Here is a 144,179-nt window from a genome sequence, read left to right on the forward strand (position 1 = left end):
AGCCAAGTTTTTTGGCCATGTAGCTCCAAATCCTAAAACCACAATCAAAGCAAGGGCAAGAGGAGCTGCTCCAGCTGCAGCAAAACATTCTGGATCTTGGCACATGTGCACTGGAAAAACCCAGGTTAAATTCCTAGATCCAGGATCCAGCCAAATTTTGCCTTGCTGCCCCTAAATTTTAACAGCTAAATGGGTGACAGGTCCAACTGCTTCTACTGCATCAAAAAAGTCTGGCCCTGGGCTGAGCAGCACTACAAAAACCCAGAGCCAACACATGAAATCTGCTGGATCCATCCAATTATCAGGGACCAGATTTTTATAATGATCTAGGCAGGGGTTTTCAAACTGGGGATTGGGACCCCTCAAGGAGTCGCTAGGTTATTATGCGAGGGGTCGCAAGCTGTCAGTCCCCACACATGCCGTGGCGGTGGCTGTCAGTCCCGTGCATGGCTGACACCTAGAGCTCTTCAGAGATGGGTGGCCGAAGAGCAGCAGCTGCTGGCCAGGTGCTCTGCAGGCAGCACTGCCCCCAGCAGCAGCGCAGAAATAAGGGTGGCATGGCATAGGGGGGAGGTCATCACTTGGGGGGGCGTCATCACAGACTGAAATATTTTCAAAAGGGGTCCCAGAAAAAAAGTTTAAGAACCCCTTGTCTAGAAGCAGCTGCACTTGATATCTCTGCAATAGAATTTAGAAGGTTGTGGCCAAAAACGTGCAGAATGCAGCAAAACTTAGTTGTCAAATAGGTGTTTTTGCATTGGTCTCACACAGATGTGAGATGTGTCAGAGCCTGGATTTTTTTTAGCCATGTCGAGAATGGCAAAATGTCTTGTCTATTCTGATGAATTAGGTGGTTGGGTCCAAAAAAACAGTAGGATCCAGCAGAATCTGGGTGTTGGACACATTTTTGTTTCGTGCCCCAGTTTGTATCAGGGTGTAGGTTTTTTGGCAGAATCCAGAAGAATCCACCCGCTATGTGATTTTTCTCAGTGCTGTTGGTCTGGGATCCATCAGGGTACAGATTTCTCCACTGAAATAGGAGCAACTAAACTTGTTATCTGTTTAGATTGTACAGTTTGGGGTTTGAGGCAAACAATTGTCAAGATCCAGCTGGATCCAGGTGCTAGGGGTTATGCACCAGGATGCATCACAATCTGGAATTTTTGGGTGCAATGGAAGTGGCTATACTTATTCTCTGTGGATTCCATGGAATTTAAGCGGAGGCCAAAAACTGGATGCTTCTTGCAGGATCCATATGCCAGATCTAGGTTTTTGTGATGATTGTACAGTTTGGGGTTTGAGGCAAACAATTGTCAAGATCCAGCTGGATCCAGGTGCAGGCGTTATGCACCAGGATGCATCACAATCTGGAATTTTTGGGTGCAATGGAAGTGGCTATACTTATTCTCTGTGGATTCCATGGAATTTAAGCGGAGGCCAAAAACTGGATGCTTCTTGCAGGATCCATATGCCAGATCTGGGTTTTTGTGATGCTCACATCTCTGTCTGCATGTTATATGTGCTTGTGTTCCTCCCTCTGTACATGTGTGTTTTTCTTGTGTACATGCCTAAATGTGTGTTTCCATTATGTAATAGCATCAGGAATTTGTGTACTAGGAATAAAGAATGTAAGGCATACTTACAGGATGGGGGATTCTATTCTGAGAAGCAGTGACTCTAAAAAAGATTTGGGGATAGGGGCAGATAATCTGTTGAGCATGAGATCTCAGTGCAACGGTGTGGCCAAAAGGGCTAATGCAATCTTTCAATGAATAAACAGGGGAATCTCAAGTAGGAGTAGAGAGGTTATTTTACTTCTATATTTAGCACTGGTGTGGCTGCTGCTGGAATACTGTCTCCAGCTCTGGTGTCCACAATTCAAGAAGGATGTTGATAAATAGGAGAAAGGTCAAAAAAGAGCCACAAGAATGATTAAAGGATTAGAAAACATACCTTATCATGAGAGATTTAAGAAGCTCCATCTATTTAGCTTAACAAAGATAAAGCCAATGGATAACTTGAAAGTACCAACATGGGGAACAAATATAACAAATGGGCCCCTCAGTCTAGCAAAGATAACAAGATCCAATGGCTGGAAGCTGAAGACAGACAAATTTAGATTGGAAATAAGGTGTACATTTTTAAAGTGAGGGTAATTAACCATAGGAACAATTTACTAAGTTATGGTGGATTGTGCATCACTGACAATTTTTAAATCAAGACAATGTTTTTTTCCCTAAAATATCTACTTTTGGAATTATTTTGGAGAAGTTCTATGGCGTGAGTAATACAGGAGTTCAGACAAGATGATCACAATGGTCTCTTCTGGCCTTGGAATCTATTAAACTATGAATGGGAACTTTTATTGGTAGTAGATTATGGTGGCATCTTATCACACATGACAAATTCAAAATCTCGAAAAAAAGGATAGCCATGGTGCTCCTGTTAATCATTGAAGTATTATATCCTTCTCCTTTACCTCAGAAGTATTCACCCCCTTCAGTTTTATGCCAAACATCATCTTGCACCCCTAATTTTGGGGTTTTGTCACACATTTTACAAGCCGCTGAGTCATATTTGGAGCTTGACAGTTGCAAACTATGTTATGATATTGTAGTATAGGTTTTGTTCTCAATAAAATGAATTTAAAAAAAAGATTGGCCTCATGACAATTGATTTTTTTGGTCAGTTAATTTATCAGCAAGCAAATAAGCCCCTTACACTTTGTGGTGAAGCCCTTTGTTTTTGGTTTGTGACAGCCCATGATTTGTGACAGCCTAAAAATGTTAGCAAAACAGTGGCACCTTAAAAACTAACAAATTTATTTGGGCATAAGCTTTTGTGGGCAGAAACCCACTTTGTCAGATGCATGAAATGTTGCAACTTTGACAAATGTGGCTTTGATTTATCCTGTAATTGTGTGTATATATTTTCATCTTTATCAGTTTATATTAAAGGAAAGACCCGTGCTCTCTTTTTATATAAATTGATAAAGACAAAGATAAAAGGATCTAGGATATATACATACCCATATTATAGAAGATATATTTAATTGTAAAAGCTTGTGATTTTACTTAAAGGAACAAAAGAAATAAGCTAAAGTGGGGTCTGTTTTCTGTTGATGTAAAAATGTCTTCATCTATCTATCTATCTATCTATCTTCTACAACTGCCCATCATTATAGTATCTGGGCACCTCCCATGTAAAATAATATCAAAATCCCTAGAAGACTTCATGCAGTCTCTGTTTTTTCTCCCCGGTTGAGTTTTAGAAATTGCTTAGAGTAGGGGCTCTTTCTGGTGGGAGGAGGAAGAGGGATAGAAAGGAGAAATGAGGTGTATGGTCAATGTAGTGACCATTACACTACATTGACCCCATCCCTCTTTTCTCTTTTCCCAGCATCATGAATAAATAGGAATTGGTAAGAGCAGAAGAAGGGCATATTATCTCTTTCCTAACGAGCTCTGTCTCTGCTCCTCTTAGAGCCATGCTCATGACTGTTTCTCTGGCTTTCTGCTCACTTTCTCTTGGCTTTCTGGCTACTTCCTGCCTCTGACACACATGGCAACCACCTGTCCCGAGTTGGGTGGAACAGTCCCAAAATGCAGAATGACTCCAGAATGGTCCCAAACTGAATGACTCTGGGACAACATTTGTCCCGGATTTCCTGTGGTCCTGCTCCACACCTGCCCAAGGCTTGGGGGGGAGGAGGGAAGAGTGGGAGCAAGCCTTCTCTCTCCCCCCGAGGCTCTGCCCTGGTCAGGCCAGAAGCTGGAGCCAGGCAGTAGTAAGAGCTGACAAGGGAGCCTGGGTCACTGTGGGGAGCCCCAGATCCTCCACCTGCCCTGGGCAACACGTCCCAGGGGGCGGGGACATGGGGCAGGGCAGACGGCAGGGCCACAGAGAGGGTGGGGCTGCTGCGTGTGTCCCAGTTTTGCCTTTTGAAAAGGTGATCACCCTAGACACAAAAAGTGTGTGAGGTAATATCTTTTATTGGACCAACTTTCGAGCTACACAGACCTCTTCGCGCACAGTTCCAGTCAATCAATGCCCCTGCCCCTGCATCTAATCTGCCTCCAGAGAAACCTCTCAGCCTATATTGCTTCACTGCTGCCGGGCTTTGCAGGTTGCCTAGTGCCTTGTCCAACGGTTTTCATTGTCTCTAGCATGCCCATCAGCTTGCTCAAAGTCTGATTGCCTACAGATCAAAGGCACATTTGATGGCAGCCATAGAGCACAAAGTATATGTGTTAAAAATGAAAAACTTTGTGGAAAGCCATGTTTCAACTTGGAGCCAGTTTTTAGCTGGACTTCTGGAAATTCTCACAGCACCCACATATTAACAATTAATTTACACCACTTTATACATCACCTATGAATTTTCCTCAATATCTCATTCTGGGTGGCCAAAACAACAAAGCATGTAAAACAAAGATGGCCTAAACTTTGTTATTACATTTTCTAGTTAAATGAAATTAATTAAATATATGATTCAGACGCATGAAAGGAAAAAAATTGTTTAAAAATTGATTGATAAAGAAAAACTTAATTAGAATTACAAAGCACAACTAAACTAAACCGGTGAACTTTGACAGTTGGAATGTGGCTTTTTCATATATACCTCTTTGAAAAACGTGGTCATTAGCATATTTCTGTTTTAGCCCAGAAGCACTTTGGCCAGATTTATTCAAGTTTTATTAATATTTTAAAATATATAGCAGAAATGTAACTTTAATTATAAAGTTGGATTATTTGAAAATTAAAATACTGCCTCAAGCTGTACTATAGGAGCATTCCAAAGAGACCTTTTGAGAATTCTATTTCTCTTTAAATCCCATAAGACGGATCCAATTTCTATTTTAATTAATAGCTTATTTGCTAGTCATTTACAATTCAGCTTACAGTCTGGACTGTTAAAACCTCTAAATTGCTTCCTCGTACTGGGCAAATTGTCTTAGCAGTGTCAGGTGAGGACCCATTCTTGATGTGTTACAGGCTCTGTGTATCTTGCCATGGGACTTTTCTTGCTAAATCAAGTGGACAAAAATATAGTTACAGAAAGATGAGACTGAAAATAGTATGTAGCGTTAATACACACTGTACTCTCACACATAGAGAGTTGGATCTTTTTGCTGTTGTTGCTACTAGTGGGTTGTTTAAAATTTTTCCATTTGTTAAGTCTTATTTGTTCAAGTGCAAGTCTGAAGACATAGGCCAGAAAGAAGCCTTCTTTCACTTTTTAGATGGCCAAGAGATGGTGCCGTTTCAGTTGTTGGGTTTAGTGTGCAGGTGTTGGGTTGGTCTGAGATACAGAAAGTCAGACTATATGATCTGTTGGTCCCTTCTGGCACTTAACTCTATGACTCTTTCATCTTAAATGATGATCTAGTCACAGTACTAAGAGGCTTGGTCACCTCCAGTCCAGGAAGATCATACCAAAACTTCAGGTGGTGGTTTAACATGAAGTGGTCTTATAACTTAGCCCCAAACCCATCATTATGAACCAGGGGACACCTTGCTAGTTGTGAAAGGACTCAAATGCAGCAGGACTACTGTTAGCCAGGCTTTGGAGAGGGACTCCTCAGCTTCCTGTGCACCTTGAATCCAGGCTTTGTGGCAGCCCACTCTGCAGAGGATGGAAGGGAGTTTGTGGACCCTAGAGGAGAATGGTAGGGGTATGGCGAGTGGGGTCAGTGGCCTGGACAGATCTACCAGCTATTAATTCTACATAGGGATTGAAAGGCACTGCTGCCTGCTTTTTCTTCATCAGTTTATAGTGGTACTTGTGGACTAGTTGCACTGTTATCCTATATTCTCGCTCCTGGTTAGAAGGAGGAGAATTTCATTCCCCTACAATCATCTTAGTTTCCCCAGCTCAAATTCCATTACTCAGGCTTTCTACAGGAGCTAAGAATCTCTCCCACAAGTGTTTCTCATGTTTCCTAAACACTTACAATTGAAAGTAATGCTATTATTTATTTCTCTGCTGCTGTAAATGAAACTGCATGTAGTTTTCGGTCTATTAAAATATTGTCTAGTGGGATTGTTTGATAAATTCATGTTTTAATGCTAGGTTGTTAATTTTCTTCATACGATGTAATGCATTTTCATGTTTAATAATTTATTTCAAAGGTGTTATTTCTATTCTACTCAGGTTCTTATACCACATCTATCACCATAGTACTGAGTGCTTACTGCATTATTTCCATGTGAAGTAAGATTTTGAGGAATATGTCACGTTTCAGCTATGCTAATCAGGCCTTCAGTGTGGTTTAGGCAATTGGCAACTGTGTCTCCTGGAGCAGAAGGAGAGTGTGTGTGCTGTTTGCCACATCACGTTTTGCAGGCTGAGCCTAGAAGCAACCTTTAATAAAAGTCAGAGCCATGGGGTTGTATAAATGTTCTGCAGTATAACCTTACACACTCACTAATAAATGAGACGTCCACCATAAATTACTTAGTTTTGTGACTCACTAAAGGAACAAACAAAAAAGCCAGGATGCTGCATCAGAAAATTTACTTTATTCATTTTATTCTTCAGTGATAGGCCTTGATCATCTAAAGATCTAAGCTTTCACATAACTTTGCTCACTTGGGGTTTGATCCTGCACCCATGGAAATCAATGGAAAGAATATGGTTGACTTCAGTAGGCACTGAACTAGGTTCTTGATTAGCCAAACTGAAGTCATGTGCCTATAGCTACAAGCATGCTTAAGTCTGCCTCAGAACTCTCTGGAGATTATTCTGCCCAATTAGTCTCTGTAATGCTCAGGTTGCCTAATTACTCTGACTATGGGAGTTTTGAACACTGGACTTGAAAAAAGAATCAGTCATTGTCTCTTTCTGATTATCTTGACAATTTGGCAAAATTGTTGCTTTGGTGTTTCTGACCATTTTCTAAGTGGCATACCTGTCCATTTCTCTTAGCATCTTTGAGTCTGGAACCATCAATTGTTGAGGATCATTTCTATGTTCTGGGAAGAATTGCAAATATCGCCTAACCGTTCTGAATATTATTCTGTTCTTATCATTGTATGACCTAGAAATCTGGCATTACTCCTCCCAGTCTCTTTTTCTATTTCCCCTTTCCTTCTACTTTGCTTAGTTTCATGCTGTCCCTTCTAGCTGGAATATCCTTCCAGAATTAATTTGTCAAGTCTTCATCTTTGCATGCACCAAAGAAATTCCTCAAACTGTACTTTAAGCACTGGTGATTCAGCATTTCCATAATCTAACAATATATTTTGTAGTGCAGGCCAGAGCATGTTGTCATTCTAAATAAAATGGGTCAAGTTTTCCAGTAGAATTCACTAGAAGGCAAGCTGATATTCCAGATCTCGTGAACATTCAATGGCTCTTTATAGGCCTTCAGACATGTCTGACCAAGACTGATGTAGTTTAAAGCCATTCCAGAATGCCTGTTCAAATGACCCATGAACAATTACATACCATCTATGGAATATAAAGAATCCACTGTTTCACTGGTGTGGTAGTGTTGCTTGTGTAGAAGAATAAAATGTTCAACCCTATCCTGTGTGCTATTAGACACATCTTTTATCAAATTCAGAGGTTTTTCTCCAGTGAGTTAGTAAAAGAAATAGTTTCCACAATGAGTCTACCCCAAAATTATTCCCATGATTCTTTGTCTGCCAGAATTAATTTCCTCAATCTCTCTTCAAATCTCTAGTTCCCCCTTCCTCTTTTGTTCCTGAATTCCTCTCCTCTATTTTCCCTCTCATCTATGTTGCTCCTTTCCATGGGTCTTTTGTTTTTAAGGGTGGGTTGCATTTGATCTTAACCCTGATTATTTGCTGTTCTATTTTCTTGTCTCCATTCAGTGTTTGTCTGTCCTTTCTCTCTCACAGATCTCCACTGTCTCTCCTTCTTGCTCCATGGGCTTGACATGCCCATGCTAGTGAGCTGTCCTTAGATAAGAGGAGTTCCACTTAGGAGAAGGAAGCACTGCATTTGCACTCAGCCTCTCTGACTGTAAGTGCCAAGTGTAATAAAGTGTAATAAAGGTGTGACACACAAAAGTGCTGGGAAGAGAGTGATATTTAATTTCTCTTCCCAGTTACATGACATGGATCAAGGTTTACAAAAAGTTGTAAAAACTGGGGTCACTGTCTGCTGAGTTTGGTGGTTAATGTCATATCTTCCTCTTTTGAAAGGGTCAAATACAAGCAAACTATAATGTCAATCGAAAATAGACTACTTAATAAAACAGAAATAAAGTTGTCTAAGATGGGAGGCAGAGTACTGAATATCTGACAATAATTCCCATATTACTGAAACTCAGTGGCTTTCTGATCACATGACAGTTTTTGTATTCTTCTTGCTCTTGTTTCTTCTTCAGTGGCTTGTTTGGCTGCTGAGGTAGGTCCATCATAGATCCTGTGTTTGCTGCTCCAGGTTTTTATTTTCAGTGACTGGATGTGCTTGTGTTACTTCTGTGAATGCATGAGGATTGTCAGTAGCATTCTGGATATTCTCAAGAAACTGAAAGCTAGTATCCTGGTTTTTGTTTAGAAGTCTTCTGTTCCTCCTGTAGGACTAGTCCTCAGGGGTGGATATACCTAAAGATTCTGGTTGAAATTATATAGATGTTACCTTGGCAGGTTGCCAACTACTTTCTGTGTGAACCCTAACATCTCTTCCACTTGCAGTGGAGATCAGGAATCCCATGTGGTTTCAGCAGTTTTTCTTGCTTTCTGTATTTATTCCAGACTTCACACTCGATCCTTTTTCTTGCATGGCAGCATTCATGGCTCAGAGGATATCTCAGACTCTGTTCTTGTACTTCTCCATACCCAGAGGAGCACTGTGTGTTATGATATAATGTCCTTTGTACAGACTCACATTATATGCAGCACTATCATTGCCATAGTTCCAATGATTTTCCCCATGGTTTAAGGTGCCTGGGCTTTTTCTGTAAACCATCCATCTAGAATTGCTATCTCAAGCTATTGTGATGGTGGATCATTTTGTGTTTCTTATTATAGCTTGTCAGATTTTGAAGTAGAAGTAAATATGACTCAAGTACTATCCAGTTCCTTGTCTTACATCTCCTCACTTTCACTAATTATAGGCACTATTGAAATAATCTCTATAATGATTCCTTGTTTTGGGGTCTTTCCATTTGTACAAATAATTCCCTTTTTCTTGGGTCTAGCTGAATTCGTTTGTTGCTGTGTATGTGCTCTACATGACTAATTTCCTTCAAGACTTCATTCAGTGAGTTGAGGGTGCAGAATTTTGCACGTGCTGTAACAGGTTGGACCTGACACAACCCTTTTATTACACCCAAAGATGACAAAAAGCATCTTTTCATTTTGAATTGTATAGCTGACTGTCCTCAACAGCTGTTGTCATGGGGTAACATTCACATTGGATGGCCTTATTCAAATACCTTGGATCTCTACAAAATGTATTTGGTGTTATTTTGGCAAAAATAATGTTAACCCAATCATTTGGTATTTGTATTTGTTCAATAGTGTCTAATTTTATAATCCGATCACATTAATATCTTACTTTATTTCTCAGTGCTAATGTGGGGCATGTATTTTTGGTGGCACACTGGTTCTACACCATTGCAATATACTGTATGTTGTGATCTCTTCCACGTTTATTGCAATCAGTTTGGTCTTTGCCACTTGTCTGCTTTATTTAGTCTGTCTTAATGCCTTAGTATGCCTTTTTAGTTAGATGTTCTCCTGTTCTTGCATTGCATATTAACATTTTCATTTGGAAAGCACAGTTTTCACTAGCCCTGAAAATCTACTGTTCTTTGGAAAGTTAAGCTCATTGCTTGCAATAACTGTATTTGGACCTAGCTGTCAATTGTATCACAAATAATCCATGTGTTAACAGTTCAAATTAAGATGATTTAGGTTTAGGACACAGGTTTGTAACATCATGGTAAATGGTCTCGCCTGGCAACTGGTTTCTTGTAAGGAAAATGTACCTTTCGTAAATTGCAGTCTTGAGTGGATAACAGTACACTTCTGAATGTCTTTGTCTATCAGTGTGCAGTTCCATTCATGCTCCCAGTGTAATGTACTACAGATTTCCAGTGCCACTGGGCTTGCCTATTGTAGCAATGTGGTGGATTTTAACTTTCCCAATTTCTCTGCAATACCATTTGCTCCAGGAAGATTTGGGAGGGCTGCAATGACCTCTTACAGGTTCCTTTCCAGACATGGATTTGAGTGGCTTCATTTGTTCAATTGTTGACAAAGACTAACTTTATTACTGACACCTTGTAATAAGGGTGTGACACTACAGGAGTGCTGGTATCTTTTCATAGCCTCAATCACATGACATAGTTCAGGTATAAAAGATTATACCATTATCTCATGGCTAATATTCATTCATTCTGGTGGCTACTGTTACAGTAAACTCAGTGTGGCTTGCCAGCACATTAATCAGAAAAGGAAGAAATTGCACAGGACTTTCTGCAAGTAAGAAAAGCCTGCTTCCAGGCAGGTCACATTACAAGTCTCTGTAGGCTGTATGCAGCCCATGGAGTGCACAATTTGTCCACCTATGCATTGAATTAAAGTAATATCAGCAGGCTTGAAATTCTAGAGTAGGACAAAACAGGCAGTGGAGTGAAATATATAAGCTCACATCTCATCATTCAGAAGCTGCTGAGTATGGTGGAAATATATGAATAGATGAGCACAAAAGGAACAAACTGATTTACAAAATACAGTAGATCCTCAGTTACAAACACGTTCGGAATGGAAATTGTTCATAACTTTGAAATAGTCGTAATTCTGAGCAAAACGTTATGATTGTTCTATGAAAATTTTGCAACTGAACCTTGATTTACTACAGTTTTGAAACTTTATGATGAAGAAGAGAAATGCTGCTTTTAACCATCTTAATTTAAATGAAACAAGCACTGAAACAATTTCCTTACCTTGTCTATTTTTTTTTAAACTTCCCTTTTATTTTTTTAGCAGTTTACATTTAACATAGTACTGTACTGTATTTGCTTTTTGTTTCTTTTTGGTCTCTGCTGCTGCCTAATTGGGTACTTCTGGTTCCAGATGAGGTGTGTGGTTGACTGGTCAGTTTGTAACTCTGGTGTTCGTTACTCTGAGTTTCTACTGTAAAAGATTTCAGTCCCTGTATGAAGTGTAAGGTGAACTTTTTAGATGAGGTTACTGAAGTTGTGTGCTGTCCTTTTCATCTCAGTCACAACTCTCTTTAAGGCTTCCCTTTTTCTCTTGCTCACTGACTCTTGCCTAATTATAGCCTAATATGCTAAAAAGCAGTTGCACAGAAGTGCTTTTTGTATGTTGGATTTAGCTTACTACCCTTTGGCTACTAGCCCCACCACAACATCAGGCTGCTTGTCTAAGTGGTAAAAGAGGCACACTGGGCAATGAAGAGAAATAGTAATCACCACTGCAACCACAGTGCCACGTGGCACAACCACATAACGACTATTCATAAAACGTTTGCTGTTCTACAAGAAACTTCCCACATGGGAAAAGCAGAGACCTTTAAAATGCAAAATGCATTAAATATAAGCTAGAGTGAGCATGCTTTGATAGAATCTGAAATAAGCTTCCAATAAGGGCTGTGAAATAACTGTGATATTACAGCGTAAGAGAACACTTTGTTTTCATTAGTTTTAGTTGTTCTCAAGAACTGATGAAGAAAAGTGAATACTAAGAGGAATTGCTTTTCATTACATTAAAGCATGTGATATAAAGCAGAAACTGCATCGTCCTCCATAGAATCTTACTACTGTTGTGAGGCCCTTATCTTCTACCAGCACAACCTTCTTCCTCAGTTGTGGCTTTTTGTATATCTAGTAAGGTATTCTTAAATGATTCCCAATTATCATTCATGTTTTTTTTATTAAATTCTTCCTCTCAGCTGATTTGGCTCATAATTGTTTTCAGATTTGTGAAATTGGCCCTGTTAAAGCAACAAGTATTTATATTATTTGGCTGGACTTTATGCTGCTTGACATCATAAATGTGATCAAGTCACTTTGTTCCCTACAGCCACCTTTTTCCTTCTCTTCCATAGGTGTTCAAGAGAAGGACTTCTGGACAGGACCCCCCACTCACCCACCGAAAATGCCTATAGGAAAGTAATCTTTGAGAGCTGGGAATATTCTTACAGCCTGCAAAAGTTTTTGTTCATTACTTCTTATACTTTTTTTGTTCTGATTTGTATTTATATTTGCTGAATAGGTCTTACTGCTTGCTTCAGTGTTTTTATTTCACCAGCGTACAGTGCTTAGCTTTGGAGACTTTGGGCCTGATTTTGCAGAGGTGCTGAGCACCTGTAATGGGTTGGGGAGAGTGTACTGAGGTAATAACATGCATAACTATTATACTCACCTTTTTCCTGAGCCTCAGCTTACCAGTCTGTTGAAGCACAGGCCAGAGTTCTATCCTTTCAGTACTTTTCAGTTAAAAAAAAAAAAAAGCAATCACAGAATTATATCTCTGAGCTATGATAGGCAAAACCATGAATGTAAGAAGTAATAAATAACAGTTGCCAGTTAGTGATAGAACACCACACAATTTCTTACATAACAATGACTTCAAACACAACATTTGCAAGCACTTTTGCAATGAAGGAATACTTTTGACTAACTTTCTGAAACAAAACTATAAAGCACTAAACCTACTGGTGTTCTTTATAGAGATTTTCCCACTTTGGTGCTTGTCAAGAAGTGGGCTTCTCTGAAGCACCCCTTCATGGCCTTCAAGGCAGCCCTGCAAGCAGCTCCTTATCTCAGTTTCCTCTTTTTGTTCCTCAGATAAATTCAACACCGGTGTTTTTGTCCAGTAATATCCTTTCTCCCAAGATCTAACTTTTTACACAAAACTCAGTATTGTGCCTTCTCTTCTTCGTCACGTCTGCTCTCTGTCACTCTTCCCTGCCTTGGCAGGCCACTCTCAGCCCTATTTGGCTGGAATCTTTTTTTACTCCTGTGGAGTATGCTCTGCATTCCCCTTTCCTGCCGCTCTTTACAGGGGAACCAGGTGATCCCTATTCAAGTGTTCTGCTTAATAATCAGGGTTGGCTGGCCCCAGGACTCTATTCTTTAAAAGGCAAGCCACCTGTAACACTGTTGTTGCATATTTCAGTGTGAGGTTTTGAGAAAACATTTACACTATTGTACTTTGGTACAAAGACACATTCTCATAGAAATGACTTCTCAGCATCGATAGTGTGGCCTCAAAATATTTACGAGTAGTCATCCGGATTCTCTTGCGCCTCTTGGATTCTCTCCTCCAAACACCCCAGAACCTCCTCAGCAAACAACAGACAGAAGATCCTTACAGCCAGCAGAAATTACAGTCGCCAAGCCAACGACCAATGGTCTCCTTGGTTTCTAACAACATCAGGAATCTACATTCTGTATCCAAAGTGGTATGTGATTGGATAGAAAATGAACATTTCAAACAAATGGTGACAATGAATAGCAAATAAGTAATAATGCACTTCTGGTAGGAATAATCAGTCATAAAGAAGTTCATTAAACTTTTGTAATTTGTGAACAATTTTGCAATTAAATTATAGAATCATAGAAATGTAGGACTGGAAGGGACCTCGAGTGGTCATCTAGTCCAGCCCACTACACTGAGACAGGATCAAGTTACTTATACCATCTCTGATAAGTATTTGTTAAAATCTCCAATGTCAGCCATTCAACAATCTCCCTTGGAAGCCTATTCCAGAGCTTAAATATCCCTACCGCCAGAAAGCTTTTCCTAATATCTAACCTAAATCTCTCTTGTTGTAGATTAAGCCCTTTATATCTTGTCCTACCTTTCGTGGACATGGAGAACAGTTGATCAATGTCCTCTTTTTAACACTCCTTATCATATTTGAAGACTGTTATCAGGTCCATATTCAGTTTTCTTTTCTCAAGACTAAACATGCCTTATTTATTTAACCTTTCATCATAGGTCAGGTTTTATAAACCTTTTCTTTTTCATTTTTGTTGCTCTCTCGAGTTTGTCCACATCTTTTTTAAAGTGTGGCACCCAAAACTGGACATAATTTTCCAGCTGAGCCCTCATCAGTGCTGAGTGAGCGAAACAATTGCCTCCCATATCTTACATACAATATTCCCGTCAAAACACGCCAGCTTGACACTAGCCTTATTTTGCAACTGCATCATATTGTTGGCTCATCTTCAATTTTCAGTAGTACTACTGCCTAGCCAGTTATTCTCCATTTTTTAGCTGTGCATTTGATTTTTCCTTACTAAATGAAGTACTTTGCACTTGTCTTTATTTACTTTCATCTTGTTGATTTCAGCCCAATTCTCCAATTTGTCAAGGTTGTTTTCAATTCTAATCCTGTCCTCCAAAGTGCTAGCAACCCCTCCCAGCTTCCTGTCATTTTATAAGGATACACTCCACTCCATTATTCAAGTCACTAATGAAAATATTGTAGCCTTGCATACATATATGGTGAGAAAAATATTGATTAATGAAGTGAGGTAAGTGACAAACAGCAGGTCCAAAGCCTCTATGATATGTTGCTTAGCATTACTAAAGTCTAGCTTAACATGAGTTGCTTGATATAAGGAACTAACAGGAGATTGACAGTAAATCATAAGATTGAGCACAGTGGAAGTGGGAATGGGAACATGAAGGTTATGGATAGTTTAGGATAAGTTTAGTGAATAAGTATAACTGAAACTTACATGTATTTACCACAGAAATACCCTGGCAACTAACTGACCTAAATGATAATGAGGTAGGTAGGTAAGTAACAAATTAACAGTATAGACCCCCAAAGATATGGGGTGCAGAAGTTGAAAAAGAGAAAAGGTCTGAAACAATCATAAATTTGCATAAAATACAGGTCATGTCAGCCTAACACATTATAAAAGATTGTTACCCAGTCTGTGTGTTGTGGGAGATGCCACTGGTAATGATGACAGTGAAAATGAGGAGGATGAGGATAATGACTGACATTTTGGGTTTCCTTGCAAGGGATGATTGTCTCTCTGTATTGTCTCTCTCTCATTTGCTAAATTGCAAGGTGTGTTATCCTGTTTGACATGTTAAACAAAATTATTAGTAATAGTAAAGGTTTTGGATTGTGCTCCTGGGGTTCTCATTTTAATGATAACCTCATTGCTGTAGTTAATCTGGGGGACAAACCCTCTCAGACCACTGTATACTAAATTAAAGTGAACTTCTAAATTATAGATTAGGCTGCAATATTGTAGTACCATACACAAGACTGACCACTGCAAGACCCCACTAGATACATCTTCCCATTTTGACAGCAAACCATTGATAACTACTCTTTGAGTATGTTTTTTAACCAGTTATACACCCACTTTAGAGTAATTTCATCTAGTCCACATTTCTGTAGCTTGCTTATGAAAATGGCATGTGGGAGTGACATGGGCTCCACTCACCACTGGTGGTGCCTCCTCCTGGCCATCCTGGGGATTAGCTCTGTCAGGCATTGTACCCTCCTCTGGCAGCATCTTCTCCTGTTCTGTTTTGCCCTGTGTTCCCTCATGCGCCAGGAACTGCAGCCTCCTCTTTGTGACTCAGCCCTCCAGCCAGGTCACCATACAAGTTTCCCATTTCCAGGGTATCAAAGTCTCTCTTGACAGATTGGCTCAGGAAGTCTTCCTGCTCACTGCCCCACTGGTGCCACTTCAACAGTGGCTAGTAGGGGGACCTGGGCCCACCCTCTACTCCAGGTCCTGGCTCAGGGGCCCTCTCATCGGCAACCAAAATTTGATCTACCCTACCTTGCTGCTTTTCCCCTGAGCCTTGCATGCCTCTCTGACCCACCCCCATCTCTGGGCTTCCCAAGCCACACTCCCTTCTCCCATGGAGTGACTGCAGACTGCTTCCCTCTAGCCTCTTCCGTTGCTAGCTTCCTGGCTTATATATATAGTCCTCACCTGTTCCTGCCCAGCTGAGCCTCTTCTACTTAAATCCCTGCTTCTTGTCTCCTTCTCCAGGTGCAGCCTGGGCAGATTATTGGCCCACTTAGCCATTCTTTCCAGGCCTTGTGTGGGGTGAACACTCCATCACAGGTACTGTGTCAATAGCTTTACTAAACATCAAGATAGATCACATCTACTCCTTCCTCCCTTAACCACAAGGCCAGTAATGCCTTCAAAGAACCTGGCCATCTTCCAAGGAGCCAATGATAATCTCTACCACAATGCACCCAGTCCTTCCCCACTGGCCTTCAGCAGCCTGACAGGACATGGATCCTGAGCATGTGATGTTCCAGATGTTCATAATTGGATTATTATTAAGCAATTTTCTTTTTCTCCTTGCCTGGGGCACCATTTGGTTAGGGCATGTCCTGACTGGCTCCCTGCCCAGCCTCTGCTGCTCCACCATATGTCCCACCCAGACCATCACCCATTTTTAATTTCCATCACTCACATCCTGTTCCACATGTGGCTCTGTGTACAGTTCCTGGTAGTTCCTCTCTGAATTCAGCTTCTCTCCAGCACGCTGCTTGCCATGTGGCTCCTCTTTCAGTTTCCCTGCAGCTTCTGCTTGCCATGCAGCTACCATTTCCAAACAGAGCCCAGTCACTTCCTGTTTCAGGACTTTTCACCTTGCCTGGCTAGGAGGAAAGGGATGTGCAGTGGGGAGGAGGCTGATGGGACTTGTAGTCCCCTGCTTAGCAGATCCATCACATTGTGATCTCACAAATAAGAGTGAACCAGACACTCCACTTTTAATTTAAAAAATATTCACACTTCTCTTTTCATATTATTCAAAGCGTACTAAAAACCGTACTAAAAGCCAGGCCAGGCTATTGGTGCTCTGAAATGGCCTGTAATTTTGATGTTCAGTCACATGACCTAGAGATTCAGTACTAGTGCTGTTCCCAATGCTTCCTAGAAGAGAGGTTTTAGTTTTGTAAATAATGTTTCAGATTTGTCTTTTGAAGAAGGCAATTTCATATTAAATGATTTAAAGAGCTCTTATATCAATGCTGCCTGGCATGGAGAAGAAGATCAAGATGACTTTCATTACCGAAGTTTGAAGACATGCCTTTGCATTGACTTAATGTCCCTGAGATGCAAATGTGACTTGTAAAGTTTCTGCAGAGCTTCCTGATTAGGGAAGCTACGAGGAATTTTTTTCTTTGTTTGCAATGGAACTCACAAGAAGCATGCTTTCCTGACAAACTAATTGGATCTGCCCCCAGAATTTCTAAAATTCAGTGAATAGAGAATATTAAGTGAGGTGGCAAAATCTGTGAATGATACAAATTCTATATAGGGTAGTGTGAGGCACTCCAGAGAACTTATGTAGCGAGGTGACACAATGGCAAGTAAAATTCAGTATGGACAAGCACAGAGTCATGTGCATTGGAAGGGATGACTGAAGTATTTGCACATGTTGATGGATGCTAAATTAAGTTGAATGACTGAGAAAAAATTCTGTGTGTCGTTCTGGGCAATTCAATAAAAACACCTCCTTATTTTGCAGTGGTGGTCTCAAAGTACACAAGATGTCATAGTACATTAGCAAAGGTTTCAAGAATAGTGCTGCAAACATAATGCCATTATATAAATTACTGCTATGTACTCGCCTTGAATATTGTGTTATTTCTGTTCACTCCATCTAAAAAAGGATATAGAAACAGAACATGTTTGCAGGAGGCCCATTAAAATTATTACAGGCAGGGCAATATTTTTGAATGGGAAGGTGAAGGACAGAGGTATGTAAAATAAAGAATGTGTTAGAAAAGATCAACTGCACTCTTATTTATCTTTCCTCATAATACAAAGACAAAGGAATAGCCAATAGATTTTAAGGACAGCACATTTAAAACTAACAAAAGGAAAAGTGTTTACTTACTGCATTCTTAACCTGTGGAACTCACTGTCACAAGATATCTTTTAGGAAAAGAGCACAGTAGGACTCCAAGAAAGATTAGACATTTATATGAATAATAAGAGTAGCTGCAATTTCATTCAATAAAATAAATATTTTTAGGGATATTATCCATCATGTTTCAGGACATTAACCACTCACTAACTTTCTGTATTAAACAAACTGCCTGATGGCATGATATTACATTCCATCATGTCAATTTTACACCTTCCTCTGAAGAATATGCGTCAGGCCACTTTTTCAAGAAAAGATACTGGAATAGATGGACCATTGGTCTAATATACTGTGGCAGTTCATTTGTTCCTGTCGTAGTGTTATGTCATATGAAAGAAATATTAGAGTTTGGGCTGTCACATCCATAACTACTGTGATTGAGGCAAAAGGGACAAAAGGTGATCTTTGGATATTCCTATTGTCGCCTTTTATTTTAGATTTAGTGATGTTATCTTACACCACCATGGGTTCGGCTCTGGTTGCTACAGTTTCAAGTTCAACAGAGTGAAAGTCACCTCTGCCACTTGTCTCATATTTAGAGACTCTAGGAACACATGAAGGCCAAGGATAGTGACCACACATACATTCACAAGTACAAAGTCTAGTCTGTATTACAAATTTTATTAGAGTAACAAGCAAGGTTATGATTATCCAGGCATATATAAATCCTACGAATACCCATGCATGATTTATAAATATAGTCATACTTACAACATTAAAGATATCCTTAGAGTCTGATGGATTTCTCACCAATTGATTATCAGTAGAGGGATAGTTCCTGCTGGGATTTTTCCCATTGGTATTCCCAATTTTATCCAACCAGGAAACCCTCTCTTTATATTGTAATTCTGACTATACCTGACACCCTGAGTTTGTGTATGAAGGTATCGACCCTCTTTTTCCTTATCTGTACTTCCACACCCTATTACTATTGGGGTGCCCCATTTTTCATAGGTTGTTTGTAGTTCTTCTTGTTCTTAGTAGCATTTATGCACAATATGTACCCTGTGCTGAGGACATGCAAAAGATGTTACAATAAAGTATCCCGTTATCTTGAACAATATATTGTGGTTGATTTTCCACAACATCACCTATTGGCACATCTTTACAGTAGTCTTATGATCTTTACTAGCATAGGGTCATTCTTCAGTCACTTACTTATGTCAAGCATTCTTAAACCTATGGACTAGTATGGCGAAGCAGAAATCTGACAGGCCTCAGCCTGTAGGCCTTGCATTTCAGCTACGCTTTACTTATATACCTAATGCATATTCATTGTTCCTAAACACTTATCAGTGTTATACATCTATAATCCTACAATTTAAATCTATTTGCATACAACCATTAAATATGACACAGCATATAAATCGATCATAACATCACACAGCACAACAATAAATGGATAATAAAATAAACTAATTGGCTACAGTATAGACCACCTGGACAGAATGAAAAGCTAGAACAGGAAATAATTCTGCAGATAAATGAGACATAAAACTGCCAGAGCATGGTTAATGTGGGATTAAAATTACCTAAATATTGACTTGGAAAACAATACTGGAAAAACTATGGAAGAAAGCATGTTCATGGAGCAAGTGTAGGATTGCTTCCTTATTCAGTACTATATGTTGAACAACCAAATAAATGTACAGGCCAATTTGGACCTAATAACTAAATGAGGTATTTAAAACAGTGTTGGAAGGCATCTAAGATCTAGTGATTATACAAAATTTAATATACTGATTTAAAAGTCTGTGGAAGAGGCAGTAATTTAATACTATTGGACTTTAAAAAGGAAGCCTTGAAAGAATGTAAAATGATTTAAAGAAAATTAGCTGGCATTCAAAAATATATGGGAAATCCACAGTGGAAAAATAAGAGTATACAGTGAGGGATGTAAAATCAAGTTTCTCTGCAGTAAAATACAAGAAAGCAAAAGGGATAATATAAATTAATGTAGTTAATAAGGCTTATAAAGAGCAGTGGGCATTTAAACTACAAATGTAATGACTGAAAAAAAGTTATAAAAAACAACAAAAGGGTTTTCTGTCAGACAAAAGATGTTTATTCACCTGTCTCACTGGCATGTAAATAAAACATTATAAATTAGCATAACAGTGAGTCATTTACATACTAAGTCAACAGGGAGATGTAAAATCATCAGGGAAGCAGCACACTGGAGAATAAGCAAAGGTGGGGGTGTTATCCTGACTTTTGGAACAGACAATGAATTTGGGGTGATATAAGGACAGGGCAAGGAGGACATCCCTTTCTCCTGCACCTAGGAAATAATCAGGCAGTGTGATTACATTAATAAAAACAGGATCACAATCTGCACTGGTTGAAATGTTGCAAAGATAAACTGCTTTAGACAGAAGGTTAGCCTGTTTAGTCTCTAGGTATCATGTTATGATTTTGTTTCCATTATCCTGTATCACCCTATTTCTCACATCTTGAACCTTTAGTAATAAACTTGTTTTTTTCACTGTAAATATATCTTTGTGCTGTGGTAGTATACATGGAACTGATCCTGAGTTGAACCATCCAAACTGGTGTGTATACTGTTCTCTTGGGGACAGAAGACCTGGTATTACTGTGCATGTTCAGTGGCTAAGGGGCTGGACACCATAGGGGAATGCTTCAAAGTGGTTTGGGGCCTGGGAGGCACCTATTGTTAACCTGCAAGGTGAAGCAAGGGCTGGCAAAGTGCAGAAGAGATAATTTGGGTGGTTCCCAGGCTGGTGGTGTCAGGGAGATGATACCTAGTTAAGCACAAGCAAGTCTCCCTCTCTCTGGAGGTAAGGGACTCAGTTCTGAGTACCCTCAGAGCCATCACAATATGTAACAAACAATTGATAAAAGGAACCATTGACTATTTTATGGACTAATCATGTGCATCTCCTGGGAAGCTGTGAGTGCCACAACTTTCATTTCCTTCTATGAAAGTTGAGGACACTTTGCTACCTCCTGTAGTCAAACAGAAGTAAACGTTGTCATTATTTGTTGGAGTAGCAAATCCAGTTGAATGAAATGCTGCAGGATTTCTGTTGATTGGTTATTTCTTGATCTACGGTAGCTGAGTTGCAGGCAACAGCAAAACTCAAAATAATAGCTAATTATATAACTGCTCAAAGATAGCTATTTACAGCACCTCAATGTCTTTCTTTCAAGAAAGTTTTCCCCTCTCCCCTTTTAAAATGAATATAGAGCTCATGGAAGCTGTTGGACTGGATGCCTGTAGAGTAAAGCCCCCTAGCCATAGTTAATCCAAATCTTTTCAGACTTACAAGGTGACTCCTCTGTTCTACCTGAAACATCTCAGAAAGGTTCATCAGATTAGGAAGCTTTTTTCAAGAATGTTTAATGGGTTTAATTGCTACCTTTTTTTTTTTTAATTGGATAGATAAAATATTCAGCGTTGCTAATTATACAAGTATAATTTTAAGTGCTTTGAAATTTTACCTATGCAAGTTTCTGCAGTTATGATAGTCAATCAGTAGCAGCTGGTGCCCAAAATAAATGTAGGGCTATAGGTAGAAGTCTGCAATCCTGGCTTTCTACTCCTTACGTTGATCATATTTTCAATGGGAAAAACTGGGACACTAAAGTCAGGGGTGCCAGAGGGAAGCATTTTCCAATGGGATAAGGGAGATTGGTGGGGAACTGGGAAGAAAAAGTGTGCCCTCTTCCCTCCCCTCATGCCCTTCCCCTTTCTATGAAGTGCATTGTGGGGGGAAAAGGCACTTATCTCTCTGTGACCCCTTTACTATTCTCTCCAATCCCAACCTCTCCCCTTCGAACATACAACACAACCCCAGTTCACCCGCAATATCATTCACCAATTGACCCTTTCTCCCTCCGGTCTCAGGACTCCCCCTCCCTGGGCTCAGGACTGTCAGGGGGAGGAGACGGTGGTGTCTATGCCTGGCAGTACCACCCAGTGGCAAGGGTCAATTGCCACGTTACCCCATAGCAAGGGTCCTTGGCCAGGAGAAGGGGAAACCAGACCCTCCTTGTTCCATCAGATTCCAATCCAGGGTCCAATGAAACAGTAATTGAAAATATGCAGCCTAAAGGGTAGGCACCCCTACACCTGCTCCCTGGGACACCTCCCATCCCTGCTTTAGTGCCTCTGCTGGTTCTACCAGTTCACTTCTGCGTTCCCCCAGAGTCCTCTCCGGTCGCAACCTGGAGGGTCTTCCTCCCTCAATTGGGATGCGTAATTGCCATCCTCCAGGACTGAAGAGCCTGTGGCGGCTTGGCGGTGGGGCCTGGGCCTGGTCTCGGCCAGCTGAGGCCCTGGCAGCTTCTTGGCAGGAGCCTGCACCGCAAAACTGCTCTCCTGATCTGTCTACCTAGACTGAGCTGAGTTGCTCCCTTTTGTGCTCAGCTGCCACTGTGAGCATGCCCAGCGGGATGGCTGAGCATGGCTTTCTGGACCCACAGTGCACCTTAGCCCTTTCTTCACTAATGTGGGACCCGTACACCCCTTCACAAGGACCCTTTCTCCTTTTACCTGACATCCACCACTGCTGGTCTGAAGAAGAGCCACACCTCTTCTTCCAGATCAGACCCTCTTTCATACCCTTCAACACACCCTTATTGCTGGTCTGAGGCTTCAGGAAGCATGTGCGCTCATCTCTATATTCTGTGAGGCTGAACAAAAATCCCGCACAGAAGCTGGTATTCCCTGCTGCCTGCAGTCTATGTGCTGCAGGGCTGGAAGTCCCCCAAAGGAAGTAAGTAGTACTGCACCCCACATTACTTCTGCACATATTTGACATTTTGGCTGAACTTTTAACAGCTAACTACCTCTTTTAAGGCTGAAGAGCTAACTTCTGGGCTTTGAAGTCTCTTGAGAGAGAAAAAAAATGTTCCTGGTCCAGGCTTGGATCAGAGCTCATGAGCTCGATCTAAGGATGCCTTCCACATTTGATAATAAGTCTTCTGCTGCTGCAAGGTATCTGTTTTAGAAGGGGCAGCATTTGATCATTTTCAGTAATTAATAGTTTAAGGTTAAGAGCCCAGCCCTGCAAGGTTTTGAGAGCCCTCTCCTCCCACTCAAGTCAGAAGAGTTTTCAGCACCTCCTCAGAGGTCCAGTCCCATAAAAGCACCAGCTATTTAACTTGCTTTTTAAAAAATGAGGGCCAGGTGCTGCCAACTACCTGAGTAATCCCATTGCATTCAGTGAGAATACCTGATTCAAGTCGGGACTACTCACTGAGTAAGGGTTGGCAAGATTGGGCTCATAGTATTTAAATGATTTAAGGCTCTAAATTGCAACATTTACTCATGTGAATAATCCTTACTTATGTGAACATCTTTACTGAGCACTACTGCCATGAGTAAGGATGGCAGGCCATTAGTTATCAGGAAAAACATCAGTAAATAAATTTTAACATATAAGTACATAGAGAGAAAAGTAGGTGAGGCACTGTCTTGTATTGGACCAACTTCTGTTGGTGAGAGACACAAGCTTTCCAGCTTATACAGAACTCTTCTAGCTTGCAAGTTTGTCTCCCTCACCAACAGATGTTGGTCTAATAAAAGATATTACCTCACCCACCTTGTCTCGCTAATATCCTGGGATGAACACCGGTGAACAACACTGCAGAGAAGTGCATTGACATATATTTAATGGTGTGAAATAGCTATATTTTTAAAAGAGTACTAATATTTTAGCCCTGCCAGCAAATGTGTTTCATGAAATCCTTCAGATTAGTGCTGGAAGAATTTTTGCCTGAAACAAGTGGAAAAATTGTGAATATTAACTCAACACAGGGGTCACTCAAGGCAACGTACTTTATGTCCTTTTAAAAAGTCTCTTTTGTATACAATAGGATTTTTAAAAAGAGGAGAATAAAAATAGAGTTTATCATAATACAAAATTACAAAGAAAAAACTAATGTCTGAAACATTTCGCCAAGGCATTTTAATATTTTATCTTCACTTTTTTTTACACATTCTTCCATTTGAACGAGTCATATTTACAGTGCAATAAGAACTACTGATATGACTAAGAATTACTCACATGAGGGATCAAGTTTTAACATTCTCGTCCCTTCTGTCATTTTTAGAACATCCTCATGGCCTAGATCCTGTAAGGTCCTGAGATTTCCCTATAAAGTGTCAGGTACCCTCAGCTCCCACTAACTTCATCACACCAGATTAGGCCCTGTATCCTTAAAGACATCAGAAGCATGTTTACTTTCTCTAACAATGCAGTTAAAACTCACAGATTATCTCATAAAGGGCTTTCTTCACCTGCTTAAATATTCTTTCGGTTTCTCTTCCCACTAAGTTAGACTTAAATACACCAGAACATACTGCAAAAATATTGCAATAAGTGTCAGATACCTAAAAGCATCACTGTGAAAGAATAGAACTCCCTTCTTTCTTCAGTTCTTTAAAAAACATAATTTAAAAAATGTAAGCAATGAACTCTTGCTGAAGTAATGGCAGATGAGTCTGTAGGTAAATCGCTCCCTCTTCTGGTAAATCAATATATTGCAAGGCTGTTTAATATCTCCCAACAAATTGCTGTCTATTAATACATGGCAACTTTCTTTTTAACCACCGATAAGATTTAAGATCTGTGTGACAAAATTGTGGGTCTTTGATCAGATAATTCTCTATGCACAAATTCTCATAAATTTCTAAAGGAGGCTTAATTTAATACATTTTGTGGATGAGGCGCTCTTTCATGTTTTTCTCTGCGTATTTTGAGAGAGGATTTTTTTATCTGCCTCACTACCTCCTGGCAGCTGGGAACATGCACAAAAAGGAGGGCAAGTTCAGCATGCACATAAAAAAGGAGCCAGGCATAGAAGAAAAATAGTCTTGACAATTTATATTCTTTCTATTTAGCTTTCTGGATTTCTTTGCCCTCATCTGGGCTCTAGGTGATGTGCTGTAACCTCACTTTACCAGGGACTCAACCAAGTGAAATAAAGGTAAGTGAAATTATCTCACAAGAAGAGGACATCTACAACAACCTCTTTTTAAGCTCTCAACAAATCAGATGTCACCTTTGATTCTGGAAGGTTTCCATGCCCTCTACCAATCAAAAGGCTATAGGAGTTTGGAAATTCTGACTTAGCCCTAGCCATGGCCTTGAACCAAATGGAAGGCTGTATCTGTCCAGAAGACCTTCCCAAGTAAGGATTCCTTGTAGGGCCAATCAGGAAATGGCTAGAGTATCAGACATTAAATGTGTTGCTAACTCTCACAATTTTATCAGGTCTCTCTTTTTTCTCTTCAAGTCCCAGGCCTGGAGTCAAGTGATCCTTGAGAACCTGAGCCTTCATCTTTGCTTGTAGTCTCCTCAGATTGTAAAGCTTGCTATCAATCCAGTATCTGATGCTAATCCCAGTGTCATAGTCATGAAAGGCATGTGTAAGCATGGCAAAAACATCCTACTGAAGAGGGTTAGGGCCAACACACAGCCCTGCTTGACTCCACTGGTGACTGGAAATGGTTCAGATGATTCACCATCATCCATAATGCAAGTGAACATGCCATCGTGGAATTGCTGAACCATTGAGATGAATTTCTCTGGGCAACCAAATTTTGCCATGATCTTCCAAAGGCCCTCCACACTGACTGACTGTATCAAATGTGTTTGTCAGGTCAGTGAAAGTCATATACAGGTTGGAGTTCTGTTTCTTTCCTGAAGTTGACGAGCTGCAAACACCATGTTTAAAGTCCCATGATCTTTCCTGGAGCCACATTGACTCGCCAGGCAAGCGCCCTAGTTCAATGTGTTGCACAAGGTGGTTCATCAGAACTCTGACAAGAATTTTGCTGACTACTGACAACAAGGAGATGCCCCGATAGTTGTTGCAGGATTGTTTGTTACCTTTCCACTTGTACAAGTGAACGATGGAAGCAAACTTGAGTCCACATTGACTGGAAAAATTCAGTCAAAGTTTCAATGCCATGTGCAAGCCTTCAGTCTTATAGACTTCTGCTCAGATAGCATTTATTCCAGGTGCTTTACCATTTGACAGCAGGTCAATTGCATTCGCAGTTTCAGTCATTATTGGGGGATCAATATGTTGATATCAATCTGGGGCAGTCGATCAATTGCCTCCTCGTTAATAGATGATTGTTCTTTGAGGAGGTTGTTAAAGTGTTCTACCCACCTTTGTAGTATCTCTTCTTTGTCAGTGAACAGCGTGGTGCCATTGGTAGTCAGTATTGGCGATGTTCTTGATGACCGTGGCCTATAGATTGTCCTCAGAGCATCATAGAAGTTCTTCATATCATTTCTGTCTGTATAGGACTGAATCTCATCTGCCTTGTTGCTCAGCCATGAGTTTTGCATCTCTCTAAGTTTGTGTTGGACAATGCTCTTGATGCTGTTGAAGGCTGCCTTCTTAGAAGTTGAAGTACTATCTCCTAAGCAGGCCTTATAGAATCTATATTTCTCATTCAATAATCTCCCTGTATCAGTATTGTTTTCATCAAACCAATCTTGATGTTTACATGTGATGGAACCGAGGGTATTGGATGCACAGAGTATCGAAAGAATTTCCAATTTTCCTCGATGTTATTGCAGGTTGCATAACTTGTTACAAGTTGGTTGCACAGTTCTTCAACAAAAGGCTTTTTCACATTCTCTTGTTTCAATTTGGAGATATTAAGTTTTTTGGGTGCTTTTTTACCTTGTGGTCATCTACTAGGATGTATCTGGATATTCAGATTATGGAGACCATAAGCCTGTGATCAATCCAGTATTATGCACTTCTCATGGCCTTTGTCACTCTAACATCCTGTCTGTCTCTTCTCCTGATGACGACTAGCATCTCCAGTGCTTGGAGCATGCTTGTTATGGTTTGACAGGCAGAAGACTGTATTGGTAATGAGGAGCTCCTGTTCAGCAGATTTCCTCAGCAGGAGGAGCCCATTGCTGTTGCATTTCCCAAGGCCATTTTTTCTGATCATAGCTGGCCATGCCTGGTAATCTGTGCCAACTCTAGCATTGAAGTCACCAAGGATGATGAGCTTGTCTGCTTTCAGCAATTCTGTGATAAGGGACCTCAGGTGTTTGTAAAATTTGTCCTTGATCACATCTGGGTTGGTTCTAGTGGGTGCATAGGTACTGATGATAGTTGTACATCATTTCCCAAACAGTGGTAGTCTCATTAGCATGAATCTATCATTCACACCCTTTGGGAAATTCGTAAGCTTGCTGACTAGCTGTATTTTGCTGCACCTGACCTGATGCCTTAGGCTGTATACACAGCTTTTACCTTCACAGCTGGGGAGATAAGCATATCTGCTTGACTTCCTGGTCTCCCAGAGAAGACTTTCCAGAGGGAGCCAGGTATAGCTGTCCACTCTGGTCAACAGTCGCAGATACTACTGTCTACTGTTATGTAGCCTGACCTGTCTTGTGAAGTTTGGACCATGCTTTGTCTGGAATCTAACCTCAAACCTATTCACCAAGTGTGGACCTACCAGGAGAACAAGACTCCAGTTGCCGTAGTTCTGAGGGCCATTGGGACACACAAGCTTCTCCACCACAACTAGATAATGGTCCAAGAAGAGGTAATTCTGGTAGGCGGTAAAATACCTTCTTCCTTCTCCTAGTTAGTGCCCATGTTACCTGGGGTTCTGCCAATCCAGAGCTCGTGTACTTTGTATGAGGTGGTGTCAGGAAATAAATCAAACAGAGACACACTGTCCAGCCAATAAATAGACTAGTAGAAACATTATAACACAAAAGTGCTCTTACTACAAAGTTATACTTTACTTAGGCTCAAATACAACATGAGAGTGCTCTTACTTTAAAGCTATACTTTATTTAGACTCCAGCAGTTACACACATCTGCAACAGGTTAGTAAAACACCCCAACCCTCAATAATTACTGAAGTCTGGGGTGGCTTTCGAGTGGAAACAGTGATGGCTTTCCGATTGGCTTGATCTTCCAGCTGTCATTGGAGGATCCAGAAGCTGTGTCCAAGAAGAGATCCCAAAGAGTCCACGTCTCTCCTCCCCCCTACCCCCCCCCCTCCCTCCGTTTATCTTAGTTAGTAGACAATAAGGTGTCAAGAAAAAGAAAAAAAAGTTTCAAAAGTTAGACCTAAGGTCGCCAGAGTACTTAATTAACTAGATGTGTTCCGACAGAATCTGCATGTCTTGAGACCCGGACAAACATCTCCCAGAAGGTATGCAAACTTATTGATCTTTTCCTGAAACACGATCCCAGTACATCCACCAGAGCATCAGGGATGGGTGCAGAGTTAGGCAAAGGTTGAGCAAGAGGCTCCCCTCCCCTCCTGGCTTAGTCATGCCAAGGCTGCACAGGTCTGTCAGAGCGGCCTACCGATTTTGTGAGAGAAGCCTACCAATTTTGGCTGCTGTTGGCAACAAATATGATTACACTATCAAGTGATCCATGGCCCTTTTACTGGTCTATCAAAATCTCCCCGTACACCCAGGCCCCACTTAGTGGAGCTAAATCAGTGACACGTTAATCCCACAGCACTTTGGTCTTTCTCCAAGAAGAGGCAGGCAGTTTCCTTGGTATCGGCTGATATCATGGAGGAAAGTGGTGGTAGAGGGGTGTGAACACTTCCAACTGTCACTGTGGTACTAGCTCTGTTCCCTGCTATTATAGGTGCTGCTGCCACAGTACAACAATACAATTTGACACAGCTTCTTTCTTTGTTCAAAAAATAATAACATGAAAAATGTTTCAAAGTTAGAGATTATGCCTGAAAAATAACTTGCAAAAAGTACTTCCTGCAAGAGGCTAAGAATCTTCATTTCCCATTGGCTTCTATGAAAAATAAGGGCAGTAGCTCACAGAAGATCTCTGTACTGTGCAGCGTGAGGCCACTATCCTTTCTACTATGGAGGGAAAGAAATTCCTGAGGGGACAAATTTTCATTTGATGCACATTGGCTAAAGAGCATATCAAAGTAATATTTTTTAAAACTAGATGAAATGTTCAAAGCACCAGTAGTTCAGATAAACAAACTTCTTTCCCTCAGCTAAGTTGCCATGAGACAGCTGGGTCCAAGTTTATTTTGGTTTTGTGGTTGTTGGCTTTTTTCTCCCTCTTACTGGCTCTCAGGGGGTCTTTTGAATCAAAACCAAACACAGAGCTTGTCCTCTTTTATAATTAAATTTAAATAACTTTAGCTGGGTGTATGTGTTGTGCAGGTTGTTTAAAATTAGTTAGCATCAAAATGGACTTTGAAGTTAACACCAATTAAGATGAAATGATGGAATTTCACACATCTCTTGGTTCTATTGTTTCTCTCTGCAGCCTGGAAATAGCTGAATCATTTATCCCCTGAAAACAAGAAGAGGAGCAATAAACATTAAAATAAAATCAAAACAGCTAGTAATGTTTGTTTTCTGGAGGATACAGTGAACATTTTTTTATGTGCCCAGGAGTTTTGCTTTTTCTAATGGAGTTCATAACTAAAGCCCTGGAGACTTCATTTTTCTTCTCTCCAGAGAATGCCCTTCAGTAAGGTCTTTAGAGGGGACAACAGGTAGCTGAGGCCCTGAACAACTCCCAGATCACCTACATTTCCCAAATGATCTGCATTTGGCAGTGCACTTCAGATGACTTACAAGAGGCATTCCAACCCATGAATAGATCAGATGATGGCAGTTTCTTAAAAGGCATGTTTCAGAGTAGGCCCTTTCAGATAAGCTGAGCAGGAGTTAATTATGGTGTCCTACTCAGCTGTTCACAGCTTTCTTAGCTAAATACAGTAAAACTTGACAAGAACGACCACTCATGAGAGTTAGCAAAAGTGGTCACTTGTGAGAGGTGGTCTGTCTTGAAAGGTTTGCTATCTACAGAGCTGATCAGTTGGTGAGTGGCAGCTGCTGGCCGGGTGCCCAGCTCTAAAGGCAGAGCCACCAGCAGCAGCAGCAGCACAGAAGTAAGGAAGATTGGTTTCTCCTATAGGTTTGTTTTTATGGATAGAAGTAAGAAAATATAGTCGCTGTAGATGACCGATGGTCGCTCTTCACGGTTTCTTCACAGTTAAATTAGAAGGGGAAAACATTCCATGGCCTCTGGAAGTAGCCGCTTGTGACAGGTGGTCTCTCTTCAGAGATCATTACTAAGGCAGGTTTTCCTGTAGCTGATCCATTGAGCAGCAGACTAATATGTGTGGTAAGAACAGAGGAGTACCTTGAGAGGTTTCACTCCCATCACCTACAAAAAGGAGCCATTCACAACTACAAAAGAAATGTTTCATTCCTGTGATCCTGATCCTGCAAGGTATCTCCTGATATATGCTCCACACTGTCAACTCCCATTGACTTCAACTAAAAGTTAAGGTCACTCAGCACCCCAAAAGATTGGGTCCTGTAGGAGGCAGTTCAGAGGCACATTGGTACTGTAGGGAGGCCATGATAGGGCTCCATCTTTTGCATCAAAGGTGAAACCACTATTCCCAGATTCCACCATGAGAGCTCTTTAATTCAAGTGCCAGAGGGAAACCTAGGTGAAGAGGTGAAGTTTCTTCTTCAAAACGGAACACAGATAAGGGGAATCAGTGAAACAGAGACAAAACTGAGGAGGAGGAGGAGGAGGAGGAGGAGGAAGCACAACATACATGGGAGTATCCCCATACTTTCTAAGTTAAATCCCACGTTGATGCTATATTAGTGGAGGTCCAGCACGCACCAGGACCACTTGTGGATGCTCTGGGTTAAGACCTGCATCCCCAAGAGTCATGCTCAACCAGGCTCTGATCAACACTATCTGAATGAAGGAAAATACTGCATTACATTGTTTGCAATTATTAATTATGTTACACAGGAAAACAAAACAAAACAAATGAGGACTTAAGAAAAAGGCATTTTATAATTTTGATATATATGTAAGCAGGGCCTGAATGAACTCTCCCCTGCTGAGCTGGCTGCGAGGAGGGCAACAGGTGTCAGGGCCAGGCTGTATTTGCATGAGCACACCCACCCTGCTTAGATGCTCAGCATGATGGGACTGCTTTGCCCAAATGATCCGTTTGGCTGGTGTTGGGTTACAAAGCACTTACTGTTAAATGAAGGGGTAATGAAATGTTGTTCTCCTTAATGTATGAGCTAAGGGCAGCGGAACTGTGCTTAACCTGTTCTAACTGAAGGGTCATTCTTACCTGAACAGAACTAGCTCGGATGCCAGAGTCCTGTGAAGGTTGATAGAGGGTGAGGATAGGTATTCCTGCCTGGAAGTGTGGGGTCCACCTAAAAGCCCCAGGCATGGTTTAATCCTCCCCTCCCACCGTTCAAAGACAGAGCTAATTAAAATTCCATTAGAAGTTTTCTGTTTTGTTAAGTGCTTACTAGAGCTGACATCATCTACTGTGGGGCAGCGCTCCTGCCTGCTTCAGCACTGAGGTGCACCCACCAAGAGCTGACAATCAGTAAGAGCTGAAATCATTGAGAGCTGAGAATCAGAGAGCTGGGTGGAATCTCAAGAGACCGACCCACAGAGGTCATAGGGGAGAAGCAGCTGGTAGCAGAAATTGATGGTGTGCAGCAGAGTGGCATGGCGGAGTGCCTGGTGAAGAGCAACCGGCGGAGTGGCTCACAGACCAATGAGTGGCTGACAGAGTGGCAGGCAGTGTGACCGGCAGAGTGGTGAGCGATGTGGCAGTTGGCAGGGCAAACAAGGTGCAAAACCTCTGCTCTCCGATCTGGGTCAGAAAAAACAAGGTACCCTTGAAAAGCAACCGAGCATAATGAGTTTTCAACTTGAAAAATAACCAGATGATTTCTTGGCATTGTATTTTTAATAATCAATTGATTACTGTAAGTGGTTCCATAAATAGTAATCTGAGTATGTGTGGCTTATTATCATAGAATCATAGACCCGAAGGACCTCATGAAGTCATCTAGTCCAGTCCCCTGCACTTATGGCAGGACCAAGCATAATCATTAATATTAGATACCCTGTAACCAAAATTTTTTCTTCCAAAATCTCCCAGGGTTCCTTTCCTTAGAGCTGCTCTCCACTTTACAGTACAGAATGATACTTCCTGCTCTGTTGCTATCCTTATTTCTTCTTCTGTTTCCATGTTTCTAGTGAACCTTAGTTAAAATATAAGTGCAGTGGAACACTTTTCCTCAGGCTTCCTCCTACTGCTATGCACACATGCATGGGCCCCATCTTCAGCTGCTATAAATCAGCATAGTTCCTTTTTTCCTGCCTCAAGTTAAATGTTTTTGGGAATGTTTCAGCAAAAAAAACTGTTCAGCTGTTTTTGACAATGAGGGTGAAAGTATAGTTCTAGCAATCTTACTTAATTTTTCTTTTTAAAAAAAAATCTAAGACCTAGAAACTTGAAATTTGGCAGAGAGTAGTCTTGGCATCAGACTGAAAAGAGTCTCAGATTTGGCTAAATTGAGGCACAGAAAACTCCCATTTCTACAAGCACAGGAGAACGTGGAAGAAGCTTGCTCTGTAATTTTCTGAATATTTCATTTGCACTCTTTGTGCTCCCCTATGCTTTGAGGCCTCCTGAATCATGTTGAAGCAACCAGACAGATGAAAACATCTGGAAAGAACACAGGCAAAATGGATTCTCTTCCTCTTCTGGGCAAAAACTGACACATACTGAACTTTTGGGATCAAGTGACATTCATCAATGTTTACCTTTTTTCTACGATATGTGAATATTTTTGTATCTGTCCTGTATTATGACCCCTGTATTTAGATCACTTGAAAACCTCATTTGACCTCACCAGAATATGAATCAAACTTTTCCACTCTTGTTGATATTACTGTGGTCTATTTTTTCCCAGCAACAATAATGTTACTGACATAGGGCTGAGTTCTGGAAAAGCACTGAAGTACTTTCCAGTGGCCCTCAGTTGCAAAATCAAACGCTACATTGAAAAATGATCAGTTAAACCTAAATAGCTTTTTACTGATAATAGCTAAACCTCAAAGGGTTTTGAGGTTCCTTTGTATGATGAGAAGAATAGTTTGAATATTTATCTGAACCTTATACAAATTATCTGAGTCTCTTGAGTCAGAAAAGCTGTGCTGAAATTCTTGCAAGAAGACATTTCTGGTACCTTCTACTTTTGATCAGACCAGGATGAGAACAGACCTTTTGTGGCATTTCAACACTTTGGCTTTTGTTATCAGGAAGCAGAGGGACATACAACATATTTAAATGTATTTTCAGCAATATTTCAATGGGTCCTAACAAAGGTGTGATTTAAGTTTGTTTCAAATTTCAGGTGAAGGTTGATCTCATTTCTTACTTTAGCAAAATCTGTTCACCCAACTGTACACTCTCTAAGGTGTATTGACCACAAATCTGGCTACAGCTATATAATTTGCTTTCTATTGCTGATCTTTACTTGCCTACAAAGCACTGAAATGCATGATGTAAATAGACAGAATTTACCTACATCTAGAGAAAGCAATGATAACAATTTATTGATAACAGGATAGAAAAGAAATTCCTACAGTTCCTTAGCCCATATGTTATATCTTACTTATATGCTATCTGTTTAATTTAGTACCAGATTTTGCTTGCTTTACTCACTTAAATAGTCCCATTAAATGGGACTATTCATGTGAGTAAGGTGAGTAGGATCTGGCTCTAGAGTGTAAGCTCTATGGAGCAGAGACCTTGTCTTCCCATGTATTTGTGCTAAACACACGTTTGGTGCTATAACAAATAGCAAGCTTCTGAAAACTTATACCTACAACTAAAATTCACTACATGCTAAGTCTGTGTGATTGTGAAATTATAAAACATCGTATATCATCATACATCATATGATCTCATCACATATCAAAATCTACACAGTATCTGAATGTACCTGAGCTACGGTTATCACATTTCAGGTTCCCAAAAAAGGACATTGCTGGAGGTCAGGAGGGAAGCTGGGGAAGAGGGGAAGCTAGGGGTAGGGGGAAGGCAGAGCTGCAAGGGAAGTACAGTTGGGGATGCTGGAGGGGGTACCTATGGCCAGGGTACTCACTGGAGATGGGAGGCAGTGTCATTCCTTGTCATGGTGGCAGGGCGGTTGGCACAAGCCCAGCATGCAACAACAGCTGTCACTCAGCACGTCTCTGTGGAATCCCTTTCCCAGGGTTGGGAGCTGGGGCCTGGGTGGGTGGGATCCGGTGGCTGTAACTTGCAGAGGAATGGACCAATCATTTACAGATACAGGGGAGGGACCAAATGGGAAAGGGACCAATCAGTGCTCTTTCTGAGCTGATGCTTGTCTGCTATGCAAAAGCCTCGGACATTTCCTGTTATTTGAAAAATCTGTCTGGACATAGAAAGGAAACTCAAAAAAGAGTTTGGGTCCGGGAAAACCAGGATCTATGGTAATCCTAACCCGAGAGACCTCAAAGAAACTTTCAAGTAGGGTTGTAAGTGAGGTGGTACTGGAAATGGTATTGGTGAATCAGTACTGAAACCTGCCACAGCACGACATTAAGCCAGAGTCACTGAGCTGCTATAAATGCATCTTCCAGATCAGCTTCCTGACCACATACTGTAATTAAAGATCCAGTCACCCTGTGCTTTTCAGATTCCAATTTGGGCAATTACATTCTGCCCACCTAAGTTGGCCCTCCAGTTTCAATTGATAAAGAAGCTTATTCTTCATGTCCTGTCCATAATTTTGTGCTGTCTTGCAATGGTAATGAGTTGGCATTTTCCATCTGTGTACCTGCTGTTTAGTGTTTGATGAAGTGATTGCAGTGTAAAGTTCAGAACTAAAGGTATGTATATGTAAAAATCTAAGCTATAATAATGGTTTGCATTCTGCCATGATTTCTAAATGTTCTCTAATAATGTTATTACAGAAGTTAGCCAGTCTATGCAATGCCATTTTTCTTACATCCTGCCATTTAAAGATACTCAGCCGCCAAAGACAGCTTTACTTCAGTCTTTTATATTCAGCCTTTTACTTGGGTTCTTCAGCACCAGCTGTGTGCCTTGTGAAGGAAAAGTTGAGTCCAACTTTCAAAATGTCTTTGTGTTTCTACGAAGTGTACCTTCTTACAAAAACAGAACCATGCTTTCTTAAGGTACTTTAGCTGAATATAACATTTATGGACGGTGATAGATGGCCACTCTCCTTAACAACAAATAAGCTGTTGTTTCTGCACCATAAAAAAGCCCATGACCTGTAGAAGAGCTCTGTGTAAACTCAAAAGCTTGTCTATATCAAGAACAGAAGTTGATCCAGTAAAAGATATTACCGCTCCTACCTTGTCTCTCTAATATCCTGGGACCAACACGGCTACTGTGTACATTAGCTTCACTGTTTACTAAAACTTCATTTATGATAAAGAGGAGTGGAAGATTCAGTTTTCTTCATTATGCATTTCAATGGACTTTGTCTCTATGTGGGGTATGTCTTCACTGCACAGATAACTTGGGTGATTGGCACCCAGGTCTGAGTATCCAGGTAAGCCTGGCCAGGGTACAAGCATCCCCACGTTACTGTGTCTTCACTGTTTCTACACTTGCCTGTGTGTGTCAGGGGGGCATATTCCATGGTTCTTTGTCCTGACATGCTTTAGGATTCTTTTCCAGTCAATTGTGTGAGAAATTTTCTGTCCTTTGGGAGTAATGGTGGGAAGGCATTGGAGGACTATCAGCATTTGAGTAATTTTTCATGCATCCTGCAAAGTGGAAGGGTTCAAGCCTGAATTGGGTTGTAGCAAGGCTCTGCTCTATGCCCTAAGCTGTGTAAGGTAGCCTGGGCTTAAACCATCTTGCAGTCTGGGTCAAAGGTTGTTCTCTGAGGACACTGGGGGGGAAGGGGTTGGGCTAAAACCTTGGTAAGTTAACTGTACAGTGAAAACATACCTAAGAATCTGCATGAGGTGAGCTGCCATGATATCAAGCTTCCTTGATGTACAGATGTACATGATGTAGCCTTCCTTGATGTACAGATATGACAGTTTAGTGTATGTATCTATATCAATCTGCAAACTCCAGTTTGTTTTCTGAATGCCATTTTGATTGTAAGACTGTATTGTGACCATATTTTTGCCTTGTACTCTCCATCTTGTGCTGAAACCCCAAGGAGGTGTCAGGAGAAATTCTTGCACCAATCAGAGGGCTAATAATAGAGAACAATCAAGAGTCATTAGACTAGATTGTCTTCCATCCAAATGGAAGCACTGTAGTACAATGAGCTGGCTATCATTAATCAAAATAACTCTGCCAAGTGAGCTTGTAACCAAGCAACGAATCACCTGACAAGGAGCTTGAAATCACCCAAGAGAGTCACCTGATGGAGAGGATTGGAACCTTACAAAAGGATGACTCTTTTTACCAGCCATTTTACAGAAGGGACCAGAAGTAGAAGCAGGCAAGAGTGAGCAGGAGAAGGAAAAGAGGAGGGTCCTGTGACCCTGAAAAGATTGACCCAAACCCACAGGGCTTTTGGAGTGGTGAGGACACTGGAGGGCAGGTTTTGCATGAAAGATTTTGTTATTTTCCATATATCTGTATATCTCCTGTACTTTGCCTGTGAGTAAAAGTATGATAGGTTTAGAAAGTCTTTTGTAAAATCTGTGTCCCCCTTGCTTCCTTTGTCATGTGTCTGTGAATGGGGACACAATAATCCAGAGAGTCCACAGCTTCGGGGAACTCTGGGAGTGTGCAGGAGCTATTAGGGAGGCTTGTAGAGCTGGCACTAGATTCAGGGCTGAGGCAGTCAGACTGAGAAGTTCCCATAACTCAGGAAGAGGTATTAGATAGAGAATTTGCATCCTAAGGTTGTGTCTAAAGATCCAGAGCCAGAGACAGTGTCTAGATTCTGCCCTGACCCCATTCATGGGATCTAGTGGGTGGATCCAATTACAGTAGCCTGATATTTGCCCACCTAAGGGAGCTTATCCAGGGTTGTAACATACATCTCAGCTAGAGGCGGGTGAGGATTTTACAGAGGATTTTGATGTTTCATTTTTTTCTGATGAGGAACAAAAATCAATTTAAAAAAAAAATTCACTGGGAAAGGAAATGGAGCCCTGGCTTTGAGGCAGTCCAACATGAATCCTGTAAGCCCTGGGATCCATGGCTACTGAGAAGGCAGGTGGGTGAGCTGGCAGCAAATCAGACAGACTTTCAATGTAAACCTGCCTGTCAGGAAGAGTTCCATCAAAATTCTGCCTGGGTTCCACTTGAATTTCAGCAAATCAGATCACGTCCACAAAATACATCGATTTTGCCAAATTGGTACATTCCAGAAAAATCTCAACGTTTCATCAGAATTTTTCTGATCAATTCTAACCTCAATCTTTTCCCTAGTGAAGAAACAAATTAACACCTATTTAGACCAAGTAGACCTGGACCAGAAAAATCAAGGCAGAAAGTGTTACTTTTTCTCTTCACTAGGGAAAAGGTCAAAATGCACAACAAGGTAGCAAACTTCACTGTATTCCCCTGCTGTAGGCACACACTTAGAGTGAAGCATCACTCAGTTTACAATGGATATTTTAATATAGTTTGTTTACTGAACATTTAAAATAACAGCAAAGTAATATCAAGAGATCAACATCAGAGGTAACCACAAAAAATGATATCTAAAAAAATCAACAAATTAGACAGCAGGTCTGAGAACATTCAAATCGTTGCTAGAATAAAATGCCAACATTATAGGCTATTTAGTACAAGTCTTTACAAAATATTTAAGGTGACAAATGAATTTGATCTGCATCAAAGTCTTGGGATGTAGCACTTGTACTTTGCATGTGTAAAGTGATGCATTCCAAAGGGATGCCTCTTCCCACCTCCTCTTTTTCTTCAGGCAGAATAAAGCAGGAGAGGAAGCCACAGCAACAGGGGCTGTGGTCTCGCTTTAATAATAGCCCCCTCTTTACTTCAGCATGTTGGGAGAGGGGACGGTCTTCATTCTTGAGCCTGAGGGAGCAACAGCAGCACATGGCTTCCTTATATGGTGAGGTTTTGTGCATTGATATCAGAATTTAAAGCAATGGCTGATTCACTGAAAGGAGCAGCTCCATGCCTAGCTGTTCCTGATCTCAAGGGGCTATTTGTAAAGGCACAGGGCAGCAGCACTCCGCCTACTCCCCACTCCTGCATATTGCCCATGCCACCTAAGAATTCCCCCAAGCCTGAAGAATCCTCATCCAACCAGTAAATACAGCTTTATAACCCCTGTACATCACCTCAACGAAAAGGACATTGTGGGCCAAGCGAATCTGGTCCGTACAATACATCTAGAGAGAGAGGTCAGATTTCATTATTTGATAAAAATTATGGCTAAACTATTTTTAAAATGTAGATTTTTTTCTCAAACTTGTATAAATACATGAAATCAAGGGTGTGTTTTTTTGCATTCTGGACATCATTTAAAAAAGCACTAATCATTTCAGAGCTCACAGACAGCATAATGCATGTATTACTGAGGGAAAAGCCCACTGCTAGATTTATTTAAACAAATATTTATGCACCTATTTCTGTACATTGCTTCCCGTGAGCACTAGGTATTGTGCTTTAGGTATTACCTGTCCCTTAAGGGACCGATTCTGCCATCCTCATTCACTGTGAGTAGTCTCTTACTCAATGAGTGCAGTACTTATTGCAGAATCTGGCCCTACATTTGGACAGAAAGATATTAAGTCATATAGTGACTTTGACAATCATAAGAACTAGACACACATGTCAATCCTAAGCAATCTTTGAGAATGCAGCGGGCATGGACTACAGCAAAACTGGTCTGACCAATGAACTGACTCCAGCAGAAATTATTAGGAATCAAATACATAGCATTTGAAAGACCTGTGCTGGATGTATTCCAGACTCCTGGAGATGTAAATAGACATAGTGTTGCTGCTAGGGAGGACATAGGTAATACAGGCTGTAATGTTTAATCTCTTTTGAATAAGCCATTTAAAGAGGGCCAAGTATAGTTTAAAAAAAATGTAAAAGCCTTTACTCCTTTAATAGATGAACCAGTAATATGGGGACGGGCAGGGGAAGCCTTTCATCTCTCTATTATCACAGATTGCTTGCTTCTGTTCTAGATCTAAAGACTGAAATGTTTAAAGAACTTTCTTTTCCAGAACTGAATGTTGTCTGCACAAAACATTATTTTTAAGTATTCTTTGGATATGTTCAAAATATATTATCCAAAGCAAATATTTATTCTTAAATGAAGTTCTATTGAGCAGTGTAGATACATCTATGTATGTGATACATTTGAAGGCTTGTATTTCTGTTGGAGTGAGTCTGTTGACTTAAGTGGAGCATGTAGGGGTGGGGCATCAGGGTTGAGCAAGTACACCATGAAAAAACATTTGTTTACTTCTTGGTGCATGAAGTCTTTGTATGAGTCTCTTGCTCAGTGCATAGGATTTGATACATATGTTATTTCCTCTTAGGCTTTAAGGACATCTAATTCAGTCATTTTGAATGCTGTGTCCCAGCAACGGGCTGAAATCTTTCTGCAACCACAGCATGACTACCACTGTATAGTCCATTTTAGGGGTTCCCAAGCCTTTTGGGTGCTATCTAATCCATAGTGGAGCTTGGGTTGCTCCAAGCCTCAGTCTTGCAATCACAAGACTGGGGTTTGGACCAGCACAATCTACATTGCAGATACAAGTGTGTGCAACTGAATTAGTGGCTGGTAGCACTGGTACACTCGGGCCCAGTACAAAGGCTGATAATAAAGGTAGGAAGGGGGACACTAGTTGGTGCCAGTACACACACCAGCAGCTGGGATGTAGTTCTCTAATGCTATCTAGTAAGTTTATTTTTAAGATGCTGCCTACACCTTGCTACCCTCTGCTCCAGCTCCCCACCAGCTTCTCTCCCAATCCCTCTGATTATGGGACATGCATTTTTGGCCAATACACTTCCCTGCTGCTCTCAGCAGTTATCTCTAGCCCAACTGCGTATCCTGGACAAAGTAAGCATCCAGATAACTGTGTGAATATCTGACTGTAGTCAAACTTATAAACAAGGGGATATGTTCACTCCAACTGCATGTGATGCACTTTCCATCATCCATCAGCTTCAGATCTGGGACTGGCTTCTAGTCTACAGTTCGAAAGAGCTAGACAAGAACTGGATTTTCCACTGCATGGATAATTCCATGAATTTGAGGGAAAAAATCTGTTCCAAGAGGGAATGACAACAAAAATTATAAAATTCCTTCCAAAATTCAATTGGGGGGGAGGGGGGGGGAGGAGGATATTGTTTGAAGTCAATCAAAATGTTTCTTTTTTATGAAACCAAAACAGTTTATTTTGATTTTGGCATTTTAATCTTTTAAACAAATGTTATAAAAAGAGAAAATTTGAAATGAATGGTCATTTTCAAAATGAAAATCAAAACATTCCATTGTGAAAATGCCAAAAATATCAAAACTCTTCTTTTTTTTTCCTAAATGAAATGCCATCAAAATCGATGTTTCCACCAAATGTTTCCCTTTCAGTGAATCAACATTTTCCAAAAGAAAAATGTTCTAATGGAAAATTTCCGACCTGCTCAACTACGCAATAAGTCAGGCCACATCAAGCTCATTGTGGCTTAAAGAAAATACTTCATACAGCACTCACTGATTAAAGGAGCTTGGAATTTGTACTCTCCATAAAGCAGTTTGAATGAGAGAGAGGCTTGTGTGTCTGCAGTGTCCTGGTTGCATATCCCAGTACCCACTTCTAGGCATCTTAGTTGTAGTACTGTGAGCTAAGCAAGGAACTTACTCCTGCTTCTGTGCAATGGGATATTTTTAAAAAATAAAAGGCAATTGCATCTTTGAGAAAATTGATAGTCATATCCTGGGAGCTGTTCTGGCTCTGACTATTTCCTCCACTTGTCACTCCCTTCCCTAAAAAAGGCTCCCTTCTCATCTTACTGTTATTTTAGCAAGTTCAAGGAAAGAAGGGTGTGCAAGATAATATGGGAACATACTTTGATCAGGATGCACAGTTAATTTTCTACACCTGAATTTCCAGCTTTCGCACCTGGTTAGAAGTGCTGCAGGATTTTTGGTCAGACCATCTTCCCCTATGGTAATGACAGTTGGAGTTACCTACCTTAGAAAGGGATGTTGCATGGCTTAGTATTTTTTGCAAATTGTTTTGAGATCCTCCTACCATAGAAATGCAAAACAGTAATATTATAAAGTTAACATTTTCTGATGGTTTTGTTATATCCTTGTGTTCTGTGTTTCTTCTACAATAGTTGTAGCTTCATCTTTAATAACAAAGGGCTGAGTTTTATAGCAGCTCCATTCATTAATGATACAGAAATGTATTAGAGCTATCATGAAATATGGGCTGTTGTGGCATCTAAGGCACTTTAAGTGTACGAAGTCTCAGAACCTTCCTTTTGGGAATAAAGCAAGTCTCTCTAAAATCTTTGAGCATAGTTCTCAAAATAGAGGCAAGGCCAATGCTAAACCCATAAAACACTGCCAGTTAAACATTTGTAATCAGGATGAAAAATGTAACCATATTCAAAGGGAAAAACCTCCACATACTCCCTATTGTATATCTAGTGCGTTCCTCGCAGATTGAATTTAGAGGAACCGATTAATAGTTTAATCACTATTTCTCCTTTATGAAATACTGTTTTAAAAAAATTGAGTGGGATTTTCTAAAGAATCTATAACAGTCAATGGGACTTAGCTTTAGAGAATTCTACTGTTTTCACTGAATTTCTATGGAGAATATAGTCAAGAAAGATTTGTTACGTTTATAAATTACTAATGTAAATGCACATATACAGTGTTGGTCATGACTGGAACATTATATATTTCACCCCTTTTGATCCAGACTGTTAGCCAATATTCCGAATCTTGTGCATTGTTTCCATTAGGAGGAGAAATAGATCATGGAGTCAGGTATTTCTTTTGAGGTGATCCTGTCGATTTACAAAGAATGCACACAAATCTTGTTTCCCTGAACACAGTAGGAATCAAACAGGAGAAAGTTTCCTTGATCAATATTCCAAGTCTCTTTCAAACAGCATTCTGTTCAAAAAGCTCATTGCGTATTCCAAAGGGTCATCTGCAAATGTTTTGTTGGCTGTTTTTGTCTTTCTGCTGCCTTTTCTGTCTGTTTTGTGGTGTTTTTGCCTGTGTACACAAACACACACACAGTGTGACAGTCTGTACCCCTAAATTCATCTCTTTTCAAGGATTATGGTAAAACTTGTACAAAGTATGCCTTGTGGGCTATCCTTTGAAAACTCAAGATTTGTTAATCATTATTGTCTTGGTATAATATATGTGCCAATACTGTATGTACAGTTATAAGATTCCACTGTGTGATATTACTGAAACATGTTCCAACATGTTCTGGAGGTCAGACACGAACCAGCTCCCCTGAGAGAGGTGTCAGTGAAATCACCTTATTCGGTAGCCACTCTTCAGCAGAAGAGAGGGTGTGGCAAAAAATTCATTTTGACAAAGAAGCAACTTGAGGTTCCTGTCCACACAGACTTTCGGTCTCTTGACCTTCATCTGGAGATGATTCCAGCACAAGAGAAATGACAATAAGAGGAGAGAGCAAATGTCTGAAATAATCTCTCCCTTCATCTCTACTCACAGCATCAACAACACCTGAAGAGTAAAAGAAGACGCATCTAACTGGAGAGGTATCCTGATTGAAAGAGATTCAGCCAGTAGGAGTATTGTGGTGAGAGAGACCTTTGCTTTCAATCCACTTAGTTTGTTAACATAGGCATTAGTTGTGTTTTACTATATTTTCTTATAACCAATTCTGACTTCTATGCCTCATTACTTGTAGTCACTTAAAATCTATCTTTCTGTATTTAGTAAACTTGTTCTATTGTTTTATCTAAAACAGAGTGTTTGGATTGAGATGTTTGGGAAACTTCATTTGGGATAATAGGATTTCTGTATGTAACTTTCTATTAATAAAATGACAGACTTTATATGAGCTTGTATTGTCCAGGATGGTGCTGGGCAGTACAAGACTTACATTTCTTGGGGGCAATCTGGGACTTTGCTAGTGTTGCCCTGCAGTGGAATTCATGAGTGGCTTGCTATAGTTCTCATACAATATAACTCGGAGTAACTTACTTGCTGGAGGCTGTGTGTGAGCAGACCAGAAGCAGTATAAAAGGCACTCCAGGTTGGAAAATTGATGGACACAGCTGTCCGTCAGTCCAGATTGCACCCTGGGTAATATCACACACACACACACAAACCTCACAATACCCAACCCTCTGTGTTTGCATTCAGCCCCCTTTGCCTACATAACTCAGTTTCAGACCAGCCTTGTATGTAGCATGAGATTGATGGCTCCTATTGTTTTAGATGTCTTACTCTATAAAGGAACTGATTTTTACATTTATCCTGAATGCAGGTTGGCTATTAATTATGCTTCACCAAGATTTCACCCAATCATCCCTATTTTCTCTGGAGGAAAAAGGTGTGAAAAACTAAAGTTTTCATTAAAGTCATTCATGAAGATAAGGTTTCTTTCCCAGCACTTTCTTTAGTACATACAGTTCAAGGGTGAGATAAAAGCAATCCAACTGCCATTGCTGCCAAACTTTTCTAGGTTTCTCTTAAAACATTAGTTTCTTGGAAAGTAAAGGAAAGTTCTACATTAGTCATCTTTCCCCAAATGGAGCATATGGTAGGATATCCCACTTTTAACTGTCCTGGGTCCCCATGAGCATGGCATTCTCAATTCTATCAATAGCAGGAATTTTTCCTTGACATCCTAACAGGTTTATTTCACAACAGGAGAAGTGAAAAGATAGGTGGATGGCTTCGGCCCTTACTTTGAAGAGGTCAATTACTTTCATGGATACTAAGTTTTTCTTCCTAGTGCAGTCATGTCCTTGATTTTATGTTGTTGAATAATTCCTTTAATTGGTTTTTGTACTTAAAAATTATAATACGTTAAATTCACTTTAATCCAACAGATGGCAGTGAAACACTGTCAATTCACTGACTCTTTTTGTTTTTATTTTATTGTATTTTGCAGCAAAAATAGCCCATTATTTCATATATTAGTGATAGGTTAAATTCAAACTCTTCAGAGTTTGAACTAGCATTCCATAAGCATCCAAATGTTTTGATACATATTGGAAGCTTATCTATATTTCCTGAAATTTTGAGTCTGCTTTCCCTATCCTGTCCCTCCCATTCTCCACTTCATGCAGCTTTTCTTCACACAAAAGACCATGGCATCTTCTTTCTAAGAGGCTGGTCTTTTGGGGATAAAGCCCCTGTGGTCAATTACCCTTTCCAGTTCTGGTTTCTTCATTAGATCTGCATGCTCTCTGCAGGGTCTTCAAGTTGATGGCAGATAGACCTACTGCTTCCAATGTATCTTCAATGTATCAGTATCCCGCTCTCTTCTATTATTTTTAAGGGAGAAAAACCATTAAGCCCACTCTTACACAAATCAAGTCTTCTGTACCACCCTCTCTATGATTAAAATGTTTGTTTCCTTATAACTAGTTAATGTCTGTACAGTACCATATATAGAAATTAAGAATGATAAAACTACTCATGATGTTGATTATCTGACTGTGGAACCCAGAAATCTTTTGATGAGTGCTCATGACTCCTTTTGCTCCAGTTCTTTCAACATTAAGTATATATTGGTCTTTTTTTTCCCTTGAACACACATTGGAACAGTGTTAAACTATGCAGACTGACTGAATTCCAGGGCCCTAATTCTGCTGGTCTACCCTAGCACTCAACCACAACAAATATTTGTATCCTGGAACAAATGTTTGGGGGGAATCCAGACTAGCCTTGGCAATCAATTAACTCAAGGTAAAAACAATAGCACAGACAAGCCCATATTGGTGTGACACCACTGTAACTTCATTTACTTCAGTGAAGCTACCTCTGATGTACACTGGGATAAATAAAAGTAGGATCAGTGCCAGTCTGTGTACATTTTAGCATAGCAAACAACAGAATGTACTAATGCCTTATTTCCATTCATTGTGTTTGCATTCCAAGGTGGTAACTTCAAAGCATAGCAGGAAGATAAATCTATAGGCTATTTTCTTTATCTGCCTTTAGAATAATATTTATTTACTATTCAGGACTACTAGAAAGAAGGCTATACGGCATGATGAATGCTTATATATTTGGAACATATGATAGGCAATGAAATATGATACATACATTTTATAAATCAAATAAGTAACTATGACTTATGAGATTCATAACTCCCTGCTATTTTCTTCTCCTTCCTCCTACTCCATGAAATATATGCATATTTAAGAATGAGCTGTTATTTACAGTTCCAATATATAGGTAGTTGTATTATAGTTTCTTAAAGATTTTTACTAGACATTCCTGGAAGGCTTTGAGTTTTTGACCTCTCCTTTGAATGCTTGTCTAAGCTTCAGTATGTGACACTCATGTAGAGAATAACCTTTGAGAGAAACAAAATGGTATGGGGGAAGATGGAGACAGGAAGACAATTCTGGAAACCAAGGAGAGGGACTCCAGCTCTGCTGTACTTAATTACTGATTTTACATGAAGAGTCTCCCTACGACATTGAGCCTCTACCCACTAACTTCATTGGCAGATTTTTGCTGTCGCTAATGGCCAATGTGAGAAATAAAATATGGCCTGTTTATGTCCAGGTTCTTATCTTCTCATGTATCAATTATTGCAAGGCCAAATACAATCTTGCCCTTCTTTCATCTATTCAGAATACTGTTGCAAAGATTATTTTTCTAGGCCATAACTTTGGCCACCTCACTCTCTTTGCATCCTTCCGCTGGATCCGCCTTCTTTACCACATCAAAGTAAAGCTATTTATCTTTACTTTCAAGACCTTTCACCCTACCTATTATCCCTCATTCATTTTCAAGGGGTCAACTCCCACCTCCCATCAGCCCAAGATGTCAGCTTCTATCACCCATTTGTAAAATTCTCTTCATGCTTTCTCTCATGCTACCCCTCATGCTTGTGAGGAGCTCCCTGCAGACATCCAAAAATTACCTCACCATCCTCCTTCAAATCCCTCCTTAAAACTCTCCTTCATTGTGATGCCTACAAAAAAGAAAGACTTGATAATTGTTAGACTGCTGGTGTGCTGAGATCACAGTGTATCATCCTGACCAACACTGGCCAATTGTTTCCTTGTTCTCCCCCATCAGTCCATCTGTATTCATCTGTTGTCTCTTGGCTTAGAGGTAGATTGTAAACTTTCTGAGTCAGGGACTATCTTTTTGTTCTGTATTTTTACAGTATCTAGCACAATGTGGCCCCAGTCCATAACCAGGGCTCCTGGCCACTATGGTAATGAAAATAATAAATACTATATGATCTCATGGAATGCATAATGGATGAAGGCAATTCCAGCCATATAATGCCCAGGTATTTGGAATCTATGCTGGTGGTGTGTGGAACTCTTTGGGCTGTGAAAGCCACTCCAACAGCTGAGGGCGAAGGTGCACAACTACTGTGCCTGGCCTCCAGTGGCTGCTAGTCCAGTATACTGCCACACCATAATGCTTGCAGTCCATAATATGCACTGAACTCTTTTTTTTTTTGGTATTAAAAAATAATAAAACTGACCAAATTGTTTAAAGATTAGCTACTGTACAGTCATTTTTTCCTAACTTTAATACTCACATCTTTTTGGCCCACACCTCTTTCCTATAAGAACATTGTAATAGCTCTGTGGTTTGGATTGAGTAAATACATGATCAGGTATCATGTCATGATCAATATAAACAGTTCAAAGAACTGCTATTGCCCATTGGGTCAAAATCCACCATAAGAATTCTTAACTTGTATTTATACAATAAAGAGTGCTAAACAGCATAAGTACAGTTCATCATCTCAACTTGAATAAACTTAAAAGGTTTTGCTATTTTTAATACCATTGTAAAAACATATCTACTAAAAGCTAAAATTAAAAAGTATTTATTTTCTATTGAACCACAAAAAACATCTTAGTTCAGATAATGCTAGGATCTGATTTAAAACCACAAATTCCAGCGAATTTAGAGTTAAGGCTAAAAATACAGTCAAATCATTCTGTTGTGCTTAGGTATTGAAGGACTAGGAGCTGCAACACATAGGCAGAATGGGGTTAGTTAAGGATCTTCAGCATAATTTGAATATATCCATAGACACAGCATTATATGTCGCCAGGCCCATTTGTGGATACTGCTATATTAGTGACATAATATTTGTTTTAGAGGCCACCAAATCTCTTTGCCAGATTAAACATTTGTAATCTGTGTCCAATTTTAATATACTCTTTCCAATGGGAAAGCCACAAACAGCTATACTCTGCATCAACACAGTCACCCTCAATCTGTTAGTTTGTCAGAATTACACGCATGCCAGAGCCAGTAATAATAAGCACCTTCCTTGAGTCCATTAATTAGAATGTTAAAGTAATGAGACTCCTCATTATGTACAAATCTCAATGTAGTATGCTGTACAATAAAACCCTCCAGCACAGCAAAAAAAGACTAGCCGTGAACTGAGGCTAATCCCCCCAAAAAAGAATCAAGCACAAAGCATATGTCTCCTCCCATAGTATCTCTTATAAACTGTATAATCTTTTTGTATTTAGAATCCCTTCTCAAGACTCACCTCTAGTGCAATGCCTAAAACAAATCAACCACTCACTGATGAATAGATTGAGACATCAATAGGGATAATTAACACCTACTGTGTCTATTTATACAATTTTTAAAAATACACACACACACACACACACACCATATGTATGCTTTCTTAAAACAATATAATCCCTTTCAAGTGGTTATGTGTTGATTGTCCCTTTCTTCCCAGCCTTCAGATGTTCCTTGTCTTTTTAGATTGTAAGCTCTTTAGTGTTGGTACCATGTCTTCACATGTACGCACATGGTACCTAACACGATGGGGCCCTAAGCTGATGATTATAATGCTGCAGTGGTAGAAGTAACTATCTGGTGGTATAAGTATTTTTTGCACATTGATTAGATTGCAGTTTCCCTTTCTCAAAGCTATGTATATCAATCGTTGTTCCTTTCCATAAACAGATTTTCCCATTTTTCTCTTCTTTCCCTTCCATAAATGGATCCCTATAGAAACCCATAATACTTAAGTACTTTTTATAGATTTCCAGACAACATTTTATAAGAACATAAGAATTGTCATATTGGGTCAGACCAATGGTCCATATAGCCCAGTATCCTGTCTTCTGACACTGGCTGGTTCCAGATGTTTCAGAGGGAATGAACAGAATAGGGCAAGTGATCCATCCATTGTTGTTCAAACCCAGCCTCTGGCAGGAAGAGATTTAAGGACACCCAGAGCACAGGGTTACATCCCTGGCTATCTTGGCTAACATCCATTGATTGACCTAACCTCCATTAACTCATCTAATTCTTTTTTGAACCAAGTTATACTTTTGGGTTCACAACAACCCGTGGCAACAAGTTCCACAGGTTGACTGTGCATTGTGTGAAGTATTTTCATGTGTTTGTTTTTAAACCTGCTACTTATTAATTTCCTTGGGTCATCTCTGGTTCTTGTGTTATACGAAGGGGTAAATAACACTTCCATATTCAATTTCTCCACACCATTTTATAGACCTCTATCATATGGCCCCTTAGTGGTCTCTTTTCTAAGCTGAACATTCCCAATCTTTTTAATTTTTCCTCATATGGAAGCTGTTCCATACCTCTAATCATTTCTGTTACCCTTCAGTGCTTTTTTTTCAATTCTCATATATATCTATCTATCTTATTTGACATAGGGCAACCAGAACTATATGCAATATTCAAGGTGTGGCTATACCATGGATTTATATAATGGCATTATGATATGCTCTGTCTTATTATCTATCCCTTTCTTAATGGCTTCTAATCTTCTGTTAGCTTTTATGACTGACACTGCACATTGAGCAGATGTGGTTAGAGAACTAACCACAATGACTTCAAGATCTTTTTCCTGAGTGGTAACAGTTAATTTAGACCCCATCATTTTGTACGTATAGTTGGGATTATGTTTTTCAATGTGCATTACTATGGATTTATCAACATTGAATGTCATCTGCCATTTTCTTGTCCAGTCACTCATTTTGTGAGATCCCTTTGTAACTCTTCGTAGTCAGATTTGGACTTAACTATCCTGAGTAATTTTGTATCTTCTGCAAACTTTGCCATCTCACTGTTTAGCCCTTTACGCCCATGAAAGCTTATGCCCGCAGAAATTTGTTAGTCTTTAAGGCGCTACAGGACTCTCATTGTTTTTGCTGTATACAGACTAACTCGGCTACCCCTCTGGAACTCATTACAGTACAGATCCATGAGTGACCCCACTATTTACCTCTTTCCACTGACCATTTATTTGTACCCATTGTTTCCTATCTTTTAGCCAGTTACTGATACATGAAAGGACCTTTCCTCTTATACTATAACTGCTTACTTTGCTTAAGAGCCTTTGGTGGGGGACCTTGTCAAAGACTTTCTGAAAGTCCAAGTACTGAAAGTATCCACTGGATCAACATGTTTTGTTGGCTCCCTCAAAAAATCTTAATATATTGGTGAGGTATACTTTGCCTTTACAAAAACCATATTGACACTTCCCAAAAAAGTCATGTTCATCTATGTGTATGATAATTCTGTTCTTTACTGTAGTTTCAATCAGTTTGCCTGGTACTAAAGTTAGGTTTACTGACCTGTAATTGTCAGGGTCTCCTCTGGAGCATTTTTAAAAAATTGGTGTTATATTACCTACCCACCAGTCATCTGACACAAAAACCGATTTAAGTAATAGGTTACATACCATAGTTAGTAATCTGCAGTTTCATATTTGAATTCGTTCAGAAGTCATAGGTGAATTCTATCTGGTCTGGGTGACTTATTACTGTTCAATTTATCGTTTTGTTCCAAAACCTCCTCTAACAAATTCCTCAGTCTGGGACAGTTCCTCAGACGTGTCACCTAACAAAAGTAGTTAAGGTGTGGGAATCTCCCTCACATCCTCTGTAATGAAAACTAACTGAAAGAATTCATTTTAGCTTCCCCCAATTGCCTTGTCTTCTTTGAGTGCTCCTTTAGCACCTCAATTGTCCAGTGGCCCCACAGATTGTTTAGCAGGCTCTCTGCTGCTGTTGTACTTTTAAAAAAATTGCTGTTACTTTGCTAGCTGCTCTTCAAATTTTTTTTGGTTTGTATAAATATACTTTTACACTTGACTTCCCAGAGTTTATGTTCTTTTCTATTTTCCTCAGTAGGCTTTCACTTCTAATTTTTAAAAGATGTCTTTGTCTTTACCTACCTTTTTTACTCTGTTGTTTAGCCATAGGGGCATTTTTCTGGCTCTCTTACTGGTTTATTATTTATTATTATTATTATTATTTGGAGTATACATGTAGTTTCAGCCTCTATTATGGTACATGCAGCTTGTAGGCATTTTGCTTTTGTGACTGTTCCTTTTAATTTCTATTTAACTAGCCTCCTCATTTTTGTGTAGTTCCCATATTTTAAGTTAAATGCTACTGTGGTGTTTTTCTTTGATATTTCCTTCCCACATACAAGGATATTAAATTGAATTACATTATGTCTCTATTACCGACTGGTTCAGCTATACTCACCTTCTGGACCATATCCCGTGCACTACTTAGAACTAAATCAAGTATTGTCTCTCCCCTTGTGAGTTCCAAGTCTAGCTGTTCCAAGAAACAGTTGTTAATGGTATCTAGAAATTTTATCTCTGCATCCCATCCATGTACCAGTTAATATGGGATTATTTGGAATCCCCCATTATTATTGGGTTTTATGTAGTCTCTCTAATCTCCCTGAGCAATTCACAATCACAGTCACCATCCTGCTCAAGTGGTTGGTTGTATACTCCCACTGCTATATTCTTATTATTCAAGCATGGAATTTTTATCCATAGAGATTCTATGATACTGTTTGATTCATTTAAGATTTTTTATTATATTTGATTCTATACTTTATTTCACATATTGTGCCACTCGCCTGCCCTTAGTTTAAAAACTCCTCTATGGCCTTTTTAATTTCACATGCCAGCAATCAGGTTCAATTTTTTTGGGAGGAGCCCATCCTTCCTGTGTAGGCTCCTCCTTTCCCAAAAGGTTCCTCAGTTCCTAATAAACCTAAATCCCTCCTGCATTGTCTCATCCACACATTGAGACCCTGCACTTCTACATATCCAACTGCTCTGCTTCTCTACACATAGCTGATCAAAGAAAGGAGGTAAAATGCAGAGCACTTGAGTATTTCACACCATAAAAATGTTGCCAGAAAAAGTATCCATATCTTATTTTGAGAACATATTTTATTCCTTCTCAACTATGGGGTCCAGCTGCCCTGGCTTCTCAGCACCCCCTCCCCCCCAACTGTTCCCCGCCAGAAGCCAGGCAGCCTTGTCAATTTCACAGGCTTCTCCCTTCTCCGTTCCCCACCAGGAACTGGGAGAAGCTGCCCGGGCGTCTCGCCCCACTCCCAGCCAGGAGCGGGATCCTGCATCTTAGCTCTCCAGCCAAGCAGGGAACAGCTGGGCACTAGCTGCCCGGGTTTCTTGTCAATTTCCCAACTCCGCTGGACAAGAATGACAACCAACAGCCGATGTAAGAAACACAGTGTCTACGGTGACACTGCGTCTCCCTAACTATACCGACATAAGCCCTACGCTTCTCATTGAGGTGGTTTTACTATGTCGCCATAGCAGGAGTGTGACATCGGTGAGAGGAATATTGTAGTGTATGCACTTCCACTGTTCTGTCAACGAAAGCTGATTTTTGTTGACAAAACTCTGTAGTGTAGACCAGCCCATAGTGAGCTCAGGTGGAGCAAATTAGAAAGGAAGCCATGCCAACCTTGAGACTCCCTTTGTTTCCTTCTCCCACTTCTGACTGAGCCTTCTGTGAAGCAGCCACTCTTGTGATACCAACCAAGCACCCCAACGTATCATGCCCCACCCCCTTCTCCTCATTCACTTCTACTCTAATAACTAACTTCTACTATGAGGCCCACAAACACTAACCCAGGTCAGCCAAGTGTTTTCTTCTCTCCAGCCTTCCACAAGAGGAGAAGGGAGCACTGAGGGAAGGTGGAGAAAAAGAAAACTAATATTTTCCATCAAATTGCATTAGCAATTTACTACTGTGCTCCGCAATTCACTTGGCTTGGCTTCACTGCAACAGTTAGTGCTCAAGTTATTCCACTCACTCAAGGTAGCCTACCCTAAGTAAGAGCAGTCACGTGATGAAACACTCCAGCTTCAGAGTGATTGCATCAGCAGACTATTTTTAGAGGGAGCTAGCTTGAGTGGAGCTAGCATGAGCCTGTCCACCTGCGCTGGGAATCACACCTCTTTGCTGCAGTGTAGACACACACCAATGGGCCAGCTGGCTTGAGTTTAAAGCAACCGCTTAACTTAAGCTACGGATTTTTGTGGGTGGACTGGAGCTGGATTAGGAACAAAATTCAAGTTTACCTTGAACTAACAATGCAGTGAAGGCAAGCCCTGTCAATTGAATTGTATAATTCAATCCCAGAGTATTGATGGTTTTTGCAATAAGATACGGTGTATATGACTGGAATGATAAGGAAGGCCAATTTTACATATCATTTTACATTGGAATCTTGTGAAGCTGCTGAGTGACTCTTGAGAACCAAACATCATAAATATTCATTGCTGTAGTGCCATCAGCACAGTACATTATCTTATGATACTTAGGAAAGATGAGACACATCACCTGGGCCCTATCCTACTTACATTAAACTCAATGAGAGCTTCTCCTTTGATTTCAAAGGGAGCAGGTTCATCATACCCCTGGTGTATTTTTTCATCATCATAATTAGAACTTCTCATTGTTCTCTTGTTCTTGTAGATTATGGTCAAATATCTGATTTTGTAGATTATTTACATGCGGAAATGAGACGTAAAAATGTGCTATTTTACTGTTCCCTTTTCCTCCCATCCTTCCTTCCATCCGCCTTTAATTTACTTGTTGCATCTTGTTATTACCCAAAATTATGAAGTCTCTGGGGCAAGAGCATTCTCTCTATTCCTCATTTGTGCAGTCCCTAGCAGTGTGTGCCCTGCTCCTTGATTAGGGCTCCTAAATTATCCTGTAATAATACTGCTGCAAAATTACAGTACTACTGCACATATTCAGGTAGAAATAGATGACTTAGGCCATACAGACCAAAAAAAAAAAAAGTCTTGAGGGCTATAACTAGTTTGTAATAATGTGAATTTTGCCTCAAACTTATTTGGCATTCAGAGTCTGTCTCTCCCTCATGATATATAGATATAAAATAAACAATAAAATCTCTCTGTTAGTTTAAGTTAAAAGAATGCCAGGAGAAACAAAATTCCAAGGGTCTGTTTCAGATGCTGTTTTGCACCTTTTTAGCTGAAATAGTTCATATAATGCACCTTAATTAATTTTAGTTTGTATTTGAATTAAAGCTCTTGTTTTACTGAAGCCTGAAAATCAGCTCCTGCAAAAATGATAGTAATGTTTCATAAGTGTGTGTATACATGATAGGTGTATGTGTGTATTTATATTGTAACAAAAAAGCTGAACTGAAAACATTGGACAAAGTAGCAAAAATGAAACTTTTTGTTGGAGCAACATACATGTTTTAATATACAAGGTTTCTGATCAAAAAGTCTCTTCTGGGTCAGCAGAGAATATATCAGCAACAACAAGCTTTGGGGAGTTTTGACTAATATCTTAAAGGGTCCAGCCTTTTTGCTATTTGTATACATCTAAATAGTCAGTCTCTTATTCAAAGAATTACAGTTTAAGCCAGGCACACACACACACATACACAAAAAAAAAAAAACACCACACCAAACCCAATGTGTCAGTCACTAGCTACTGGTCATTGTTTTTTTCTAACAGCAGACCTGGGAGTGATTGATGTTTTTCTGTCTGGTGAAATACCAAATGTTCATTATGCAGCTTATCACTAAAGTATCTATACTGAATTATTGGTAGCTCTCCAGTGGTTCAAAAGTAGTTCCTCCTTCATAGGAGGTCTGAGTCCACTGGTGTCTTTCTAGCTCAATGGAAGACATCGGAATCCATGGCATTTCCCTCAGTCCTGTAGATGGTTATGGGTCCATCAAGCCCTTCTTCCAGCCCAATGGAGGGTCTATGGAGTAGCCAGATATCTAAGGACTGTTCTCAGGTAGAAGCTATGCCCCATTCAACCCCACAAACCTAGTGACCACCTACAGGACTACCCAGGCACTAATCTCATCATGGGGAGAACAAGCTACTGCCAAACAGCTAATGAGTATGGAGATAAGTGGAAGAGGTAAAGAATAAGGAAGTCTCTAATTAGTACCTAACCGAAGCTTTAATAAAAATGTTTGCACATGGTTATGTAGTTAGGTGTTAGCAACACAAGTTGTTTAAGTAATATTCCTACATGTATGTTTTGGCAAAGAAGATTGAATCCTTGTATATTTCATAATGATAATGTTGAAGTTGTACAAATATTGCTTGCTTACATTCTTGTGATTTCATTCTGCTCCAGGATTTTCATTTTATTTTTGCTGCAAATGACTGTTGGAAATACAAGATTATTTTAAACTGACTTTTATTGTAATGTGAAAATAAACGTCTTGTTCCCTGTGTCAGTACAGATCTTGCTGTAGGCTCTCTTGTGGCTATTAAATGGACATTTTTGCAGTTCAATATTTCCATGATTATTGTAGGCTAGTAGGGTTTTTAATAGGAGCTAAACAGTAAGGTAGAGAGTTGCAGGAATTTTTCTTGATATTAATCATTTTCATCAACATATACTTATCTATTTGTTCAGCATTAGGACAGTAGATTTGCAGCAACCCATGCCTATGACTAGAGCAAGTCAAAACGCAGAATTTCCATTCTGCAGGAAGTTCCCACATTTCAAAATTTGGTTTTCTTCCATGTTGAAATGGAAAATTTGCAAACCTTTGCACAAAATGAAATTAAAATATAAATCACTTTCAAGTGACTCAAAACATTTAAATAGCACAGAAATATTTCATTCTGATTTTGTCTTTTAAAAATATAATTTATATATTATAGAATTTAAAACATTTCAAAATAAAAAGTTCTTTTGAAACAAAAAAATCAAAGTGTTCCATTTTGGTAAGGTAAAAATGGACCTCATCAAAATGTGTTGTTTCAAGTTTTTTTCTAAATGAAATTGCATTGAAATCAACATGATGCTGAAGAAATGTTCAAATCTGATGAAAAAGCATTTTCTGATGGAAAACATTTGGTCAGAAAATTTTTGACCAGCAATATTTGACACTTTAAGCAGTAAAGAATGACTGCTTTTATTCTATACATTGTATGGTCTTTAATGCTCATTGTGCTTGACAAGGAGTTTGTGACATTACCCAGGGTACAATCTGGACTGTTGAACAGCTGTGTCCCCTTAATTCTCTAGCCTGGGGTGTCTTTTACACTGCTTTACTGTGAGAACATCCTCTCCTGGTCTTTTCACACAGCCTTCAGCGTACAAATTCAGCTAAATTCAGATACATACATGTGCACTCTGATCAGTCACTCATGAACTGCATACAGGAAGACATCTGCAAATTCTTAGTCCCAGCCTTGTCCCCCTAGAAATGTACATCTTGTACAGCTTAGTAGCCTTCTGAACAGTACAAGCTCATAGGAAGTCTATCATTTCTTCAAAGAAAAATGATGAATAACACACCAGTCTTGTTATTCCAAATGGAGTTTCCCACACACTCTAATCCAAACACACTGGTTAAGATAAAACAATGAAATAAGTTTATTAACTATAGAAAGATAGATTTTAAGTGATTACAAGTATTGATGCATAAAAGTCAGGATTGGTTATGAAAGAAATAAAAGCATAAAATGCAATCCCTAATTTAACAAGATAAGTGAATTTAAAAGCAAAAGGTTTTCTCTCACCATACACTGTAGTGCAGTAAATTTCACAAACTAGGTCTCCTTTCACCCTGGGACCCCTCCCCCTTAGTTCAGTTCTTTGAGAGTCATTGATGTCATGAGCAGAGATGAAGGAGGAGAGCAGTAAACTGGAGTCCATGGTCTCTCTTTCTTATACCACTCCCCCCTCTTTGAGGATTACCTTCAGCTGGGATTCAGGTGACAATTAGTGTCTTGTGGTCTTGAGGGTTGAGCCATCACTGTGATGAAAGGTATATTTCTCATTCAGAGCTTCCTGTTGCTGAAGAATGGCTGCTTAAGTAAGTGATAGCGTATTGACTGTGTTGATATCTGCTAGAGGTGCCAGTGTGTCCTTGTTTCTGAAAAAAATGGTTTGGGCCTGCTGCTCTAACTCTGGAACATGATACAGCAATGTTATACAGTAAAAACATATAACTTTACATACACTGTTGATACACATGTTTTACCAGGGCTATAATGTTCAGCAGCTTATGATGTTTCAAATGATACCTCACAAGACATATTTTGTACAAAATTTATAATAAATAAACTTGTAAATGTGGTCAACGTAATAGTATAGACTATCACAGGGTTCATCGTGGCTTCATAGATAAGATTACACAAATTGTTGCTGTTATAATGTTCTGGTAATAATGCTTCAAACTGTGCCTTATAGTTCTCCTTCTTGTGTCTCTTTACTCCTCCATCATTATGTAACTCCAAGTTTTTGCGGGGTTTTTTGTGTGGAGAACAACATTTTATCCACAGCAGAGTTATTGCTGGTTCAGTATGATCTGTTCTTCTATTACATTTGTATATAGATAAATAATTGGAAAAAAACCATACATCACTGTAATATTAAGATTACACAACTAAAATGATATAACTTAAGGCATGCTAGAATTAAGGTTCCAGCAGCAACATCAGCTGAACCACAATGTGCAATCATGGTATCTTTCCAACATAAATATCACACAATTAAGCAAGAAGGCAAGAATAAAAAATATATATACAACATGTGCTCGCTGGCTGAGTTAGCATTACTGCAGAAACTTTGATTTGTATATTCTCTGACTTTCTGTGCTTGTGACTTCATCCACAATAGTGCATGCACAGCGATATCTAGGTTTGGGTTTTTTAAATTAAAAAAAAAAGTGTGTGGGGTGGGGAGAATGGGACTGACTGTGCCTAATAAAGTTAAATGGTTACAGAAAATGAGGGGTTTTATATTCACATTTGATTACAATGGATGGGGTACAAGAGGGATGATTATGTATGTAAAAAGTTAATTTTGGTGATCTTTAGTTATAATTTTCCTTAAGGGGCCAGATTCTTAGCTTGTATAAATTGATATGCTCTTTCTATGCCATTTAACATCAGCTGAGGAATCGGCCCTAAAGCTTTTCAATAGGACTCAATTTACTGAGGGACCATCAGTTTACAGGAAGAGGGATATATAAAATCAGTTCCAATAAGATTTTAAAACTTCACAATATTTCTCATGTTTCTCTTCTGTAAAACGTGGCATATAAAGAAGATATGATGCTATGGAGTGTCAGAAAGGTTTCACTGGCACTCATTTTGAATGCATAACTAACCACTTGCAGCCAATAAAACTTTTATACCAGACCACCCTTAATTGTCTCTGATATGTATAACTTTGGAATGCTGGCTGCTGGCTGAATTCATACTAGTTTGGTCCATAGGAAGCAATACTGCCTTGAATAGAGCTTTTCCCTCTGACTAGAATAAGTTTATCCCATCTCTCTCCCACTCTTCTATAGAGACCATCCTAGTCTGAGTCCTGCCAATATATGGAAATTTTATGAGTGGAAAAAGTCTGTCCAGCATTTGTCAGCCAAGGTAATTGGTGATTGAAAGCAAGAGCAGATATGTCTCCCCAAAGGAGAACCAATATAAGATATGCAATAAGTGATGTACAAAAACCAAAAATGACCATTGCAAGTAGAACTGAATCTCATTCCTATTTTCTCAAGTTTCGTTACAAAAGGGCTCCCTCTGAAGTCCATGACAAAACACCCATCAACTTTGAGATTGGGCTCAGATCCTGATCTTTTGAGACCTGATTGATTCCATGACATGCTGAATGCTCTTGACTCCCATTCACTTCGTATCTCAAGACTGAGCCCTTAATGTGAAGAATGCATCACAAGTCCAGTAATAGGATAGGAGACTCCATTCACTAACTGGCCTTGACTGCTCTAGACCAGGACCCCAGTTGGCAGACACACTACAAATGGCCTGATTGTTCTCCAACTTACAGCTGTGTAAATATGGATGAAATGAATGACATTACAATGGTGTAAGCAAGCAGAGAACCAGTTACATGGCAACTGGAATGTGGATGATATGAAAAACTTGAACCAGAATTCTATAATTCCCCCCTCACCTATTTTACCATTTTGTTTTTACTTCTGATATCAAAAAGAACTAGCATAAATTAGAAATTAGAGGTGAAAAGGCCTATTAGATCATCTAATCTGTTTTTTGCCAGGCAAGACTTCTCTGTATAATACAACATTTCTCATTTTTTATTCAGTACTTTTCAGGGCTTTGTCTGGCTGACATATCTTGTACCTTTATTATATTTGGGAGAAATGGTGTGTATTGGAACTACTCTGGCTACACTTTTCTCTTGTCAAACTTGGTTCCCAGGACCACGTTCTTTTAAACCTGGGATACAATACATCTTCTATTCCTGACTGATTAGTAGAGGGCTGTATGTTTTTCAAAAGGAAGAGTTGAAATAACAGTCCTAGAGATAGCGTGATGCAGAATGTGGAAGAACATTTAATTTGGTAGCTAATGGGGACCATAGAAGTACACATTGCCAGGACTGAAAAGGATTATGATAAAAAATAGTAAAAAATAAGTAAATAAATTTATCACTTTTGACTTGCCAGCAGATAATTTCATTTTAAGGTCTCTAATAACACAGTTCTAGTTAAATCTTACAGGACACATCTATATCCTCATTATTCTTGTTCTTCCTTTGATACAGTTCATCTATCTCTCTCCCATATGATTTCTCTTCTCTTGACTTTCATGACTATCCAGGAGGTCCCTTATCACTATTATGTTATATATCCAACCCTATATCCTATGGCTCTATGCCCTCCTAGTTCTCATGCACCTTTGTTGACTATATCCGTTCAGTGTCTCTTTTTAGTGGCTCATCACTCTTCCCTGGGCCCCTCTCTGTTGGTGTTCCACATGATTAACTTTTCTGAGCGAGCAGACAGAAACTATTTCATCTTATAATTTCATCTGCCTCTTCCATGATGATTCCCAAACCTATTTCTCTGTTCCCAACTATCTACCTCTCCCCCCTTGTCTAGTCTGACATGTCTTTTTGTTTCTCTTGGTACATCTACACTGCAAACAAAAAATAAACAGAAGTCTCAGAACTCAGGCAGGAACGTCTACACTGCTATTTTTAGCCCCGTAGCACAGACCTGAGTCAATTGACCTGGGCTCAGAGGCTTACTGCTGTGGATTTTTTTGTGACATTACTTTTTAGATGTCCAGCCACTTAAACGGAGTTTCTTATTGTGCCTTAATCTCTCTCCCATATATCCCTGATTCATCATCACTGGCAATTCCACTGTCCTTGGCCTGATCTACACTGATAAGGTAGTTGACAGAATGCAGAATGCAGCCACATAATGTATGCGTCTTCACTGGCAGATCAGTTCTACCGACCTAAATCATGGGAAAATTCGACTTAATAAAACCACCTCCACAAGAGGCGCAGTGCTGAAGTCGAATTTTATGGGTCGAATGAACAGTAGTGAAGGCAGAGCGCAATGTAAATTAACATATTTGGCCTCTAGGAGGTATCCCATAATGTTCTGCAGTGACCGCTTTGGGCATTTGCACTCTGCTGCACTGTGGCCACATACACAAGAAACAACCCCACCCCTCAAACCTTGGGAAATTTTGAATTCCCATTTCCTGTTTGCTCAGCGTGGAGAGAGCTTGCCAGCAGAACTGATCAGGGCAACTGCATGCCCCAAACACGCTCCAACCTGGAATTGACCTGAGGTCTTGGATCTCATAGGTCTGTGGGGTGAAGAGTCTGTTCTGGCTCAGCTCCGAGCCAACAAAAGAAATTTGGATATCTATGAGAAGATATCATGCGGCATGTTGGAGAAAGGGCATAACAGGAATGTGCATCAGTACCACGTTAAAATTGAAGAGTTGAGGCAGGCGTATCGGAAAACTAGGGAGGCTAGCAATCATTCTGGCTCATCACCAAAGACATGCCGCTTTTACGAGAAGCTGCATGCAGTTCTCAGCGGTGACCCCACCACTATACCACCATGTAGCATAGATACCTCAGGGGAATCCAAGTCCAGGATGAAGAAGGATGAGTCTGTGGATGAGGAGGAGGATGAGGAGGAGGAGAACAGGGGGCAAGCGAGTGGGGAGTCCCTTCTCCCTGAAAGCCAGGAGCTGTTTGCTACACAGGAGCAGCTTAGCTGGACGCAGGAAACCATGACTGACTGAGCTGCTGGGGAAGGCACATCTGGTGAGTATGTATTACAAATCTCATTTCTGTGCTTATATCCCCAGTCTAGCTTCTTGTAACAGAGAAAAAAATAGAGTGTGTGATGGTGGGGATGGGTAGTTAGTATGCTTAAGCATAGGGCTAACCCCAGAAAAGATTATTTATGTACATAGGATGCGTTGAGAATCCTCCATGGATATCTCCAGGAAACTTTCATGTAGGTACTCTACAATCCTTTGCAGAAGGTTTCTTGGGAGGGCAGCCTCATTTCTTCCACCGTGATAGAACACTTTCCCCTGCCATTCTGTTGTTAATTGTGCAGGCATCATCGCAGAACACAGCATAGCAGCACAAGGGCCAGGCACATACTCAGATGCTTGCAGCAAATCCTCCCTTTCTGCCTTTGTGACCCTCAGCTGACTGATATCACTCATGGTCACCTTGTTACCGTAAAACAGAATTAAAAAGGGGATGTCTATACTGAAGGACTTTACCCTGCTGGATCTATCACCGGTGGACGGATTGTAAAGATCACACGCTCTAGTAGGTTCCAAAACAAAAGGTGACAATTTATTATGTGACAACTTAACAAAACCACTAACGTCAAGAATAAACAATGGGGGTAAACCCCAGGTCCCAACGACCAATAAAGCAACCCTTGGTTCCCCAAAGTCTCTTTGAGTTCACTGTTGGATCTTTGCTCAGACCACCAAGCGTTGGTTTTCGATCTGGTCTACGTCTACTTCTCCTCCTGGTCCGTAGCTCTTCTGCTTCAGCCCCAGGTCCGCAGTCGGCGGCTTCTCTTCCTGGTCCGTAGCTGGATTTAACAAGCAAAGGCACCCTCCCCACACTGCCACTCAGATGGGCAGCCAGTCTCTAGGGACTCCAGTCCTGGACCAATCAGAGGCTAGGGATTTTCCTGCCTCGGTGTTGTGCACATGACACCATTCCTGTGCACCCGGCACTCTAATCTTGTGCACCCACCACCAAACCCTTTGCACACCACCCTCTCAGGTGGTGCACATGGCATCAAAATCCATAGGCTTCCCGCCTTTTTCCCAGTTTCTGGGCAGACTTTGCCCTGCTGACACCTTGCCAAGCTTCAGGACTGTCTGCGTCTTCTTCAGACTCCATTTTAAACAAAATGGGGTCAGGCCTAATCAGGCCCTAGGGGAACTATATGCACTATCTACAACATATAACTACATTCCCCAACAACCTAGGGAAGATGGCGCACATTTACAGTACTCGCCCAAGACACTTTTTTTAAGTATCTTTTATACCATGATCATTCATGGTTTCTAGGGTCAGTGAAATACAAGTTCCTAGACAGGAACTTGTTGCTATAGGTCTCAAGGATCCACAAATGGGTGCCTATATTTTTTCCCCAGGGACACTTTACCGCCACCCAGCGAACACCTTTTGAACTGTCGCTTCAAAAACAGTTCTTGGGAGGACTAGGGGACTCCCACAATCCTTCTGCACAGGGAGACAAGCACTTGTGCTGCATGTGCAATGGAGTTTCCCTACAATAGATGCACCAGCCCCTTACTTACCATGGCTGGAATGGCACTCCGATTCCTGCAATAGTTAGAGACTGGCATGTGGGTCTACCATTCCCTTGGGAATATAAAGGGGAGTTCTTTTTACATTGTAACATTGCTTTTCATCCATGGGATCAGCTAACAATAGATACCTTGTGCTTTGCTTGCCTTTTAGTGGACAGTGTGGCCTTCAACACGACCTCTACTACTGCTAAGCAGCTGTCACAGATAAGAAAGTGAAGAAAACCCCTCAGGATGACCCTCAGTAAAATCATGAACACCTCTGCAGCTGCTGACACAGAGCTAAGAGCAATGAAGGTTTTCGTTATCAGACAAACTGAACATGGAGATGGACAACAGAAAGGCAGCCCAGGAGTATGAGCGTACAACACAGGATGAGATGCTGCATTGAGCTTCAGGAAGCTCAGCAGCAGGAGAGACTTCCCCTGCAGCCCCTGCAAAACTCTGAACTAACGCACTCTTTCCTAGCCTCCACCCCCAAGCACTGTAGGAGGAGGTTGAGCAGGGTGCAGTATGTGCTCTACTCATCACCGGTTGAGGAGAGCGGAAAGAGGTGATGGCCTCTTTAGGGAATGGGCATGTGTGTTTTCCGCTGTTTGCACAGTCAAACTTCGTTCTGTATCCCCTCTCAGTCCCCTGACAATGCATGCAAAATGTTAAATTGTCTTCTTTCTCATCCACTGTTAAGGATCAACAATAAAAAAGTTCTGCTTTACAATTAATCACTTTTTCTTTCTTGATAGCAAGAGGATGAGCGGTGAGGGAAGATGGGGGGAGGGCTCAGAACTGCATGGGTGGGGGATAAGTAGGGGATGGGAAGGGAAAGCACAGCACAGATAAGTGGCGCACATTACTGTGTCTCATTGCAAAAACAGATTTTCAGTGCTTCCCTGAGGTGCAGTGCTCCATGGTTAGCTCTCAGCGTTGCAGTGGCATCTGGATGCTCAAAATTTGCGGCCAGCCTATCTACCTTCACAGCCCAACCCAACGGGAACTTCTCCCTCTTTGTCTCACAGACATTATGGAGCATGCAGCAGGCAGAGATAACTATTGGGATGTTTCTTTCACTGAGGTCTAACCTAGTGAGCAAACTGCACCAGCGTGCCTTTAAACGTCCAAATGCACATTACACCACCATTCTGCACTTGCTGAACTTATTATTGAAACACTCCTTCTTGCGCTCCAGGTGCCCGGTGTAGGGCTTCATTAGCCAGGGGAGCAAGGAGTAGGCAGGATCCCCCAGGATCACTATTCAACATCACTATTTCAACATTGCCAATAGTTATTTTTTGGTTTGGGAAGAAAGTGTCCACTTGCATCTTTTTAACAGACTTGAGTTCCTAAATATGCATGCATCATTCACCTTTCCAGAGCACCCCACATTGATGTCAGTGAAGCATCCCCTGTGATCCACAAGGGCCTGCAACACCATTGAAAAGTATCCCTTTCCGTTTATGTACTCTGTGGCAAGATGGTCTGGTGGTAAGGTAGGGATATGCAAGCCATCATTCACCCCCCCCCCCCCCCCAGTTTGGAGACCCCTTTGCAGAAAAGTCTTCCTCTATGTCCTGCATGTTTCCCAAAGTCACTACCCTTCTTACCAGAAGTTTATTAATGGCCTGGCACACTTGTATCACAGCAGCTCCCATGGTGGATTTATCAACTCCAAATTGATTCCAAACTGACCAGTAGCAGTATGGTGTTACTAGCTTCCACAGAGCAATGGCCACTCTCTTCTCCACTATCAGAGCAGGTCCCAAGCGAGTATTCATGTGTTTCAGGGCAGGACAAGTGAATCTTTGAATGCATATCCCCAGATTGTTAAAACTGAAGAATATGGTGCAGGAGCTGGAGAATACATTCTAATCACCATCATTTCCACTCTGCGTATTTCATTTTCTGATGTGCAAATGTTTATAAAGGAATGGGATCCACTTCCTAGGAATAAATGGGATGAATTTACTAAACAGATGATTATAGGCTCCGATTTGGGGGAGAATGCCCAGTTAACAAATTAAGATTGGAATATTGTGCTTCTTCATGCTACTGAACCTTTATGGTCATGTATGGTTGGATTTATGGGATCCACTAGTGAGGAAGCTGGTAGATGAGCACGTTTATTATATTGGAAAACATCTCATATTGGAAAGGAGTTTAAGAGGTCAAGGAAGAATATTGATTTTGGGGAATTATGGAAATATACTAAGGAATTATGAGGAAAAATTGAAAAAATAGAGAAGAAAAATTGCTTGATGGATTATCCTGGATAAATCACTGACCGGAGAAGCAGAAGAAAGGGTGGTAGAATGAAAGAGGAGAGTCATAAGGTGGGATCAAGTGTTCACGTGGAAGTGGAAGTATTCAAGGTGTCACGGGACACCCATTTTCTGTAACAATTGCATCTAAAGTCACAATATTTGTTCAGACAATCAAAGGAGAAGGTGAGATGGTGGTAAATACTCCAGAAGAAATTTGGGGAGTTAATATGCTATGGAGCATGGGTCTCATTGTAGACTTAGCTAATGGATTCCTATGGCAAACTCAGGCAGGAGATGGGGGATTTATTGCCATGGGACCTGTGACAGTTTAGTTCTTACAGATCCTCCTTTAGCAATGGGTTAAAGAGATGTTCCCGGCTGTGTGGGCTGTGGGGGGAAAGGAGAATCCTCCTCTAGAACCACAGTATCCAGTGCCTAGGGAGGCAATTGCACCTGTAACAGACATCCTGAAAACTTTGGAAGCCAGAGATATAGTTAGAAGATGAGCCTCTAGCTGTAATTCTCCAACATGGCCTGTTAAGAAATCAAACAGTCATTTTCGATTGACCATTGATTATCATAAAGTAAATTATTTAGCCAGACATATGGCCCCAATGGTAGCAGCTTATCCAGAGATGATTTCTAAAGCTCTCCAGAAATGAAATGGTTTTTCGTATTAGACATTAGCAACGGATTTTGTAGCTTGCAGCTAGCCAGGGAATGCCAATATAGAACTGCTTTCATGTGGGAAGGTGTCCAGTGAGTCTAACAGGCCTACCCCAAGAGTATAAGGACAGCCCTGCCGTTTTCCATTCACGTATGAAGATGGTGTTGGAGAAATACAGCAAGTCCAATAGAATCCTCCAGTACTTGGATGAAGTTTTAATTCAATGGCCAACTGAGGAGAAACATTGTCATGATTTAAATGAAGCAATTTTCCTAATAAAAAATGCAGGTCTCAAATGTAATAGTAAGAAAGCCCAGTTAGCAAAGGCTGAAGTTATTTTTTTAGGAATAACTATTGGATGGTAGGGAAAATCCATTGACAGAGCTAGACATGAGTTAATTGCTAGCCTACTTATAGCTACAGATTATAAGGCTCTGAAACCATTTTTAGGAATTACAGGGTTTTGCAGAGATTTTATACCCCTGTATACAGAACTTGCCCAACCTTTATATGATTTACTTCAGAGTGCATATTGGGAATGGGAGGCAGAACAGACTGAGGCAGTTTACAAATTCAAAAAGGCTCTGAGAAGTGCTCCTACAGTAGCTCGCCCAGATGTATACAAGCCAGGACAGATCCAGAGCTTATTTCCACCTAGACTTCCTTCGTGTTCCTAACCAACTTCCTTTGCTTCTACAGAATGACTGCAGGCCCCTTCCCTGTCAGCGTCCTTCTGATCTCACTTCCTGGGCTACATCTGCAGTAAGGCTTTATCAAGCCCTGCCTCCCCTCCAGGTGCAGCATATAAAGTTAATTGGCCCTTTCTGGCCCTCCCTAACCCACTCAAGGTTTGTGTGGGGAGAACACCCTATCACACCCATTTTTGCTGTTCCTTTACTTCTACAACATCTCTCAAAGACCCAAAGCCCTTTCTGCTCCAATGAGCCCCTGACAGTTTTCCTTATTCTGACCTCAAGGATATTCCTTCGCTCTGATTCTTACTGTTATCTCTGATCCTACTTCTCCTTGTCTCTAAACAAACAGTTTCCAACATGCCTAATGAAAACACATTAGTTAGATTAGATATACTACTGAATAAAAAAGGTCTCCTAGCAAAGACTGCCAGACCTGCTGAGACCAAAAGAGGGATTTCAGAAAGGCTTGTTGTAGCTCAGGAAAGAAGAGGAGGTATATATTTAAACATTTTCAAACCAGCTTAAAGTTATTTCCACCGTTAGGTCCCCTAAAACTTGTCTTCCAGTTTGACTTCTTTATTAAAATAGATTACATAGTTAGTTATTTTAGTTAGACAAATAAAATAAGACAGCAAAAAGAAACAAACACCAGTGCCTCAAAGGAAAAGCCGATGTCAATACGGATCATTTTAATTATTTATTTAAATGCATAGACATTACACACTAGTTCAAAATAATCTATATTTCATTGTTTTCATAACATCATGAATTGAAACAGAGATACTAATTTATATTTCAATTGTAACATATATATGTGATCATATAATATGGAAAAATATGTTCAATAATTCACTGCATCACCTGTGTCAAATGAACTTTCTTCTCAGAAAAATGTTGAAAGAAAAAGAAAGAAAGAAAGAAAGAAAGAAAGAAAAAGGAAATCCTAATAATGTATGAGAAACAAGAAATTGTATTGTATAAATACTTAAAACATTTGGGAGTTGGTTTTAGATAGCAAGAACTATATCTTCTGTTGTATGTATCAAAAAAAAAAACAAAAAAAAAACCCAACGAGAGTTCTGTTGTATGTATGAATGCCAAAACATTCCATTCTGTTATGGTATGGAATGGTATGGAAGAAAATGAAGAGAAAAGCAAATATACAAGCATTCAGCAATTAAAGACTATCCAAAATCAGTTTATTTATTAAATGATTCCCAGCACTCTAGCACCTCTTCAATGAAACAATAAGACCCTACATGAAACAAGAGAATTACTTCTTTAGAGAAATCCCATATTGCCACTAATTCCCATTGTGGAGTGTATTACCTTTAACTTTGTACCTGAATAGTTTCTGAGTTGTGTGATGATGTGCTGAAGCTCTAGAGACTTTTATCATGGTGAAGAGCATAGAGGGGTTCACTATATTGTTATGAGTTAAACGTATAAGGCAGAAACCCGTTTTCTATTTTGATTTTGTCATTTTGCAGAAGACAAGAAAACAATTTTGAATTCAAAATATTTTATTCCTATAGTGCCTTCTCAAAGGAGAGTTCTGTATAGTAATGCAGTGGGTGGCTCCAAAACCAGGAGTTTAAGCACATTCCATTAACCTTTCTGAATTAAGAATTGCAATCTGTAACAATATAACTAGATGATAATTTGAGAAGTACTTCCTGTTTGCCAGACAATAACCATATTCTGAGCCAAACTCAGTAACCTAAGACTGAGCAGGAAGAAGGCCTGGAAATTATTATGGTTAATAATAATAAACTAAAATGTCATAAATTAATTAGAATTTTTTTTTATCTTCTAGAAGAAATAAGAAGTTGAGGGGGCCATGTTCATTGTAGACATAACAATGGTGAATTTTGGGGGAAGCTCTGAAAACAAACAAATGTATGGGTTCACATACTCTATGGCTATCAGAATCAGTGTATAGTTAAAAGCCAGGGTGTAAGAATTTATATACTTCACAGTTACAGAAAACCACCATTAAAAATGGCAAGTCATTTGTGAGCTGCCCTCAGGTTAGCTGAGATCATTCTATTATAGTAAATTAACGAACAGTTGTGGTCTTAAAGACCAACAATAACTCAGGGAAATTTTACTCACAAGACTCAAGGCTTTACAAAATGTCTTATTACTCCATAATGGTGTAAACAGGAGTTAGCTTGTGGTTGTTGAGGGCTTTATAATGGCTTCCCCACTCTTCACCATTTAAGTATTACAGAACATAAATCAGAGCCTATTATAATTACAAATGACTTCTGATTCAGTTTTTTTATCTCATACTCCATAAAACGTTATATAATAGATAATAGGGACAGCAAATGCAAATTTTGCTTCAGGTATTTACATCCTATCCTTCCACTCCAGTTTGGGTGACTTGCCAATAATTTGTCAAAGAAGCACGATGTACCAGAGCATAGTTCTTTAAAAATCAATAGTAATAATTGTAAAGGAAATGAAACAAAAAATTAACTACATACTTGTTACAAAAAGTCCTCATGCACATTTGAGTTCCTGGAAATCAAATCTAAATATATTAATTTTCTCATTCATGAGAGAGCATCAGTTCAAGCAACCTGACATGAGGAATTGCTGTCTTTTCTTTAGTAAAGATATAAGACCTTAGCTCTGATATTTATCAGTTTTGCTCTGGAGCTTATTTTTTTCCAGATTCCTCTGCTTAACTCCAGTGTTTCTAAGAGAGTTATGTACATATGAAGTCTAATTCTATTCTCAGTTACATCCACGCAACTCTATTGAAATCTACTTTTCTCCCTTATCCTTTCTTACCCTAACTAAGTGTCTGATCCTGAACCTATTGAAATCAGGGCAAAGTTCCCATTGTCAATGAGGCCTAATTCATCTCCCCTGGAATTCAGTGGGAAATGAATTGATCTCTGGGGAAGGGGAACATATGGCTTCATAAGGCCCTTTAAGCAAGGTGAATCTTGTAGTTTTTGAAGTAGGTTATTCCCCTGAGCAGAGATTTGGGATCATTACTATGTGTTCAGAGAAAATTTGAAATCATTACTGACCAGGCCTTATTCACCTCTCAATCTTTTCTTAGGACACCCATTGACAATAATGAGAGAATTCCTTAAGTGCAAAATGTAATGAGGGTAGGGGTTTTTGTTTTGTTTTTTAGAATAATCCAAATTTTCCCCTTTGATGCATGTAAAGTTCTTATTTAAATCAATGGGAGCCATGTGCATGCTTCTGAAAGCAGAATTTGGCCCACTGACTCATTGGCCTATCACCAGATGTGGTCCGTTGGAAATGTCTCAGGAGCACTAGAGCCTGTATTGCAACATCCGAATTAAAACTCATCTTCTGCAAAAAAGTCTCCAGCACCAGAATATATAGTTTAGCACCACAAAGGCAGCCTTTACTAGCTATTTGCTAAGACACATAATAGTAAATAATCAAAAAAAATTATCACAGGCAATTATTATAACATGAAGGGCCTGCACTGTATCCCAAAGGAGTATTTTTCCAGTCGTCTACTGTTATAAAAGTACACTGCTATTCAGTTCTGTAGGAAAAGAGAGTGCAGATTTGTAAACCTGTGAAATGGGTGGAATATACCCATGGTATGGGGTTTTTTTTCCTGGCTTTCTCTTTCCTCAGCATAGCCCTGTATTTCTGAGGGCATATTATATTATAGTAGACGCCTTTGGTCTTCAGCATATTTCTGGTACTTTTATTCCAGCAGCATTTTGTGTCAAGCAGCACTGACATGGGCCATCAAGGTAGATGTTTGCTGGCATTGTCATTATTCAACCCAAGGGAAAGTTGATGAGAGAAATTACAGGGATTCAAATAGATAATGCAGAAAGGTTTAGAGCACACCACATTATAAAAAATTGAATGGTAAACTGCATTTGGTTAGTCAAATGTCCAATTAGCTGTAACCTTCTCTGTTAAATGAAAAATGTTAAACTAAATGCTTGCTGCTGGTTTTCTCAGAAGCTGCTCTTATGAAATAGCTTATATCCAGATCATTTCCTGCTGCTGTCAATTACAGTGTGATTATGACAGATATAATTATTGCTAGCACCATTACTGTGTGTTTTGAAAAAATCTGCACCTCTGTTTGATAGTAGCAAAGTTTCCTATTACCTATATCCACAGAAAACAAAATATTTCAAATGACCAACTTATTATTACCAACTTAAAAAAAAGTAACAGATACAATAACATATATACCCGTTATAATACTTTCAGCTGAATTACAGAATTATAAATTAATTTACAATTTCTAGTTCTGTTTGGAAAGTGTACTACACAATGTACAAGTTGCAAGTTACAAAGTGCATAGTTATTAATCATTAACCATAATACTAAGGCTCTGCAGCTTAGAACTTTTGTTAACGTATTCTCCGCCTGATATTTAAAATTTTTTTTTGCAAATGTAAAGAAATGACAACATGTAAAATTTTATCTGTTCCCCCTTCATCCTCCAGAAAAGACTTGTCATGTGGAACAAAAATGCATTTTACCTCTCATCCCATAGTCCTTAGTCAAAAATTCCCATTGGGTAACAGCACATGGACTATGTACCACTTAATCCTACCTAAACCTGACATATAGAGCTGCACAGAGTTTGTGTTTTCCCTCTGCATAGGTGTGAATTTCACCCAATTGGACTATTTGACTGAGTGAGGACTGCAGGACCTCAAGTCTGTTGTTAAAAGTAAAGAAAAACTGTAACTTTTTAATTGTTACTAAAATAAAAGTTACAGAAATATCACAACTGGTTTTGTTTTTAAGTTCTGATGCCTATTAGCATTATGACATTACATACTTCTCTAATTATTGTTTTGTCAGAAAAAGGAAAGTCACCCACAGATATGCTTGAAGAGCTACAGTACAATAAATGACTTACTCTGAGTTAACGTCAAATCATAGATATCTGAAGTATGACAATTCCATTTGCCATTCACTACAGCACTCATTCTGCCCATACAATTGATCCCTTTGGAAAGAGGAATGGCTACATGTAAATTATTCCTATATTTGTAATTCTAGTAAAGTTATTCTGTATTTTGGTTACAAACGGTCTTAATCAGCTTTGGGAAGATGACATCTTCTCGTTTAAAACAAACGCATATACATGTTTCTGGTGAAGCTATACTATACTACTCTAATTGTTCTAGTGAATCTAGCTGTTCAAAGTTCATGAACTTCAAAGCTCCCAACATAACAGTGACAGGCAGAATGGAAATGTGGGAAATTGTAAATAACTTGTATTCCCTGTTCATCATGGACAAAATGCTGCTCTGTGATATGAAGATACAACTCTCAGTCACTTTAATGACAGTTGCACAGATGTATCTGAGGGCAGAATTTAGACCCTTGTCTGTTGTTATGCATACCATTCAAGACAAGCTATATCTGTACATATATACAGTGTTCTCAGTTTAAGCTGAGGTCCCTTTCTCCATAAATGTTCTACTAAGCTCCCATAAGAAGTTTGCTGTTTGGGGGGGGGGGGTGAATAAATATATTTTTCTTAACTAATGTATAAAGCCTCACCATATTGTGTAAATGACACTGTCAGCTGTTTTACAGATTCTCTATTTTTTGTTGCACACTGTTAAATTTGTTTTTTCCCTTTTTCTAAATAAAAGTTCCCTTTATACTTTTTATTTGGGATATCCTTTAGTCAAGATCGTGCAAGGCTTAGGCCTGATTTAACCTTGAAAAAACTTGACCTTTAAATTGTTCCTTTTGTAGCCCTCCCACCCCCACTTCTTTCCCTCCTATATTACTCAGAAGCAGGCAATCTGAAAACCTTGAAAGTTTTATCTATAGCATTATTTCAGCTAGGGATATGATTTTTTTTACGGACATAGTTATATAGGTAAAAGCCCTAGTATGGATGCAGATATACTAGCATAAAGGTGTATGCCAATATAGTTATTTCCCTTCCTGTATGGATTATACTGGTATAAGTGCCTTTACACTGATATAACTGCAACTTCGCTGGTAGGGTTGTGCAATGTTAACTATGCCAGTATAGTTAAAGTGATACAACTTTCTAGTGTAGACAAAGCCTAAGTCATGTTAGAGAGCACTTTCAGTTCCACCATATTTTTAGTGGCTCCCTATTCTTTACTTCTCTATCTCCACACAGGCATCATTGGTGATAGCAGCAGCCGTGTGTTGAGCTCTTGAAATACCTTGAGTTAATCAATCTTGTGCATGGGGGAAGTAACATAAGGCTGAATGTTGAAGTTCCTCCTACACATATGTTTTCTGTTGCTCAGAATTCTATTAACTATGAAGGAGCAAGCAGAAGAGCAAATGGGAGTAGGCATTTGCAAGATGAGGGCAATGTATTGAGTTTGGGGTATTTTTGTACATTACACTATGATCATGCCTGTTGATACTTTTCATTTTTAAAACACTGGTATAGTTGCCAGTGACCATTCTCTATCTATATCTATAATTTCAAAGAGAAGGGTCACATTTTAGACTTGACAGTGCTCTTGTAATTTGCTTTTAATAGCAAAAAGAACATATTCTTTAGGAAGTTACACTTTCTTAAAATTATATATGATTATCCTTCTCTACATGCCAATGGCCAGAAATGGAGAATGATTGTTATACTTATAAATTCCAAAGGGTTAAAAATGAATATATACTGTAATCTGAAATCTAATTATGCAAAAGAATATAAACAGAAAACAAGGGTATTACAAAATATATATATAATATGTGCAAAATTCAATATACAAGCTTTGTTACTCAGCCATATTATTTAAAAACAATGTATACGTATGTTAACTTATTTAAACCAATATAAGTAGTTTGATGTTACTCCTGGAAAACAAAGATTATCAGTGCAAGCCCCTCCATAACTAGGAGGGCAAGCGGAACACGGGACTCCTACTTTATACGGCGCTTCTCCAAACCAGTTGCCCCTGAAAATAAAAAGTAATACATATTTTTAGTAACTTAAGAAAAAATATCCCTTAATTAGTGAAAGCTAAGTTTGGGTAATGTATTGCCCATCATGTATTTATAAAATATTTTCATATTTCATTAGTGACAGACACTATTTTAGGAATGACTTTGCTCTCTAGAAAGAGAAAGCAACCAGAGGGCTCTTGTTGACAAGATATTAGTGATACAGTGTTGTTTCCAAGGTTTCCTAGAATATTTTAAAATTTTCATTGATTGGTTATTTGTAATGTTTATTTTCAAGATAGGGGTGGACCCATTGAGGATCTTATTACAAGGTTTAGCTGATCTGGGATTCATTTTGCTGGGTACTGAGTATGAACCTGGGATAGTTTGCTCAAAGGAAGTGGGAGAAGAAGTATTAGTCACAACAGCATTGGAAAAAGAGTATAGGAACTATGAGATGATAGGGAAGTTGCACTGAAGGATGAAGCCAGGGGTCTGTTGGGATTTCATGAGGAGGAGGGACCCAGGGACTTGGTTGGAGGTTGTGGAAGTGCAGCTTCTTCTAGAGGACTGAGGTTGCAGGTAGCAGGCTGCAGAGGAGACTGTGGGTAGTGGGTTAGGCTCAAATGAGGCATCTGAGTTAGCATCCAGACTTTCAGATGCTTATACAAAACCTCTAATCTTTTAGAGATTCACCCATCACTCTTGACTATGGAATTACAGGATGGTCACTGGAGAAAAGAGAGCTAAAATTAGATTTCTACTTAAATGTTACATTTCACTAAGAAAAGAACCTTCTTCTAGTTTTTGTATGACGTGCTACAGCAGTGAGTAATGCAGTTATTTGTGAAGCATTTTCTCATTCCCCCCTTCCCAGCCAATAAAACTAGATCAAAAAGCCTAACTTTGGGTTGTGCCTTGGAAGAAAGCACAAGTCTCTCAAATACTTTAGTGATTCTTACTCCTATTCCAAATGGGCACAGAAGACTGCACAAGTAGGGAAATATGTTAGCTTAATAACAGATACTGTAATCTAGAGGGAGTGCCACGAGTTGAATGTTGGCTTCATTCACTGTATCATGTGTGATTAATAGAGCTGTAAATTAAGTATATCAGTTAATTAGGACTGAACCATCCACACATTTTTGAACAACCCTTCTTAACCCTGTTTCTGAAATCAGAAACACAAATAGACATATGGACTTCCTGTAGGGTGACCAGAGAGCAAGTGTGAAAAATCGGGACGGGGTGGGGAGTAATAGGTGCCTATATAAGACAAAGCCCCAAATATCAGGACTGTCCCTATAAAATTGGGGCATCTGGTCACCCTAGCTTCCTGGCATATTTTTAGCCAGTTTATAGTAGGGTATACATCAGCTAATAGGAGGTATAACCCTGATGTCCTGGGCAAATTTCAATCTGAATAATTGTATTTTGCACCTTTAAATCCCCTTTAATTTAAAATGTTTACAGTAGTTTTCACTTCCTTCCCTCAGCTACTGTATGGTGCTGTGGTATGCTGAGAGGTGCAAACATTTTAGTGATTAGTGAAGTGACCACCTATATGTAGATATGCAGGTCCTGCCCTTGACATTCTTACCACATTTTATTCATTCTTTTCAGGCAAATTTCCTCTGACGTCAAAAAGGGGACATAGGAATTGTCATGCCAGATCAGAACAGTGGTCCATGTAATACAAAATCCTTTCTCTGACACAGGCAAATACTATGGGTGAAAATACTGACACTGGGAGCCAGGAATTCACCCAAAATACTTCAGAGGAAGATATCAGAAACCCTTTCATTTATGGGATAACCTGCCTGTAGGGGAAGTTTCTTCCTCTAGTCAATGAGTGGTTGGCCTATCCTCTGAAGGAAGATAGCTAATATATCATTTAAAACACTGTTTTATCTTAACTGGTGTAGCTATTGATGTTCTCATTATCCATATAAAAGTCTAACCCTTTTTTGAATTCTTCTAAGCCTGGGCATGCATATCTAGTGGCAATGAGCTATTACCTTTGAGAGAGTAAGGGCCTAGTAAAACTTGAGTTGGGACCTCTGGATTTGGTCTACAGATTGCAATGTAAGTCAGAATTTTTAGAACAAAAGAAACTAAATGTAACATATCATTATTACAGAGTTAATAATGCATCAAATAATGAATCAAATAATGCAGCAATCTCAACAATGCTTCCTATGTGACACCTTTCATTCGCCATAACTGAATAAAATGAATAATGTCCCCTAATTATTTTGTGCATTGTAATTTTTGCATACATACATACATTATAATGCATGGATTGCTATTAAAGACAGGCTCAGGTTATGATATTTGGATCATGAATTGGATTTCAGTCCAAACATCCCCGAAGTGTGGCTGTATGAGTCAAATGTGGTTTTACTGTCTAGTCCCCCACTCTAGTTCCTTTGCTACTACTCTTTTTCCACTAAGTGTAATAGTAAATATAAAGGACTTGCGTTCTTGTCTCCCAAAATAGAAGTGGTTTCCTCTTTGGAGCTTTTATCACAAAAGTACCTGTTTTGGGGTTGCAACTCTTTAAGGACACAATTCAAAATCTCTTCTTGTGCATATGGCAGTTGGGTCATTGAAATTACTCAAACCCAGTCAAAAGTCATACTCTTTACTTATAGATCTATGCCATTTAAACTTTATCAGTCCTGTACAACTCATTATTATTTGTTTTTTTATACAGCACCATGGGTGTGTAAGGCCCTTTATAGAAAACAAAGAAAGTCCTGAGGCACTTACAGTTAAAGGGCCCGGTCTACAAAGGCCAGCTCATGTCAGTAAGTGCAAATCAACTTAAGTATGGATTGCAGGACTGAGCCTTAAATTATACGCAAAGCAAGGGAATGAGGAGAAAAAGGTGAGGGGAAAGAGTAATGCAAAGGATGAGCATTACAATAATAAAAGATAATGAGATGTGCTTTTGTTAAATACACATCTTGTTATTCCCATTCGTATACAAGAATAGTACATTTTTATAATTTCAATGATTATATTTGTTCGAGGGAGCAGGCCCAGCATGAATGCATGAATGGAATGTTAGCTGGAAAAAGGGAGTAAATAGTCCTATCAAATAACCCATACATGCAAGAAGTACAAAGGTAAACAGAATAAAAAGAAAGCAACTTACTTTGGGGCATAGTTGCATACCAAGTAAACAGCTCGTCGCCAAACAGATCCCCAGACATTCATATTGTGGCATGTGTGGACTGCGCAGCCTATACGATTGGAAGTGGCCCAAACCATCTGAATAAATAATTATTATTCTTTTGGTGAAGTTAAACTTGAAAAAAAATATGATTTATGTATACACACACACACAAATACACACACACATCACAGAAACGTCCAATTTTGAATTATAGATTAGTAAAGGAAGAATGGAACTCAGATAACCTGTGTATAATGTGTGCACATGGGTCCATAGCATCTCAGAGGGCATCTAGGGTTGCAGTCCTGAGGATATGGAAAAGCATAGTCTTTCACTTCATCATACCATGGCTTTACCAGCTGAAGAATGGATCGATACCTAAGTTAATTTAAAGACAAGGGGGGAAAGTTCATTTTCAGAACTTGCTATTTTAGAACATTTGACCTAACTACTATTCAGTGGAGACCTGAAATCCTTCATTACAATTCTCATATTCCTGAACAGAATGAAAATCTGTTAGCTGAAGACAAATTTAGTTCTTGACATCATACTAGCTAGAAGGTTCGGATTGGTGTAGCTCCGTTGAAGTTGAGACCAGCTGAGGATTTGGCCTTCAATTTTTTATAAAATAAAAGGCTTTACAAAACAACAGCTGCCTACCTTCCAGTTCTTACAGACAGGTTTTGGCCCAAGAATCTCAGTAAGTAGGAAGGTCCATGGTCCCAAATGCATGTTGCAGCCCAAGCCTCTGCAGACTTAGCAAGAGTTTCATCCCAAACCTGACAAAATAAAAAGTCCTTAGCAATGGTACTGAAAAATGTAGGTAAGTACAAGCATGCAAGAGGCAGGTATCATATGATATGAGCATCCCTGTATAACATACCAGACTAATAGCTCAACACCTGAAGAAGCTTTTTATAATACATGATGTTAAATCTGTGGTTCTCATATAAAAAATTGTGTCTTATAAAAAAAAAAAATACAGTCAGAGATCTTCAGCATCCACAAGAACATGGCTATAGCATGTATGCCTTGTCAGATCTCTCAGAGGGCCAGAGCCACCACGAAGGTCTGGCACCCCGAGTATGCAGCTCTCCCTGATTCTGTATGGAAGGGTCCTCCCATGGCTGTATTCTCCCCATTCACTTTCCAGGAGTCTTTGGATGTTCTCTAAGGGCACAAAGACTGGATAGTGTTCAAAATGGCTGGTGGGTATCCCCGGAATTGTTGGGGAACAGTGCTAAGGAAACACAAATTGTCTTGTGGAACACACTAGGAAAGGATAATTCAACCGTGGGTGGTATCACATATTCCATGAAACGCCTACACATAGTTGGTGAAGTCCTTAGTACATCTGCCCTGGTAGCCAGTCTGGCTTCTTTGAAGCCACATTATCAGGAAAGGAGCAAGGGGGAAGGGCCAGAATAGAGGCAGAGGGCCTCCTAGGGACCCCTGCTCCAGGAGCCACACTGAGCATGAGCTTCCATAGGTCATCCCACAGGGGATCAAATGCTGTTCCCCAGTGGAATAATTAGTGAACAATTCTGTGAGGAGATCTTTGACTGATTTCCTCCCCCTAAATTTTCTTCCATACTGTGAGAACAAATGATCTAGCACACATTTCTTTATTACGAGGATATTTGCAAAAAAACAGGATTTTTTTCCCTTGACAGTTAAATAGTGTCTCCTGCTTATATCTCATTTGTTCACATAAATCCTTGGTTTATGGCATCAATAACTCCACAAAAAACAGTTATGAAGTCACAGAGGACTGTGTCAGCCAAATAATATAAATAGCAGCAATTAATAATCTCTTAAAAAATGAACACATATCAAAATAATACCTCTAGTAATGAGTATTTTACTAATGTCATAGAATATGTGCAAATCCTAATATATTTAAATAATAAAGTTCTGCTCAAGTAACAAAGTCTAGCTCAAGACTTAGTTGCATGTTCTGAACACCCCAAAGTTCAAGGTATTCCGATTCAGGCTTTTCATCCAGGCCAGCTTTAAGAAATGCAAGAAAAAAACAAACAAACAAGCTGGATAAACAGAGTTTATCCAGGCCAAAAATGTATGTTTAAAAAGCAAAAGCAAACCAAAAACATCCAGTGAGGCTGGAGAATTAAACATACACTTTGTACCATACGATGTAAGATAGAGGACATCATAGAGGACAATTTGGCCCATAATGCCCATATCTTGACAATGAGCTAACGAGCCGCAATTGATTCTGGGAATTAAAGACAAGTTGAGAATTATCTCAGTACTAGAAAAATAGTTGAGAAAAATCATTGAAGTTAGGGTTAAGAGTGGCTCAAAAGTGCCCTCTTTTAGTGTCATCAAACATGAAATGGAGAAGAATGAATTGATAGTTTAACTTCATTTAGAATTTCAAAGTGCTTTTGATGAAGAACCTCCCAAGAGCCTCTTGAAGAACTCTAGTAACCACTGGAAGGAAGTAAAGTCCTGTCATGGATTAAAACTGGTTATGTCAGGAAGCTAAGAGTAGTAAGAAAGTAAATAGCCAATTTTAGGTATGATGCTACAGGGATCCACAAGAATGTAACGTTTTTGGATGACATTTGGATTAGACTAGAGAAGGATCTGAGCAATTTCAAAAGGAGCTAACCAAAATTACATTATATTTGGTTAATGTATTAGCAAATTAAATTCAAAGTGAACAAAACAAAAGACAATGAAATTTATAAGTGTAGGCACACCTGTTTGCGGAGCCTCTAAATCCTTTCAGAGGTATCCTGATTAGACAGACCTCTAGGTAATGTATGCTGGCTTTGAAGGACTGCAAGTACCATGATGCAGTGGTGGGTCTTGCCAATTTAGCTGCTTTGTCACTAGATTTAGTAAAGCAGCGAGAGTCCTGTAGCACCTTAAAGACTAAAACATGTATTTGGGCATAAGCTTTCATGGGCAGAAACCCACGTCATCGGATGAATGAAGTGGAAACTTCGGTTTAGTAGGCATAGATACACATTCAAGGATGAGTGAGTTACATCACAGTGAGGAGGACAAGTGTTAGGAGGTAAATTCATTCAGGGTGGATGAGGCCATTCACAGCAGCTGATAAGAAGGTATGAATGTCAAAAGAGGGAACATTATTTTTTGTAGTGGGCTAGCCACTTCCAGTCTCTATTCAGACCTAGCCTGATAGTGTCAAGTTTGCATATGAGTTCCAGCTTTGCAGTTTCGCGCTGGAGTTTGTTTTTGAAGTTTTTGGGCTTATGCACAAATAAATTTGTTAGTCTTTAAGGTGCCACAGGACTCTCGCTGTTTTGCTAAAAACAGACTAACACAGCTACCCCTCTGGAACTAGATTTAGTGATTATTTTGGTTTTACTAGTGAGGAAATAAGTGTCAAAGTGACCAGTGACAAAGGCAGTGACTTTCACTGCCGATTACAGTGACATTCAGAGAGAAAAATCATGAATTTGTATAGTCAAAAAATCATTCACAAGCAGCTCAATAGTGTTAATAAAATCCATTTCAAGTTCTTCTTATTACATTCTGTTGCACACCAAGTCAGTGTCATGATGTCTCAATTGAGCATGTCCTTGGAAGGAATCACTTTCCCGGGTTGCTTGGGCCGAGATCACTATAATCTGCAGGCAAGGAAAAGAAATTTGTGTAGGCTAATTAAATACTTTGCTAAAACCAGGTGCACTTGGAAAGAGCAGCACATTAGCCAGGAGGAAGAACATATTTGGGTAAAAACAAGCCCTGGCTAATGTGTTTAACAATTTAGGCTATAATAATCTGTGGTATTCTATATTGTATGTTGTTGGGATAATTTTTAATTAAAATTGTGTTGGTTTTATTCTGGGTGTTTACTGCTTGCATAAGATCCTTTATTTATATTTTTGTACCTGGAGGCAACCAAGGCTACACCCACAGGTGTATACAGTGTCTGTCCAGGGGGAGGAACCACCAACTATCAATAATCATAGGAATTATAGTGCAGAGTGATGGGTGAGGTTGTGTGTCAAGCGACATGCAGGAAATCAGACAAGATGATCATGGCCTTGTGGCCTTAAATTCTGTGAATCTGTGGGTTACTAGAGAATTCCCACCTACTTCCCCATCTCAGCTGGGACCCTGGGATCTCCATTATCCTTAATAACGTAAGGCACCCAGGCAACAGGTGAGGATTACCTACTCTTGAGTAACCTAGGAGGGAAAAGAGGAGAGGGAGCTTTTGAAGGTTAGTAGGGAAAAAATTACAGCAAAGGTTCCTCCAAAAAGGCTTCCTCCAAGGTGAATCTTCAAATAGTGCTGAGTTCACAGTCCTATGTGCCCAGAGCTGCACTCCTGGGGTTGGCCTGGAATCATGAGGTATGGTCTTAGCTCATGTCTGTGACCCCATGTGAAGTTTTGGGAAATTGGTCTGTGTAGCACTTATGAATGCTAGTTGATTTTATGAATTTGCTGTATCATTGAATGTTTCAGGATATATAGAATCAATCATTTGCTATCATGGTTTGTGTCACATCCCTCTGAGACAAGGGACAGGGAGGTGTGACAAGAACAATTAACAATTAAGAGTCATTAACTTGAACTGACTTCCATTCAGATGGAAGCACCCTAGAAGAAAGAGATAGCTTCAGCCTAAAAGAAACCGATTCTCCTCAGGTTGTCGGCGGGGGGCGGGGTTAAACCTATGGAAAATCCCGTTTTCAGAAAGAAAAAGACCAAGACAAAAGTTTTATGAACTGCTGTTAAACAAGGACATGCTCACTGTGCACTGTGAGTGCTCTCTGGGCACCCGAGGCATGATGGCAGCCATTATAAAAAGGAATAAGAACAAGATATTAATATGAGCAGGGAGGAGCACAGCTCCCCCTGCTCCTCCCTAATTAGGAGAGTGCTACTCCCACAGATCTCCCTTTCCACTTAAGCTGATGAGATAAGGATCAGTGGAATCGGAACTGGGAGCATCAGGAGAAACTGGCTTCTGATTGAAACGGTTCTGGGGCTCCCAGACTTTCTCACCAAATAAGTGTAGCAGCAGCACCTGAGGGGAATAGAAGAGATATCTTACTAGGGAATCCCCTAGCCAACCTTTCTAACTGAAGAATTGTCCCTTTGCTGGCCCCCACTCCCTCAATGACATTGCCACCAGCTCCTGATCCTCTCCAGAGGCAAAGGCAGATAATTCATAAAAATATGTCTACTGCAGTAAGTATTATCTCATAATCACATACAATCTTCCATAATGTAGAAAATTATATCATGACTTCAAACTTTTCTGAAGAAGGATAACTGGGAAACTGCATGTCTGTTTATTTTTTGTCTCAATACAGATTTTCCAAGCTGGTCAAGTCTAAGGCCTTGTCTACACTTAAAAAATAAAGCTGATCTAATATAATATAAGTTGACCCTGCTTTCTGCCAGAATGGGCAGCCTTGTCAATTTCATGGCTCAGCCATGTAATTGACATGGTTGTGCGGGTGGGGAACACCTGAAGAAGCTCCCCCAATTTCTGACCCTGGCTGCCAGCCTAGAGTGGAGACCAGCAGCCCCAGGTTCTTGCCTGCTCCCAGGGGCAGCTGGTTCCCGGTCCCAGCTGGGAGTAAGGCAAGAAGTCAGGGAGTTTCTCCACCTGCAGGGAAGTGGGCAGCCCTGTTTTTTCAACAAAAGCTGACTTTTGTCAACAAATCTCTCTAGTGTAGACCAGGCCTAAGTGAGCAATATTTATGGGAATAGGGAAAGAAGCACCAGGAATGTGTGGCTACACAGATTCATACATGTGCATATATAAACCTACACCCACTCATGTTTGTGAGCATTAACCTGTTTTATACACACATTTTCTCCTGTTCCCATCCTCTTCTTGCTACATCCTATCGCCACAAGATAATGCAGTAAACTAAGAGCTGATATAAGCCAATCCCCATGGGCTGTAGTGTGATCTACTTTAACCATTCTAGAAAAAAGTATTATAGTTACAAAAGTTGACTCTGAATTTGAAAACTGCATTCCTTTATGGTCAGGCCATCCCAAGAAAGGACTAAGGAATAGAAAAAAAAATCTAGAGTACAGTTATAATGATTAATAGCATGGAGGGGCAATTTCCTTATGAGGAGAGATTAAAAAGAATAGAATTAGTTAATAAGAGAAAAAGAAGAGTAAGGGTGCATAGAGTAGAAGTATAAAAAATAATGATGGTCAATCAGGTATTGATCATGCAAAGGGAATTCAACATTGAAAGAAAAAGGGAAGAGTGGAAAAGATTTGTAGACATAAAGGGTTAAATTTTGAGGAGCTTACTCATTCATTAATCATGCAAATTCCCACTGAGGCAAACTGCCCCCTTCTCTCCATCTCTGCTGCATAGTACTGCCTTATTGTTATTGGTTATTGGAAATGTTATTGGTAGGGAGGTATTCACCTTCCTTCCATCAGACCAAGGCACCTACCAGAACTCACTGGGTCACTGATATGTTCTGGTATTGAAATCCTCCCCACTCCTCAAATGATCCTAACTGAAGTGCAAAGGAGTTATAACTCTTGCCGGAGTTGTCTTGGTAACCTGAAGTGTACATCTGTAGGCCATATTTTACAGTTTCCCAAGACAAAAGGTCTTTTCCTAAAAATTATGCTAAACATGGTCTCCACAGATTTCTATCTAATGCTAAACTTCACATAGGCTTAGATCTGAGCGCTATCAAATGGATTATAAACAGGCAAAGGATAATGATAAAAGACAATGCTTCTTCCATTTGGGGTGGGACAAAAGTGTCCAGTGATGGACTGCAGGGATTAGTGCGTAGACTAGTTTTATTGAGCAAATACTTTCATTACCTGAAACAGAGAACAAAGAGTATAATTTCAGTTGACGTGAGGAGTTAAATGAGGCGATGTTGCAAACGTGAATCAGGACAAAAAAAAATAAATAAATCAAGGGATTTGGAAACATTGGAAATATGGATAAGAAATCCCAAAAGTATATTCTCCACAGCCAAATGCATCTGATAAAATGTAATCCAAAAATATTTATTCAAAGAACCAAGATACTTGGAAAGTAGAAAGAAAGAGACCAATGGCCGATTGTATACAGAAAAACTAAGGATCTGCCTCTGGAAGCCATCCATATACATAACCCCCACAAACTTCACTGAGCGTTCCACATAGACAGGATCACAGTCTAACTTTGTGACTGGATGGCAAAAGAGAAATGTGCATACAATTTTAGGCTGACTATGCAGAGTATCCTATCAGAACAGGGAAGCATTAAGGACCTCTTTTTATAACATTGATGAGACCACCCCTAAAATACTGTGTTTTTTAAAATTTATTATTATTAGTTTCCAGTCAACAGCTCAACTTGATAGGAGTTGTGAAACAAAAAATAAGACATAATTCTTGCCTTGAAGAATTGAAAATCCAAGACAAACAAACAAAGGGTAGGGGAAATAGCAGCAGCATTTAGTAAAGGGATCTAGGTGATGAATGGCCATGTCATGATAGTACTTTTGAAACAAATATTATTGGTCAGATTCTTGGATGATGTAAATCAGCACAGCTGCATTGCAGTCAACAGAGCTATACTAGTTTAAACAAGCTGAGGATTTTGCTCAATATTTTTGCCCCTTGGCATTAATAGTAAGACAGTTTCCTGTAGGTGTCACAGTGGAAATGATTCTTCTGAATTGATTTGACTGTTGAGAAAGCAATGGCCTCTTAAACCAAATCAGAGAAATTTCTACATGTTATGTGCAGCACATACTAGTTGAAATTCAGGGATGAAATCCTGACCCTATTGAAATCAATGGGACTTTTACCACTGGCTTTAGTGAGGCCAGAAATTCAGTCATGTTTTTTTCCTACTCTCTTCAAGCAAGAAGTACAGTAAATCCTATCATTCCCGTCACGTAGAGCAAATAGCAGAGGAAAGTGTAAAATATACCGCTAATTATTAATGAACAGTAAGAAGTGAAACTAATATTCTTTCATAAGGACTTTTCAGTGTGGTGTGTTAAAGTATTAGGGTCATTTGCCCCCTCAACATATTAATGATAAAATATACTCCACCTCAAAGATTTATTAAATTGTCATTTGAAACTGGAAAGAGTTCTCACAATCATCCTCATTAGAATGAAAACTGTGTTCATATTAATAACTCATTTAAATATACTGGCTTTCTATGCCTGAAATATCAAACACACCTCTGTGCAGGTGAATCCTTTTGTAGGATCGTGACAAAGTTTTAAAGAAATGAGTACCAATGATGGTGTAATGTTTTGAGGATCACCAGACCAATAAAGGGTTCTGTCACTGCCTGCCTTGTGACTTTGGATATCTTAATACTATGCCGTTATGGCTCACAGCCCCCCTACCAGTAGCCAACCCACAAGCTTAAGGTCTCCCTCACCAGCCTAGTTTCTCTTTGTAGCATGACCCCAACAGCCCTTCTGGTTCCAAGTCTCCCCAAAACCATCTACCCCAAGTTCTTAACTAGCAGACACTTAGACTTTTCCCCTCTGATTCATCACCTCAGAAGTATGAAGCCAACCCCCAGTTATCAGTTCACTTTGCCATACACATTCCACACAGTTTGTACAATAGAGTCCTGCTTGAGGTAAAAATAAACAAAAGTTTATTTAATAGAAAAATCACAGCCTCAAAGATGAAATAGGAAGGGGCAGTAAACACATATAAGTTACACAGGAAATAAACAAGACAATTTCAGGCTTCATATTTCTATATTAAATACATTCCCTTTTCTAATACCCATTACCTATTGCCTCTGAACAGTTTACCAACAGCCTTCTAACCCAAAGAGAAGGATTCAGCATTCACAGACAGCCCCCCAGCTTTGAGACTGTCCTTCAGTTCTGGATAGCCTTCACTTTACGCCCCTTCTCTTTAAATGGTTTGGAGGGGGCTGTTTCAACCTCCTTTCCCTCAGACTATGATAATTCATGGCGGGGGAAATTCCCTCTTCACTTGGTAGTCAGGATGATTCAGTGTCTTATTATTAACTATAATGGTTTCATCATTTGTCTTTTCCTGAGTTGTACCATGCATCGTTACTTGCATCTGATTTTACTTATGCACACATTTGACTTTGGAGAAACCCCCTTTCACGGTTAGGTATATTTGAAATTGTAATACAGGTTATGAGCATAGTATTCTAAATACATAAATTCATAACCACCATCTGTATTCATGTCTCATAATGACCATCCTGTTCAGTACATTACAATCTTTCATAAAAGACCATATTCTACATACTTTTATACATAATAACAAGGTATAGAACCAGTTGATTCAATTACTTAATCTGTGTGATTCAGACCACTTGTTCTTTTTTTTAGGGTGTATGGACCCTGCTTGTCACAGATGGTGACTCAGATTCTTTATAAGTACATGGAAACCTATGTGTGAACAGATTCCCCCTTCCTCTCCAGAAAAACCCTGCCTGTAAGTCCTCTGGGACTTAACTGGTTTTGGAATTAAGCAGCACACAGGTCCACCAAAGTACCTTCGCCATGTGTTTCTTGTTTGTCTCCAGGTACAATACAATCATAGAGCAGCAGTTATAAGAAATCTCCTGGCCTGCTGCTTGGGTTAGCCTTTTATACTGCCTTCTTTCCTTCCTCAGTTCTCCAGCAAGTGAGCCAATTACCTCATTAACTCATCAGCCTACTAGCAGGTGGGGGTGCTCCATTCTACTTTAATCTTTAAGAGACCAGGGCCCTTGCTTCCATAGTGCCCAATTTGTAGCTGTTAACAGCATCCTATCACACCATGAAACAAATGTCTTTCAAACAATGTATCTTCCAACTTTGCTGAGGGTGTCTGCAATCTGAACAATTGTTTTCATAAAATCTAATGCAAGCTTGCTAAAGGGATGCTGAATTATACCATAAATATATTGCAATTTCTAGATATATTTATTTTCTTGTAATTTCCCAAGAGCAAACAGCATGTTTTAAAGTGATCTGTAAATGATCTGTTTTATTAGTGAAGGAAAATATTTAATGTGCTTATTCTTTAATACACTTTTGCACTTGGCAGCAGCTGTTCAAGATACTTTGAACATTCAAACTTTGCTAAGGGCATCTGTGAATGATGAATGTGCAATGGCATGGTTAAATTATACTGACTAAAACAAAACACATTTTAAAATCAACATTCTCCATTTTTCTAAGCATGCTATTGGAATATATCAGACATTAGTGACTCAGATTTTATTGGCATGCAGAGACCACGTACCATTTGCACTCCATATATCCACTATAGCAGTTTTCTTTTGCATTCATTGTGTGCCTGCTGTATGAATACTCAGTTGTAATAGAATTAATGTCAGAACCTTTTTTAGGTTTGATCTGTTGGAGGTGTACTTATTGGTGTTTGTGTAGAGCAGGCTAAAGTCCCGCTGTAGCCCACCTTGAAATGACACATTCTGCATTTACCCCTGGATTAAAAATTAAGCATTCATCTATGGCTTGTCTACATGAATATTTAGTTTGTGGCAAACTTAAGTGTGAATCTACCCTGTGCTAACCTCACATGCACTAACTATCTGTGGGGACCCTGCTGAAGCATACTAACAGTTTCTGAGTGCACTTTACTCCCATTTCAAAGCAGGGTCTGATTCAGCACCCATTGACTTTAGTGGGTGCATGATGAAGTCAATTATTGTATTGTCTCATTATATTCAAATCATCATGGTAAAATGGGGTCATGCAGAGTTAACAAGGACAGCTAGATGTTTCTGCTTAAATATGCAAACCATGTTGATGTGTCAGTTGCCACTGTTAGATGTCAGAGTTAGCATCCCATTAACCTATATGGAGCAATTCACATGTCTTTAGAACTATTGTTTCAATCTGTGTGTTTGAGGAATTAGTGGAGGCTCATAAACCACACTGCATCAGGTCACATCTCAGAGATTTTCTTCACAGCTGGAAAAGGCTAGAAACACACACATATACTTTATATATATTTACTGGATATTTATATCTAATGGAAGTTTAAAATCTCTGCAGACTGAAGGGTCTACAAGAGAAGTGCCTATGCATGAGCATTGGTTTAGTACCAGTCCCAGACCTAGAGGGGTTTAAGTTGATATATAGATCTCTTTCAGGCCCTGGGTAATAATTGGGGCAGGATTGGGCTCTTCAAATCACACCCCACCAGTTTCTCTAACCAGTTTAGAATGGTGCTGACGAGTTCTGAAGGCAGCTGCATTCAGCCTCAAAGAGTGGCTACCCTAACACAAGTCAAGAGGGGAAAACGGTAGAGAACTCTGAATCTCAGACTAATGCGTGGAGGACCCCACTCTCCATTTGAAGAAAATAAAGAGGCAATTCTACCCTAGCGTGTGTGCAAATATTGCTTTTAAAAATTATACTAGAATATATTTCTTTGACTTGACTTCTACTGACACAAGCTATTGTTTCCTCCCTATTATGAAAAATGAACAAAATTCCATAATTGGATAATCTTATACCAGAGGAAAACTCCATAGCCACTCAATAAATCAGTCACTAAGGAGGCAATTTTCTACTACATCTCATTAATGCATTGTCAGAGAAACAAAGGAAGGTGCATAATTTTCACCACCCATATTGCTTGTACCCTCACTGAGATTTATGATCTGACTCTTAAATTCTGCAAGACATGTTGTGATTATTTTTCCCCTGGGAAAGAAATTGCTGCTTTATTCCAAATTCACATGCAAGGTCTGTCAACACTTTATTGTATTTCTTATGCTTAGGAGTGGTGTTACAGTCTTCTTTTAGTGGTTTATTCCAAAAGTGGACTACAGTAGGTGTATCTAGAAAATTTTCTTTTAGCTTTTTTACAGAAAGGTAAAATAGCATTGATTCAGACAGTACTCTCTATGTTAGTGATAGCTGCTTAAGACAGTAATACTTATAAACAGTTAAACTGGTGCATTTAAAGACAACTTTTAACTGTGCCAACTGATGATATTGTAGAAAGAATTACTGATTTTGGTAATTGCATGCAACCAAGTATTCCAGCAAATATATAAATGGGCCTGAGAATTCTGAATTTGTGAGAAGTCAGATTCAAGATCCATCAATAAAATATTTTTGGTTTTGGTTTTGGTTTTCTGACCAAAAAAAGAAAAATAATTTTTTTTTAAGGAAATCAGTTACTTTCAGTGAAAAAAATCACAATTTTCTACTGGAAAAAAGTTTTGATGGAAAATTTTTGACCAGTCCTAATGTTTATATATCAATCTATCTCTTACTATGATGTGTGAAAAGGAAAGTTAGGAGGTACAGCATTTTTTTCTCTCCTACTTTACAAAGGGGACTGGGTTGTCAGGGGCTGCAAGAAGTGCTGGAAAGGTAAGAGGGCATGGTGTAAAAAAGGGACAAATCAGGCAGGGTATTCAGTGATAGTACTGGCAGTTGGTTCATGCTCCAATATATTTCTGCATCATTTGTGCTTTCATTTAAAACATTTAAGTTTCTAGTTTCACAAATAAAATGCTATAAACATAAGTAAGTGTAGTGCTGTCTTCCTGAGTCTGCCAAGAGCTACGTGCCTTAACTGATCAATTCATATTAATGGGATGTTAATTCTGAAAGCCAATGACAGTGCTTAAAATGACATTAATATTAAACTGCTGATAATTTTAGGAGAAACATTCAACTACGCTGGATTGCTGGGAAGATCTTGGATTTATGGGAAGAATTTAGATAGAGTATGGCCACACTTCCCCATTTTGATCCTGGTCCCATGATTAATACTTAATCTTTCCTTCCCAGTTGTATAGCTCCAAGACAAGGTCCAATGTCTTGCACAAAGGTCAAGCAGAGCTTGAAAAGGGCATTGGCCTGAATCCTAAATGTTAGCTGCAACATTCAAAAGTTTGGCGTTAGTCCCAAATGTCCCATTATTTATGATGTTTGGGCCTATACACAGCCAAGCTGTCGTCAATCTGATCACTGGTTCAGATAATGTCTTATATATTTAGGCTTGGAAGCATTCAAATTTTATTTATGTATAATTTCATTAGATATCAATATTAATTTTTAAACATTTGTTTCAATTTTTATCTATTTAAATGTTCAGATATGTGGAAAATTGGGCGGGGCTCAGACAATAATAATTTAATGACAGTAGACAGTGAGATTCAAAAAGTTGAAGCTTTATAACCATTAAAATAAATTGTCAGCATTGCATGTCAAATTATACAATGTAAACATTCTTACTAAAACAATATATTTTCTACACATTAAGGGGGGACTCTAATAAGTTCTTAGGCAGCATTTTTCTTACTTTGTCTATCTGTAAATTTAAATAATTACTGATGGATATACTTTTTCAGTTGTGTGAAATTGATATTTACCAATAAAAGTCTAATCTTTCCAAGCCTGTATACAGGGTTGCCTCCCACCCTGGTGTTATCTGGTGTTTTGGCTAGTGTGTCTAGGTGCCATTTAGGGTTGCCAGGTGCCCGGTTTTAGATCAGAAAGCCCGGTCGAAAAAGGGATCTGGCAATGTCCAGTCAAACATACTGACTGGACACCAAAAGTCCAATTACCACAGGGAAGGGAGAGGTGCTGGGTCATTAACCTGCACCAGCTCCTGCTCAGCCAGGGCTGCCTCCTACCTGCAGGCAGCCTCCTTGTCAGGCTGTAGCAGTTTCTGTCCCAGCCTCAGAGCAGAGGTAGCCCAGCTGAGGGGGAGGGAAGTGGAGACAATCCAGAGAGCAATGGGGGGAGAGGAGAGGAGTGAGCCTTGGGGGGAGTGGTGGAGCAGGGACAGGGCCTTTGGGGAAAAGGCAGAACAGGGGTGGGACCTTCGGGGGAAAAGGCAGACTAGAGGGCAGGGCCTTGAGGGAAGAGGTGAATCAAGGGTGGGTCTTGAAGGGAAGAGTTGGGGCAGGTGGCAGGGCCTCGGGGTCCAGTTACTAGCAATTAGAAAGGTTGTAGCCTGTATATAGCATTTCCCATTAGTAAAGAAGAGTAATCTACGTGCTAAATATGCAAGACATGGAAAAGCATACAGCAAGATAATAAGCTTGCCCAAATAAAGATATATTTTAACTTGACCAATTTAAATATATCACTTCAATGTAAACTTTTGGAATAGAAAGCTTTCATGTGTAGTTGTATACATACCTGAAACCTTAATCGCACATGCATAATTACATCATCAGGTTGGAAATAAAATGCTGAGATAAGCAATTGTGAGGCCAGGTCTACACTAAGAAGATAGGTCAATCCAGCTACAGTGCTCAGGGATGTGAAAAATCCACACCCATGAACGATGTAGTTAAGATGATCTGTCGGTGTAGATGGCGCTAGGTCAATGGAAGAATTCTTCCAAGAGCTACTGCCTCTTGAGGAAATGGCTTAATACAGCAACAGAGGAACCCTTCCTCTTGCTGTAGGGAATGTCTGTGCTGCTATAGCGATTTAAGTGTTGACATAGCCATATTGTCATGTAAATATAAGCAACATCCTCTTGGTTATTAGCATGCACACTCCTTTTATATTTGTGGCCTCATTTACATTATATTTCTGGCTTCTGATGGATTTTTCTTTTTAAAAACAAAAACCAAACCACCCCACAGTGGCCCAAAGAGAGAATGGCGGGTAAGACCCTACTTTTACTGGTAGTCCATCAAAACCAATGCATTTTTAAATCAAACTTCTCATTTTATTTTTCATAAGACATACATTTTTGCTTATTTGTTCCACGGGCTGTACAGATGAGAAATATTTCACAAAAAGCTAAAGCCTAGGGAAGGAGAAAGCCCTTTGCACAAAGGCTTCTCTCTGTAAGAAAAAGCTTGGGGAATGAGAAGGGGGGGCAACAGGATTACCGAGAGATGAAATCCTTGGCCCCGATTGTCCAGGCTGTCTATTCTTTTCTTATATAGGTTCATATACCATGCTAATCACTGTAGCATCCGAGTGCCTTCCAATGGTGCATTAAGCAATGTGACTGCATATCTGTCATGTGTTGTTATCTTTGCAGCTAGAGTACAGCTGTAATGTAATCATGGGAAGGATTAGCAGAAGTGGCCTGCTGCTGTCCCATTATGCGGGGCTTTGTCCAAGTTGATTGACTCAGTGTGCAAAGCCCAACTGGCCATACCTGCTGGCACCCACATAATACCGCTTTCTATGGAGACCTACCACATTGTGCAGTAAAATGCATAATTCTCCAGCACAGCTTCTCAGCTGGCCTCTCGGTACAGTGGACCTGCAGCTTTTAAAATGTTTTGAGGTATTCTGTGGACATGTATTTGCCCCAGTATTTGCCCAAATGCTTAATAAAACAACTACCATTCCTTCTGCTTGCATACTTTTTTAGCAGGATGATTGAAAATGCCTCCTCTCTTCTCCCTCATTTTTTTCTGAATATACTGTGTGATGAAAACATATGATCTCATTGGAATTTATATAGACAGATTTGGCAAGCTTGATATATTTATTTGGGCTGTGAGATCATTTGGATTCAAGGCTGACTCTCTCTAAGAATAAGAATAGTTTCTTTGCTCTCAGCTGCCACCTGTTAGAAATGTTGCGATGCATACTGTAACTAATTAGTGCCTAGTGTGTGTCTAAATTCTGCCTTAATATGTGCAGCACAAATTTGAAGATGTAGATAGAAATTCCAAAAGACCTCTTTGTAAAGAAAAATTCCTGATTTATCACACAAGGCCATCTGCAAGCTGTAGTTCTTTTGGATACTATTGCAAATAAATATGAGCAAACAGGTCCACATAAAATAAGACTTCTATATAATCCAAAGGAAAATTGTGCTGAATTTCAGAGACATTGGTTAACTTTTTAAATATATAACACAGCTCTGAACTTCTGGTAAGCAGAAGTGCTGAAACAGTGGGGTTGCCAGTCCCCCAGGATTGTCCTGGAATCTCCAGGAATTAAAGATTAATCTTTAATTAAAGATTATGTCATTTGATGAAACCTCCAGAAATACATCCAACCAAAATTGGCAACCCTACAAAACGGCTGTTCCTGCAGTATTCATTCCCCGCATGACCAGAATCAGATGTCCTAGAAATCTCACAAAAGCCTGCTGTCATGAGACTTCAAGCCAATTTGCAGATTCAAAAGGAATAGATATGTTTTATATAAGTATCCATATTTTTTAGTGCCTATTCAATACCTCCTAGCCTTTTGAGGTTTGCCTACCACTAAGTTTTCTTTCAATGATCTCTTTTTCTCTTCACCTTTAAAACCAGGCTTTAAAACAGTAAAAGCAAATAAAATTGGTAGGCTGATAAATTTAATGGTAATTAGTTCCTTTGATAAGTTATTATTTGTATATCTTTTGGAAGAGTCAAGTGAAAGAGTTACAAACCTCAAAATATTCTGTGCTTTTCTAATCTACTCCAAGGCTCATTTTATTTGGCAAGATCTTACTCAGGAAGAGGTACCAAGGGGATTTAACTTTATCTAACTGATAATTTGCCAAGAGCCTGAATGTAGAGTCGGTTGAAATCTTTCACTGGAAATATTTTCAAAGAGAAACGTCTCTTATTCAAGAACAAAAATTGTAAAGGAAATTTTGTTTCTTTTGAAATTATCCTCTTTCATATGAAAAACTTGGAAACATTTCTAATTCTTGCATTTCAAAAAACTGATTGTTTTCCGTTTTTCATTAAAAAACAAAATTTCTGAGAAAAAAATTTCTTCCATTTCCTTTGAAAATTTTCAGGGAAAATACTTACCATTTTCAAAACAGTTCTACCAGAAGGACGGATGTAACATACATAAAAGAGGCTGTTGGATCTACTTTCTTCTTCAGAATAGAGATATGGTTCCGGGAAAGATAAGTCTCAGCATATGATGCTTCATCTTGATACATGTAGACAGGCATTCATTGAAGATATAGAGAACCATTGTTCTCTGGGCCACACCTTCATACTCAAGGTCAAACTAGCTCTGGGCCACATTGGAGAACTGCAGGGGATATATTTCATAGGCTGCACTATGGACATCATCATTACACTGCACCATCTAATAGAGAGCAAGTGGCGTCTCTGCAGTTTTTGCCTCTTGACATGCACATTTCCACAATTCTGGAGAACACATTCTGTTTCTTAGTTTTGTCTCAGATGTAGAAAAAGGATAAAAATTTAGAGAGGTTTGAAGTCACTACCTTCTCCATTCATGTATGAAGCTAAGTGCTGTGTACCTTGGATCAGGCTTCTTGTGAAAAATGCCTGTCTCTGTTTTTAGCCAAGAAGTTCAAGAGGTGCTGTATTTAATAATGAATGAATGTCCAATTCAGAGGGCTCTGGGTTATTGCCTTTCTTCCAGAGACCTCACTAGGGTTTTCTTTTTCCCCTCTGACTTAAACTCCCAGAAGGCTTTCTGCTGATATTAAATTTACCTGATGCAAATATGCATCCATTCAAAACACTTTAGGATGGACACTTTAAAAGATTTATGCCTAAAACAAGTGAAAGGAGCTCTCATGCCAAAGCAAATTTAAACAGACCATTCCTGATCATTTTATCATTTGGGACGTTCTTTAGATTTTGCAGAGAAGGGATATTTTCCAGTGGAGGTCTTTGTTGTTTATCTTTCAAACTACTCTCCAATCTTTCACTATGAACACACTTCCTGGCTTTTGTTTTGGACAGACACAGTAAGAGCTTTAAGCCAATCTGGTTTAGTGGGATGCCGGTTCACTCACTCAAGTAAGTTAAAGCATCCTAAAACCTGCTCTGACTTATGCTAGCTGCCAGTGGTCCCAGAGGTCAATACAGCAGAAGTGCCCCACTGGGGCATAGGGAAGCCACTGCTAAAGCCCCTTTACACTGCAGTGTCCCCTGACCAGTACAGTTCCCTGAACATTGGGCCTACATATGCCAGATTTAAAGCCAATTTGTGCTGCTGATATGACACAAAGCAGCCCTAACATAAGGGAGAATCCATGACTTGTCTGTCCATTACTTTATTTCAAGCTTTACAGGATTTTTACAGGATTTCAGGGAACTATGTGACTGAGGGCATGTCTCACAGGCATCAATACAGTGGCATTGATTGAGCAGGTCTGTGTGGACCCGCTCAGTTGATGGGAGAGCACTCTCCCATTGACTGAATTAGTCCATCTCCCTGAAAGGTGAAATCGTGAAGATGCCACGTTGCACAGATGTAAGTATGTCAATGTGAGATATGCTCATTATATTACATAATAAGCGTATATCACACAGACCCAGTGTGGCAGTGTAGACCAGGCCTGAGATACAATTCAACAGACCCATTCTGTTATTCCAGAGTAGGTGCTATGAGTAGTTAGCAATCTATCACTTAAAATTATTGGGCTTAATTTTCATTTACACAAAGGCTGCCTTTCACTGCACTGGTAAAGGAGGCTTAAAGCATATGTAACTGTAATTTACAATAAAAAAATGGGAGGACATAACCTATGCCAAGAAATTAAAGATATTTGATATGTACCATACCACCTAGAGAAATGAGGCAAAGAAGACAACTTTCTGTAAGAACTTGAGAGGTAATGATATGAAATGGAACAAGGAGATACTTTCCATTAGTTGATATGAACAGTATATAAAGAGTAATAATCTCAACTTCCAAAGGAAATATTTAGGTTAGACATTTGGAAATTACTTTGAATGATAATGTAACCCCCATTTCTTTTTTCTTATTTCATGGTTGTCAGCCAAAAACACTTCATAGGTTATACTAAGATAAATTATTTGCCAAGAGATATTACTGAGACATCATCACTTTTCATGTTCAAGAGTACACTGTATAAAAGCTGTATGTGTTTAATGTAGAAGACAGTTCTACAAGGGGTTGTGGCAGACTATATGAATTAAGAGATCCTGTCCAACCCATATATATGACTCTGAAAGGATCATGCACCTGAGCAAGGGCAAACAGCTCAAGAAACAAAAACATCTTCTGAACTATATGAAAAAAGAAAAGAAACTTACATTGACACCAACCGCAGTATTAGTTGCATAATATGAGTGCGGAAAAAAATATAAACAGCAAAGCATTTTATCAGCAATGCCAGAGTGATGGATGACAAACCAAGGAAACTCACTTTGTTGTTTCATGATGAAAGGTTTTCAGGTGTCAAATAAGCCTCTTTAATGTTCTTGGAATTGTAAGCAAAATTGCTTCAATCTAGTTGACCTATGCACCACCCAGTGTGTACTTAGAAAGCATCTTCAAGAGTAACTGGATGGCTAGGAATATTTATACAGAGACTTTCACCTTTAGGTATCTAGTTTGAATCCAACTCATAGTATTTGAAAGTTATGACCATCTAATGGATACTTATGACCTCTATGAAATAAATTTGAGAGCTCAATACAGCTCTTGGTGAACTTGAAGATGCTTTCTAAATGCATCTGGGTGTATACTGGGTGAGGTATCATTTGAAAACTAATAACTTGCTGGTCAATAATATCATGGTTAAATGTATGTAGCAACATTAAGGGCAAAGTTATGAATTCCCCCTGTATGCTGTTGTTAGCATATGTTCAAACCCCCACAGCCCTGACAAGGCAAACGTTGTTAAGCAGGTCTCTCCTAAACAAAGGAATGTGTGCTTAATCTCAATTTAGGTATAAGTAGTAAACAGGGTCCTTAAGACAGTAAGAGGGGGAAATGGCAAAAGACAAGGCAGAATTTGCATTTCAGCAAGCACAGGTGAGAAGAAAGCACATAGAGCATCTTTCACCACCAGAGTTCCTGTTGCCTTCTTTACTGTTTGAATAAACTTTGCTTTGAGGGATAATCCTCAGAAGAATCCACTTCAAAGGACAACTGGACTATAAAAATGAGGGTCAAAAACATCTTAGGTCATCTTTCCCTATCTCTCTCTCTGTCACCTCAGAAGACAAAGGGACCAGCCCTTTGATTTTGGAGGCAGGTCCTGACCTAAAAATTTGGTCGGCCCTGTTACTGGGATCATGTGGTAAGCATTTTACCTTGAACCAAGTCTAGCTCATTAAGTTTTAGCTATTCGAAAGTGATTTATCTTTATTTCTCTCGTAACCATTTCTGACTTTAATACCTAATACTTGTACTCACTTAAAACCTAACGCTTTGTAGTTAAATAAACTTGTTTTGTCTTTTAATCAAAACTAATCCAGTGTTGTGGTTAAACTGAACAGTTTGGTAACTCCAATAAAAGTAGTAAACTGTTGAATATTGATCCTTAACAGGGGCAACAAACTTCTAATATCTCAACTGCCCAGGAGAGGGCTGTACAGTGCAGAATACACATTTTGTGGAAAATTCGGAACTGGGAGTGTGTTGGGGCCACCCTGCAAGTAGTAACTACACTTGGTGAAAGCCAGAATATGACTGGAGTATTGCTGACAGGGTGCTGGGGTCAGAGCTGCTGGGCCAGGGCTGTAGCTACACATAGACACATGGGGTGTGACCTGTATGCTGTTAGGCTCTTTGTGAGTGGCCCAGGTTGAAAGCTAACATAGTAAAGCATTGTGAGGAACTCAGAGTTATGGGGCAGGCGACGACAACTGTTCACTGTTCTGGATTGCACCCTGGAATGTGACAACACCTATTTATTAGAACTGGTCTAAAACCACCATCTCATTTCATACAGGCCACCAAGCAGGCCTCTGTTGGTAGTCTCTCCAGAGCAGGATATAGGTGCAACATCTGGAAGTTTGCTATAGCAGTCCCCAGCTGGGTACCTATTGTGTAAACAGAAAAGCGTTGTTTCCACAGCTGGCATTCCAACATTCTTCAAGGACACTGCATTCATTGAATTTGAAAAGAACCTTCAATAGTGATCTGTAATGCTAACAAGAACATTACCCTATGTAGTTCAGCCATTGTTGATGATAACACTTTTAAAAAGATTAATTTAAAATCTTTTTCAGATTCACAGATGTTTGTTCCTCCATTTTATACCCCATAGAGAGTTAGTTTTTCAAACGCATGTACAGACATTTGTGTATATCCAAACTTGGATGTGCATAAGAAATTGTCATCTATGTACATGCCTGCCCTATATATACTTTCAAACCAAGGTTTGCATACACATACTAGAGTGTCTATATGTTCAGAGCAAGTGCACATGGAAATGTACATGCACTTTTGAAAATCTGGCCCAATATGAGGATGAGCATAGAGGAAATAAAAATGACCTTTATTTTCAATAAGAAGAAATGATTGTTTAAAGAACATTCTGTGAGGTGGCAGATAGCATCAATGGCTGCTGGGTGACATGGGTTATTAGACTTACATTCCAGTCAGCAGATTACTGCAAGTCTTTACTAGCCCACCAGCTAGCTGGAGCATACCAGAAAGGCAACACAAGTTGGCATTCTACAGAGCTGGCATTCAAAGAGGGGTTTTCTTTGCTTGTAGATTTGCCTTAGGTCTGGGGTCTTACATATGTTTTGCTCTTTGCGATGGCAGAAAGTATCTCCCCTCAGTTAACCCTAGTTGTGAATTGTTGTGACAATTAATGTTTTTCAGCCAGATGTAAAGCAATATGACTGAATTTTTCCCTATCTCAGCAAGGGAGACAAAATGGTATGATCCTTCTTACTCTGTATATTGCATCATCTTTTTAAGACAAGAGACAACAGATGACAGGCAGTTGCTTAGGATGACGAGGACTAGATTAACTATTATACTGAAGGAAACTGAATAACAAGGCTAACATTGACAGGTGTGAAGAGCAGCAATAAAAATGCATGGTCTTGCTTTCCGTCTCTGATTTACTCTCTTTCCCTTTTTTTTCTACCTCTCTCCCCTACTTCCTGAGGTAAGAGTTTTAAAGATTAAAACAGATTTTTTAATTCAGAGGGTCTGATTTTGGACTCACACCAGCTTCCTACCAGTGTAACTCTATTAATTTCAGTGGAGTCACCCCTGATTTACTTGTGTGTCTCTAGAGTCAGAACTGGGGCCAAATATATTAATTGATTTTAATAATCTATTTGCAGTGTTGCTCTAGCTATGTTGGTCCCAGGATATGAGAGACACAAGGTAGGTGAGGAAATATCTTTGATTGGACCAATTTCCATTGATGAAATACCTGAAAAGAGCTCTGTGGAGCTCAAAAGCTTATCTGTTTTACCAATAGAAGCTGGTCCACGTTGCCTCTCTCTTTAACACACTGCATCATATATCGCTAACACAACAGGTCTGATTCTTTTCTTGCTGGTGTAAAACAAGAGTAACTCCATTGAAGTCAATGGAGTTATACTTGTGTAAAACCCCCATAAGCGGAGGAAAATCAGGTCTCAAATAATAATGTAAAAGAACTCATACCTTTAGTATGGGAAACTACAATTTGCCGATAAAAAACAAATCCAACCAAAATACAATAAAAATGTTAAGACCAGAATGTATGTGTTCATTTTTGTAATATGTCTGAGACTGATCTGTGGCAACAATAAAAAGATATCCCATTGTCCTTATCAATTTGGCTATCAAACTAAATGTGTTATGGAATCTCAAGAGGTCTGGCAATAAGCTAAGCTGGCTACATATATAAATCTTGTGCATTCAAGGCCTTTCTTTATATCAGGAGTATTGCCAAGAAGCCGAGTAACACATAAGAGTTCAAGACAACAGGTGTCTCAACACAGCAGACAGCATAATGACCAATGGGCTCAAAATATTAGTAAATGTAGAAAGTGCATGAGAGGCAGAACAGACTTAAGGGCAGAAAGAGAAGTTAAAGGCGACTTGGAGGAGACAAGCATGCATGGGAAAACGGGCAGAGAATTGGAGTATGGAGCTCAGGCTGCAGTGCTAAACCATAAACCCTATCAATAGAAGGGACTCAGAAAGCAGACAGGAGTATAGGGCATTGGGGAGAAGAAAAGGATGCAATCAGGGGAAAAGAGCAGAATGTGATTTGTTTGGACAGTGGGAAAAAAAACAGAAAGAGAATATATTTTTCTGTTTTTCTTTTCCAAACTGGTTTCCCCATCCCTATTTTAACGTACTATATGAAATAATGCCTAACTAGATGTCTACTCAATACACTGAAACAGCACTCTCAGCTACTTGAAAGTTCGCCTGTATCTGACATGCTTTTTCCTCATCATAAGGTGACTAAGACAATTATTTAGGAAGACCATTTTCACAACTAGCTGTGCCCTTTTACAAAGGCTTCAGGATAGGGTTACATAATTCTGTGAACCTTCAGCATGATACATTTTGTCTGTTGGCAATGACAACATGTCCCAAATATTATATGTGGAAATGGATGTTATATGTCATAACCTAATAAATATCACAGAGACTCGATGTTCCTGACAACACATTACTGATAAAATTACACATACTGAAATTTCATGAAGAAATTACATGGAGGACTCACAGTGGAATCCAGACTTTCCATAAGACTCCAATAAAATGCTGTTGGAGGGCTAGCTAGGTGAATTAGTGGTAGTGCCTTGAGCTACAACTTGCAGATCTAAGGGCATGTCTACAATAGAAACGTAAGTCAACCTCTATTAGGTTGACTTACAGCCACTGCAGTAATTACTGTAACCTCCTTGTACTGTAATAACTACTGTATCCTCTCAATAATTAAACTCCCCTCTTAGGGTTGGTGGTGCGCGACCTCAGGGGCAGTGCAGAGAGCTGAGCTGATAGCCTGGCCTTTCAGCTCCACTGACAGCTCCCTGCTGATAGCCCAGCTGCCCCATGGGTTTGCAGGCTTCTGGCAGTCTGCTCCGTCTCCCCCCGCCCCCGCTCCTTCTTCCCTGCTGGCACTCTGCCCCAGCTGCCCCAACTTCTCTCTCCCCACAGCTCAGGAAGCCATGAAATTGACAAGGCTGCCTGGCTCCCAGTTGCGAGCAGGCAGCGGGGGGCCTCTTAGGCTTCTCACCCTGGCTCCCAGCCAGGAGCAGGGTCCGGCTACCCAGCTCTCCAGGAGAGCGGGAACACCTGGGCTCTAGCTTCCCAGCTTTCTTGTCAATTTCACGGCAGGAGCAAGATAGCCAGCAGCTGATGTAAGGGACGCAGTGTCTAGGACACTGTGCCAACCTAACTACACCGACATAAGCCTTACGCCTCTCGTGGAAATGGAATTATGATGTCGGTGTAGTAGGGCACTTACACTGGTGGGAATAAGACTGTAGTGTAGAGAATGACATAATTAGGTTGATGTAAAACCTAACCGTGTAGTGTAGACCAGTCCTAAGTGTGAATTATAATATTTAGTCCTTTTGCCCAAATGATTCTCTGAACTCTGAAGGAGGAAGCAATGGAGCACATGACTGCCATTGTGCCCTCAGCTGACTAATTAGAACAGGAAGCAATGCTTCAGAGGAGCCTCGCTCTTGTCTTGGTGGCTGCTGAACTGACTGATGAAGAAAGGGGCACAGATACAACTACTGGATGTCTGGTTGCAAATTATTCTACAGCAAGGAGGGCAAGAAAGGGAGTAAAATGTAGCCTGTCATGAATTTCCCCCCTACTGCCAATGGCAGGATCTTAGTTCTTTATCAAATCTGTCAGGTCGAAAGGTCACCACTTTGGGATGAAGCCCAGCAGAAAGCCCAACAATATTTAATGAAGCCCTAGCAGTATTTGAAAGGTGTTAATTCAACCAAATAAATTAAATGGAGTCATCCTCTTCTCAATTTCTTTACTTTCATCTTGTGAATGATTCTTTTCCAAAACTCTTGAGAATATGATTTTTTCCCCCCCTGATGTTGCTTTTAAGTGAATTTCAGCTGGTTTCATTGTAGTCAATTGCACAGTACATTTCCAAAAGACATAAGCCAAAGGAAGGGTGATGCTAGGCGGCCCTTGTCCCAGACAGTATGGTGAAGTGTATTTATACAGAATCAATAGAAACCATCAGCCACAGAATTCAGTAATTAAAATGTTGATTGAGCTTGACTTTTGACCTTCCTATTTTTTTCTGCCTCTGACCTTTCCACTTAACCAAACTTCAAACTCAATCTACATCACAGATACAAGCTCTGATGATACAAGGTTCTGAGCACACTCAACTCTCTGAGGTGCCCTTGGGAGATGCTCAGCAGATTGCATGATCAAACCCAGATTTAGGTGACAGAGAGAAGTCCAAATTGTTAGTCATTAGCCACTAAAGAGGAGGAGTTGGTTTTACTATCATCAGCACCTTTTTTGTATGTCATGTTAGTGGTGTCCTGTTTCTTAAATCTGTTAACCATCTGTTGTCATCTGAGATGCTGCTGTGACTTTAAGTGAATATTATACTCCATTTGACTGCCCTTTAAAAACAATGTGAATTCCTTACTTGGTAGGTAAAAGGATTTCTGCTTAGCTGGCCTATTTTTAAAGTTAGAGTACTAAAGTATGCCTGCACTGAAAGTTGAAACATATATTACAAATATACTGGCTGAGCAGTTATTTTAATGACAGAGCAATAAACCATAATGAGAAATAACTAGTGTGTTCATTTAGCATACTGTAGGAACAGATATTTCCCAGAAAGCCCTTTAACCAATTAAGGGAAAAATACCTACCACAGGCATAACATGTCATGCACACTGATTTCTGAGTAAATCCAATATGTTTAGACAGAGATTTTAAACAAGTACTGTATCTGACAGAGAAATAAGACCGTTAGAAGGTACAAGATATGCACACAAAATGAAACACCTGATCCCCTGACAAATCAGTCCCTTAAATAAACTTGCTATGCAAGCATACCAATATAGTGTACTCTCTGCAAATAATACATGTGGAAGAGACTAGCAATGTTCTTGGGATGCATTTTTTTAAAAATACACCAGGGTTATGACTTAGTGTTCTCCCTAGTAAGTCAGTAATGGAACTATTAGTAATTAGGAGTTTAACGTCTGGGTTTAGTCCCTAATTACTTAAAAGCAGATTGTATACCCCTTACTCACCCTGGTGAGCCTCAGTGGCTCACGTCCCATTGACTTTATTAGAACTACTTGTGAGAGTAAATGTTCATCACGGTGAGTAATAGGTTCACAATTTGGCCCTTAGCTCTTATTAATTATTCATTACAATACCTCAGCTAAAAAAACCTTATAGTAAAGCCATGCAGTGGTTACAAATCGTTTGCCTACTGAAGTAAAAAATGTTGGCTTGGCTCTGGAAAATGAAATCACTGATTTACAGTCTCTTATATTTTCCAGCAAGTCTAATGAACGTTATTTCCCTCTCAGAAGTAAAAGAAAGTCCACTTACCATATACTCCATGTTTGAAGCAGGTGGAAAGGCTTTGCCTCTGACTTGATTATGATAATCAAGGATGGCAATCATGTCATTCTGCGAAATGTATCGCTTCTGCCTGGCTTTGGGGATTGTTGCAGAGTCCAGATGAGCTGCCAAAGCTGCTTCAATATCAGTGAAGTTTTTGTCTGAGAGGAATAGGTCAGTGGAATTTGGTAATGCTATTGTACTTGTTTCACAGAGAATGAAAAATAGGAAAGCACAACTTATTGCAGAGATTACTGTCATTTTGGGGCCAGGGGAGGAAGATAGGCCACAGAGTTGCTCAGCTTTAAGTCAGGAGAGCAGAGAGTAGATCTGTAGAAGAAAAGGTATCAGAAGTTATGATTCTATACTATACACAAATCTATTGCTTGACAGAAAAAAAGAACCTTTTTTCCCTAAGATCAAAAGTTTTTTTTTCCTAATTTGTCAAATCTCTAATACAAAGCAATCTAGAGGTATTCCTTTGTAACACAGTGTATGAAAATGAACCTTAATATGAACTTTTAAAAACTATAATCTAATAAATAAATCAAATAAAAAAAGTGCCATCATATCAGGAATGCCATAATCACAGATACACTTTCTGCACAATGACTGTACTAATACACACCATCAGTTTGTACTACACACCATACACCTTGCTCTTACTGGGCAGACTGCAAGGAATCTCACAGAATTTTATTTATTGGGGATGAAAAATACATCCCAGGTCATGTCTTTTGCTGCTTGCATGGATGGCTCTGATAATGTCTCACATACAAACTAACAGGCAAAGAACATAAAAAGCATGAAAACAGGACATCTTAGTAGTACTATTAAAATTTTACTCCAGCAAAATGCTTTAATAAAAATGCATGCAAAGCAAACTTATTGAGCTGAATGGCTTACCTCTGTGTAATAACAAAAATGAATACAGTATACTGTGATCCCAATTTATACAGCTCTTTCCTATGTTCTAGTGTGAACCGTTGTTATGAGGATTGTGTCCTATTACAAACCCTCAAAGAACAAAACTCTGCAAGTTTTGAAGCTGCTGGCTACAGGAGCTACTAACAGCTTTTATATGTTACAGTGTGTATGATCCAGAAAGGGCAGTCTCTCTAAGGGTCTCTTCCTAGCCAAAATGAGAGGGGAGGAGTTTTGCACAGAACACACAATGATTGGGTGGCATCTTTTTAATGTAGGTGGTTAGGATATTGTGTCACATCCACAGCTGCTATACAAAAAAGAGGCAAAAGATAAACCTCTTTTTTTCTCAATATTTCCTACCTTTTCTCTTACAGTTTTCCCCACCCTCATTTAATTAAATTCATCTTGATTTCTTAATACTATTTGATGGTGATCATGGTATGTGTATATGTTTTGTTTTAAAATATCAGTATTCAAGTAACAGGCAATACAATTCATATAGGCAATGACTGGGCATAAGGTAGTGACCTGGTAACTCAGACAACATATACAATGCAGCATACAAAATGATTGCTCAGAATAGTCCATAAGAATGCCTTTAAAGAGAGGTTTCTCACTGTGCTGTGTTAGTGGGATTACAGGGCATGCAAGCAGCAGCATAAAAGAGAAGCGTTTGGTTCATTCATTGTGGTGTGCAACAGACACTCAAAGTCCTGTTTATTCTCACTCACTCTCTTGCTCTGGCTTTCTCTCTCCCTCTCTCTCTCTCACTGACATACAAGTTCCAAAGCAAGGATCAATAAAGCTTATAAGTAACAAAAAGGTCAGTTACCTGAACTTCTGCCTGTGAGAAATTACAGAAGCAGCATGACTGAAAGTGAAAGAGGGCCAGGGAACCATCTGTTTCAGATTTAATAGCATATAAATTGGAATTATTTAGGCACAGAATGGTTCAGCCACTCATACAGCAAAGCTGAGGGTACGATACTGAGGCCATGAAGAATGTAACAGCAGCAGCAGCAGCCAGTGGCCAGCAGCCAGCAACCCCATATTAGGGGGCTAGGGATTGGAGCACGTTCGATGTCAGGCTGAACTAGTTGCCAGGACTAGGAGATCTCGGGCACTCTGTAAGCAAGGCCCTTCAAAAATGTAAAAATATTTTGTGATGTCACAAATGGAATATTCACAGGACATGAGGAATGGAAACACTTTCAAAAGAGAACTCACCATTAATTTATACACCATCCACTGTCATTTGTTGAGTTTGCTAGTGCACTAGTTTGTAGTACTTCAGCTGGAGAAGCAGTATATGAATGTATAGCCATTAAGGAAGTGTTATCCAGTGATTAGTGCCTGGGACTGGAAACCAAGACTTAGGCTTTATCTCTGGCTCTAGCAGTGGTGTGGTCTGCACAACATCATATGTACAATATAGGGTGACTAGATATCCCGATTTTGGAGGCTTTTTCTTATATAGGTGCCTATTACCCCTCACCCTCTGTCCCGATTTTTCACATTTGCTATCTGGTCACTCTAGTACAATCGTCCTTCACAGACATGTTGTAGGACTCAAATACTTGGCTTTTGTTGATGCACTTTGCAATGAAAGGTGTTATGTAAGGATAAGGTATATTATTATTATAGTGTTGTTACGTATGCCCAAATTGTCCAACACTGGTGCCTAAATTGTACCCACAAAATATTCATATGGATGACCAAGCAAGAAATTCTGAATGCAGGCATATTTTGCATGTATGATATTGGACAGTGGATAATTTGTTTCATCTAGTTTTATTGCCTATGTAAATAACGTACATATTTGTGAATATTACTGCTAAGTAACTGTCATCTCATTGTTTTAATGTAAAAGGACAGATGCTCAGGTGGTGTAAATTGTCAATCGTTTACACAAGTTGAGAATCTGGCCCAACATCTCAAGAAGTTCAAAGGATTGATTCTGTAAAGCAATTACATTTTAGATTGGTATCATTATTACTTAACATTTACATTGCGGTAATGGCTCACAGCTACAGTGAAGTAGAGCCCCATTGTGCTAGACACTGTACACATATTATGTATTAGCAAACATTATAAAAATATCCACACCTCTGACATTTATAAAATCGGGCTGTCAATGTCTTAAGAACAGTCTTGCTCGTGAGATTTCCTTTATTTTCATTACTTTTGGTTATTGTTTAGCTAATTGTTTGTATGTCACAGTAAATGCTCATGTAAATATAGCACGCAACTACGCGCAATCCTAGCCGGTACAACAGTGAAGAGCAGACTGCAAACATGAGAATTCTTGGAGTATCAGAATGCCTTGACACACACATGTACAAACAAGTACTCAAATAAGAAGGAATAGCAATTGCTGAAACATTAACTTCTATCAAAAATCCCTAGATTCATAGATTCTAAAGCCAGAAGGGACCATTGTGATCATCTAATTTGACCATCTGTACAACACAGGCCATAGAACGTCCCCCAAAATAATTCCCAGAGCAGATTTTAGAAAAACAGCCAATCAGATTTAAAAATTGTCCATAATGGAGAATCCACCACAACCCTTGGTAAATTGTTCCAATGGCTAATTACTCTCACCATTAAAAATTTATGCCTCATTTCCAGTCTGATTTTGTCTAGCTTCAACTTCCTGCATTGGATCATGTTATACCTAATTGTAACTGAAGGATCCAAGGCAACCACATGCACAAGGGCTAAATTAGGTTTTGTTTTGAAATAAAAGAGTCGAGAATTTAAACAGCAGTTGACGTTACTGAGAAAGCCAAATGAAGCCAAATCAGATATACTCCAATGAGAGTGATTGCCAGGAGTCACCAGGGTTCTTTATATTAGTGACAGAGGTGGAGAGTGTAAGGAAGAATGAAGGAAGACAGAACAGTGTAGCATCAAGGATGACTAAAATCTGAAGGAGATAAATGAAACTTGAATGAAACCATTTACCTTGATATCCAAAGAAGTTATTATGCCCTTCACAAGACAAGGGAGCATCAGACAAAGGAGCCTAATGGGGTCGTGGGAGAGGTAGCAATCTGACCAGTGGTAAAGATAGATTATAGAGAGTAAATAGAGGCAAATAATCCTGGTTAGGGAGTGCATAGTTAAAAACGTGGCTCAAGATATCTGCGAGCCTGATTAACAACAGAGTGTGCCAGGACAAGATTCCACCAAAGGATTACTGGGTAGCTTGAAGAATGATGGGGAATGCCTCCTGATTTTAATCCAGATGACAGCAAAGGTCACCAGGCAAGGAAAATTTTATACAATCAAGAATGACAAAGAGCTAGGAAGAAAATTGATAACAAAATTGATAAAGATTATCTTCCGAAAGATAAGGAGACAGACTACAGGACTGAATGATCTCTTCTGTCATTTCACAAAGTAGAATGTCTGCACAAATCAAAACAGCAGAAATGACAGTATGCCATAAGAGCCAGAGACACAGATTTTAACTGGGAGGTAGTTTCAAACAGAATAGGAAACAGGAGTGTGAAACTCACTAGTGCCTGGAAATGTCACATTAAATAAAGTGGTGAGACTCAGGATCCTTGGTTCTTCCGCAGTGGCCTGTTGGGCTGCTGAGGCGAAGTGTTGTGGTGTCCCATCAATGCCAATCATCCCAGTGGCATATTGTACAGTCCTCAAGCAGCTTTCTGCATAGAGAAATTAATTGTGACAAATTAGGGATTAATTAATTTGTATATTTTATATAACTTGTATATTTCATAGTATATATTGTATAGTATGAAGCTCTATTAGGACTCCTTGTTTTGGAATCTTTCTCTTTGCACAACTGCTTCCTGCTTTCTTGGGCCTCATGGAACTTCTCCTATGTAGTTAATCTCATCCAACCCAATCTGGCATTTGTTCCTTTCCAAATTAAGGTGTTTTTCTTTGGCATGCTGCAGTATATTACTTTCATTGTGTTGTTATCATTTTCATTCCAACTCAACAGATCATCCTGATCCTCAAAGATCTGAGGGTAGCCTGATGCTTTGGTACACCATAGGTGGAAAGGTAGTCCCAAAGGAAAGTCACTTAGACATATCGCTGCTAAAAAGGGAGTTTCAAGGTATAGATTTTTACACTTGTATCACTAAATTGTCAAAAATTTGACTTCCATCCAAGCCTTGCATTCTTTTACTGAAGTAGCAGCCTTCTGTGGTTTCAGAACTAAAGAACCAGATTTCCCTGTGCGCATATGTGTCTGAAAGTGAAAGATAGAGATTTGTCTAGTATTGTGTATGTTATCTGCAAACACATCAATTCGTTGCGCAAGGGCCTTCACATCAGTAACACTGCTGTTATAACCTCCTCCTCTCCTCAATTCTATGCAAGAGGACCAGGTGGCCAACATTTGCTAATAAGTGCATCTGTGAGAGAAGTGTAATCAATTTACCCATCCACCACTGGTTTACAAGAGAGGAGGTGTAAGGCAAAAGAGGGGGGATATAATGTTTAAAAGAAGGAACTGAAATAACGGATTGGACACTGAAAGTAAGAGAGAAAAGCATGTAATGTGAACAGATACTTCTCTAGATCTGGCTTAGTTAAAAACCTTGATGGATATTAGGGTGACCAGATGTCCCGATTTAATAGGGACAGTCCCGATAGTCAGGGATTTTTCTTATATAGGTGCCTATTATTCCCACCCCACCCCCATCCCAATTTTTCACACTTGCTATCGGGTCACCCTAGATAGATCCTTAATGCTTAAGATCCAGATGCTTAAATGGAATGTGTTCGTAGATTCCAAGGCCAGAAGGGACCACTGTGATTATCTAGTTTGACCTCACATATATCACAGGCCATAGATCCACAATCCCATTCATTTAGACCCTCAGCCTCTTCAACATGAATTCATAATGCTGAGTATTTGTAAAAAGACTGAAAAGTAATGGATTTTTTAATTTTTTTTTAATTTTAGTTACACTAGCATATTGGCAGACTAGATTGTTTGGGGTTTGGTTATGAAATATAAAGTCTTTTAACTCTAAATAACTGATCTGAATTCAGGTCTGAATACTAAAAATCAGCCATTCAATGGATGATCTCCCTCGATTTCTCAGTGAAGAAGTATGCACATTACAAATGCTACCATTCTAGCTGGCACCTTTATTGGTGTTCCCTGCAGATGGGCTGAGGATTGAGCCAGTATGGAAACTGCATTATCATCTCACCCCAAGAGGTGACCCTTTCAAATCAAAGCAATTTTACTTAGATGCCCACGGCTGGATTTGGGGATCAATATAAGACACTCATGTTTGAAAGGTTTGGCCTAAATTATTTACTTCAATTTATATTTCTGTTTTTAAAATGCTTGTCCCAGGCACCAAGACCCTACATTTAAACCCCTACAAATTCTTTAAAAATAAAATCAATTTCACCAGCCTAATCCTACTCTATAGCCCCAGTAAAAATAAATAACCAGAACATTAACAAGTGAAAAATAGCACATCTTCAAATTCTCAGCCATCTACCCACTGTACCAAAGCATAAGAAAACAAGTGAGGTTCACACTGGACCTCCAGATCAACAGATTAGGGTTATTTCAGACCAAAGTGGGGAATAAATTCCAAAGTCAAGGGGCCTCTGCCACCAACACCCTCTCTGTTGCACTGAGGGATCCAGCCACATCTGCAGCAGTATTTCATGGGAGGTTGGGTATTCTTTCAAGCAGACCAGTCCCAAAGCAGCTACAACTGTATAGGTCAAAACCTGATAGCTTTTAAACTCCATCTAGAAACCAATTGCTAGGCAATGAAGATGGAAAACATGAAGCACTGGTGTCATGTGCTCAGAATGAAATACACTTCTGACCAAGCAGGCTGCTACTTTGGATGCCAGTTTCAGTTTCCCAATTGATTTAATATGTCGCCTCACATACAGCATGCTGTAGTTTTGTCTTGTGGTTATGGTTTGGGATATGGATGTCAGCAGAAGCAAAGTTGGCATCTGGAAGAAACTTCGAAGAATTTCTTCAAATTGCTCATCTCAATACCAGAAATATGTCAACAAACTGGTGCTCCTCGGTGCTACAATAACACAAATAATAAGAACAAATGGAGGAAATATTAATTACCCTTGGCAAGAATCCTGTTTCACCAAAAACTGCTGCTGAGCATACTAGCTGCAGATATGTTTCATAGAATGTCCCTTCTGCATTGCAGGTGCCTTACTAGGTGTATTATAATATTCCATTGATTTGAGGTGGCTAGTATACTTTTGGACATTGATAAAAAAGTCATTTCACTGGAACATCTCAAGCACAGAGGAGAGTAACAAGAGTATTTACAAGACAGAGTGTACTTGTCATATTAAAAGTACATTTTTAGGTGTTTTGTTGGTTGCTCTGCGCTCTGTGCAGTGCTATGATATTCCTTTAGGATTCTTATCATAACTAGCAAAACAAAAACAAATGAATGTATTAGAGATGAGCTTCTTTGTGTACATAAATTACACAATAAAGTCTCCCAATCCATTAATGTAATGTCTGCAATGCTCATCATTTTGATTCCTGGTGAACGAGCCTAAGCATTTTTGTCATGCTGTCTCATAGCTCTTCAGTAATGTTTCCCCTTTATATGGTCCTTTGGAGATATTTAAGCATCTTTATAACTAAAGATGTCACTGAAAAAAATCTAGTGTATAGCAGTACTAAAAAAGGTAACGTTTCTCATACTGAGCACAGAGATTTATATGTTTAATTTCTGTTGGACTGAGTAGCCATTTTAGCCCAGGGAAGTAAATAGAAGGGAAAGGCAAGACTATTTGGATAGATATTCTACTGTCTGTCAGACGGCAAGGATATAAATCCAGAAAAGGAGAATCTGGGCTGAGTGCTATTTCTTTACTCAATACTATTAATACTTCTTTTCTTATGAAGAGGTGGACAGAGACCGGGCATCAGCACTAAATGTGAGGCTATTCATCTTCGCCATTTTTTATTGACGTAGAGGACTCATCTTTCTGAGTATGAGGCTTCTGTGAACAATAGATCAATTTTAACTCAAAAATGGCCAAAATGATTTCTGTGTGTGGAAAGTTAATTTTTAAAAATCATTGCTAAATTATTACATAGGAGGCAGACTGGTCTAGAGCATTGACTACTGTCCTAGGCATCAGAAGATCTAAGTTCTATTCCTGGCTCTTCTACTAATTCCCCTCTCACCCTTTGTTTATTTGGAGTGTAAGCTCTCGATGGCTGGGACTGTCTCAATATACATGTTCGTGCAGTGCCTACCACAATGTGGCCTCCAATCTTGGTTTTCATATGTTAGTGCAACTGTAATACAAATAATTGACTTCAGTGGTAACAGAGTCAGGTTAAATCTTTGAACATCTATATATCTACGGGTACATCTACACTGACGGTGGCAAAGTCACCGCCATCAGATCGACTTATCTGGATCAATTGAGCGGTCAGTGAAGACCTGCTCAATCGAGCCAGAAGTCAACATTGTTAATCCATCCCCTCAAGTGGTGTAACGCTCCGTCAATGGGAACTCTTACCGCATTACCATAACATCTCAATGCCACAGAGTCTTTAATATACTTATCCTTACAACACCACTGTGAGTTAGGAAGCTCCTGTTATACCCATTTTACAGGTGGGAAACTGGGGCATAGAGAGAGCCAAAGAGTCAGATTTGTAAAGGTATTTAGGTGCCTCACTCCCACGGGTATTAATGTGAGTTAGGTCTGTAAATACCATTAAAAATCTGGCCCTTAGTTTCTCTGTGCCTCAGTTCTCCATCTGTAAAATGGATTTGGTGCCCATCTTTTAGCACCCACTTTGAAATGCTGACCAATATGCAGGTTAAAAATTAATTGAGATAAAATAAAATTAAATTTGAATCTAGGCATCAAAGCAGTCAATTAAAAATTACAAATCTATTATTACTGGATAAATTATGAATAGGTCCAGAGGATTGTTCTCTGAGAATTTGTGAATGGAGAGAATCATCATAGACAGATTTTCTCTTCACATTCAGATGCTCATCATACGTCATTCCTGAGAGGGGGGAATGGAATCCCCTAACCACCCCATGACACTATATATATATATATATATATATATATATATATATATATATATATATATATATATATGTGAAGGTCAGGAATAGTGGCATTAACTTAACATCTTAATCCCATGACAAGTGAGACTAGAACTTCAGGGAAGGAAGCTTCCATCTACAAAGGATTTCTTACAACTTTTTGGAAGAATGTTTTAACTCTGTTTAAACTTAGTTCCACTTATAATGGTTTCTAACATGATTTCAACATTTGGTCTGCCAAAGCAGATGGTGCCAAACCATTGAAAAAGCCTGCTTTAAAATCATGCTTTAGAGCAGGTAAAACTCTTGATTCCCAAGATGACACAGTTTGACTTTGTCTGCAGAGAGTAGCAAAATTGTGTTAGAAACGGTTCTAGCTGAATTGAAAAGATCAATCCCAAGAGCTGAAGCTAACTGCAATGATTTTTCTCCCTAAGGTACATTTCTTTTCCCCAGTGTCAGTTGTGTTACATAATGGTGGCATCCAAATGATTTCACAATTTAGTGGGTAAAGTAATTCTATTGGCTTCAGCTGAATTCAATCAAGTTAATTTAGCCTACTTCATGTGCAACATAGATACTGCAAAATTCTCCATCATAAATGGCCTTTCACTGCAACGAGAGCATTTACAATTACAAAATTTCCCACTTTTGACTCTGTAAAGCCACAGACTTTACATCCTGAATTCATTCATTTAAACAAAATGATTTTTTCCTCATTAAGGCAGGACAGGACATCATTAGAAATATTTTGTCTCTCTCCCCAAGGATACAACCACTTAATGGTTGGAACTTTCTCTTTCTCAAGACTAGATTCAGTCAACCTCATGTCGGGATTTTTGACCACTGAAGCTGAAGTCAGAGAGCTATAGGTTGGGATTTCCCTCCTTAAAGATGAATTATTCCTCTAAAGCAAGAGCTACAAGTTGTGAGAAGGGTGTATCCAAAGGGCCACAGGCTGAACTGATTCACATAGAGCTATGGACCACTGCTACTGCATTCATACCCACTCCATGCTCTCACCAGCACTTGCTGCCGAGAGAACTGTCTTCTCTCTCACAGTGCAGCAATCTTTATGAAGCATAAAATACAACAATTTAACAAGATCTTGGATTCATGTTAGAAAAACCACTGGTCTAGCTTTTTCCATTTCCTGTTTGGAATCAGAGCTGGTCTATTCTTCCTGTCCCTACTGCAATGGAGATGTGACAATAGAGATAGGAACAGGAGTCCAGGATTAACTATAAGCACAGAAAGAGAAGGCCAACTGCATTGGGTTTATCTGCGACCTTGACTACCACTGGAATTTTTGCTTTACATGAGTTTAGTCCAAATGCCACCATTTTTAACTTTAGTTGGGCCGTTAGATGCTTTTGGTGGTTTATGATAAAGAAGAAATGTATTTTTGGTTTTGGCTCAAATTTTCCACACAAATGAATGATGCAGTGCAGTGGCCAAATATGGCACACCACGTTCTATACTGTGGCATTCTAGCTTCTTGCAAGTATGCAACGTCTAGCTGTGAACAATCTGTGGGACACAGGAGGTAAATGTCATTTTAAAAATTATATATCTCTTGACTGGAAACGTTCTAGGGAAACTATCTAATAAGAGATGCACAGTATGGGTTAAAGGCGCTTCACACTAATGAGATTAAAATGGTGAGAATGAGAGTATAAACTCCATTTCTGAAGCTGAAACACTTTGGACAGAGCTATATTTTTTTATGTACATATAGTTGTAAGTAGTTTTGTAATGCTTGTTGCTTGGGGGCTGTACAATGTGAAGATAGATACATTTCAACTATTTACATCACCTGAATCAAAACTATTATCACTGGAAATGTAATGCTCTTTTTGATCCTTTTGATATCTCTCCTGCCATCATTAGCTTTCCCCTAAGCACATCTGCATTCAATTTGGGAAAAACTGGCAAAGACTGAGAGAGACACCTTCAAGTCTTGTCAATCTTCTATGTCTTGTTAGATTATTTACACTTTTATGAAGAGAGCAATACAACAGCCTGTTTGACCTTAAGCAAAGATCTCGAACAAAGATCTCTGGTACACAACTAGACAAAATATTTACTAAAATGGGATGCTCGTGTCAAGTTTGTTTTTACAATGGGTTTGCCAAATGATGCAAATTCTGGAATTCTACATTCTGTATTAATGAGAAAGATTGTGTATAATATTATTTTTGATGTAGTTCAAAATGGATTTTTTCCAGTTGTACACAGCAATACTGATATTTTAGCAAGAAAAGACATTTCTTTTTCAATCAAAGTTCAAGAAATGGAATCTAATTCATTCAGATTTTAAAATCCTTTTTGTGTTTCAAACGAATTGTTTTATACAATATACTAACTACAACGATTACACAGAACTATTTTATGCTTAGGCATAAATGTCCAAATTCAGCTATAGGGAAGTCAGATGAAGTCAGTTAAGTTGCACTGATTACACCTGGCTTTAATTAAGCTCCAAGTTTTTATGTGGTTACTGTGTGTACTCTTGTAATTAATCTGATAACGATATCTTATATTACATAAGAATCCTGATCCAAAAGGATTATAAAGTGTTGCCTTCTCATCACGTTGCCCTCAGAACAGATTTTTAAGACTGTGAAGGAACTGTTATGTCAGGAAGTCATGATCTACCTCAGTGTGAGCTAATGTCTATGTGCACTTTGAAGTCCCCAAGGACCCCAATCTGTGAGGACTCCAAGAACAATGTCAGCACCAGCTCAGAGAATTTCACCTTGAAAATTATTATAGAAACTGGAGGTCTGATACATCAGCAGAACTATAACTTTCACAATTTCTTCAAACTGCATAATGTTGATGGATCCCTGAATATCTAGCTGTGCCAAAATAGGGTCACAGACATTATTCAAGCAGGTTTTAATATTAAATGTCATCAAGAGTGCTGGATTTATTCAGAAATGAACTGCCATTACCCTACCACAGTTATGCAGGAAGAATCTGAAAGACTCTTCCACCCAGTCAATGTAGGTAATTTTCAGTAAGAGCCATGGGAAGATTTCAAAAGACCCTAAAATGAACCATCTTTTCCAATCTCCCCTACTAAGAGTCATCTTAATGAGTATCATCCAGCCATAACAACAAAATAGGTAAAAACAAAAAATCACAGTAACAGTTAGGCCAAAATGTCAAAATTGGGAAGGCAGGCACTCAAATTCACTTTGCACCCACAGCTGAAGGCCAATCCCCCCAGCTTAGGGGGAGGAGCTACTGAGCCCAGGACTCCACTAATTATGGGGGACAACAAATTAAAAACACAATAACTGGCATGGGAGCCAAAGGGTCAAAAATAGGGAATCTGAAGAGGACACCAAGCAGGAAATGCTAGACAGCACCGGTAGCTCCTCAAAGGTGTCAAGGAACCAGCAGAAACAGCTCAGAGGAACTCTGCATGGATACATGAACAAAGAGAGGAATGGAAATAGCCCTACAGTCACAGATCATCCCCTTGGCCACCATCCTCTCCCTGGTTTTATAGATGGCCACTTTGGCCAGCTCCAGGAGGAGGTTGACAAGGCGGTCTTGCGACTTCATGGGGCCCCAGATGGTGTATGTGTACATCAGGAGATGTGGGAAAAAGCCAGAAACATAGTAGAAGGTTCTGGAGGAGCTGGAAAAGGGGCTGCAGCCTGGCGCACTCAAGATAGATGTGCACCAGGTCTCCCTCACACTGCAGAGGGGTAGGTGTCAGGGAAAGGGATGAGCTGTCCACACATGGCTCCATGAAGATGCTGGCAACTAATGTCCCCAGTGGGCCGTGGGACCAAGTTGGAATATGGACTGGCCCACTGGGGTTCCTCACCCTCAACAATTGGCAAAAGGTTAATCCTTGAAGCTGAAAAGGGATAACCTCAGGTCAACTAGGGACACCTGAGTCCAATGAAGGACTGCCTGAGACCTTTACAAACTTGGTAAGAGAGGAGGAGGAGGAGGAACAATCTTCTGCAGGACTAATGTGGCCTCAAGGAAAAAAGCTTCTCCAGAGTGGGAGGCTGCTCTCCTCCCTAAAGGTGAAGCTACCTAACTGACTGCCAGTTTAAGAAGAAGACTGGCACCCCGGGGCCAGTAAAAAGACCACACACACTCCCAGAGAGGGGGTAGGAAAAGGTATTCCCCTTTATTTTGTGTTGTGAATTTGTTTCTTTTGTTTGGTGGAGGAGTACTCCTTGGGCTTCCCCCTGAGGCCTACCTGAAAAATATTGAGAAATAAAGCGCAAGTGGGAAAATAAACACTGTCTGGAGTGGGGCTGATTTACTTCAGTCTCCACCCTCCTCTGTCAGAGGGGGAAGCTCTGAGCCTGACGAGGTGGAAGAGGTACCTTGCCACACTTGATTTTCAGATATGCTGAGCAATTGTAGTTTCCATTGACTCCAGTACCTCTGAAAATCAGGTCATTTATACAGGGTGTCTAAACATGTTCAGAAGCACTTAAGTCACTAGGAGCCTATGCCCCACTGAAAGTCAATAAGATTAAGTCTCCTAAATCACACAGGCCTTTTAGAAAATTTTGCCCCAATCAACTTCAGGTGTAAATTATGGCAGTTAAATCTGCAAGTACAATGAAGTAGTTAGACAATTATTTACCATCATTTGCACCAGCAATTGTCTGCAGGAGCAAAACTACAGGCAAAATGAGAGGATGATGGGGGGCTGTTTAATTCGACACAGTGTACGGTAGTGCATAGAATGGTTTACTTACTCATAAAGTGAATGCACGTAACTCTCCAGAAATCCTTGCCAGGTTTATGTTGTGCCAAGTGAGATTCACTTCAACAGATTGTAATTTATACTGGCAGCTGGACAAATGAAAGCAGTATGACGCATGAACCAGCTTAAAGACAATCACTAATCTTTTACTGACTTTGACTGGAAATGTTGCTTGTCATGTTATCCTAAAATGTTTCTAAATAGGTAATTAAAATAATAAAAGGGCCAAAGTGAGCTAGAAGAGAGATAAATGTCATTTATGTCACACTAAATTCCTATTGTAAAAATCTCTTCTTTGGTTCTTTAATTTTCTCACCTTCTACTGGGAAGAAGAAAGCTGATTCTCCTCAGTGACACCAGTTTTACACCAGTATAACTCCATTAGCTTCAATAGAGTTACTCCCAATTTGCATTGGTGTAAGTGAGAGGAATCAGTTTCTTTCTTTCTTTCTTTGATTGGTAGCAACCAGCACTTTCACTGCTTCAAAACTGAAATATTTGATATATTTGTAACTGAGAGGAGAATCATACCCCAGGGGTCCTGGTTTTACTCCACCCCCAAGTAGAAGATGAGAAAAATAAAAAATATGGAATTAAAGATCTTCACAACTGGAACTGAGTGTGGCATAAATGACATTTATCTCAATTTTAGTTCACTAAGAGCTTGTCTATATGAACAGTTAGTTAGTAGCAAACTGGGGTTTAACTCTACCCCACTCTAGCTTGCTGTGCACTAAGTGTCCATTTGGACCCTGCTGCCATGCACTGACAGTTCCCTTGTGTATTTTGATCTATTTCCTTTTCAAAGGGGTAGATTAAAGTGCATTTAGGAATGATTAATGCATAGCAACATGATCCACATGGACACGTGGTGCACAGCAGCTTTCTGCGGGGTAGATTTATACCCCAGCTTTTCCCAAACTAAGTTTTTGTGTAGACAAAGCCTATAGTCACTTTATTTGAAATGACCTACTTAGAAACATTTCAGAGAAATAATGGTAAACAGCATTTCCAGTCAAAAGTCGGTAAGGAGTAGTGAGTTTCTTTAGCTGGTTCATGATTTTCTTTAGTTACTTTTGTTTGCTTAATAGGTCCTGATTGACACTTGTATAACTGACCCTAAATGAAGAAAAAAACATCAGTTTTTGCAAAAAAATATTGGGTCGTATACATCTATAATATAATATATTCATCCCATTGAAGTCAGCAGAATTACACCACTGAATTTGGCCCACTGTTCTCAGTGATTAGAGTGAAAAGTGATTGCTAACCAGAGATGTGCAAAACTTTCATTCCAAAACCTACAACCCATGTGAAACATGTCTAGAGTTGTGTATCATTACTCACTCAAAACTGAGCCCATATTCATCAAAAGGTTCATGAATCTTTTAAGTGAACCTAGGCTCAGTCTCTAGGAAATCTGATCTGTTTTGTGGCTTTTGCATCAAAACCATGCCTTTCACTGCATTTTGCATTGCTTTGAATTTATTCAGTCCTGAAACTCCACACTGGAGGAAAATCCAGATATTGTGAATCCATCTGACAGCAAAGATAAGATTTCCTTTACATGAACCCCTGTGAACTGAAAGCAATACGTTTTGCCTAGTTCCTTTGTTAATCTTTCACTTCAGATGAAAATTCACTTCTATAGAACGTAGGTAATTAAGTCTTTAACTCATGAAAGAAACATAACAATTTCTAAGAGAGAAGAGATCATTTTTGTATTGGGTTACTTGTGTCTGGCAGAAATGTCCTGTTCATAAATGTGACGTTTCCTTCTGCAATCTGAAATGAACTGGCAATTTGGTTTGAGGTGTATCTGAGACTCCATTTGAAGTGACAAAGCTGGTGCATGTCAATTTTTTTGATTAATTGATGAGCTAAACATGAGTTTGCATTGTTCAGTGGGCAGCACTGAACATTGCAAGATGGAAGATCCTAGGGCTGCATCTGGGGGTGTTTGCTAGGGTCATTTTATTGCATAATCCCATGAGAAACACTGTGAATATGAATGATACACAACCACACCATAAGGGTGTACATGGGGGTGCATTGTGTCACAATAAAGCATAGCAAAAAGTATTGGGGTGAGAAAAGTGACACCTCTGCATGGGGCCTTCATGAGCATCTATGCATCACATAAGGTATAGTTTTGCTCTGAATGGTGTCCCTAAAAATGGCATGGTGGTGCTCCATATGTATTGTGTCTCAATGATTTCTGGATCAAATATGTTCTGTTTACAAGCAAAAATATTTTATTTCTAACTGCAAGCCCTGAACACTCAGCCTGGGTTCTTAAAGTCACACTTCTATTCTTCCATCTTGCACATCATCACTAGTAAGGAAACTGTGCTGCTCAGATTAGGTAATCAGAAAACTTGTGCCTTCAGGATGGTGGCAGAAGTGTTAGAGCTTGATCCTATGCTCATTAAGTCAATGGCAAAGCTTCCATTAACTTAAATGGTGCAGGATCCAGGCCTAAATGATTGGAATTTAGCAAACAATTCTGTTGATGGGATAGAATTTTACTACCTTTGTTCTGTTAACTGCACTGGTTCTGTAGGGTTAGACTGAGTAAAATGCAGTAAAGGCCTTATTTTTGTCACTAAAGTAAGTAGAAATGTCTCAGAATACACATAGGAAGCAAATCCGTTGAGTAAAAAGATACCATTTTTACTGAAAAAGTTTTACGGGTATTTATTTTTTCCTTATTGTTTGCCATCTGAGCAGGAAACAGAGTTTTGCTGGAGGCTGGTCCAAGAATATGAAACAAACTCCCCCAGGAAATAAGGATCATCACAAACCACACCAACTTCTATTCCAAGTGCAAGACCCAATTTTTGTCCTCACTTTCTCTAATACAAACACAGAGCAGTGTGTCCATATCTTAATAAAATAAATAATTAATAAAAACGCCAGAAGAAAACACAACTTTGCACACACACAATTTTCGCCCACGGAGAAGGTGAGAGATGTTACTCATGTAGCTTGTGTGACAGATGTTACTCGTGTAGCTTACTAGCACTACTAGCAGGCACTCAGATACTACAGTGATGAGCATTGTATATCAACCTGAATTGCATATGCATAGAGAGAATTCCCAGTGGCTATTGCCAGCTCAGGGGGTATTCTGTCGAGTCGGGGGATAGGTTCATTGTTTGAACAGAGGGCAAGTTCAGGTAGCAGGTATCCATTACAGTGAAAAGACAGAGTGTGAGCATGTGAGATATGGGCATATTGGACATAACTTAAAGAGGGTAGAGTTACGGTTGAGTGGATGTGTACCTTAACGCTGTATTTCCTGAATTTTCAACAGTTTGAGATTGGCATTCTGGAAAGGTATGAGCTATCACCAGGAAACTGTAACTCTGTGTCAAGGTTTTTTTCAATTTAATTTCCTAGTTTTTAAACAGAAAACAAATGTTCACTGGTAAGAGTTAATGGTCTTTTTGACAGTTGTAGTTTTCACCTAGGTCTGCCGATGATATGCTACTGTGGCTAGGTAATAATCAAAAGACGTAGCTTTTATATAGTGCGTTTCATCAGCTGATTGTACAGGATTTAAGATTATTATCCTCCTTTTAAAGATAGATACTGAGGCACAGAGAGGTGAAGTGATTTGCCCAAGGTCACCCCGCAGGCTAGTAGCAGATCTAGGAATAGTCCCAGTCCAGTGGTCTTTCAATGAGGTTATATGTTTGCTATGTGATCCCTCAGTGCTCCTCCCTCCTCCTGTACATTTTCTTATACTGGAATGGGAATAATGGTCATGCTTTGAAATGTTTGCAATGTCTGGCTGCTTAGCACAGCTGGTGAGAGAAATCTCATCTTTGGTCAAAGTCCCAAAAGCTCGTGAGTTTTATTACATGGTGGTTACAATAACTTTAAGCATGGGAGAGAAGACAGATGTATCTCTCTCCTTCTTCACCCTGCCCCACACTTTCCCACGACATGTGCTCCCCTACCATTTCCAGCTTCCCCCTTTCCTAGCCCATTTAGAATGGGCAATGTAGAAGCCAGTATCATGTAAGAAGTTGCTTGTTGCTGTCCCCTGTCCTGCGCTGCTGCATACACATATCACAGGCAGAATCTTACTGGAATGCTGCTCACTACCTGGATTATGTAATTTAAGATGCATGCTGATCAGGGCCCCTCACTCCCACCACTCACCCCAGTTTCAGCCAGACTTCCCCAGTCTCTCCCTCAAATGGGGCCCCTCTCCCACACATGGGCAATATGTATCTTAATTATTTATTTCTGGATTTCAGATATTTAAATTTATGTTACTTTTGGTCTGCCAACCCCAGATGCCAGCTCACGTGGTGGGGCAGGGAGAGGGGTTCAGAACCCTGCAGAGAGGTAGGGCTTTCCTAGATCCCAGTACTCTCATGGAAGTTGAGAATTGAGGCCTGACAGGCCCCATCCCACCCCTAAACCTCTGCTACCCCTCATTCTCCAGCCAATCTTGTCTTGCCCCACTCCCCATAATCCCCATCCCAAGCCCTCACTGTAGACCCAAGCCCCTGTTCCCCTATTACCAGCTAATCTTGCACTCTTGATCACCCCTACCCCCCTAGTGATCATTCACATGTGTAATTTATTTTTTTTTCAACAATACTTTCAGCCCCTTGGGAACATTCTGCTGTACTCAGATTTCATTTTTCCAAGAAAAACAAAAACAACCAAAAACAACTTGACAGACAGATTTTCCCCAGTGTTTAAAGTTCATTCTCAGATTTCTGCCCAAATTGGATTTCCAATTTTAAAGTTTCAGGATGTGATGGTAAGTGGCCTGTTCATCTCAGTTAGATGTTCTCAGTTGAAAGAGACTACCCCATGAAATAGACAGCCTGAAATAATAGTCTGAGATGTTTGAACCACTCTATTTATCTCAGTGGGCATTTCCTTTCCCTCTCCCCAATGCTGGAGAGTTTCTGATATATGTCAAGCATACCCATTCTCAGATCCTCACTCTAGTCTCAGCAGTGTGTTCATGGTGTATGCCTGTTCTAAGCTCCCAGTTCAGAGGGGAAGGACTTCCCCAGATCCTGGCTCACAAGATGGGTAGGAAAAGGGGCTCAGATACCCGCAAAAGGGAAGCTCAGGGACAGGAAGTGGGGCACTGACACCCTCTGGGGTCAGGGACCCCCCCGATCACAGTTCACGTGGGAACAGTAGGGGGAAAGGCTCAGACACCAGATCCTTGCATACATGCAGAAGAGGGGAAAGAGAGGCTGAGAAGTGCTCCTGCCCCTGTTCTTCCTCAGTTCCCCTGCCATTCACCCTATGGTCCCTTCCCAGTGTCTCTTCCCCTCACCTGAGCCCCCAACTCCTCTCATTTCCTCTAGCACTCATCCCCATTTATCACCCTCCTCTCAATGGAATCCCAAACTCAAAACACCCCTACTCCCTACACTCCTCCACCTGTTAATTTACCCCTCCCTGATCTGTTATTTAAACTAGACTTATGGATAAAGGAGATAAACGAACAGCTTACCCACTCCAAGATTTTTCCCAAGGCTGACCCATTTCTAGATGTCTAGTTAAAGGACCATATTGCATTTTCTCTTCCTTTATTTAAAGGAGAATTCTCAAGTCCATTCATTAAAAAAAAAAAAAAAACAATAGTAAGAAAAAAGGAGAGTAGTAATATTTTGGAGGACTGGTAATAAGTCAACTCTGGGGTATCCCAGGCTTATGCATGTTTGGGTTGAATCCATACTGGCAAGGACACAATCATTTCATCATGCATTGCACTAGCCACTCCAGACCCACTATATAAATACTTTTTTCCAAACCACTTAGACTTGCCAGTAGCAGGTGGACCTTGACGAGATTTGGCAGTGGTTAGAGAATTAACCTTGTTACCACTGTACCTGAACTCCTTGTTCATGCAATATGCCAAACTCTATGAATACCCATTACAAGGGGTCTGAGAAAACTCTGTCTGTGTTAAAGAAAACTCTAACATTTCCTCTTTTACTCTAGAGACATGTGATGTCTCTTTCTTGCTCTCTCCTAGGTTTTTTGGACTGACACTCATCACTGAAGTGGTTGAGCACTAAATCTCTGTGTGCTCAATCACACGGACGGAGCATATTAATCAGGATTTCCTCTATGGATTTTCTGAGGTAAAGTAAAAACAGCCAGGGTTACTTGTATGTCCACATCTTCATTTATTTCTCATCCTCTTAATGACCAAATGTAAGAAAGGGATTTTACAGATTGTCTTTATTGATCTCTCCCTACTAAGCAATTAAACTGTTCTCTACTAATGGGCTAGTCATCTGTCCTGTAGTCAAATCTGTTGTATGCCCTGGATTCAATAAAACTCCATTGTTTAAAAGAAATTGAATATTGAGTCAATAGCTTCTTTAGTTAATATAAAATTCAATTTTACATTAGCCAGGAAAAATGTTTTGAGATGACGGGCTAGATCCTACAGTCCAGCTGGGGAAGCAAAGATAACAGTATGCTTTCCACGTCCTGGAGTCAGTCAGGTACCAAACTGGTCCCTCAAGTAAATTAGAGCCGCCTCAGTGCTTCTCCAACTTATGCTCAGCTGCCCATTGTCCAAATGGGTCATATTGGCTGGAGATTAACCTGTCTCAGAAGCACCTGTCCATTCCCCCTTTATCCTGACCATGACCCTTGCATCAGAGGCTAGGAAGTAGCACTGCTGGGGACAGCTCCAGAACAGGTAGGCATATTCCTTTGGATTGGGAGCCAAAATCCTTGGTCCTATGCAGTTTAAACAATGCTGCCAAATCTGCAACTACATACAGCCCTTAGCCCTAGCCTGTCCCAAGTGTGATGTGTGGTGCTCCTGTTCCATGGATCCATAGCCTAGAGTATGAGCTGCTGCATGCTGAATGACAGATCTGTAGTGATAAAAATAACCTGAACCACAGGAGAATTGGAATGCCTCTCCAGTCCTGTCTAGGGCACATTTTCCCTTCCTCCACTTTAACAGGAAACCTCCAGCCATTATTTCCCTCCACAAACATACATGAGTTCTGGATTCACTCTCTCTCTCTCTCTCTCTCTCTCTCCCTCCCTCACTCTCGCCCCACCCAGACAAATCTCTCTCAGGCTCTCAATCTGGATCCTAGCAGTCAGTAGGCTTCACAGGAGCCCAGATTTGCTTGAAGCCATCCTCACTCCCTTCCCCCACCACTTTCTCTGCCTACTGTGGGCCCATACCAATGCTACAGACTGCATGGAAAATGAGCAGCTGCAGTGGAGCCAAAGGACTTTTCCGTTAATTAGTGTTATTGCAGATGAGGGGATCTCTCATTGATCTACAGTACTAGCTCTGTTTAGGAGAGATGTAGGAGTTGACATAAGATCTGATCCTGAAAGTTGCTGAATGTTCTCAACTCCCAATAGCTCATAACCTCCCAATACTACATCTATAATCTTTAAAGGTAACTAAGAATCCAAATTAAGTTGGATTTGAGTACCTAACTCCCTTAGGTCCCACTAAAAATCTTAGCATTTAAGCCAAATTAGTTATGAAAAATATTATTTTAACATGGGAAGCCTTGACTGTTCATTATAGACATAATAGTACTGTAGATCAATGTACACGCATCCTATGGCAAAATGCATAAGCTATCTTTGATCCTTGGATTGTTTTCCTTGTACAAATTTTCAGTGCTGTTTTGAAATGAGAAATACATTGTAGGGTTTTTTTCCCCTTAAAATTTGGCTGTTTGTCAGAGTGAGAGCAATATTAGGTGTAAATCACAAAGGCACTAGTTCCAACTTAAATATTATTTTTGTACTAGAACTTAGACTATTCCCTCATATATCAACTGTTCCCATGCAGTCCAGCACAAGAACATCTGTTTAAAAAACAATCTGTTTATTTTATTATATCTCCCAAAGTTGTGCTTATGAAATCATACGACAATACTGGGAAAGGGAGTAACTTTTTTATATCTTTCTGTTCACATATATGGCATCTTGCTGCGATGAAGCAGTGCCTGTCGAATGAGTGAACTTGGCCATTTTATCCCATCTGCAGTTTCAAAATAAGGCATGGAAAACAGGTTTTAATATTTTGAAATGACACACACACATCATTAGCACTGATATGAACCAATAGGCAGGTACTAAAGCACACAGTCTAATTTGATATTTGTGATTTCTATGCTTTAAAGTTTAAATTTCATTTTAAATAACAGAAAAAGAAATTCAAAAATTTCAAATTTAGGAGCCTAAAGATAAACTCCTAAATTCATGATTAGGCACCTAAATAAAAGCGCTTATGTAGGATTCAAGAGCTAACTATAGGCATATTCATGAAAATGTGGGTATTAAGGTTCTATTAATTGAAGATGTGTTAGCTGTTTAATAGCTGCATTTTTAGTAAATGTAGTAATGTAACTGGTAGGATTAATTAGCTGCTTATATCTGCCCTTTAAAACAAATTATTTGACAATTTTCAACAAACCATAAAATAATAAATAGTAATAATAAAGGTCCCAGTTCTGCAATGTACAATGAGATTATGAAGTTCATGGGACTACTTCTGCTTAAAGAAAGGTACATATTTAAGTTCCTTGGTGAACTGAATTCACAATTACTAGGTATTTGTGTAGAACTGAGATGTCTTTCTTGAAGATGGGCTATCATTCAAACAGAAGTTATGGGCTTGTTGCAGGAATTAACTGGTGAAGTTCTATGCCTTGTACTATGCCGGTCAAACTAGATCAAAGGTTCCCATACTTTCCTTATTGGATACTGTCTTCCAGATCTACCAGCTGGCCATGTGCCCCTACCCTTCTCATCACTGATACTTTGTGTGTTCTTCTTAACACAGCTTGTCTTTAGCCATCTGTCCATATTTGACTGTTACATACAGATACAGTTGTAGTGTGCGCTATACAACTGAAAAAAAAATCCCTGCCTAAGTTCTGAGGTCAGTTAGACTGGACAGTTGTTGGGCAACTGAACCCATGCTGTATGGTGATTGGAGGTCAGGGCTCTGTAAATCAGCATCTCTGTGTATCTTTACTTTCACTGGTACATTTTGAAGTAAATTAAAACCATAATTTATATAACAAATTCCCATGGAGTTCTAAAGCTCCGTCTGAGTAGCTTATTATGAAATATTATATTATTATAAAATAATTAAAAAATAAAATCCACCATTACACCATTTCTCCCGCATACCCCCCAGAGATGTTTCGCATACCCCCCAGAGGTATGCATACCACAATTTGCAAATCTGTGGACTAGATGACCATACTTGTCCTTTCCGACCTTAACATTTATGAATCCTTCCATCCGACAATTTCAAAATGGTTTATAAATGTTAATGAATTAAGGCTCACTATAGTCCTGTGAGGCATAAGTAATATTATTTCCATTTTACAGATGAGGAAATTGAGGTGCGAAGAGGCTATGGCCTAAATTTCAGAAATTTATTGTCCACTTATTTTTGATTCAGTGCCCAGCTTGAGACACTTGTAGCCTTAATATCTGAGCTTGCTTTGTCTTCTGTGACAGAGATGGAAACAGAACCCAGATCACCTTGACTCCCAGTGTAAAAGAAACACTGCTATTTCAGTAATGCAACAGATCCAGAAGCACCTGATTTAATCAGTCTGTGGTGTGTTTGTAAAGTGCTTATGTAACCAGGCCTGCTTGGTGTGGAGCTCTGTCCCCCTCTAGTGGCACCAGTCCAGCTAGAGATTGATGAGTCTACTACAGCCTTAGCTAAGAGTCACTTGACTTTTCGCTCTTGCAGTAGAGATTCATATACAAAGCTTCAGAGGTTCCAGGTTTGATCCAGTCTGTTGGCGTTACACTTAGGCTGAGTATACTGAGCTGGGAATCTTAGACAGCTTTACCTGCTTCTACTGTGCCTACAGTGATAAAAATAGGTTACAGAAATTTGCCTGCTTTAACAGAGCCTAATTTACTTTTCAAGAAATGTTTTGGAAGAAAATCAACTAGTTTATAACATAAAATCATACATTTTCTCTGCTATATAGGTATTTATTTGCTATCCTAAGAAATTATATACCAACTTCCTCATAGTGAAAATAATACTGTGCCCAAACAACAATCATAGCTGATCTTTCAGCCTCTAGATGATAGTACGGCGCTTGCCTATAAAAAGAGAACAGTTACCCACAGTGTTATCTGAATTACTGTAGTTATTTCTATACTGAGTCTAGAGTAAAAACTACAATCTCTAATTGTACCTCAAGTGACCATATCTCAGGAATAACATAAACTCCTTTTTTTAAACGCTCCTATTTTAATTAGTTTTCTAGAGGTAGAAGAAATCCAAACTCCTCTTACACAGATCGATGCCCAAGATTTCAGAAGTACTATAGCATTGTGCTATTATGCAACAAAACATCAACTCCATATTGGTCCAAAATAAACTATTTTAATTGGAAATGTATTTTCAGAAATCATCCCTGGGTAGGATTTTGTAAAAAACACATATCACCTTCTTCCCCCGTCCCCAAGAAAATATTTTTCAAGAGAGACTCCCCTCCATCTGCCCCCAAACAAACAAGGATTGTTTGAGACCACCTTTGTAATTTCATATATTCTAGGCAAGTTCTCATTTATTGTCTCTCTGGGATGATAGCTAAATTAGTATTACCTTAAGACAGTAGCAAAACATGGCACGCAGGCCCAAAATGTGGTTTGCAGAGCCCTTACTGGTGATGACTTCCTTGCTGAGGAAGCTATGTGGTTCTGTAGGTTCCACCCCCTTGTTTGCCCAAGCCTGGGCAGTTTTAGTGGCTAAAGACAAACAGCCAGTACAGAAGAAGCCTCTAGGAACTACTCTTACATAAAGAAACACAACAGCCACAAAGGACTGAAGCCAGCTGCCACCACCACCACTAAAAGACCCTGGAGCCACACTCAGGAACTGCAGGATGACTGAGTCCCCAAGCAGTGGGTTTAAAGACAGAAGGTGCCCACAGGGACTGCAACACAACTGAAGCCAAAAGCAGTGGGAATGAAACAAGGAGTCACCAGCTCTTGTGAAGCTGCCAATTGAAATCAGCTGTCAGTGGTAATGGTGCCGGGATCACGCCAAAGGACCAGAACATTTTCTCAAAGAGGTAATGCAGGAGGATGGGGGTAGAAAAGAATCAGGGACTTGGAACAAGCTTAGGGTTTATGAGGGAATAGATCCATGTGCTGGGGGAATTGAGTGAAGGACCTGGGATCTGGGTGACAGAAAAGAATAAAGCCAGGAGAAATAATTGGGAGAGAAAGGTAATGGTGACTTGGGTGAAGGCCAAATGCTTAGTTCAAGGGAGGGATGCAAAGAGAAATGGAGGCCAAGGGTAAGAAGATAGAGATTGAGGGAGAAGAAGAAAATCTGGAAGCTGGGCAAAAAGGAGATGCAGGTGAAGTCAAAGGCAGTGGGATGGATAGGGAGAGAGGAGAAGAAACAGGGAAATGAGGTGAGGAAGGACTCAGGGGGTAGAGATGAGAAATTGCCAGGGAAATAGGGATGAGAAAGTAGGGAAGACGGAGAGTCATGCAGAGGGAAGAGAGGGGATTTATGAGATGATCTGTTTATTAAGTGGACCATACTACTAAAAAGTTTGTCACCCTTGTTTCTAAGAGATGTTCTTGCTGACCAGTTCATATCGTATTTGATCATATGAATTCAGGACAAGAGAGAGAGAGAGAGAGAGGTTATATTAATCCAAGATTTAAATCCATATATATAGTTACATTATTAGTCTATCCCCCAAGCCTGCCATTAATTCCACGAGATAGGTGAGGTAATATCTTTATTTGGATCAACTTCTGTTGGTGAGAAAGACAAGCTTTAGAGTTTACACAGAGCTCTTCAGAAGAAAAAGAAGAACTCTGTGAAAGCTTGTCTCTATCACCAACAAAAGTTGGTCCAATAAAAGATATTACCTCACCCACTTGTCTCTCTAATATCCTGGGACAAACACAGCTACAGCAACAGGGCACACATTAATCCCACAAAGTATTTAAACACAATGGTAAGTAAGGAAATGGTAGGCTATAAATAGAATGCACATGTGAAACATTTTGCTTTCCTTATGCAATAACAATGAGATAGGTGACAGCAAACCTGCCTCCCAGTCTGTGTTAAATGCAATAAAAAACACTTATCAAATTGTGTGGTGTGTCATACATGGGACATTAGACTAACAATAGAATAAACATAAATGTCGAGACTCGAAACACAGCATTTCCTTTTTCCTGATTGTAAAACAGTATCCATGGCAACTGATGGCTCTGTTTTAATTTTTAGATGGCCTGCAGCCATGTCATTTTGTGCAGTGATACTGTCAGATTTTATAAACTAAACTATCCCAATTAAGGCCTTTGGGCACTGTCATAATATAAATATTTATTGCTACTGCTCAGACATCCAGCAATGAGATGATGTCCCAATATGATGTCAGGGGCACAAAAGCTGCTGGAAGCACCATACTTTGAAAAAGTAATGAAAGAATCTATCTACTTTTCTTCAAAGGCAAGGGTGTAAGTGGTATCCTGATTCAATTCCAGATGTTTTGTTTTTCTAAATTTCCATTCTTGATTCAATTAGATAAATTGTTCTCCGTCTTATATTGCACTTTGTCTTATGTCTTCATGCTTCTTTCCACCCCGGCTCTGTCTGCATTTCAATAATGGTTGAAGCAATTCCTGTCTTGTATATATAACTTGCAATGCTTGTTAAGCATTTTCACATCATTTTTACATGGAAGATGCTGTTTACTGTAAATGGCAGGTATATATTCACAATGATGAGATATCTCCATCAATAATAAGCTCCAACTGATAATACAATAGACAATGGAATATTTCTTCATAGCAATTGATAAAAAGCTCTGCACGTGTTCAGCATTTAAATAAACACACTTAATTTTTTTTATTAACAACCACAGGTACAATTATATAGCAAAGAACCAGAGAAGTAGCAATCAAAATGAGCATAACTAATAAATATGAATATAGAAATTTTAAAAGGTGCTTTCCCTAGTGCTTGGTGAATGAGTTAGAATGAGAAGGCAACTGCTCTGACCTTCAATTCACAAATCAATCTGAACTCAGACCTAACTGTTTTTCAGATGTGTCTCTGCACTTCCAGAGTCTGACTGGAAGCAGAAGTAAAAGCACTGAAACACTGGGGAAAGGCACAATAGGCCTCATTCAAAACAATGCAAAGTCAGTGGAAGGTTTTCTATTGATTTCAATGGGAACTAGATCAGGCCCAATATTTTCAACCAAACTGGAGCTAGGAATTACTACTGTAACTCTTCTGCCAGCTGGAGTTGGCAGCAACAAGGGGCAGGTTCAATATCTACGGGTTCCTTTCAACAATATAACACACAACCGGCTTGAGCCCCTACTCTTGCAAGCACAGAGACTGAGTGTAGGAAAGAAACTTTTAATAAAAAGGGGAAAGTAACCCGGCATTGACTTGGAAAAATGCTATATGCAGGATCATAAGCATGAAACCATGAGCTAAACGCCCATCCCAGAGTACATTGGGCAGTGTCCTTTTGCCTGAGGTTCTAAAGTCCAGCCACCAGAAGTTTCTTTAATGTGCCCTTCCCTTCACAGCTCCCCACTCACCATTGTTGTCCTTAGTCAGTGCAGACCCAGAGTTCAGAGATGCAGTTGCAGAGTTCACCTCCCACCCTGGTTGGAGGAGAGGGGAAGAAGACACCTTGCTCACTCCACTGCCCAACCGCTCCACCAGCTACCCTGCTTGATGCTCTACTCTGCGAGCGGCTCTGCCAGCTGCGCTGCTGGCTGCTCCGCCAGTTGCTCTACTCCACTAGCCAATCCTCTGACACCTGCTTCTCTCCTGTGATCTCTGTTGGTCATACCCTTGAGGTTCCTCCCAGTTCTTAGCGATTTCAACTCTCAGGCCTGGGTCTACACAAGATGGACAAATCAAATGAATTTAGTTTTGGATGGGGAAACCTTTCACATAATAAGTCAGACGCAACCCTTTTGTTCCTGCTGAACAGAGTACCTGGCTGAAAAGAACTGAGCTAATGACATCCTTGCAGTATCATCCAGCCAAGTCTAAGTAAGAAATACATGCAAAGTCAGGGCCCTCAGCCAAGATCAAATCATAGATGGTAACAATGTTGGGCCAAATCCTGTGCAGTGCTAAATGCCCTCAATTTCCAATGACTGACATAGGAGTTGAGGCCGCTCAGCACTTGGCAGGAGAGACAAAGGGTAAAATTTTCAAAACTGTCTAAGTGAGTTAGAAGTTCCAGAGGGGTGGCCGTGTTAATCTGTATACAGCAAAAACAACGAGCGCCCTGTAGCACCTTACAGACTAACAAATTTCTGCCGGCATAAGCTTTTGTGGGCTGCAACCCACTTTGTCAGATGCATGAAATGGAAATCACAGATAAGAGGTATATATATACACATCCAAGGGTAAGAAACATAGTAATGGGGAGGGCAAGTGCCAACAAAGTCAATTCAGTTATGGTAGATGAGGCCTATTCACAACCATTGATTAGAAGGTGAGAATGTGTGAACAGTGACAATTACTTCTTGTAATGAGATAACCATTCCAAGTATCTATTCAGACCCAGTCTGATAGTGTCAAGTTTGCATATGAGTTCCAGCTCTGCAGTCTCTCACTGAAGTCTGTTTTTGATGTTTTTTTTGTTGAAGTATGGCAACTTTCAAGTCAGCTACAGAGTGTCCTGGGAAATTGAAGTGCTCTCCTACTGGCTAATGGATGTTGCCACTTTTTATGTCTGATTTGTCCATTTATTCTTTTGCATGGTGACAGTCCGGTTTGGCCAATGTACATGGCAGAGGGGCATTGCTGCACATGATGGCATATATTACATTATATTATTAGACGTGCAGGTGAATGAGCTCCTGATGGTGTGGCTGATGTGGTTAGGACCTGTGATGGTGTCACTAGAGTCGATGTGTGGGCAGAGTTGGCAATGGGGTTTGTTGCAGGGATAGGTTCCTGGGTTAGTATTCTTGTTGTATGGTTGCTGATGAGTATTTGCGTCAGGTTGGGGGGCTGTCTGTAAGCAAGGATAGGCCTGCCTCCCACGGCTTGAGCGAGTGAGGAATCATCTTCTAGGATAGGTTGTTGCTCCTCTGCCATGTACATTGGCCAAACTGGACTGTCACTACACAAAAGAATAAAAAACAGACTTCAGCAAGAAACCTCAGAGCTGGAACTCATATGCAAACTTGACATGATCAGACTGGGGCTGAATAGGGACTTGGAATGGTTATCTCATCACAAGAAGTAATTGTCACTGTTCACACATTCTTGCCTTCTAATCAACGGTTGTGAATAGGCCTCATCTATCCTAAATGAACTGACTTTGTTAGCACTTGCCCTCCCATTGTTATGTTTCTTACCCTTGGACGTATATATATACCTCTTATCTGTGATTTCCACTTCATGCATCTGATGAAGTGGGTTGCAGCCCACGAAAGCTTATGCCCACAGAAATTTGTTAGTCTTTAAGGTGCTACAGGGCTCTTGGGTTTTTTGTTTTTTTTTACGTGAGTTAGGAGCCAAGTCCCATTTTGAAAAGTGATAGTAACCTTGGACCAGAGGTATATAGGCATTGCTTTACTCAGCATGGCAATGCCTAACTGACTAAGGAGCCGAAGTCTCATTTTCAAAAGTGATTTAGTCACTTTTGAAATCAGCATGATATCTTGCATTTAGCAGACGAAACTAATGGCGACAATCTCTGTTCATCAACATGCTACAATCCCAATCCAAGAAGTAAAACAGGTCCAGTGATGCTGATATGAAATGCTGAACATCTTATCAATGCCTAGATACAATCTCTTCTTACTCCACCCTGTCAGCAAGAGGAGTTGAACAATACAAGTCAACAGTCTATTGCCAAAGAGTATCAGTGTTGCTTCAGCCTCTTGGTCACTGCACAAATCAGTGCAGCTGCCAGCACTGTTTTTAAAAGTAAGGACCTTCCAGAGCAAGAAGCAAGATCAATTTATAACCACAATGAGGGGATGCTGATTTACATCATCTTACCTCAACTGAAATTAGAAATAATTCAGTTAAGTCAGTGGAGTTATGATTGTAAAAAACTGGTATCAAAGAGTTGAGAAACTTCTTTCTACTCCCTTCCCAAAACAAAGTGATGCACCAAAATAAACAAGAAGCTCTGACTGTCTAGTTCATAGATTGCAAGGCCAGAAGGGACCACTGTGATAATCTAGTCTGACCTCCTGTATATTTTGTTTATATTGTCCACTTCACTGTGGTATCTGAGTGCCTGAAAAGATTAAAAGTTGAAAAAATAATCTCTGTTTCTCTCCTTTCTTTTCCTCACTTGTTAGAAGTTGAGGAAGTGAGGTTTGTGTTTTGTTCTAAAAGCAGCAGTTTTTTGCTTTACTTTTAAGGGGGCATTTTCAAAAATTCTTAAGTGATTTAGGAGCAGAAGTCCCATTGACTTTGAAAGTTTGAGCTCCTAACTCACTTAGATGCTTTTGGAAATCTCAACGCTAGTTTCTTTTGAAAGTGATGTCCACTGTGGGGCCAGCTGCTGAGACAGCTCTGTCTCCTGCAGCCTGAAGTTTCACCATTGCTGTTGACAATTCATTCATGTTCCTGAAGAATGTAACTTTCATGAGAAGTCCTGGTCACCGGGTGAAAGGCAATACCTCAAGTCATTTGAACTAGTGCCAAGGAGGGCTTTGACTATCCGGTCCTGACTCTCAAACCTTGAATAAAGAGCCAGTGCACAGAGTTGAAGACTGGATCCCTGCCAAATCTGGATGTGAGACTGGGCTGAATGGAAATGCATCTGCTCAGGGAAAATCTGTTCAATCTCATAGGAAGCCTCATTTTCAAGAGGCTTCCCCACACACACTAGAGATGAAATAACTAGGTAAAAACCCTTCGGTGATTTCACATTCATTTGGTTAACCAGTAAAATTTATTTTAATTTTTCCTTCAATCTCCCATTGGATTATTTTAGTGTTTAGATTATGATATTTTCTGACCACCTCCAAAATCATTATTAGGACACATGAGGTTAATCTCAGATCCTGTATAATTTTCCATCATCAGATTTCATGATTTTTGAGCTTTTTTTTTTTTCAGATCGCTCCTGTAGTTCTCCACCTTAGTCACACTGGTCCCGGAACATCAATTTACAGACTCTAAGAATCAATACATTAATACTTATTTTAAAAAGAAATTAAATAAACTATTGTTTTAAAATTACTATCAAGGTATATCCAAGAAATCTCTAATCTTTTGACCCTAGAAGTTTGAGTTGTTGAATGCAAATGATTTACATTAAGCTAAAGCTAGTTATCTTTCTCACCAAATAAAGAGGTATATACCAATATTTTTCTGAAAACTTTAAACAAAACTCCAATAACAATTTCCACTTACACTCTGAACAACTCTTACCATAAAAAAAAACATTTCAAAATAAGTGAAAATGAAGTAATCCTTCCAAATGATTTATTAGGATCTACTAGAGAAAGGAAACTTTACATAAACAAGCATGGCAGTAGGAATTTCTGCAGCCTGTCCACTGGCAGACAGCTGTAAGAAGTACAAAACCCCCACAAACATTAGCCAAAAAATAATACAGAGAGGAGAGGTCAGAGTATGATCATTTCTCAAATCTGCTCCACTCAATTCTTTCAATTTTAATACAGACTCTCTAGATTTTTTTGATTAGCTCAGGAATTGTTCAGCTGAAAGAAAATAAGAAAAGGAATCAATTTGTATCTGAATGTTCATTTACTCTGTTAATATAAGAAGTAAATTAACATGCTGGTTGCACAAATGCCTTTTTCTTTCTTTCTTCCTTTCTTCCACACTCACACTTTGAATATTTCTCCAATCTCAGCACAAGCAAATGGTTCTCTCTTTTCACAGATTAATAATTTAAACTGGCAGTTTCAAATTCCAGGTACTGTTGCATCTTAGAAAGAATTTTTTTAAATGTCAGTGACTCATTAAATTAAGAAAACAAGAAAATTCCATAATATTTTTCAATGATGAACATATGAAACATCACACGCTCAGGAGCTGTGTCCCATCAGGCTGCTGAAGGTCACTAGGGAAGGTCTGGGCTGGTGATGATTATCAATGGCTCTTTGACAGAGAGCAGATAGCTAGCTTCTTTGAGAAGGTTACTGGTGTAGTGCATAGAGGGGAAGCAGTAGACGTGGTTTATCTTTATTTCAGCAATGCTTTTGACACCATCACACATGACAGTCTTATAAGCACACCAGAGAAATGTGGTTTAGATGAAATTACTATAAGGTGGGTGCATAATTGGTTGCAAAATCATACTTCAAATGTAGTATATATCTAGTGAGATCCTTCAGTGCATGGGTCTGTTCTGGCTTCAGTACTATTCAATATTTTCATTAATGACTTGGATAATGAAATGGCGAGTATGCTTATAAAATTTGCAGATGACACCAAGCTGGGAGGAGCTGCTAGCATTTTGGAGGATGGGGTCAGAAGTACCTTGATAAATTGGAGAATTGGTCTGAAATCATCATTATGAAATTCAATTTTAAAAAGTGCTAAGTATGTCACTTAGGAAGGACAAATCAAATGCACTAATACAAAATGGGGATTAACTGGTGAAGCAGTTGTATTGCTGAAAGGGATCTGGAGGTTATAGTGAGAGAGCCAGCATGGTGATGCAACTGTAAAAAAAAAGGCTAATATCATTTTGAGGTGTATCACCAGGAATATGTCCTATGTAAGACACAGGAGGTAATTGTTTCACTTACTCTCCACTGGTGACCCTCAGCTCGACTATTGTGTTCAGTTTTGGATGCCACACTTGAAGAAAGATGTGGACAAATTCAGAGGAAGTCCAGAGAAGAACAAAATGATCAAAGGTTTAGTAACCCTGGTGTATGAGGAATGTTACAAAATCTGGGCATGTTTAATCTTGAGAAAAGAAGACTATGGGGGGAACTGATGACAATCTTTAAATATGCTAAAGGCTGTTATAAAGAGGACGGTGATCAATTTTTCTTTGTGTCCACTCAAAGTAGGACAAGAAGTAATGGGTTTAATCTGCAGCAAAAGATTTAGATTAGTTATTAGAAAAAAATTTCTACCAGTAAGGATAGTGAAGTATTGGAGTAGGTTACCAAGGGAGGTTGTGGAATCCCTATAATTGGAGGTTTTTAAGAACAAGTTAGACAAATATCTGTCAGGGGTGGTTTAGATATATTTGGTCCTGCCTCAGCATCACGATTGGACTTGATGACTACTCAAGGTCCCTTCCATTTCCGTGATTCTGTGATTCTGCTGAAGAAACATCTATATGACCATTATTCATGAAACTCTTACTTGATGCTGGCCAATTATCATCTTTTATGTAATCTTCCATTCTTAAGGTTATAAAGAAGGTTGTTGCAAGTCTTACAATATTTAATTGCCTCAGATCTCCTTGATTCTTATAATTGTAGGTGTCAACCTAGGTACAGTCCAGAAAGATGCATTAGTTGTTCGGGGATGATCCTCTTCCAGTGCATGAAGATCAAGGGTGAAACCTTGATCTCATTTAAGTAAATGGCAAAGTTCCCATTCACTTTAGTGAAGCCAGGTTTTCACCCTTTGTGTTCACAATGATATTGGTAAATATATTGGCTGCCCTTCATACCATCAGTCATGAGGTATCAATGATTTGTCTGCAGATTACAGAAGGGTGGATAAGGTTGTTGTGGTGTAGTTTCTTTTCCCCATAGAATGATGGTGGGCAATTACTCCTCTTGCCTGACTGAGCTCTCAGTGGACTCTGCAGGTTTCCATCTTGTCTTCAGTCTTATTTAATGTGTATATGGGGTTCTCAGTAAGATTAGTAAGGAGACATTGGTTGCAATGTCGTTGGCATGCTGATGATATCCATCTCTGTATATGTATTACATCTAACTCAGCTAAAGCAGTAAATTGCTTTAACCAGTGTTTGGTCAAGATTGGTGCATGGATGGGGGCTGGTGGTGGGCTGTCACTCTCTCTAGTTGTGATTGAGGTGATGGTGGTTTGTTGGAAGAAGAAACCAGATGACATGATGAAGCTAATATCTGCCACTTTGATTGAGGCAGATATATGTATCTGCCTTTTGCTGTTTGAGTTTGCAGTCCCCTGGTCTACACTGGTGGCTTAGTTGGAATTAAAGTCCCTTAATTCAAATTAATTACTCCCGCGTCTACACTTGCGCATTGTTAATTCCAATTAAGGAGCCTTTAAAATCGAATGAATAAAACCACCTCTGCAACTGGATTAGCGCCTGAAGCACATCAGTTAATTCACATTAGTGTGAGTGTGGATGCAATGGGACTTAATTCGAATTAATTGGCCTCCAGACTGTATCCCATGATGCCCCAGTTCAGTACCCTCCCCCAAAGCAGCCCCGGGAAGATTTAAATCTTCATTTCCTTCATTTCCATTTCATTTAAAATCCAAGCTGCAATCACCCCCCCACACACCCACACACACACCAAGCCCTTTGCAGTTTGTCTCTTTAAGGGTTTAAAAGATTTCACACCCCCCCCCCCCCCGCCCGCGTGGTGAATGCGTTTTAACTGCCCAGCGAGCCCTTTGCAGTTTGTCCCTTTAAGATTTGTCCCTTTGAAAGTATAGCCCTTTAAAGTTTGTCCTTTGAAAGATTTCACCACTCGCCCCCCCGCGCGTGGTGAATGCATTTTAACTGCCAGCAGTGAGAGTAAATAATTTGCTACATTGTTTCAGTGGCCAATCATGGAAATTGATACTTTCTTAAGAGTTTATCCACAGTGCTACATGTGGATACATTATATCATGCTTTCCATCACTGAAATGGAAACATTTGTATCACTGTAGTAATATACTAGCTGACTCTGTTGTTATTTATCTTACATTCTACAGACACCTGTAGAATCAAAATCAAAGGCAAGCAATATACAGGGTGTGGTAGGGGGAGCATAAAAGGCAAACAGCATACAGGTGGGGGTTGGTTTGGTGAAGGCAAAAATCAACGGCAAGCAATATACAGGGGGTGGTGGGGGGAGCACAAAAGGCAAACAGCATACAGTTCTAAAGTAATCCAGGATAAACTGCGATGTATTTGTCACGGTCAAAATGAGAGCATAGTTCAACTGGCTCCATGTGCCTGCAGCAATGGCGATCAGGAGAGTAAAAAAACAGCATGAAAATCCTTTTCCTGTTTGTTTGGGGGTGGGGGAAGAGGGTGGGGAAAGTAGTGCTGCATCCTGGGATGATTACATTCGTCACAACAGCGTCTATGGTTAGTTGCACTGTGGGATAGCTTCCCACATTGCACTGCTTTCTAATTTGAATTAAGGCTGGCCAGTGTGGACACAAGAAACAAGCACAAACACTGTAGTGTGGACAGTCTGCAGCACTTTCTATAAATTGCTTTCTGTAATTCGAATTAAGATAATTCGAATTAGTGCTGCAGTGTAGACATAGCATTGGTCTCAGGTTAGATTCCAGGCTGCTAATCTAGGATCGGATAGTAGCAACAGCCAGGATGGCTTTTTTTCATTTTTGTATAGCCAGGAGGCTGCAAACATTCCTTTGGGATCTAGACACTGACTTTGTCATTTAGAGATTAGTTTATTGCAACGTGCTCTACATCGGGTTACATCTTAAATTCATCCAGAAACTGAGACTGGCGCAAAGTTAGATAGCCTGCTTATTAAGCAATATATGTCATCTCAAGTATATTACCTTGGTTCTCTGTGATCTCTCCTGGCTACTTAATGCATACCTAAGTAATTTTTAATGGTTAGTGGAGTATTGTAATAGGTAATAGCCTTACCTTACTAATGAGATCTAAAGTTCAAGATTCTGTTGCGACTATTGTCCCTCCTCATCTGTTCAGGTGTTAGTAGTGAGTTATCACTTCAGACACCAACCATATCTAAATACAAAAGTATAACTCATTTGACTCTTCCCAAAATAACATTTTTAAATTAAATTTAGATTATATAAAGGGGCCTTTGCAATAGATATTAGCCAATATAATTTCTCATTAAAGCCCAGTCTCCTTTTACATTTTTATGCTGCAGAAGGTTCACCTGAAAGAACTCTGAAATGAGCTATACCTTTAGGGAAAAAGTTCTCTCACAGTTAATTTTGTTTTCACGTTCATTGTTCTGATTTCCAGTTTTCAGACCACAGGGCAGCTGGTCTCCCCTCTGTTTTCTTTCTACATGTCACAAGAAACAGCATTTTCATGGTATTGCTATTGGAAATACCTTTAGTGCATGGTATTTTGATAACTGACTCTAGTGAGATTCTAGTTTGACAACCAGAAAACTGGACAGGAAGATGTCAGTAACAGCTTGTATTTTCCCATGTCTCTGAATGTCATTGCATTGCTGATGTCTCAGAGATACATTAATCAGGGAGGGGAACAAAGAAAATAAGTATCTAGAGGTTGTGGTTGAAACAAATTGAAAGAAATAATGAAACCTGTACACCTTTTTCCTGCTGGATTATGACTAATTCAGAACCCATCTAGGTTTATTAAAATAATAAAATAAAACCAAAAGCCATGAGCAAAAAACGGGCTTATCATGAGAGAAGCTGAGTGTCCCTCAGGAAGTGTTCTACATCTCCTAGGATCTGGCCCTAAATTGCTGCTTTTAATATATACTATCTTGCACTTGCCCACAATGAATTTCACTTCCCATGATCAGTTTCCTAGATTCATTAGGTACTTCAGGAGTTACTTACAATCCTTCCTATTCTTGGATAACCTAAATAGTATTGTGATATCAAGACATTTTCCTACATAGCTAATCAGCTCATTTTACACATCATTTATAAATATACTGAAAACCAGTCTTGGTAATAATTCCCAGAGTAATCCTTAACCTCCTTCAAATATTTCAACCAGTTTAAATCAGTAGTAAGACATTACCTCTCCCCTTTGGCCCACAGCCCAGAATAAGTGGTTGTTTCTCATTGTAATTTTAATTAATGTGAAAGCAGTTGTTCAACCCTGAAAATGGGAGATTATTATTTATTAATTACCAGACATTGACATATGAGTTTATTAGACTCAACATATCTAAAGTTGAAGGAAGTGTTAGGGAAGAAATGATTGGATGGACTGAATCAATTAAAACAGGTAATTTATAAACAGGTAATTTATAAACATTGTCAAGAATTGTAGAACCATAGAATCATAGGACTGGAAGGTACCTTGAGAGGTCATCTAGTCCGTAAGTCCCCTGCACTTATGGAGAGACTAAATATTATCTAGACCAGTGGTTTTCAGCCCATTTACCATAGTGGGCCGCATATGCAGCTCTCTGTGTATTATGTGAGCCATATATACTACCTGTATGGCCCTGAGGATGTCACATGGCTGCAGCTGTGTGCTGATTGGGCCACAGATTGAGAAACACTTATCTAGATCATCCCTGACAGGTGTTTGTATAACCTGCTCTTAAAAATCTCAAATGATAGAGATTCCACAACATCACTAGGCAATTTATTCCAGTGCTTAACTACCCTGACAATTAGGAATTTTTTCCTAATGTCCAACCTAGATCACCATTGCTTCTTGTTCTATCTTCAAAGGTTAAGGAGAACAATTTTTCTCCCTCCTCTTCTAACAACCTTTTATATACTTGAAAACCTTTATCATGTTCCCATTCAGTCTTCTCTTCTCCAGACTAAACAACCCAATTTTTTCAATCTTCCTTCATAGGTCATGTTTTCTAGACCTTTAATAACTTTTGTAGCTCTTCTCTGGACTTTCTCCAACTTGTTCACATCTTTCCTGAAATGTGGCACCCAGAACTGGGCATTATATTCCAGTTCAGACCCAATCAGCACAGAGTAGAACAGAAAAATTACTTCTTGTGTCTTGCTTACAACACTCCTGCTAATAGATCCCAGAATGATGTTTGCTTTTTTTTTTTGTGTCTTGCTTACAACACTCCTGCTAATAGATCCCAGAATGATGTTTGCTTACAACACTCCTGCTAATAGATCCCAGAATGATGTTTGTTACACTGTTGACTCATATTTAGCTTTGATCCACTATGACCCCCATATCCCGTTCTGTGGTACTCCTTCTGAGGCAGTCATTTCCCATTTTGTATGTGTGAAACTGATTGTTCCTTCCTAAGTGGACTACTTTGCATTTGTCCTTATTGAATTTCATCCTATTTACTTCAGACCATTACTCCAGTTTGTCTAGATCATTTTGAATTTTAATCCGATCCTTCAAAGCACTTGTAAACCCTCCCAGCTTGTATCATCCACAAACGTTATAAGTGTACTCTCTATGCCATTATCTAAATCACTGATGAAGATATTGAACAGAACCAGACCCAGATGATCCCTGCGGGACTCAAATGCGGGGCATTTGATATGCGCATCCAGCTTGACTATGAACCACTGATAACTACTCTCTGGAACAGTTTTCCAAGCAGTTATGCACTCACTTTATAGAAGCTCCATTTAGGTTGTATTTCCCTAATTTGTTTTTTGGTATTTGAGTCTCTAGATATAAAATAGAAAGGATACATGTTCAATTTAAAAAAATATAAAAAATCAATTTCATCACATTTTTCATGATAGAAAATGACACTGAATTAAACTTGGTGTGTTGTGCGGAAAAAACAGAATACGGATGAGCTTGAAGATCCTGCAAGTAAGACATTTAATGCCACTTTTGATCATTAGCCTTTATGATTATTTAAATCCTTGTCCCAGATCTTCCACAGCTTTTCAACATGAGTTTCATTCAGAAACAGTTTATTTTATTTATATTTGACATCCAAATAAATAGCAAAATTGAACCATGATTATAATAATAAAAAACAAACAGAAAGGGAAAAAAACTTGAACTTGATAAGAAAGCTGAAACTTTATTTAAAGCTAACCACATCACCTTCATTATGGCACAAAATGTGCAACTTCAAGAAATGGTTGAAGCATTTCACACTGGATATATTTATCCAGATATATTTAAGTTCATGTGTCTATTACCGGATGCTGTAACTGAAGAAATAGAGGGAAAATTAAAGGAAGAAATAAAATTAATTAATTTTGACATTAATGCAATTGGTCAAACATGAGAAATGATCTGGTAATGGCTACAAGCATCCATCCAAGGAATTATCCTTTCTTACTTCATGTTTTCATTTCTGAAAAAGAAACTAGATTAATGGATTCCAAGGCCAGAAGGGACCATTGTGATCATTTAGTCTAACCTCGTGTATAACCAAGGCCATAGAACTTCTCCCAAAATAATTCCTAGAGCAGATCTTTCAGAAAAACATCCACTCTTGATTTAGAAATTGTCAGTGATGGAGAATCGACCACAACCCTTGGTAAATTGTTCCAATGGTTAATTACTCTCACCATTAAAAATTTATGCCTCATTTCCAGTCTGGATTTGTCTAGCTTCAACTTCCAGACATCAGAGAGTGCCACACCTTTCTCTGCTAGATTGAAGAGCTCATCATTATATATTTGTTCCATTTGTAGGTACTTGTAGACTGCAATGTCACCTCTTATTCTTCTCTTTGTTAAGCTAAACAAATTGATCTCCTTGAGTATATCACTATAAGGTATGTTTTCTAATCCTTTAACTATTCTTGTGGCTCTTCTCTGAATCCTTTCCAATTTATCAACATTCTTCTTGAATTGTGACTAACAGAACTGGACACAGTATTCCAGCAGTGGCTGCACCAATGCCAAATACAAAGATAAAATAACCTCTCTACTCCTACTCAGGATTCCCCGAGTTTATTCAGTCAAGGATTGCATTAGTCCTTTTGGCCAGAGCATCACACTGGGAGTTCATTTTCATCTGATTATCCACCATAAGCCCCTAATTTTTTTAAGAGTCACTTCTTGCCAGGATAAAGTCCCCCATCTTGTAAGTATGGCCTTCTATATTCTTTGTTCCTAAATGTATACATTTAGCCATATTAAAATGCATATTGTTTACTTGTGCCCACTTGCCAAGCAATCCAGATCACTCTGTATCCTGTCCTCTTCATTATTTATCACTTCCCCCATTTTTTGTGTGATTTGCAAACTTCACCAGTGATGATTTTATGATTTCTCCCAGGTCATTAATAAAATTGTTAAATAGTGTAGAGCCAAGAACAGAAACCTGAGGGACTCCACTAGAAAAACACCCACTCGGTGATGATTTCCTATTTACACTTACGTTTGAGACCTATCAGTTAGCCAGCTTTTTAATCAATTTAATGTGTGCCATGATACTTTTATATCTGTCTATTGTTTAATTAAAATGTCATGCAATATCAAGTAAAATGCCTTACAGAAGTCTAAATATATTACATCAATACTGCTATCTTTATCAACCAAATTTATAATCACATAAAACAAAAAAAGATATCAAGTTTGTTTGACAGGCTCATTTTGACCCATGTTGACTGGCATTAACTACATTTACCCTCTTTTAATTCTTTCTTAATTGAGTCCCATATCAGCTGCTCCATTATCTTGCCCGAGATCAATGTCGGACTAAAACGGTCCTATAATTATCTGGGTCATCCAACTCACACTCTTTTAAATATTGGCACAATATTAGCTTTCTTTCAGTCTTCTGGAAGTTCCCCAGTGTTCCAATACTTATTGAAAATCAATATTAACGGTTCAACAAGCTCATCAGCCAGCTTTTTTAAAACTCTTGAAGGCAAGTTATCCGGACCTGCCAATTTTCAAATGTCTATCTTTAGTAGCTGCTGTTTAGCATCCTCCTGAGATACTAGTGGAATGGAAAGAGTGTTATCATATCATATGAATACATTATCTGTTTTTTTCCCAGATACAGAACAGAAATATTTATTGAATATTTCTTCCTTTTCTGTATTATTATTGATATTACCATTTCCTTTTAGTAATGGACCAATACCATTGTTAGGATTCTTTTTTTAGTTCTGTGATCAGTTCCTCTTTATCTGTCAAGATGAGGTCTAATAGAGAATTCCTGTATTCCATGCACCATTTTTTGAGTTAGACTATTGTCATCTACAATTTTTAAAAATTCCAAGGATGTTCTAGTACTAGCAGCTTGAGTCCTCTAGCATAAAGATATTATCTCACCCACATTGTTCCTCCAGAATACTTCGCTCAAATTGAAGTCCTCCGGGATCACACAGCTTTTTTTCCCTACACATTATAGATAAGCACATAAGAGACGGTCATCCCTGTTCCCTAGTGTGATTTGGTGATCTGTAGCAAACACAAGCTAATACCCCATTTTATGCTTTATCTGTTAGACCATTGATCGATAAGCTTTGTGACAGGGCACGCTTGCCCCGAACTGGTTCCCTAAGGGTTAACACTATCCTGTGGGGCAAGAAGGCCACACTTTCTCATGCTCCAGCTGGAGACTGGGTATAAGAGGGAGCCAAGCAGCTCAGTCGAGTCTGGCTGCTGCAGAAGGAGAACATAGACTGCAGGTTCACTTCCGCGAGCTGCTGCAAACTCCAATCCCAGAGCTAAGGCACGCTGAGCCCCAGGCAGATTCCAGGCTGGTGGACGAACCTAGAGAAGGGACCGAGCCAGCAGGAGTGGTATCAACTGAAGACCCCAGAGGACCCCAAGAATCGTGGATCATCACCATGGGAGACAGGGTAGGAAGTAGCCCTGGGGACTTGGATGGTGCTACGGGAGGCTAATCTGACCGCAGAGACATGGGCCGAGTGTAAGAGCACAACCATAGCAGGCCCATGGTGGGGAACCCAAAACCCCAATCCAGACTGCCAGTGACTGGGGAACCAGTTCAGGGAACGTGTTTTGGGAGGATTCCCACGGACTCAGTTTTGAGTACTCCTGCCACTATCAGGGCTCGGGGCTGGGACTCGGAGGAGCAGGGAGTGTCAGAGCCCCCCTACCCTGGGTGCCGCACATCCCTAGGCAGTGCCCCATTACCCTAGTGTGCCAATAGGCCATGCTGCCCTGACTGAAAGAGCCACTTTATTGACTCTGGGTACTAGGCCATGCTGCCCTGATGGGAAGGACCGCCTTATTGACTCCACACTGCCCTGTCAGGAAGAGCCACTTTAGAGACTCCGACTATTAGGCCAAGCTGCCCTGACTGAAAGGGTCACTTTATTGACTCCAGCCATTAGGCCACGCTGCCCTACAAACCACTGCCTCCTAATGACTCTGACTACTAGTCCTTCCTATTCTGCACAACTGGGCCAACAAACTGACTCTGGCCCATAGACTATACAATCCTGAGAGAGAGAACAGCCACATTGACTTTGGCCATTAAGCTGCACCCCCTGAGGCTAAGGGGGATGAGACACAGAGACGCAGGGCTATAGCAACCCCTACCCATCCCAAATGGGGGATGGGCATGCTTGCCCAGTGACAACTTGGTGGAGAAAGCGGATATTGCCCAGGACCTGCTGAAGGGGCCTGTAGGAGAAGAGAACTGTGACCCACCTCCTTCCTCCTGTTTTATTGTTTGTTTGTTTCTACCGCCCCTGACAGAGATGGAGATAGAGAAGGTCCTGAAATGGCTGTTGAATAGCCAGAAGATGCCACCCCAAAAATAGCAGCAGCTGGCCCAGCAACAAGAACAGCAGCAGCAGTTGCGGTGGGAAATGTTGGTGCTATGCCAGGTCCAGTGGGA

At 39.7% G+C, this 144,179-nt stretch overlaps 1 protein-coding gene and 1 long non-coding RNA gene across 2 annotated transcripts; one reads left to right on the forward strand and one right to left on the reverse strand.

Moving 5' to 3' along the window:
• Positions 1-36,231: 36,231 nt before the first annotated feature.
• On the forward strand, positions 36,232-62,332 carry LOC137156808 (uncharacterized). Its single transcript, XR_010920909.1, has 3 exons — positions 36,232-36,294; positions 42,429-42,475; positions 62,007-62,332. It is a non-coding gene; the product is annotated as an uncharacterized lncRNA (long non-coding RNA).
• A 9,851-nt stretch (positions 62,333-72,183) lies between these two features.
• PI15 (peptidase inhibitor 15) lies at positions 72,184-102,790 on the reverse strand. The gene is made up of 6 exons (XM_067553837.1): positions 102,673-102,790; positions 101,755-102,096; positions 76,238-76,356; positions 75,823-75,955; positions 75,557-75,672; positions 72,184-72,410 (listed from the first exon to the last, which is right to left on the reverse strand). Exons 2-6 carry the CDS (start codon positions 102,025-102,027, stop codon positions 72,275-72,277), a joined length of 777 nt encoding a protein of 258 aa, XP_067409938.1. The 5' UTR covers positions 102,028-102,096; positions 102,673-102,790; the 3' UTR covers positions 72,184-72,274.
• Between the last annotated feature and the right edge of the window lie 41,389 nt (positions 102,791-144,179).

The sequence above is a fragment of the Emydura macquarii genome, unplaced genomic scaffold, assembly GCF_026122565.2.
Source record: "Emydura macquarii macquarii isolate MOO-44397 ecotype Brisbane River unplaced genomic scaffold, CSIRO-AGI_Emac_v2 contig_1477, whole genome shotgun sequence".
In the NCBI taxonomy this organism is placed as follows: Eukaryota; Metazoa; Chordata; order Testudines; family Chelidae; genus Emydura; species Emydura macquarii.

Excerpts from the sequence above, each read along its gene's own strand:
- PI15 (XM_067553837.1), bottom strand. The coding sequence starts at position 102,027 with ATGACAGTAATCTCTGCAATAAGTTGTGCTTTCCTATTTTTCATTCTC. Across the intron at positions 76,357-101,754 it reads CTTCAAACATGGAGTATATG|GTTTGGGATGAAACTCTTGC; the intron begins GTAAGTGGACTT and ends TTATTTTGTCAG. Across the intron at positions 72,411-75,556 it reads GTATGCAACTATGCCCCAAA|GGGCAACTGGTTTGGAGAAG; the intron begins GTAAGTTGCTTT and ends TTTTATTTTCAG.